The 144,179-nt window shown below is 41.6% G+C and overlaps 1 protein-coding gene and 1 pseudogene across 1 annotated transcript; one reads left to right on the top strand and one right to left on the bottom strand.

Moving 5' to 3' along the window:
* Positions 1-28,273: 28,273 nt before the first annotated feature.
* LOC143280563 (microcephalin-like) lies at positions 28,274-76,871 on the bottom strand. Its single transcript, XM_076585255.1, has 5 exons — positions 76,808-76,871; positions 59,531-59,735; positions 56,785-56,875; positions 35,982-36,161; positions 28,274-28,449 (listed from the first exon to the last, which is right to left on the bottom strand). The coding sequence occupies exons 2-5, from the start codon at positions 59,659-59,661 to the stop codon at positions 28,345-28,347; spliced, it is 507 nt and encodes a 168-aa protein (XP_076441370.1). The 5' UTR covers positions 59,662-59,735; positions 76,808-76,871; the 3' UTR covers positions 28,274-28,344.
* On the top strand, positions 63,670-63,788 carry LOC143280695 (5S ribosomal RNA; annotated as a pseudogene).
* Positions 76,872-144,179: the final 67,308 nt, after the last annotated feature.

Here is a 144,179-nt window from a genome sequence, read left to right as displayed (position 1 = left end):
AAATATAACAGTAAATGCAGTTTGCATATAATTAGGCTTCATTTATTTTTTTTTTTGTGCCCATCCCAGAGGTGCAATATTGTTTTAAACAAGATGACTGGAAAGAACTGAATTTGTCCTATTTTTATGCCTAATTTGGTGTCAACTGACAAAGTATTTGCAGAGAAAATGGCAATGTTAAAGTTTACCACGGACATACAGACACACACACACACACACACACACACACACACAGACAACCGAACAGCGGGTTAAAACATAGACTCACTTTGTTTACACAAGTTAGTCAAAAAAAGGACGTTTCTGAGTGCCCCAAAGTGTAAAGTGGTAATCTCTCGGGGCAGAGTATTTCCTAATCTTTGTATCGGCGAGGACAAAACTAGGGATGTATGTAACTTTCAATACTTGGGACTGAAGCTGAATTACAATAATAAAATGCTTGTAGCCCAGGGAGATTTATACGACCAGTCATCGAGAGCAGTGTTGACACTTCTGGAGAGAAGTAACCAACTAAAGCTTCCTATCAATCTAATAATTGATTTATTCAACAAAACAGTTCTCCCACATACGGCTGTGACATTTGGGGTTTTGATATATCTGATATTGTGGTAAAATTGTACCGGTGCTTTTACAGACTAGTTCTTAAACTTAGACACTATACCACATCTTTTAAAGATATTTGGTGAAACTGGTAAGTTTCCTGTGTCCGTCTCCATGAAAACAAAAATGCTAGCATTTTGGTTTAAGGGTTTTTTTGTTTTGTTTTGTTTTCCCTTGCATAGAAGGTACTAGTTATATTTTCTTTTCAGCATCGTCTCCAATACAATTTTACATGAAATTCCACACCAATAAAGCAGAATTGCAATTCACACCACCTTTAGCGATAGAGGTAATACATATATACATACATATATATATATATATATATATATATATAGATAGATAGATATATATATATATATATATACTCACACACACATGTATAATATGGTGACAGTTTGCAAGGGTGTTTTTAGTTAAACAACTGACGAACAAGCAGGAAAGAATGTATGAAGGAGAGAGAAAACAAACAAACAGCAAACACACACAAACAACAACAACAAAAGAAATAACAGACATAGATCCCAGAACATAACATTTCCAATCTCAGCTCACAGCACACTTTAACATTCAAATCTCATGGATCACAAGCAACATACGAGTCACAACAAACCAGTCAATACAAAATTGGTCAATATAATGTTTCCACACCTGTGAAAATACCTCTGACTCTATATAAAAGATTAGAATTCATGTTGCATCACTAAATCTAAAGAAGGTAGCTATTTAATACAGAAATTCTGATAATTCCTTTCCATTAGGTCTATTTGTTTTTCTGTTGAGTACTTGCGTTTGAGTTCAGCAATGAATGCGTGTAAACCTGGTTTAACCTTATTAATTCTACACTTATATATAAAGAATTTTGCACATAAAACTATCAAATCAAAACCATCACCCGTTTTAGTTTTTTCGTTAGTGCCAAACAAAATAAGTTCAAAATTGAGGGAGAATCTTTCACAGTTTTCACATTTTTCTTTATTTTCAAACTGAAGCCAGACAGTGTGTATAACTGGGCAAAACCACAAATAATGCTGTACTTCATCTTTTTCGGTGTCACAAAAATTACAGTTGTCATTATCAGTCACACCCATTACTTTTAGAATATTATTTGACACCAGGGTTCTATGGCATACTTTGCTCTGAAACCATTTAATCTTTATTTCCTTAATTTTCTTTATCTTTTTTTAATACAATCTCCAATCAATTTGTGTTTTTAGCTTATTTTCCCATTTCATAAAGGCTTTTATGTCAAATATTTCTATCTTTTGCAATAGTAATTCATAGTATGGTTTTATTCCTTTGCTTATTCCACATAATATTTGTAATGCCTTGCTATCTTTGTTCTTCTTGCTATTTTCAAATTTTATGTTCCCTTTTCTTGCATATTCTTTAATTGCTTATGTACAGCTTATGAAGTTCAAGAAGTTTACTTTTACTCCATACTTCCTTGAGAATTCTTCATAATTTAAGAATTGGCTTCTTTCATTTAGAACATCATTAACAAAAAATATATATATCTTTATCTGTCCATGCTTTACAGTGAAAATAGTTACTGTTGATTTTGTACTTGTTATTGTAAAAAGAAATAGTTTGTGCTACAATTTCTGCATTCTTATTCAATTCTATTTGAATACAAAATCTATCATCAGCATCGTATACATCTCTCCAAACCTTATTACCTTTATTTAGAAATCTTTTCGAGCCTTTATTTATTTATTTATTTTTATTATTCTATCTATTTCAGGATGTATATTCTGTAGTATTTCCTTCCATTTAAAACATGCTGTGAGCAGTTTTCATAGCCAGGATAGTTTCAGTGCTTGTACAAAAGCCTGTATGTTAGGTATTCCAATTCCCCCGCTTTCTACATCATGCACTGCATACACTCGTATGGTCTGTTTTTTGTTTGTTTGTTTGTTTGTCACATACAAATTAAAAATGCATGTCTTGTAGCTGTTTTAGATCACTGTCAAGTGGGTTTGGTAACAATATCCATAGATAAACCAGTTTGGACAGAATAAGTGATTTGAGCACAGCTACCCTGCCCAGAGGTGTTGATATTCTTTTCGACCAAATATTAAATAATGTTTTTACTTCGACAAATTTATCTGCCATGTTGAAATGAAATTATGGTGCTTAGAGCCTCGCCGACCACTAAGGCCATCTCAAGGCTATCGCCGCGTCAATAACTACTACAAGGATAAAAAAAACAACCAATTAAAACGAGTCACCACTTCAAACTTTCCACTCCAAAGTTAAAAAAAAACTTCCATAGTTTAAAACCTTCAAATCTGGTTAAAAACGTTCACTTCTTTTAAGAAGTCCATCAGCGCCCACGGAGGGACATCACGAAACAAAGTCTTCAAAGAAACCGCCGTGTAATGTCTGCGTCTGACGTCATGCAGATCCCAACAGTCAAGGAGCACGTGTTTCACGGTGAGAGGCTCGTCACAGGGAATGCATCGAGGGGCCTCCTCCCCCTTCAACAAGTAAGAATGAGTAAAAAAAGTGTGCCCCGTACGCAGTCTGCACAGCACAGACTCCTCCTTTCTGTTCTTCACCCCCGAAGGGAGGGTCTCTTTTAGGTCCGGACGGATCTGGAAGAGCTTGTTGTCCGTCTGGGTGTTCCACTCCTCTTGCCAAAGATTCTTAACGTAAGTGTTGACCTTCCGCTTCATGTCTGTATAGGGTACCAAGGATCTGGACAATTCTTTCTTTACAGCGTTCCTGGCCAGCAGGTCCGCCCTTTCGTTACCACGAATGCCAACATGTCCGGGAACCCAGGCCAACACAACCTCGTATCCTTTCTTCGTTGCGAGAGTAAAAGTTTCATAAAATTCCAGCAGTTTGGGATGAGTGATATTCCTGCAGGTGATCGCCTCCAGGGCTGACAAGGAGTCGGAAAAGATCATGAATCTCTTCTGTTTCGAAGAGAGAACCATTTTTAACCCCAGAACCAGTGCGGTCAGTTCCGCGGTGTACACCGAGCTGTCAGACAGGATGTGTTCCGTTGAGGGCCGGTCAGGAAAGGCGGGACAGAACGCAGATGCGGCGACTCCGTCCTCTGACTTGGAACCGTCAGTGAAGATGCTTTGAAAAGTGGGGAATTTGTGGCACAGTTCCGAAAAGTAGGTTCTGTAGGCCAGAGAACTGGTGGTGTCCTTACGGTACGAGGCCAGATCGAATCGGACCTCAGGTGTTGTAAAGGTCCACGGAGGGCTGTCAGGGAACTTAGAGAAATCCGAGATGCCACCGACATCCAGATCGGCCTTTTCTAAGTGCGGCTGAATGCGGAGTCCGAGAGGAGGTATGCAGTTTGGGTTGTCTGTAAATTTCTTATCGAAAGGGTTGTTGAATACAGCGTCGTAAGCAGGGTTTGTAGGTTCCGAGAACAATTTCAGATAATAGTTCAGGGTCAGCTTCAGTCTGCGGTTGGAAAGAGGCGGTTCCCCCGCCTCTGCGTACAGGCTGTGCACAGGGGTGGTGCGGAAAGCACCTAAGCTGAGACGGAGCCCTTGGTGGTGTACAGGGTCCAACAGTTTCAGATAGGACGGTCTGGCCGAGCTGTATACCACACTTCCATAATCCAGTTTGGACCGGACCAGGGCTCTGTAGAGGTGCAAGAGAGTTCTCTTGTCAGCACCCCAGTTCGTGTGTGCCACAACTCGGATGATGTTAAGGGCTTTTTGGCAAGATATTTTCAGCTGTTTAATGTGGCTGAGGAAGTTCAGCTTCTGATTGAAGACGACCCCTAGAAATCTGGCTTCCTTGACCGCCGGGATGGTGGATGTTCCCAGACGGATTTCAGGGTCCGGATAGAACTGGCGAAAATTATGAAAATGGATGCATTCAGTTTTGGAGGACGAAAACGTGAAGCCATTCTCCTCTGCCCAACACTGGATTTTGTTGACGCAGAGCTGAAGCCGTCGCTGGATGCTGGCGTACGTGCTGCCGGTTGGATATAAGGCAAAATCATCTACGAACAGCGAGCTGTCCGATCCCCTCTGAACGGATTGAACGATGTCATTAATTTTGATGCTGAAAAGAGCCGGCGACAGGATGCTCCCTTGCGGGACACCCAGCTCCTGCTCGTGAATGTCGGACAGGGTGGTGCCGACTCTCACCTGGAATTGTCTGTCTTGTAAAAAATTGTGGATGAACTGAGGCAGGTGTCCTTGGAAGCCGAGCTTGTGCAAGTCCGAGAGAATACCAAACTTCCACGTGGTATCATAAGCTTTCTCCAAGTCCAAAAATATGGCCACCACATGTTGTTTGTTCACAAAAGCATTTCTTACAGTGGTTTCCAGACGAACCAGATGGTCAACGGTAGAGCGATGCTTGCGGAAACCGCACTGTTCTTTCGCCAGAAGACCGTCGGTCTCTAGTTTCCACATCAGTCTACCGTTGACCATCTTCTCCATCAGTTTGCAGATGCAGCTGGTCAGTGCAATTGGGCGGTAGTTGAAGGGGTTCGAGGGGTCTTTTCCCGGTTTCGGCAGCGGGATTATGAGGGCTTTCCGCCAGGAGGGTGGAAAGAAGCCTGTGACCCAGATGTGGTTATAAACTTTAAGCAGGGTGTCCAGACAGGTTTGGGGAAGGTGCTTTAGGAGTTTATAATGGACCTCGTCCATTCCTGGACAGGAATCCGTACAGGTCTGAAGGGCAGATTTAAGTTCGTTCATTGTGAAAGGAAGGTTGTATTTCTCTGTGTTGTCGGAAAAGAAGTTACATGGTGTTTTTTCTGACAGGTTTTTGGTTTTAAGAAACCGAGCAGATTTGTTAGCAGATCTCGAGTTCTGTTCTATTGTGGAGGCAAGCAAATTGGCAACTGCTTTCTTCTCTGTGACCAGAGCGTCTGAAAGTTTAAGATGGTGAAAGGTCGGGCATACGTTTTTGCCCTTAATTCTTTTTAAAACCCTCCACACTTTCTTCTTGGGTGTGTTGGAGGTTAAGGAAGAGCAAAAATCTCTCCATGACTTCCTCTGGCTCTTTTTAAAAACATACCTGGCTTTCGCCCTCAGCTGTTGATGGGTTCGAACGCTATTGGTCTCCGGTCTCCGAAAGACGCGTCGCTGCGCTCTCTTCCGAGACTTGCGGGCCTCCCGACATTCCGCGTTGAACCAGGGCGTTCTAGGGACCTGAGGCTTTGAGGTAGACGATGGGACTGCTGCTTTGGCGCAATCTAAAACGATCCGAGTCAGAGCGTCAGCAGGGTCCTTGCTTTTCAATACTGTTTCTTCCTGCAGCTCCGCTCTTATCTTGGTGGTAAAAAAACACCAGTCTGCTTTGTCGTAGTACAGGCGGTCAGGCAGAGTCACCTTCTCCATCTGTGGGGCGGAGGACGACAGGAAAGTGGTCACTCCCGTGCAGATCGTCGTGCACTTTCCACTCGTAGTCCAGGACCAACGATGGATCGCAGACCGACAGATCTAAACACGAGAGCTTTCCAGAGGACAGATGCAGGTAAGTGGGAGACTTGTCGTTAAGACAGCACAAGTCCATGTCGGAAAGAAGGTTTTCCAAGAGAAGACCTCGGGCTGATGTCATCTCACTTCCCCACAGCGGCCCAACAGTAAAAACGGACGTGGGAGCTGGTCGACCAGGTTCATGAGGTCCTGCCTCAGAACACGGACGGAAGGAGGAAGGTAGAGAGAGCAGACAGTGATGGTTTTCTCGCTACCCCCTGCTCCTCTGCTTGTGGTGGCTCAAGGTCCGCCAGGATGGAGTATTTATTTTTCGAAATAAATTTTTCGGATTCCGACCGAGTCGGAATATCCACCACCTCGGCCCCTCCCGATCCCGCCGAGGCCGCAACCCTCCCCTCCTTGAGTTTTGGAGGAACGGGGGGTTTCCGGCCACTTCCGACAGCCCGAGGGCCAGGCAGACGAGAGGCGGGGCGAGGGGTGCCGGGGGGTGGGGTGGGGCGGGAGGAGGACAACGTGCCTCCGCCCGAGGTTTTCCGCTCCCGCCCAGCAGCCCCTGAGGACTGCTGCACAGGATGGGAGAAGGGGTGGACACGGCGCCTCCACCCAAGGCCAACGGTTCCGACGAGGCGGTTAAGTCGTCCGTCTGCGTTCCTGTGGACGTCGTCTGGACCGCGACGTCCACCGTCCTGGGTCTGACGACAGAGGCGTACGACGCCTTAGGCGACGCGGCCTCCACCTGTTTCCTTGCCTCAAAGAAGGAAATTTTCTTTTCTGTCTTGACTTTCTGGATTTGTTTTTCTTTTTTCCAGGCGGGGCAGTCTTTTGATGAAGACGGGTGGCCACCTCCGCAGTTCGCACACCGGGCTGGATTGACGCAATCGCCCTGGTGCGCCGCCTTCGAACAGGTGCCACACGCCTCTTATCTGCCATGTTGATTTCCGTTAGATTACATAGATTATTTGAAAGCCAGATACCAAGGAGTTTAAATTTAGGGGGGTTCCATTCCACACGTTGGTTCTCTAAGTATATTATATTTGAGTTTTTCTTTTTACCTAACGAAACATTAACAGATTTTTCAACATTTAACTTAAGTCCTGAAAATTCCTCAAACTCTCCTGATAATCAATTTTTCATAAGACTTTCTGTCTCTTTCCAATATAAATGATGTGTTATCAGCAAACTGACTTATTTTGAATTCCGTGTCTGATATCTGTATTCCTTTAATTTTACAAGCTACTATTTCTACACACAAGATGAATAAATATGATGATATATGGTCACCCTGACAACACCCTCTGTTTATAGTGAAAGTCTGTGACATCCTTCCATTAACAATTACACGAGCTGTCATTTTTTTTTTTTTTTTTTTTAATATATATATATATATATATATATATATATATATATAATGTGTATATCCATTTTCTGACATCATTTCCAAAACCAAATGTTTCAAGCACATTTCCCATGTAATCCCAGTTTACGGAGTCGAAGGCTTTTTCAAAATCAATTGAAACCAATAACCGAGGTAATTGTTTTATATCTAAGTAGTGTCTAAAGCTGTCCAAGGATCGCTTCTCCACAGTCATCAGCTGCTATGCCCCGACGATGACCAACCCTGATGACATCAAAGAATCTTTCTACGAGGAGCTCAGCCGCACTATTTCAGCGGTAGACAGAAAGGATAGGCTAATCATCCTTGGGGATTTCAATGCCCGCGTCGGCGTGGACTTCTCCTCGTGGCCAAAAGCCCTAGGACAGTACGACACTGGCAAGTGCAACTCCAACGGACTGCTTTTGCTCTCGCTCTGCGCGCAGCATGGACTGACCATCACCAACACCCTCTTTCAACAAGCGGACAAGTACAAGAACACATGGATGCACCCCCGCTCCAAGCAATGGCACATGCTGGACTATGTGATTGTCCGGCAGAGGGACAGAGGTGATGTTTCCATTACACACTGCGTGAGAGGAGCAGTCTGTTAGTCGGACCATCGCCTGGTGCGCAGCAAGATGAACATCAGACTTACACGCAAGCTCCAACCAGCCTGGCAGAAACCCCATAGGAAGCTGAACATCCACTGCCTCCCTATCACCAAGGACATGCTGCAGCAGCAAATCCAAGCAGTTCTCCAAGAAATTAATGTATCGACTGATGTAGAAGAGGTATGGAGCACCTTTAGAGATGCTATGAACACAGCAGCAGCTGACACACTCGGCTTTGTACAGAGGAGCCACAAAGACTGGTTTGACGAGAACAACTCTGGAATCTCCAAGCTCCTGAACACACGGCATACACGGCATCATTATCACATTTCCGATAAAGATTGCCAGAGGAATGAAAACCAGTTCTTGCAAACCAAGCAACTCGTACAGAAGAGGCTGCGTGAGATGAAAAACACCTGGTGGGAGAGAAAGTCCGAAAAGCTTCAGTCCGCTGCAGATGCTCACGACATGAAGACCTTCCATGATGGTCTCCGAGAGTCACAGGATCAACCCCTGTCCGAGCCTTGGACCAGACCACCCTCCTGACTGACAAGAAAGACATCCTTGCCCACTGGGGAGAGCACTTCAACACCCTCCTCAACAGGGGCTCGTCCGTATCCGACGAGGTAATTGCAGCACTCCCACAGCTACCAGTCAATGACTCGCTAGCTGCCCCTCCCACCAAGGCCGAGACCCAGAAGGCCCTGAAGCTGACAATGTCAGAAAAAGCACCAGGAGCGGATGGAATCCAGACTGACATCTACAAGTATGGAGGCGAGGTGCTGACAGACAAGCTGACCGCCCTGTTCCAGTCTATCTGGGAGAGAGGGGAGGTCCCCCCAGGATTTCAAGGATGCTTCAATTGTCCACATTTACAAACGGAAGGAAGACAAAACATCCTGCGATAACCACTGTGGAATCTCTCTCCTCTGCATCGCAAGCAAAATCTTCGCCCGCATCATATTGAACAGACTGGTTGACCATGTCTCCATCACAGTCATCCCTGAAGCACAGTGCGGCTTCCGCTCAGGCAGGGGAACATGTGACATGGTGTTTGCCGTACGCCAGATGCAAGAGAAGTGCAGTGAGCAGAACAAGGGGCTCCACACGGTCTTTGTAGACCTGACTAAGGCCTTCGACACGGTGAACCGCCGTGGTCTGTGGAAGATCCTCCTAAAGTTCGGCTACGCAGAGAGCCTAATCCAGCTGATTGCGTCTTTCCACGATGGCATGCAGGCGAGAGTACAGGAAAATACTGACATGTCGGATCTGTTCCCTGTGGTAAATGGAGTGAAGGAGGGCTGCGTCCTGGCACCCACACTGTTTTCCATTCTCTTCTCTGCCATGCTGATTGACACCTTCCAAGACTGTGACCGGGACATCTACATTCAGTTTCGCACAGATGGCAAACTTTTCAACTTGCGGCAACTCCATGCCAGGTCCAGGGGGGTTGAGGCACTGTTGAGAGAGTTCCTCTTCGCTGATGACTGCGCGCAAGCTGCACACACCCATGAGGACATGCAGTTCATTATGGACAGGTCGCAACCTCCTGCAGGCGCTTTGGACTCACCATCAGCCTCAGCAAGACCGAGTCCATGTACCAACCAGCTAGCTCACAGAACGCCAGTGCCTCCCCCCCCCCCCCCCCTGCAATCAAGATCAATGATACAGAGATCAAGTCAGTCCACAAGTTTTGCTACCTGGACAGCACCAGAGCCCTTGATGCAGAAGTGACGCTGCGCATCGCCAAGGCCAGCCCCGCCTTTGGCAGACTCAGCAACAGGCTGTGGAACAACAAAGGCATCAGGCTCAGCACCAAAATCAAAACCTACAGAGCTGTTGTGCTGACCACCTTGTTGTACTGCTGTGAAACATGGACGACATATCGCCAGCACATTCAACAACTTGAGCAGTTTCACCAGAGATGCCTACGAAAGATCCTCGGCATAAAGTGGCAAGACAAGGTCTCCAACCTCCAAGTCCTAGAGAGGAGCGGCCTGCCCAGCATCGAAAGCCTGCTGATCCAGTGCCAGCTACGCTGGACAGGACACGTTGTCCGCATGACAGACAGCAGGATCCGAAGATGCTTTTATATGGCCAACTGAAGGAAGGCCACCGTGAACTTGGAAGACCCTGCAAGCGCTTCAAGGACACCTTGAAGACAAACCTCAAAGCCTGTGACATAGACATCGCTTCCTAGGAAACTGATGCCCTTGACCGCTGTCGCTGGAGGATGCTGAGCTCTAGTGGCATAAAGACGTTTGAAAAAAGAGAATGCTGGCCATTAAGGAGAAGCGTGAGCGAAGGAAGCAGGGCTCAGCTTCTGGAGACGTTTTCCCTTGCAACACCTGTGGGAAGTGCTGTGCATCCAGAATCGACCTCTTCCCCCATATGAGGACACACACCGACAGATAAGCCTGTCTGCCTACTCATCCGTCGGATCGACGCGAGACTCCATCTAAGTAGTGTATCATATCATATACTAATCGAATGTTATCTCCAATATACCTCCCTGAAATAAACCAGTCTGATCTTCATGAATTAGTTTTGGTAACACTGTTTAAATTCTATTTGCGATGCAAGCTGAACTGATTTTAAATGTGACATTCAGTAGTGAGACAGGTCTCCAGTTTTTAAGGTATTCCCTTGGTTTATCTCCCTTGGGTATACAGATTATCAGTCCTTCTCTTTGTGTGACTGACATTTCACCTTTAACAAACCCTTCATTTACAGACCGAACCACAAAATTCCCTAGTTGTCTGAAAAAAAATTTCTTTAAGTTTATTGTCATCCCATCTGTACCGGGGCTTTTGTCATTCTGCATATTTTTTAACACTTCTGATGCTTCTTTTCTTACTAATCCTTCCAGTTTGTCGGATTCAACTTTGCTTAATTTGGGTAAATTTGTTACGTAATTACTAAGCTCTATATTTTGTGATTTTATTTCTTTATATAAATCATTGAAGAATGTCTTCGTTTCCTCTAGCATTTCATCACTTTCAGTTAACAGTTTGCCATCATCTGATACTAATTTTAACATTTGTTTGCTAACAAAATGTCTTTTCTCTAATGTACAGAAGTATTTGTTTATTTTCTCCCCCTGAGATGCCCATCTTGCTTTTGATCTTAAGATTATGCCTTCCATTTTTGATTTCCTAATTTCTGTTAGTTAATATATATATATATATATATATATATATATATATATATATATATATTATATATATATTATATAGCGCTATAATACAAGCATAAGCAAGGTCTAAGCGCTTTACAATCCAGTACCTAAAGTGAAACAAGAAAGCATATAAAAAGTAGTAGAAACATAAAACAGAATCATTAATATTATAAAAACACAATGCATAAAACTCACAAAGTAACATACTATCAATACTACAACTGTTACATTCCAACACTCACACTAACACACACGCACACACACACACACATGATTAAACGGCTGAGATGACAGCAGTTTTCACTTAAGATACATACATGTAAAAAAGAACATAATTGTAATCTGCATGCCATAGATTTTGTAAAAATTGTAAAATAAAATTTTGGATAGAAAAGGTAAAAAGGGGTAAAAATCGGGTCATTCTCCCTGGTTGTGTCTTACGTTCTGTTAAGAGAAGTGTATCAAGTTCAGTAAGGGGTGATTTTCTTTCTAATGCTTGTATTTCCTCTTCTAAGTGTTGCTCAGTTTGTCTTAATTCTCGTGGGTTTTCTTCTTCTTCTTTTTTTCTGTATGAAATGGATTTTGCTGTAATTTCCATTAGAAGTGTATCTAAGAACAACTGGTCCGAAATCACAAACTGTATCTGGTCATTGCTTATTTGTTTGAGATTTTCTCTCACATAAGGAAGCACTACATACTGTTGTTTTATTTCTTTAATAGTGTCATTAATCGATTTTTCATATTCATGGTCTTTGAGTAATGATGAATTAAATTTCCAAAGGCTTTTGCTTCTTTCTTCAACTTTGAATACTATTTCTATACATATTAGAGAGTGATCACTTCGATAACCAAATAGATTATCTGCATTCTTTACATTAGTGATTAAGGATTCAGAAACTAAAAAGAAGTCAAGACGACTCTGTTGAAATGGGGGGGTTCTTCTCCAACTATATCTTAAAACTTCAGGATTCAGTTCTCTCCATATGTCAGTTAGTTCTAATGTGGAGGTCATTTAAAAAAATACATCTGTCAGTTAGCTCTAATGTGGAGGTCATTTCAAAAACTGCATCTCTTGCTTTTACATTATTTATATGCTTGTAGTTATAGTAGTCAAGATTAGGATTCATTACTAGGTTCCAATCACCTGCAATAAGGATATTTGGAATACTCAATTCCTCAATTTTTGCTTGGATTTCTTTGAAAAACTCTGGTTCATCCCTGTTCGGACCATAATTTCCCTCCATGTCCCTAATTATTGTTTTTATTTTAAAGTCAAAATTATTGTTAAATAAAACTGCCACACCCCTTGATCTACTATTGTTAGAGGAAAACACACGATCATAACCACATTCGGTTAAAATCTGACGCTCTAATTTCTTTGTGAAATGGGTACCCTGAAGGAAATACATTGAATATTTCTTTTGTCTTAAATACTGAAAGACATCCCATCTTGACAATTAAGGGAAGATATGGTAAGGCTAGCCATTTATTATTTGGACTTTTTGAAAACAACTGATGTTCCCTACCCTCATTTTACACTTTACTGACATGTCATGTTCATCATCAAGCTCAAAGTGTATAGTGTCATTCAGACAATCAAAACAAATCACATACTGTGCAATATGGATTAGACAAACAAAACATAACAAACTTAAAAAAATAACACATTGTAATGTTGGTGAGCTTCGCTGGGTTCCCAGCGCATGAAAACAATAGAAAAAGGTGAGTGACAAATTACTTCAGCACTATCCTCAAGCATGTGCTCACATAAGTGTGATGATGGTGTCGGCTGTGAGTGTATTGTGTGGTGGGGATGGGGTGGAGGGTGGGGGTGATGTGTGTGTGTGGGGAGATATCATACACTAACTCTACATTACAGTTTAAATGTACAGGATGTGTGCGCGCGTGCACGCATGTGTGTGTGCGCGCACGCGCGCGCGCAGTGTGGGCGCACGCGCTTTTACGCAGACACTCTCCAGAACCCTCAGTTCAAAACTGAACATTCACAATCACAGAAAACAATTCAAAAGTAAGATACTCATCAGTATAACAATATATACACCCCTATAAAAAGAACGAACTATTGGGTTAATGTTTCTCTTGTATCAGTTTTGTTTTGTGCAAACTCTAGTCTTAACAATCCTGGTCAGATTTTTTTACAGGAAAAAGCGAGATTAGGTGTATAGACTGCTGAAGAGTGCCATGGAGCACAGTTCTACAATGTCTGCCTGGACGTCCGCTGGCAGAATCCTGGCCAAAGTGAAAAACGGGGTCATTATCAGACTATCTATACATACCGACCTGGACGAGGCCTTCAAACGCGCAATGTCACCGAATAACATCAGTGAGCAGGAGAAGACTTAAATAGCGAATTCACTGCTGTGAATAGACTGTTTCACTGGTATGAATGAACTGTTTCACTGTTGTGAATGGACTCTCTCTGTACGGATGGACTGTTTCACCGATATAGATGGATTTTCACTGTTGTGAATGGACTGTTTCACTGTTGTGGGTGGGTTTTCATAGAAGTGGTTGGACAGTTTCACTGATAATGATGAGGGAGGACTGTTTTACTGATGTGCATGGACTCTTTCTCTGTTCTGGATGGACAGTTTCACTGATGTAGATGGATCTACACCGAAAAGTATGTACAGTTTCACATTGTGGATGGACTGTTTCATTGATGTGGAAGGACTATTTCACTTGTGATTAGACTGTTTCACTGATAAAAGTGTGGAAGGACTGTTTCACTTACGTGGATGTTTTATTTTACTGATAATGATGTGGAGGGACTGTTTCACTGATATTTTAATTCTGTAACCAGGTCAGGTCAGGTCATTAGATCTGCTACTGGTAACCTGTAATCCAGTACAACCTGTTCAGGGTCGGGTTGCCGGCGACTAGCTGGCACTCCCACAGCTCCCTTCCGGGACTGGTGAGGCGGGTGGCTAGACACCCTTATGGAGATCCATAAAAGGGCATTGGCTCAGGAGAGCCACCGACGGCCATCTAGCTCCACCGTGCTGTGTGCATGCCACACGCAGTTGGCCCCTGGGGTGTGTCTACCCATGCATGCGAAGTCTGGATCCGGCAGAATCTGCGGAAGAAACCTATCGGTTCAACGGAGAGGAAGGCGGTTACAGCAACACACTGTGGAGTGCAGAGAGCAAGATGAGACACCGAAAGGATATCTTGGTCATCCACTGCATCCGTGCTCATCCTCTCGACTTAGTCTTGCCACTGGAAATTGGTGGACCCGGACGAGAGAGTGAGGTCGACGCTGCGCAACTCCTCTTCACTTTAAACAAACTCATCGCGCAAGTCATCAGTCATCCAAAATGACCTTTCATCCTTCATCATTTCATCACCCCCAAGTCCTGTGGCGACAGGCGAGCGACGAAACGACAGGTGTGGGTACACTGGCAGTCGCAGCCGCAGACCTGCACGCAGGCGGCTCAGGCCATAGGGTCGTTCTTCGTCGACAGGAGCAGCGATGGAGCTCGGCAGCCGTCTGAGCGTCTGAGCAGCCCTCTTTAGGAATGCACTGCTCACCTCCCTGGCATGAGGAAGGGGCTAGAAAAGGTGCCCTAAAAATTGCCTGCTCCATATCACCCTGGCCAGCATACCGCGGCTGGCGGGGACCCTACATCAGCGGTCGAAACAAGAAAGAAAAGAAAAAAACAAGGATCGTTCCTCTCACCATTGGTGCTTGGAACATAAGGACTCTCCTGGACAGAGATAACGCGGACAGACCCCAAAGGAGAACGGCACTAGTTGCATCCGAACTCGCCAGATACAACATTGACATCGCAGCCTTGAGTGAGACTCGGCTTGCAGACGAAGGCGAGCTCTGTGAACAGGGATCTGGTTACACCTTCTTCTGGAGTGGACGAGGAAGCGAAGAGCGACGTGAGGCTGGTGTTGGTTTTGCAGTAAAAACAGCACTTGTCAGCAAGCTAGCTGGAATCCTAAAGGGAGTCAACGATAGGCTTATGACCATGAAACTCCCACTGGCATCTGGCCAGAAGCACCTCACCATTGTCAGTGCCTACACCCCAACCATGACCAACCCGGATGAAGTGAAGGCAAAGTTCTACGAGGACCTTCACTCTGTCATTGCTGCTATCCCTAAAGCAGATAAGCTCATCATTCTTGGGGACTTCAGTGCTAGAGTTGGTTCTGACTACATCTCCTGGGATGGAGTGATTGGAAAGCACGGTGTGGGCCACTGCAACCCAAATGGATTGCTTTTGCTTCAGACCTGTGCAGAGCACGAACTGCTGATAACCAACACAGTTTTCTGCCTCCCTACCCGTAACAGGACGTCATGGATGCACCCTCGCTCAAAGCATTGGCATCTCATCGATTATGTCATCGTCAGGAAAAGGGATAGGCAAGATGTACGTGTAACAAAGACCATGTGCGGCGCCGAGTGTTGGACAGACCATCGCCTTGTAGTCTCGAAGCTGAATATTCGAATCCAGCCCAAGAGACGCCCCCAAGGCCAGAAGGCTCCAAAACGGCTCAACATGGCTAAGCTGAAAAACATCACCATCAAACAGTCCTTTGTGGAGCTGCTGGAAGATCGTCTGGAATCCGCATCTCTGGACAACCAGAATGTGGAGTCTGACTGGAGGACCCTGCGTGAGCTGATCTATAGTACAGCTTCAGAGACACTGGGACCCATGACCAGAAAGCACAAAGACTGGTTTGATGAAAACTGTGATGAAATCAAGCAGCTTCTGGATAAGAAACGCCGTCTGCATAAAGCCTACCTGAGCAACCCAAAGTCCACATCAAAAAAGGATGCGTACGATGCCATCCGCAGGACTGTTCAGCAAAAGTTACGCCAGATGCAGGATAAGTGGCTGAGTGACAAAGCTGATGAGATCCAGGGATATGCTGACAGGCACGATATGAAGAGGTTCTATGATGCCTTAAAAGAAGTCTACGGCCCCACATCCTCAGGATCACCCCCCCCCCCCCCCTCCTCAGTGCAGATGGGAATACCTTGATCACCGAGAAGGAGAAAATTCTCGAACGCTGGGCTGAGCACTTCAACAGTGTCTTAAATCGCCCTTCCTTCATAAATGATGAAGTCATAGACCGTCTCCCACAAGTCCCCATCAACGAAGCATTGGACGATCCGCCAACACCTCTTGAGACCCAGAAAGCAATCCGTCTGCTATCCAGTGGCAAAGCACCTGGCTCAGACTCCATACCAGCAGAGGTCTACAAGGATGGAGGCATTGTGCTGACTGAGAAGTTCCATCAGCTGTACTCACTCATGTGGAAAGAAGAGACGATCCCCCAGGATTTCAAAGATGCATCTATCATTCACTTGTACAAGCGAAAGGGGAACCGGCAAGCCTGTGATAACCATCGGGGCATTTCCTTGCTCTCCATCGCAGGCAAGATACTTGCCAGGATCCTACTAAACAGTCTCACAGCACACCTTGACCAAGGTCATTTGCCTGAGAGCCAATGTGGATTCCGGAAAGAGCACGGAACCACCGACATGGTGTTTGCTGCAAGGCAGCTGCAAGAGAAATGTCAGGAGCAAAATGCTGATCTGTTCTCCACCTATGTCGACCTCACTAAGGCCTTCGACACCTTGAGTAGAGAGGGACTGTGGAAGATCATGGCCAAGTACGGATGCCCTCGGAAATTTATTTCCTTGGTCAGCCAATTCCATGAAGGCATGCAGGCTCGAGTCCAGGACAATGGCGAAACATCTGCTCCTTTTGCTGTCACAAATGGTGTCAGGTGTCAAGCAAGGCTGCGTCCTGGCTCCAACGCTGTTCAGCCTCATGTTCTCTGCAATGCTTACTGATGCCTTCAGAGATGGCGATGTTGGAATCGGCCTAAAGTATCGAACAGATGGCAAGCTGTTCAAACGAAGGTCATGACAGACATCATCAGAGACTTTTTGTTTGCTGATGATTGTGCCCTCAACGCTGGATCTGAAGCTGACATGCAACTCAGCGTCGACAAGTTTGCCACTGCCAGCAGGAACTTCGGCCTTACCATCAGCACGAGGAAAACTGAAGTTCTCCATCAGCCAGCCCCAGGGAAACCCTACGTTGAGCCCAACATCACAGTCAACGGTCAGAGACTCAGTGCGGTGGAGCGGTTGACATTCCTTGGCAGCACACTGTCACGAAATGTGACAATCGACGATGAAGTGAACGTCAGGATTGCAAGAGCAAGCGCAACTTTTGGCAGACTCAATGCAAATGTCTGGAACAGAAGAGGCATTAGTCTTGAGACCAAGCTAAAGGTCTACAGAGCAGTAGTTCTCCCCACACTACTGTACGCCTGCGAAACTTGGACAGTGTACCAACGACATGCCAAGAAGCTGAACCACTTCCACACAACATGCCTCAGGAAGCTACTGAACATCAAGTCGCAAGACAGGACCCCAGACACAGAGGTGCTCGCAAAAGCCACCCTTCCCAGCATCTTCACCATCCTGATGCAGTCCCAGCTTCGCTGGGCTGGACACGTGGCGCGCATGCCAGACCATCGGCTGCCCAAAAGGCTCTTCTATGGCGAGCTGCAACAAGGGAAGAGATCACACAGAGGTCAGAAGAAGCGCTTCAGAGATACTCTGAAAGTCTCTCTGAAAGCGTTTGATATCAACCCTGACTCCTGGGAGGAATCTGCAGTGGACCATGACAAATGGCGCGCTGCTGTGCACAAAGGCGCCAAGTTGTGCGAGGCCAACAGGACTGCTGCAGCTGTTCAGAAGAGGCAGGCCAGAAAGTCACGGGCAAACAAGCTCCCTGACAATGGTATGCCTGTCTTTGTCTGCCCCAACTGTCAGCGAACATTTCGTGCGCAGATTGGACTATTCAGCCATCTGCGCATTCACAGATAGATTCATGAGCATCCTCCCCCCCCCCCCCCCCCACCACCACCCTCCCCCCATCACCCAGCTGGATGACAACGATGGTCATCATCGATCTCGATGGACACACCACCAACCAATTATAACCATGATTGGAATGCAGGATAGTTGCTCATGGACATAACGAGAGATCAAGTCACCTCAGTGGGGCAAGTTAACCATGTATGGTCAACATAATTATTAGATTATAACAATTAGTTAATAATTATGTGTAATAATATAGCAATGATTGCCCTGCGGGTTGGGCACTGATAGAATAGGCCCACTGCCCTGCCATGCATGTCGTAAGAGGCGACTAAGGCAGGACCACCACGCCCGGAGGATAAAGGGGTTTGCGTAGGGTTAACTACCCTACCTGTAAAAAAGACCAGTTACAGAAGCATCGACGACAAAGAACCAAAACATTCACCTGGGGCAAGGAAGGGTCTCCGTCCCGGAGAGTTATGACGCGGTGCAGTGAAAGCCGAAAGGAAGCTGCAAGGCTGACTCCCCTTCTGACACCCTGGACAACAACGCGAGTAGCGACATGGAACATCAGGACGATGTATGAAGCAGGAAGAACCATCCAAGTAGCGAGAGGGATGAAAAACTACAAGACTGGAGTGCCATGATTGAGTGAGACAAAGTGGCTATAGTCAGGACAGATGAGACTTTCATCTGGAGAGCAACTGCTGTATTCAAGACACAGAGGATGAAGCCCCCCACACTGAGGGTGTGGCCCTGATGCTGGCACCGGAGGCACAGGGGGCACTCATCGGCTGGGAACCTGTCAACTCCCGCATCATCACAGCCAAGTTTACCACCAAGAAGAATGACATCAGGCTGAACATCATCCAGTGCTATGCTCCCACCAATGATGCGGAAGAAGAGAAGAAAGATGACTTCTACCAACAACTACAGATAGTGATAGACAGAAGAGGAGCCAAAGACATAACCATACTGATGGGAGATTTCAACGCCAAGATCGGAAGGGACAACACCGCCTACGAGGACACCATGGGGACACACGGACGGGGACAGATGAATGAGAATGGTGAGCGCTTTTCAGACCTGTGCGCCCTGAACCAGCTGGTGATAGGAGGAAGTATCTTCCCACACAAGCGCATCCACAAGGCCACATGGAGATCCCCAAACCACGTCACGGAAAACCAGATCGACCACATCTGCATTAACCGCAAGTTCAGGAGATCATGGCAGGATGTACGAGTGATAAGAGGAGCATATGTGTCATCAGACCATCACCTTCTTACGACGACAGTGAGACTTCGCCTCAAGAGATTTACCAACGCCAACAACACACGGACAAGGTACAATGTTGGACTGCTCAGAAACAAGGACACACAAGCAGCATTCCAGATCAGCCTTTCCAACAAGTTCCAGCCACTACAAGAGCTGATAGAAGACGGTGAGATGGACATCGAGACACAGTGGGAACACAGCAAGAAGCTCTGGCACGACACGTGTGAAGAAGTCCTTGTCAAGAGAAGACTCAAGCACAAGGAATGGATCTCTGCCGACACCATCCACAAGCTGGAAACAAGGAAAGAGAAGAAAACTTCGCTGAACACGAGCCGAACAAGAGCAACTAGCGCAAAAGCACAGGAAGAGTACACAGCAGCGGACAGAGATGTAAAGAGGAGCATCAAGAAGGACAAGAGGGACTACATCAACGACCTGGCCAGTCAAGCAGAGGCAGCTGCCAGACAGGGGAACCTGAAGGACCTGTACCTGGTGACCAAGAAGCTGACGGGCAAGTTCCAGCAGACAGACAAGGCAGTGAAGGATAAGAACGGGAACCCACTGACAACAACCGAGGAACAGCTGAAACAATGGGCAGAACACTTCAGGGAGCTGCTGAACCGCCCCGGCCCTGACGCACCACCAGACATCCCACCCACAGAGACAGAACTGCCCATCAGCTGCGACAAACCCTCACAGGCAGAGATCAAGAAGGGGAGGCTGCAGGGCCGGACGAGGTACCAGCAGAAGCCATCAAAGCAGACACGGAAACAGCTGTCAACATGCTATACATCCTCTTCAGCAAGATCTGTGAGAAGGAGGAGGTACCGGCCCAGTGGAAAGAAGGAATCATCATCAGGCTGCCGAAGAAAGGAGACCTCAGGGACTGCAGCAACTACAGAGGGATCATGCTCCTGTCGACACCAGGCAAGGTTCTCAACTGGAAAGGATGAAAGAGGCCGTCGACCCCAAGCTCCAAGACCAGCAGGCAGGCTTCCGGCGGAACAAGTCCTGTGCCGACCAGATCGCCAACCTGCACATCATCGTGGAGCAGTCGCTGGAGTGGAACTCCCCCCTCTACATCAACTTCATAGATTATGAAAAGGCCTTCGACAGTGTGGACAGAGAGATGCTGTGGAAGCTGCTGAGTCCCAGAGAAGATCATCTCCCTCATCCGGTGCACCTACCAGGACATGAGCTGCAGGACTGCCCATGCATGCCAGCTGTCCGAAAGTTTCGAGGTGAAGACCGGAGTTCGTCAGGGGTGCCTGCTGTCACCGTTCCTCTTCCTCCTGGTCATCGACTGGATCATGAAGACCACTACAACAGACAGGAAAAACGGTATACAGTGGACACTCTGGACACAGCTGGACGACCTCGACTTCGCTGACGACCTGGCGCTCCTGTCACTCAACCACAGCCAGATGCAGGACAAGACCACTTGTCTGGTGGAGACCACGTCAGCCAGGACAGGGCTCAAGATCAACAAGAAGAAGACCGAGCTGATGAAGATCAACACCACTGCCAACACACCAGTCACAGTCGGTAGAGAGCCCATCATGGAGGTGGAGTCTTTCGTCTACTTGGGAAGCGTGGCTGACCGACAGGGAGGCACGGACCGAGACATCACAGCCAGAATCGGCAAGGCAAGATCAGCTTTCATCATGCTCAAGAACATCTGGGCATCTGGAGCAATCAGTATGAAAACCAAACTCCGCAATGTGAAGTCAATTCTGCTCTACGGATGCGAGACATGGCGGACAACACAGACGATGCAGCACAAGATTAAGACATTCTTCAACACCTGTCTGAGGCGCATCTACAAAATCCGATGGCAGGAGAAGATCCGAAACGAAGATCTGTGGGAGCGAGCGGGACAGGAACCAGTGGCCAAGCAGATACTGCGGAGGAAGTGGGGCTGGATCGGACACACCCTCAGGAAGCCAGCGTCCAGCATCACACGCCAAGCCCTGACCTGAAACCCGCAGGGAAAGAGGAAGACAGGCCGGCCTCGCAATAGCTGGAGGCGAGACACCGAGGCAGAGCTGAAGCAGCAAGGGACCGACTGGACTGGAATGGCCAGAACAGCCCAGAATAGAGTGCGAAGGCGAGGGGTCGTCGATGGCCTATGCTCCACAGGGAGCGATGGGCATAATAAGTGAGTAAGTAATATAGTAACGACTGTATTTTGACAGGTAAATATTAATTCTGTTGAAAATCAGTCATGAGACAGGAAAATAAGTGATGGTTGACTTGTGATTATAAGTGCCTGCGCTATCAAAATTTAAGAAAAATGAGAATAATATGACAGGTCAAGATTGATTGATTAAGTTTGTTTGGAGGTGGTGGATGGATGGGACTGTAAGAAAATGGAACAATACAGAATGCTACAAATATGATACTGGAACTTCATGCCAGTGCAGTTCAGGCCAGTGCAATTCCAGGTGTGTGTCACGCAGTTCATTTGAGCTATTGAATTTTTAATAAAATCATATAAGTGATTTTTGTTTGCTTGTTTGTTCCACGTATCATTCATGAATTCCTCTGTGTACAAGCTATGGACTGTAATGCATTTTGAAATGTCTCACACATAAGCACCCGTATTTACGAGCTCACACGCGCACGCGCCCGCGTGCGCACACACACACACACACACACACAGTACGTCAATTTTTTACAAATAAAACTGATACATCAGTGGCACTTAATCACCATATTTTTCTTTGATATGTATTAACTTTTAAAGTCGGTTTATATCAGATACATATACTTATGAAAGTTTCTATTTTTGAATACACGTTTGCAGAAAAACATTTTTAGCTTTCTTGCTTTCCAAATTATGGATCTGGAAGGGGTGTGTGATATCATTTGACACTGATATTAGATTTCACACACAAACGCACACACACACATGTATACTAATGCTTACAAGTTACATGAAACAAAATGTCAATATATCATGTTCTTACGTATCGATGTTTGTGAGTAATGAAGGCTGCTTCTATTGTCAAAAGTGATTAAAAAAACACAATTTGTTTCTTTATTTATTCATTTATATTTTTTTTCTTCTTCAAATTTTGCACACTTGCATAGTCTCAAAATAAAACTGACAAAGTAAACAAACAATCCCTAATTTTCATGTGGGTTTCTGCAGATTATTGAATACTTACACTCCTTCTATTCCCTGTGTGTCTGAGTGTCTGAGGCATCAAGTAAAATGTCATGGCCTTGATAAATACACACACACACACACACACGCTCACGCACACACACACTCACACGCGCGCGCGCGCGCGCGCACTAACACACACATGAACACACAAATACCAGTAAATATAACTTACCCACGGTGAGAAATATTAAATTAACTGTCTTATTTATCTTATTTCATTATATTTCTGTAAAATCACTGTATTTTTATAACATCTTTATAGTGTTAATTTGGGAAGGATCACCTTTGCAGCAAGTGTTTGGAAAATGTAAAATCTGAAATGACACTGGCAGTATGGTTGAAACACATATTGTATATATATTTATTATATGTTAGTCTATTATCTACCTTTATTTATCTATTATTGTTATCATGACTACTATCATAATTATTTACTTCATCCAATGATTTATTATCCTTTTTATTTTAATTACATCTTGGTTTGTTACAAACCAATATACTTCAAAGATATCTTCTATTGTTTCCAAATGTCTTTTCACTTTAACAATGCCAACATATATCAGAATCAATAGCTGAAAAGTATTCAAACCCTCCTGAATGAAATTGGTTTGATTAGTTTCTGGTTAAACCAATAGTTCTGATGTACATCCCACATTGTTTTAAGAGAAAGTCAAGCGTTGTTTAAAAGATACGCTTTTGCAAGATAAGTATAGACATGTAGATAAAGATACTATGTATAATAATTACAGGATGTGTAAATCTAATTTTGGTTAAGATGCTTATTTCATGGTGTCACCAAATAACTGTGTGATTGAATTAGTAAAGTTTAGAACAACCAATAATGCATTGCCTATTTATAAACAGCGTTTTGACAATTTACTCAGAAAGGAAAGAATCTGTGAAAAATTGTTCTACAAACGACATTGCTGATGAATTTCATCATTTGTTTCGGTGCCCCTTTTTGAAAACATCAGACAAAACAAATTGTCTACATGATATATAACCTACCCAAATTTCATAAAATTTTATTTTTTATTTTTTTGAGAAAAAAGAAAAGAAAAAAAAAGAATACTGTTAAAATTGAAATTTTTTGTCTCGTTCATACGTACTTCTTTTCGATAGAACTTTGTTGATAGGGAAGAACAGTCAAGTGCTATGGGAAATTTGCATGTTCTAACGCTGATTTGTACATGGTCGTTTACGTTATTACTCGATTACAAAAAAGCTGATTTGCTCTGTATTATTTTGTTTGCTATAGTTAGCTTTCATGTTTCTTTTTGACATCACATCTTATTTATATGGTGTGTGTAAAAGGTTTATGTGTGTACTGTTTCAATGCCCTTAGTGTGCACGTGAAATAAACTTCTTGTCTTGCCTTGCCTTGCCTTGCCTTAAAACACAAAACTGTCCTACGAGTTTCCCTGTTTTAATCTGATTTTATGGAAGTAAGTTTTCTGTTCTGAACTCGTTTCAAAGCCATGGTTTGAAGTGACTCAAATCAAGCTTACAAGTGTATTTTTCAGGATTTGACTTCCGCTCAGCCAAGAGGACGGACGTGTTGGCCGCTCCGCGAAAATCGTGCATTGTAACGATGTGAGCAGATAGGCAGCAAGACGGGAGAGAGTGGGTGACAAGGCTTTCATCCAAGTATGCCAGCAACGTTCAGTTATACGTGCCAATTTTCTGTTTAAAAGGGTGAGGGTTTTGTGCAAAAAAAGAGGGGAAAAGAAAGCAGAGAAAAAGAGAGAGAAGAAAAATTGACATTGGACCGATAAAATGAAAAACGATTAGTTGTAAAAAAAAAAAAAAAAAAAAAAAAAAAAAAGAGTATGACAACGCCGGTGACCAGTTTCTTCACAACAAAAAGTGGCAAAAGAACTAGAGCGGGAGCAAGGAAATCTCCGGTGAGTAATCCCAGCCCGTCAACCAGCAATACAAACTCAAAACAAAGCCCAAAAAACCCCACAAAAACAGATTCAAGATATCGAAGACGACGCTGATTCAGACATGGCACTGAATGACACTTTATAAGACATCAAAGACAATATGTCCACCAAAGAGGACAATGAAACACTAAAAAAAAAGAAAAAAAAGGACATGATTAAAATAACTACATTACTGACTAAAAGACTGGACATTCTTGAGACGCAGGTGTTTGATTTACAAACAAAAAACGATACACTCAATATCAAAGTGAACAAAGGAGGAAAAAAAAAGAACTAGAAAGTGAACTGAAGCAAAAAGATAAAGGAAACAAAAGAGGCAACGCCTTCAAGATTCACTTGTGATTCACTATAAAAAAAAATCCAAGCTTTTTATGTATTGAGTATAATGCATTCACTGTTATATTTAAATTTTTTGTATTCTCTAAACTTGGCACTTCGATCTGATATTCGACCCAACAAAAGATCTGTCATTATTATCATTTTTTGTTCAAACAGGAACTTCTTTTGCTAAGCATGGAAGTTTTGTTTATTGCAAACGTTTTGGTGCAGACAGTAAAATAAGGGAAATTACTCTGTAATTAATGCTTGGGGACTTAGTTTGCTTTAAACTGATCTTTCTCATCTTAAACATTACATTTTGAAATTATACTCAATACATAAAAAGCTTGGATTTTTTTAAAAGTGTATCACAAGTGAGTCTTGAAGGCCTTGCCTCTCGTTTCAAAATGTAATGTTTAAGATGAGAAAGATCAGTTTAAAGCAAATTAAGTCCCCTAGCATTAGAGTAATTTCCCTTTTTTACTATCTGCACCAAAACGTTTGCAATAAATAAAACTTCCATGCTTAGCAAAAGAAGTTCCTGTTTGAACAAAAAATGATAATTATGACAGATCTTTTGCTCAAGAACATCTGGGCATCTGGAGCAATCAGTATAAAAACCAAACTCCACATCTTCAACTCCAATGTGAAGTCAATTCTGCTCTACAGATGCGAGACATGGCGGACAACACAGACAATGCAGCAGAAAATTCAGACATTCTTCAACACCTGTCTGAGGCGCATCTACAAGATCCGATGGCAGGAGAAGATCCGAAACGAAGATCTCTGGGAGCGAGTGGGACAGGAACCAGTGGCCAAGCAGATACTGCGGAGGAAGTGGGGCTGGATCAGACACACCCTCAGGAAGCCAGCATCCAGCATCACACGCCAAGCCCTGACCTGGAACCCGCAGGGAAAGAGGAAGAGAGGCCGGCCTTGCAACAGCTGGAGGCGAGATACCGAGGCAGAGCTGAAGCAGCAAGGGACCAACTGGACTGGAATGGCCAGAACAGCCCAGAACAGAATGCAATGGCGAGGGGTCATCGATGGCCTATGCTCCACCAGGAATGAATGACAGAAGCTGCATGAAATATCTGAGCAGTCATGGAAAAGATAGTAAAAGGTAAAAAGTTTGACAGATCAAAACATCTGAATCAGAATAATACTGTAGTGAAATGTGGATCAGATGTGGCTGAGACTGTTTGACACTATTGATCTAAAAAAAAATTGCTTGTTGAAGAGCAAACATAAATTGGATCAATTCATGTAGCACAGATCATCTGAGAAAATGACTCCAAGATTAGAGATTACTGAAAATCATTTTTGTGTGGAAAGATTGTTATGATCTGTCAAAGCCTGAAAGATGTAATGAAGACAGAGATAGTTTGAAACTTTCAACTGATCATCTAGATCCTATACCATGATTGTGAAACAATGAAATGCGGTTTCATGTAGGGTGTCATAGATGAAACTGATCCATTTCTAAAATAATATTTTGCAATAGAAATACAAACTTAGATGTTTTGGGTGCGTTTGGCTGTGGCAGCAATGTTTTCTTTGGCAGCATGGTTATGGAATTAGTTCCCTTGAACAGGAAGTCACTGCCACAGAAATAAAGTAAACACTGTTAAAATGGGCGATAAATTGCATACTGTCACATCCGACAAGCCACTAGCAGGTAATAACTGAAACCCAGTGCTTGCAATAGAGAAGGAGTCAACTAGTTGTCAGGCATAAAATTTCTATTTTCCCTTCCTTCTAAACTTTGCTGTACATTTACATACAATGTGTGTGCAGCAAGTGTCTTGACTGGACAGTGGGCATACTCGACACGTGAGTGAAGCTGGGTGGAATGTTCTTCATACACCCACAAACAGCAACAGATCACTCACATCCTAATACAGGGACCAGGAGGTTCCCTGCCTTGGAACCCCTGGTAACAAGTTCATTCCCATTCGACCACAACATATTGTATTGCACCACTGTATTCACATACCTGCTGACCAGTGTCCAAGCCTTCCTTGCATGAGGGGGGCCAAGTTATGGCAACTGACTGATCCTCAGTCTCAGTGTAAATCACAAGCTGTTGAAGTGAGTCCACCACCACTTGACAGTCATGTAGTCAGTTTATGAAAATATTTTCTTTTGGATTTGTCAAATAAACTACAACAGATGTCCAGAAACATTTCCTTTCTACCCTTCCCATTTTTTTCATTTTGTTTGTAATTAGTTTTCATGCCAATCTTGGCAAGTGATAGTTTCGTGTTTCAGTTTCACTAAGATGTGCCCCTTGACTTTGTGTTCTGATGATGGCTATTTTGGGGAAAAGGTGTTTGAAAAAATATTTTCCTCTAAACTATGATTTATGCCAGGAGCACAAGTGGGTAAACATCAATAGTTCATTATAGTCTCTAAAAACTGTTTTGCTTCCGTATAGATATGTAATATATAATCAGGGCAACAAAAACGTATCCTATTTTAAATGTTGTTCCTCAATGTACAGTGTATATATATCTATATGACCAGTCATCTGCGCACCCACAGAGCCCAACCCACCCACCACCAGGATGACTAGATGGTCCTCGTCGATCCCGACGGATGAACCACACACACACACACACATATATCTAGGTTGGGGGCAAGCATTGGCTTCTTCACTAGCTTCCCTGGCTTCTTTTCACTATTTTTGAGCCTCTTTTCAGCCCTAGCCACTCTGGGGAATTGTTTGGCTTCCTTTTCAGCCAGGGGAGGTTGTATTGTGCATGCGTGAGAATGAGTGTCCTTCTCCCTTTTCTTTTCAGTCATGACGGTTCCAGAATGGGGAGGTTACTCCCCCAAACCTCAGCTGTTTTTTTTGTTATCTTCCTTTTCAGGTTCCAAGTGGTTAACGATTTTGTTTGATATCCCTTTGGTCAAATGAATATGGGTGGTTGAATGGTGAACAGGCTTTGTGTGTGAAAGCTTTACTTTAACCTTCATTGCTGAGCTGTTGTTTCATATCCAACACATGTGGGAGACTGAGCTGCTGGGTACACAGGGTGACAACCAAAGAGGGAACTTGGAGCAAGTTCTGGACCCTCCACCCTTCCAGACCATCACTACAGCCTACGCCCAGACAAGCTCTCTGTGTCTTCTTAAACCCTTAATGGACAATTTAAATGACCATTGAGCTAAGTTTGATTCTTCTCTCCATCTGATATTGTGTGAGACTGAGTGTATGAGTGTGGTTCCCATCTTCCTATTTATTACTGACTAGGCGGGAGATATATATATATATATATCTAATTTTACAATACTCATTATACTGGCTTGAAATGATTTCAGCAGAGCTCTTAAGTCCATAAAAGCAAATAATAAGCATCTCAGTCATAACCATCAACTACATGTACAATGTCTGACTTCACAAAATTGTTCCAACCAGATGCCTGTCTGACAGAAAACATTTTGGTCATTTTCAACAGCTGTAAGTGTAGCTGATATCCGGCGTTCAGATAAATCCATTACATGCATGTGAATTCAAATGTACACATAAATCCTGCATTACACAAATCATCTCAACACACTGCAGCTTACACTGGACATACTTTCTCCTGAATCAGTTGGTTCAGTCTGGCCTGCATGCTGGGTGGAGTGCCGGGAATTATCACTGGGCTGTAAAGATCCAGGGATGCAAACTGGACAATTTTTTTTTTTTTTTTTTTTTTTTAAAGCATTCTTTCTTTTTTGCATATTTAATACGTCCACTGCCAGGGAAATCACTCCTGCTGTGGGGCCTCCGCCAGGGAATTTTCAGTGAAATGGATATGAAGTAACAAAAACATATACATGCTACATATTTTGTCAAATAAATGTACACATTATAATTTTCTGAAGGAAAGTGACTGAGCTTTCTACTGAAAGCATTTGGAAATCACGTGAAACATACTTTATGATTTTGAGCCGGTTAAAAAATGAAGTATATTTCAGTTAATGTAATTTTATGTTTGATACTTAACCCTTTGAGCCCTGAGTTCCTGAGCAATTTTAACCCTTCTGCCTGAGCTCCTGAGCCAAAATTTGCAAATAATTGGTATTAAACCCTTTGAGCCCTGACCACCGCTTTACCGGTGGCAGAGAAAAATGACAATGCCCAGCCACCGGTTGAGCGGTGCGTAAACACTTGAAGCGTGCGGTCTCAACCTGGCCCGTCAGGGCAGAAATCAGGGACAAAACGTGCGAGAAAACAACTGTACACAACGCAGCAAGTAACTGATATGCTTGATGATTTATCGGAAGTAGAGTATGACAATGATTACTCTGATAGTGAGGTGGAATTCGAATCAGATGATTTTGCTACAGACAGCGATGTTGAAAATGAATCTGAGCATGCAGAATCAGTTCATCAAAGGAGGCGTGTCAGGTTGAGACTCTGCACGCTTCATGGTAGAAATCGATCTTTTTTTATCCAAAGCACATGCACAAAACACAGTGAAAAGGCGCGGCAATGTTGGTACTATATTCGCTGACGTCAGAGTATTACGGTTTTTCTGATTGGCTCTTCAATATAAGTCAACCAATAGCAAAACACAACACAAGTGTTTACGCACCGCTCAACCGGTGGCCAGGCATTATGCCACCCCTCCCCACCACCGGTAAAGCAGTGGTCAGGGCTCAAAGGGTTAAACCATAGCTATATCATTGTGAAATTTTCAACAACAAAAAACTAATGAACACAAAACAAACAAACATACCATTACCAACAAAGAAAACCCAGAGAGTGAAGTTTAGTATTTTAGATATTGTAACTGAACTAAAACAGCAATCAAATCTATCAAGACTACACACAAATTGGAACAATTCCAAAATGTGTGCTATAATCAAAATCCCTAATCCCCCTCTTCCTCCTCCTTTCCTCCCCCCTCTACTTCCTCTCTTTGGCATTCATTTCAGCGTTAATGTTATACTAGCACCAGCTATGCTCTCGTGGCACCTGCTTTTTTTCCTGTCCCAAGCCCACTTACTTGACCACACACCCCACGTTGCAGACGAAACATTTAAATATTTTCAGGCTTGTGATGCCATGTGTCTCAGACAAATCAGTGATTCAAACCAATCAGTGTCTGCAATATAATCTTACACAATGCCTGTCTAAAGTTGACCGATGAGGCTGATGTTGTCAGCTATTTGTGTGCTTGTCCGCTGATTTGGCACTGGCAGTTGGTCAATGCTTTAAGCGACACATCGTGTATTATGATTATATCGTAATTATTAGGGTGGTGTTCATGTTTATTCATGACTGAAATCAGTGAAATACAGTCTTCTAGTTTAGACAACAGTTATTATGCTAATTCTCTTCCTGGCTGAGGGAAAATTCAGAGGGAGTTAACCCATTATGTGGGCAATATGTCCAAAACTATAGAATGGCAAGTTAACACCACCAATGCACTCACTGTCAACTGGCTCAAGCTATCCTGGTTCAACACCACCAATGCACTGTCCTCATAGTCTCTTTGGTTTTTTTACAGCTAATGCACACATTGTCCTCAACTGGCTCAAGGTATCTTCGTTCTTGGTTCAACACCACCAATGCACAAGTGTCCTCAAGGTATCTTGGTTTGACACCACATATGCACATATAGTCTTCATAGTCTCTTGGTTAAACACCAAGTCCCTTCAATGCACACATTGTCCAAACAGTACCTTGGGTGAGACTTTTGGTTTTACCTTTTACCTTTTTGTCACGTGACCCACCGAGTCGAGGGGGAGACACAAGGGATGCAGTGGATGTCACTCTCCTCCAGCCTCGTCTGCACTCGGCCTAACTGACACCAGCTCTGGCATCTTCAGATGAGTCCAGGTCTTGACGTCATCTGTCCAGCTTCTCCTTGGTCTTCCCCTCTTTCTTCCGCCCTCGATGGTGCCCTGCAGGATGGTCTTGCACAGGGTGTTGTGGTGGGTCACGTGGCCAAACCAGGCCAGCTTCCTCCTTTAGATGGTGGCCAGGAGGGGTTCTTGATGTCCGGCAAAGGCTTCAACTTTGCTCCGGACATAGTCGTTGGTCTTGTGTTCAACCCATGAGATGCGGAGCAGGTTTCGGTAGCATTTCATCTCAAATGCTTGGATCCTCTTCTCAAGCTCGGCTGACAGTGTCCAGATTTCACATGCATACAGGAGAATGGCGAGCACTAAGGATCTGTACAGTTTGTGTTTGATGGCAAGGGAAATGCTCCTGCTCCTCCAGATCTTGTCCAGTTTTGCCATCGCTGATGTTGATGTTGCGAGGCGGATCTTCACTTCTGTGTTCGACCTGCCATCCTTTGTAAGTGTTGCTCCCAAGTACTTGAAGGCTTCCACCTCTTCAAGTTCCTGGCCATTCATGGTGATGTTGGCATGGGCGTTGGTGTTACTGTTGACCATCACCTTGCTTTTCTCAGCGCTCACTTCCATGCCGTAAGCGCCTGCGCGATCAGTCAGCCTGTCTGTCAAATCTTGGAGTTCCTGGTTGCTCCCTCCCAGTAAGTCAATGTCATCTGCAAAGCGTAGGTTGCAGACTGGTCTTCCTCCTACAGAGATGGTGGTGTGGAAGTCTAGGAGGGTCTCTCTCATGATGTTCTCCAGGACCAGGTTGAAAAGGACTGGTGAGAGTAGGCATCCCTGTCGGACGCCGACTGTGGTGCGGAAGAACTCGCCGATGTTGTTGTTAAGGAGAACGGCGCTGCTGGCATTGTCGTAGAGGGCCTTGATCATCAGGACTAGTCCTTCCTTGATGTTAAAACTTCTGAGGACTAGCCACAGGCCTTGGTGCCACACTCGGTCAAAAGCCTTTTTGAAGTCTATGAAGTTGTGGAATAGTTCCTTCTGATGGTCGAGGTGTTTCTCCATCATGAGGTGGCAGTTGAAGATCTGCTCAACTGTGCTTCACTCACTAGAGACAATTTTTTTTTTAACTTGGAAATTTCCTAAGAATTTGCAATGTGCCCAAATTGGTTTTCAATCTCCCCATCAAGGGTTTTCAGTTCTTCCTCTTTTTGTTTTGCAGAAGACCTTCGAGGGCATTTGACTCGGATACAAGAGTCAGTGAACATTTCACATTTGTCTTGTCTCCAGCTTGCTCAAAGTACTGATCTGCACATCGATGCAAACATAAACATTTGATGTCTTACACCTGTCTTCTCTTTTATTTTCAAATGAGCCAGGTCATCCATGGCAGACATCCTCTTTCCTTTCTTCTCAGCTTCCTCCTTTTCTTTCTTCTAGTCATCTAGGTGCTAGTAGTATTTCTGAAGGGAGGTAGGAGCATTGAACAGCATACTCTTTGTCACTTCGATGCTTTGAATACCACCAACATATGCACGCACATACACAGGTGTTGCTTTGTGTAACTTGCTGATTGACATTAGCATCTTTCTCGCTGAATTTTCCTGAACGCACTGCAGGCATGGCCGAAGAAACTGACAATGATGCCGTTTCATTTGACGGAACACATGAAGCAAATGATGAGATATGTTTTAAAGTTGATCGAGAAGCTCCAAACAATTCCGCCAGCTGAAGGGAAGCAGTTATCGAATCTTTCGCTGACAGAGCAATCTTGTGCTTTTTCTTTTTGCATGAATTTTCAATGCAGCTTCGCCCATTTTCGAAATATCAAGACTTCCGCCATGCCATACAGTATGCCATTGTAGGATCCATGTGATTTGCCAGCCAACTTGCATAGTCTTTGTTACTTTGCCACAGTTAATTAAATTTACATTTCCCCAACATCTTGAACTGCACCGCATGTCGTCCCGATTCCAAACGATGCTCAAGGCTGAGGGCCCCAGGTGATGTGCAGGAGCTAATTAAAGTGAATCAGAGCTCTCAACCAATCAGAATCAATTTGACATTACTCATCCCTGAGCCTCGTTCTTGTTTGAAAGAAGCCTGTGACTCACTCAGTGCTTCTGACTGGCTAAATGTTCGTTTGAAGTTTGCAGACAAACATGTATGCACACACAAACACACACAAAAGAAACTTTTTTAAGGCTTTATTTCCTTGAAATTCCATTACTTTGACAAGAATTCCTGAATTGCATGACTTTCCAGGCCTGTAAAATCATGTTTTCAAATTCCATGACTTTCCAGGTTTTCCTTGACCTGAACGGACCCTGATAAACAGGCTGCCTACCTGGGCAGAGCCGACTGACAGCTGCCATTGGGCACTCATCATTCATTTCCTGTGTCAATCTATCAGATTACAGTCATGCACACATACACACTCAGACAGACATTTTACGTGTATGAACAATTTATTTACCCCGCCAAGTAGGCAGCCATATCAAGTTTTCAGGGGTGTGCATGCTGGGTATGTTCTTGTTTCCATAACCCACTGACATGGATTACAGGATCTTTAACATGCGTATTTGATCTTCTATGTGCATATAATACACACGAAGAGGGTTCAAGCACAAGCAGATCTGCACATATGTTGACCTGGGAGATCTGAAAAGTCTATACCCTTTACCCACCAGGCACCATCACCAAGATCCAAACCCAGGACCCTCAGACTGAAAATCCAACACTTTAACCACTCAGTTATTGCTATTTTAGGACAAAAACAGGACATACCTGTAAAGGGCTATCTACATATGGTTCCCCTTTACATGGCTATATCTTCGTCTTTGTCAGAATCAGGCAAGAGACTGGGAAATTGTGATTGAGTCTGAAAGGTGGGGTCCTGGGGTCCTTCTTCGGCCCCCAGCGGGGGTCCATGGGACAACGCCCCTGGTGGGGCTGAAGGCTTTTATCAATTTCAAACCATAAAATCTGCACTATAGGGCCACAAATGCCTCTGAGGTAATCCAGCCCATAGAACACAAAAATCAGTCCAATTTTTTCCTAAACTGAAAACCTGTAAAATCAGCCTTGTAGACATGATTTCAAAATCTTGTCTCATGTGTGTGTGTGTGTGTGTGTGTGTGTGTGTGTGTGCTTGGTTTCAATTCAACTGTGTGTAAACAAGGGAGTTACCACTCTTTATTATTTGTTTATCAAGGGAGAGAGAGATGGAGGCAGAGAGAGAGGGTGGAAGGTGGGAGGAAAGAATGCAACTATCTCTTTCTCCGTGCGTGCGTGTGTGTGTGTGTGTGTGTGTGTGTGTGTGTGTGTGTGTGTGTGTGTGTGTGTGAGTGTTTTTTTTTAAAGATAACTCTGTGTATATGTGAGAAAGACACAAAGAGAGAGACACAAGACACAAGAGACACACACAGAGAGACAGAGGGAAAGAGACAGAGAAAGACAGAGAGACAGACATACAGAGACACAGAGAGAGTGGGAAGAGGTGGGAGGAAAAAGTGCAAGTTTGCATGTGTGCATGTATGTGCATTGCTTTAAATACAATTCTGTGTGTGTGTGTGTGTGTGTGTGTGTGTGTGTGTGTGTGTGTGTGTTTCAATTAAACGCGTGTGTGCGCGAGAGAAAGAGTGTGTGCGCACGCGCAAATGTGTGTATTATCAAGCTCTGTGAGATTGTGTGAGAACTCGTGTGAAGGAGAGAGAGAGAAAATAAAAAACTGAGTATGTGTAACTGTATACAAGAGAGAAAATTAAAAAAAAACTGAGTATGTGTATACATGTGTGCAATCATGTGATTTTTTTTTTTTTTGATTTTTTTTTTCAAAGTGAGAGTGTGAATGTGTGTGAGTGTGTGCACGCATGCGCATTCAATTCAGCTGTGTGTGCATGCATACATACCTTTGGAAATCTGGCTATAGATCTCAGATCTAAATAAACTGACTCTTACTATGAACTTTTTGTGCCCAGTGCCTCAGCATGGCTGTGTCAGAAAAAGCACTGAGGTCAATTGTTACAAAGTTTCTGTTTCAATCCCAATAATTTTGCTTGTGCCTAAAGTGGCAAACATTTGCTGCTTTTGCTGAATGAACAGAGGGTCAAGCAGATGTACCCATGCCATTAGGGGCTTGACAGGGATGGAGATCACCTGGACCAGCGTTCAGTTTACCTGTATCTGTGCGTGCGCGTACGTTTGTGTATGTGTGTGTGCATGTGCACTGGCATGTCTGTGCGTGTGGGTGTGTGTGATCGCCCGCGTGTGTGTGCATGTGCGCGCGCGTGTCATTTGCTTTTCACTGACACAAGTGATATCAACACGTGTCATGTAAGGATCACCTTCTGTTATCGGCATTTTGACTTCAATCGACCGTTAGGAAACCTTTTGACCTCCATCTGGTGCTCTGACAAGTCACTGGATCGCCTCTCAAGGGGTCAACAAACGACGCTTTCTAAAGAGCATTCCATTTTCATTTTTGACAGTTCATCGGCAAACAATATAGAACTGCCCAACGGCTTTTCTTTTTTTCTCAAAATGGACAGTCAGATTTTGACTTAAGTCTGAAAACAGATTTCCGTGCTTGGACGGAAGAGTTGCACCCATGCAATCTGACATGCACCCATACAATCATACAATCTGACATGCACCCATACAATTGTACAATCTGACACACACCCATACAATCTGACACCTATCGCACTTGGCCTTGCCCGTGGAGACAATTTTGTGAATGGCGCCTACCCGTAAAGTTATTTTTTTGTTCTTCTGTTTTCACGGTCTCATCTTGACAGGCCCACTTCCACTTATTTTTCTCTCCTCTATCGATCTCTGCTGCAAAATTCTTCTTTTCCTTTGTGAGTTTTCTCATTTTGTCAATGAATGAAGATGACTGACGAAATCAGGTATCTTTGAAAGTTGTGAAGCCCGCAAGCGGAAGTTGTGGAATCCTGACGGAATACGGATAAGCTGAATGATGACAGAGAAGCAATGGAACACTTATTCTCAATTGGTTCTCTCATCCAAACATGGGGCATTTTGGGAAACGCCAAACGCAAGACATCACCAGCTGTACCATTCGATGGGATATACATCAAGAAAACTGATAGTCTACTATTGTCAGGAATACAGTTTGACAGGATGTAAGCTTCAGAAGACGTATGTAATGAAATTCCAAGCACACAATTTCGCAAATACATTTCACTGCATTACCTTCCTATGAATGGAATGGCCTTCAAAACTAATCCAATGGGCTCTTTTGATTTTTTTTTTTTTTTTTCAGAAACACTGAACAATGAGATACCTTAAAAATAACTGACATCACACACCCAACAGAATGTGTATAAATCTTTTTAAAAGCAACAAAAAGAACAACTGATATACACCCCAAATAAGAGGCCATTACCGGTGAGCGTGGCTGTGTGTCAACAACCAGGACGTGCGCGGTGGAGTGCAAAAGAGTGGCTGACTCCTCTCCCTGCAGCAGCTGCCAGTACTTATCATTTTTCCGCTGTCGCTTCTGGCACCTGTCTGCACTGCGGGCCAGCTCATCTTCAAAGTCCCTTGGTTGCATTGATTTGTATTTCTGACAACAGAGAATAACATACAGCTCATATCCATTCAGTTTTAAGGCAAAGTATTTCAACACTGTGTGAAAACACAAGAGCAAACAGAAGCTGGAACAGTTGTTTTAAGGTAAACAGTCTTAACTCACTAGAGATGCACTCAGAATGACATGCCGAAGCGCAAGATACGACAGATCTCAATTATTTTTCATGCTCAGTAGTGTTCAATAAGGGAAACTAATCAGGCTTCTTGAGGGACCGGTCTTTGAAAAATTGACTTCTTCCACTTTGACCGTGAAACGCGCGACGGCTTTTTTTTTTTTTTCTCTCAATCTTTCTTGGCCGGGTCAAAGGTTGGCTCTTACACAACAAATATGGCAGCGCAGCAAACGCACTCTCTACGTGAGGCGGTTGAACTTTTGACACAAGAAGGATCAGACATTAAACGCGACCTCCTTGACACTGGTAACGAATTCTCTGATGATTTTTCTGATGATGACATTCAGTTGGTACCAGATGATGATTTTAAAAGTGACAACGAAACTTTGTTGACTGACCCCTACGATGCCGAGACAGAAATTGACAGTGACACAAGTGATGGCCATACTGCAAAACAACATGACTTGACTGCAGATATTGACGATGTGGAACAAGAATACATGTATGAGTGGGTAAAAGACCTGACAGGCTTCCCACTGGCTGCACCTTTCACTGGGACTCTTGGACTCTCACGGACTTTCCAGACACGCCTACTCCTGTTGAGGTGAGTGTGTTTACAATTTGATATTGTTGCTAATTTATTTCTTGTGTAAATAATGTTGAATTTTACAATTGTTAATGAATAATTTGTACAGATTAATGTAAAATTATCATTTTCTGTGTGTGCACTTATCAAATTGTGTGTGTGTGTGGGGGGGGGGGGGTGTCTGTGCGATGAGTGTGTCAGTGTATTATGCATGGCCATGCCTGTGCATGTGTGTTATTCAAACTGTCACTCCAGAATTATTATGCATGTGTATTACTGATGTTTATTTTGCATCTGTTTTTTTGCCCTTTTTTTTTTTGCAATACATACAAAAGCTTTTCTTCTTTTTTTTCTTATGACAGCATTGTCTGTTACAAATTCAAAACACTTTACAAGCATGAAGAGGAGATCTGCCAGACACAGGAGCAGACAGGGGGAGACCGAGTCTATACAGTCACTGGGAGCAACAGACCAGGAAAACACAGAGAGAGTGCAAGGTTATGCCAAACTGAAAGCACAAGGAGCATCACGTCAACAATTGAAAAACGCCCCCCCCCCCCCCAAAAAAAAAAAAAAAATCCACCACAATCATGTGCAAACAGTGTAAAGTGTCCTTCTGTGCTCTTCCATGCTTTGAAGTGTTTCACACAATCAAGGACTACAGCAAGTAATGATTTAGCTGCAGCAGAAATGAGTAAATAGGGTTTTTTTTTTTGGGGGGGGGGGTGGTGGTTGTTTTTCAAGTGATAGTTTTGCAACAAATGATTTCAAACTGACTCATGAGAATTTGGGAACTTTACTGTGTGAAAAATTCACCTTATTCTTCTGTGTGGATTAGGTGATGGAAATGACATGCCATGTGAGTACAGTATACCTATTTTTCAATTTTTTCTGTTTTTCAGTATTTAGTGACATAATTTAAAACATTGAAAAAATATATTTAGCAGCATGAAATGAAAAAACTGTTTTAAAATCTTAAAGAAGAGATAGTAAACTTTCTAGAGATATATAAGTTGTATGTCTCTGTGTGAAAAAGTGTTGAATTTTTCAAATATGACCAAAATAGCCCGTTGCAGCAAAACTACACTAACTATTTAACTATGTCTCCATTGAGTTAAGATGAAAACAGTTCTGCATTTGTCACAAAATTTGAAACACTCTTGTGCTTTTCAAAATGCAGAAAAGATAATGAAAGATTTTCAAACTAAATTATTGTATAAAGTTGCACAGCCAGTCACCAGAAAAAAAACAAGAAAGGCAAGGCCTTCAAGACTCACTTGTGATACACACTTTAACCCTTTCGCTGCCAGGAAAATAAGATTTAAGTGAAATCTATTTGCCAGGGCTTTTTCCCAAAAAACGGAAATAAATTTTCAAAAAATTCTGTGCTCTTTGTTATTGGAGAAAGACCCATAACAGTATATATTTTTTTAAATGTAAATGAATAAAAAATCCAAAACACATGATGCTTTCCCATTTTATATATCTTTAGTGACATGCTGTTGTTTTGAACATCAGTGTTTTGTTTTACGTAACATTTTCAACTTGTTCATTACAAACATTAGTCAGGTAATTTGTACTAAAATATCTTCTTTTTTTCTTTTTTCTTTTTTTTTTAAAGAGATAGATACACAATGCATTGTGACTTCTCCAAGTGATAATATGGATGTGAGGCCACGCCATCTCAGTTCCCCCCCCCCCCCCCCCCCCCCTCCTCTTCACCCCTCTCACACGGTCACTTTATCCAGTTTTCATCAGACCGCGTTGACTGAGTGCCAAGAAAATCGCTCACCCTGCGTCCTGCTCACAATTCAGTCACTTTCTGTCATCTGCTACACTGTACAGCCGGCATCACTCACTGGTACTCATATCTTGGCCACTCTCATGATTGCTCCTTTTATTTTCTATCAAATCATCCTATAAATGTTCATCACTGTCTTCTCCTTCGAATATACACTTCAATTCTTTCTGAGCATTAGCTAAAGAAAGCAATCTTGGTAGTTCGCCACGATCGCATGTCTTGAGCACAGCGTCAGTCCAACATTTTGTTGGACAAGCGAGGAGAGGTGTCAGGCAAACACTGCGTCCAGTAACCCAACCAAAACGTTCAAATAAAGGACTGCTTTATGACGTAGATGGTGTTTCCAGCTATGAATACAATCTAGAATGATTCCCCAAGCTAAAGCGACCAGTACTTTTGTCAACAAACTGAATGCAAACCAGGGAAAAGTCGGAATATTTCAATGACAAGTCATCTTGTCACTGTGGCAGCGATGCATACATGCTTGCGATGGCTAGTTATCTTGTCATATAGGCAGCCTAGGGGTTAAAAAAACAACAAATATATATTTTTTTAAATTGTTAAAATGTGTTCTCCATTTATCATAAAGCTTTCGGTTAAAAAAAAAAGGGGGGGGGGGGGGGCATAAAAGCAGATTCAAACCAAGCATGTTCGGGTGGAAAGAAATAGTCACAGCGCTATTGCATATCTATCAATGAAGTTCAAAAATTAACATTCTATATTGTTTTTTTAAAGAGTGATAAATCAACTGCAGTATCTACTCTGTTTAAATCATCTTATTTTGCCTCAAGCACACCACAACATTTCTCTAGATCTACGGAGATCCCTGTTTGACAGGCACAGTTGGACTTGGAAACTATGACAAGGTCCATTCAATTTCTCTTTTATATTCATTCTAGTTAATTCAGAATCCACTAAAAAATATTCATATGCAGTAAACATGTTGATGTTGCAGTTAGTGTCACTGTATATGTCCTGTGCAGATTTTGTATTTCTTCCTTTTAACTGCGAACAAGAAAAACAATGTCAAACCGTCTTCTAACCAAACATGGCCTACATTCCGGAAACTGGGAAGTAGAATTATGAATGTTTTGGATTGGGTCAAGCCTAAACGAAATAAACCATTAATGATCAGGAAATACCACTTATTTCGGAAGACTTGCAACCTATTATTGGCATGACTGTAACATTTATTTTTCCTACTGTGTTTCAACCAAATTTGGTATTGGCAGACAAAGTAGTTCCAGAGAACATGAATTTGTGAAAGAAGGAGACCCCATTTCCCCTTATTTATTTATTTTATCTGTAGAAGTCTTAGCAATTATGATTAGAGAAAACAAAAATATCAAAGGAATACACATTAATGATTTAGAACACAAGCTGTCACAGTCTGCAGATGATACACAGTTAATAAATGAAAGGGACAGATTATCTTTTGAAAGTTCTATGGAAACTCTAGATTTATTTGGAAAAGTGTCTGGTTTGTTTATAAATTATCACAACCCGTAAAGGGTTGCCCATGAAACCCCACCCCTTCCCAGACTAGCTAACGTCCCAACAACACAAACACAGAGACACAGAAGAGTTCAGCTCATTCTCTTTTTACTGTGGTCATAGAAAAATACATAAATAAATAAACACCACAAAACAAAGCATTCAAATGTATAACCTCTGTCTAACCACAACACAATTCTACAATTTCACAGTCAACTGCAGCACCATTTCTGCTCAACTACACTGCCCGAGTTCAGACTCATCCAGACAGCTGAAGACAGACGACGCTTGCAGTTTTGATGGCTGTGGAAGGTCGGGACGAGAATGACAATGGGAAAGTGAGAAAGGGTATGTTGGAAGTGTGGAGTGGGAGCGGGAGTAAGGAAGTTTTGGGGTGGACATGGTGGAAGGGGAACTAGAACTGCTCCAGACTTGTGTCTTGGACATCCATCAAAGGTAGTGGCACGGAAGGGATGGAAACACAGGAAAATCTGTCACCAGGTAAATAGGCACACCACTGGCCCAGGGTGAAACACAGACCCACACAGACCAACACTGAAGAAGGGGGTGGCAAGGAAAACACCCCACAACTTCACTGACAGCACCCAACAGCACACACGCTGAACGGTGACCCGTCTCTCCTGAGAGCTCAGCCCTGAAGTAAGGTAACCTGGCGGGAGGCCCAGGACTCTCGTTTCCATCTATTCAAGACAGCCACTCTCTCAAAATGAGTGAGAAAAGAATCTAGGTCATCCTTGCCATCAAAGGGTGTAAGCAGATGCTGCTGCACGGACCTGGCCTCTATTTCTTCTTGTTCGAGTTCTAACTTCTTCTCAAACCTCCTCTTTTTCTACTGCATCTACAATGAATTGAGCCAAAGCTTCGCTAGACAAACCCAAGTCAGACCCTAAAGTCCGGAATTTAGCATAAAGGTCTCGGACAGAAACTGCATCCAGCTGGGCCGCACCTTTACTTGCTGAAGTGAGAGAGCCAAGGGGATGTTTACTTAACTGGTCCTTAACCCAGCCAGACAACTTAGTCTTCTCAAAGGTATGAGGAGAAACGCTCGCATCATCTCGTTTGGCCACCGGTGTCGTGGCGCCTGGTGTGGCAGCATTAGAAGCCTGCCTCCTAGTCTGCATAGTGAGGTTGATTGAAGTTTAAGGCTTACCTCAAACACACATCCACCATACGACCAAATCTGGGGTTCACTATTCCGGAAGAGTAAAGAAATGCTCTCAGAAGCACAAATGAAACAGACAAAATTTTTAATGTCCAACCCCACACACTACAATCCTCAATTATGAAGGGTGAAGTACAGACATCTGGTTCAATTTATCCAAACAGAATCTCAATCTCACCCACCGTGAACAAAGTGATAGGACAAACAGAACAAGGACACCCTCCCCACCGTACCCTTCTAACTAACCTGGCCAGTTACCCCACATCTCCACCATTGTCACAACCAGTAAGGGGTTGCCCAGGTAACCCCCACCCCTTGCCAGACTAACGTACGTCCCGACAACACAAACACAGATGAGTTCAGGTCGTTTTACTGTGGTCATGCAAAACAAGTATTCGTGACAAATCAAAACATAGGCAATCAAATCAGCCACAGACAACTGCAGGACCAGTTCAGTTCACGATGCTGCCAGAGTTCACAGGACTAGAATTCCTCCCGACAGGTGAAGACTTACGGTACTTGCAGATTCGATGGCTGGGGAAGGTCAGGATGTGAGGGACAACAGGAAAGTGGGAAAGGGTACGTTGGATGTGAGGAGCGGGAGCCGGAGTGGGAGCGAGGAAGTTTTGGGAAGTACAAGTTAGAAAGGAGACGAGGACCGTCCCAGTTGTCCTGGAGACCCGTCGAAGACAGTGGCACGGAAGGGAGAGAAACACAGGAAAATCTGTAAGAACCCACTGTCTCTGTAGACTATGTTGTTTTTTACCAGTCATAAAAGAGTACATCCTCCCCCTCCCATCCCTTCCTTAAGCAATATTCATTACACAAGACAAGGGAGCAAGTGGATAACCTTTTGCATAACCCACCAGCATACAAAAGGTGAAAAGTATCTGAACCAAAGCGTCTATTGCGACTAACTATAAACAGCAATAACAATATTTCAGTATCTACTAGTTCCGAATAATAGAAACAGCACCAGTCATACGATGGAGTCTCCCGTTGGTCCGACGGATGAGTAGGCAGGCAGGCTTATCTGTCGGTGTGTGTCCTCATACGGGAGGAGAGGCCGATTCTGGATGCGCAGCACTTCCCACAGGTGTTGCAAGGGAAAACGTCTCCAGAAGTTGAGCCCTGCTTCCTATGCTCACGCTTCTCCTTAATGGCCAGCGTTCTCTTGTTTTCAAACGTCTTTATGCCACTAGAGCACAGCATCCTCCAGCGAGAGCGATCAAGGGCATCAGTTTCCCAGGAAGCAATGTCTATGTCACAGGCTTTGAGGTTTGTCTTCAAGGTGTCCTTGAAGCGCTTGCAGGGTCTTCCACGTTCACGGTGGCCTTCCTTCAGCTGGCCATACAAAAGCATCTTCGGGATCCTGCTGTCTGTCATGCGGACAACGTGTCCTGTCCAGCGTAGTTGGCACTGGATCAGCAGGCTTTCGATGCTGGGCAGGCCACTCCTCTCTAGGACCTGGAGGTTGGAGACCCTGTCTTGCCACTTTATGCCGAGGATCTTTCATAGGCATCTTGGTGCTGAGCCTGATGCCTTTGTTGTTCCACAGCCTATTGTTGGGTCTGCCAAAGGTGGAGCTGGGCTTGGTGATGCGCAGCGTCACTTCTGCATCAAGGGCTCCATTGCTGCATAGGGTGCTGCCCAGGTAGCAAAACTTGTCGACTGACTTGATCTCTGTGTCATTGATCTTGATTGTAGGTGGGGGGAAGGCACTGGCGTTCTGTAAGCTAGCTGGTTGGTACATGGACTCGGTCTTGCTGAGGCTGATGGTGAGTCCAAAGCACCTGCAGGAGGTTGAGAACCTGTCCATAATGAACTGCATGTCCTCATGGGTGTGTGCAGCAAGCGTGCAGTCATCAGCGAAGAGGAATTCTCTCAACAGTGCCTCAAACACCCTGGACCTGGCGTGGAGTGCCCCAAGTTGAAAAGTTTGCCATCTGTGCGAAACTGAATGTAGATGCCCCGGTCACAGTCTTGGAAGGCGTCAATCAGCATGGCAGAGAAGAGAATGGAGAACAGTGTGGGTGCCAGGACACAGCCCTGCTTCGCTCCATTTACCACAGGGAATGGATCTGACATGTCAGTATTTTCCTGTACTCTCGCCTGCATGCCATCGTGGAAAGACGCAATCAGCTGGATTAGGCTCTCTGGGCAGCCGAACTTTAGGAGGATCTTCCACAGTCCATGGCGGTTCACCGTGTCAAAGGCCTTAGTCAGGTCTACAAAGACCATGTGGAGCTCCTTGTTCTGCTCATGGCACTTCTCTTGCATCTGGCGTACGGCAAACACCATGTCACATGTTCCCCTGCCTGAGCGGAAGCCACACTGTGCTTCAGGGAGGACTGTGTTGGAGACATGGTTAACCAGTCTGTTCAGTATGATGCGGGCGAAGATCTTGCCGGCGATGCAGAGGAGAGAGATTCCACGGTGGTTATCGCAGGATGTTTTGTCTCCCTTCTGTTTGTAAATGTAGACAATAGAAGCATCCATGAAATCCTGTGGGACCTCCCCTCTCTCCCAGACAGACTGGAACAGGGCGGTGAGCTTGTCTGTCAGCACCTCGCCTCCATACTTGTAGATGTCAGCCTAGATTTCATCTGCTCCTGGTGCTTTTCCTGACGTTGTCAGCTTCAGGGCCTTCTGGGTCTTGGCCTTGGTGGAAGGGGCAGCTAGCTGTGGGAGGGCTGCAATTGCCTCGTCTGATATGGACGAGTCCCTGTTGAGGAGGGTGTTGAAGTGCTCTGCCCAGCGGGCAAGGATGTCTTTCTTGTCTGTCAGGAGGGTGGTCTGGTCCAAGGCTTGGACAGGGGTTGATTTTGCGACTCTCAGCCCATACACAGCTCGGAGACCATCATGAAAGGTCTTCATGTTGTAAGCATCAGCAGCGGACTGAAACTCTTTGGACTTTCTCTCCCACCAGGTGTTCTTCATCTCACACAGCCTCTTCTGTACAAGTTGCTTGGTTTGCAAGAACTGGTTCTCCTTCCTCTGGCAGTCTTTATCGGAAATGTGATCCTGATGGCGTATATGCAGTGTGTTCAGGAGCTTGGAGATTCCAGAGTCGTTCTCGTCAAACCAGTCTTTGTGGCTCCTTTGTACAAAGCCAAGTGTGTCAGCTGCTGCTGTGTATACACAGCATCTCTAAAGGTGCTCCATACCTCTTCTACATCAGTCGATGCAGGAATTTCTTGGAGAGCTATTTGGATTTGCTGCTGCAGCACGTCCTTGGTGATAGGGAGGCGGTGGATGTTCAGCTTCCTAGGCGGTTTCTGCCTGGCTGGTTGGATGTTCATCTTGCTGCGTACCAGGCGATGGTCTGACCAACAGACTGCTCCTCTCATGCAGCGTGTAATGGAAACATCACCTCTGTCCCTCTGCCGGACAATGACATAGTCCAGCATGTGCCATTGCTTGGAGCGGGGGTGCATCCATGTGTTCTTGTACTTGTCCGCTTGTTGGAAGAGGGTGTTGGTGATGGTCAGTCCATGCTGCGCGCAGAGCGAGAGCAAAAGCAGTCCGTTGGAGTTGCTCTTGCCAGTGCCGTGCTGTCCTAGGACTTTTGGCCATGAGGAGAAGTCCTCACCAACGCGGGCATTGAAATCCCCAAGGATGATCAGCCTGTCCTTTCTGTCTACTGCTGAAATGTTGTGGCTGAGCTCCTCGTAGAAAGCTTCTTTGATGTCGTCAGGGTTGGTCATTGTTGGGGCATAGCAGCTGATGACTGTGGCGAAGCGATCCTTGGACAGCTTCAGACACAGGGTCATCAGCCTGTCATTTTTCCCACGTGGAAGGCTGTCAAGCTGTCGTGCAAGTTTGGTTCATATGGCAAAGCCCACGCCTGAGGTTCTTGGGGTGCCATCTGGCTTCCCAATACAGTAGAAGGTGTAGCCGCCTCCAGCTGGGTTTCACCCGCAGACCTGGTTTCGCTCAGGGCTGCTATATCCACCTGGTAGCGATCAAGCATTCTAGCAATGAGCGCTATGCGTCTTTCTGGTCAGTCGTTTCTGTCTAAGAGGGTGCGAACATTCCAGGCACTCAGAGTCAGGGCATGACTCCTGGTTTTTTTCTTCTGTTTTAAACTGCTATTGTTGGATGATCAAGTAGGTGCGGTTTCCTACTAGGTAATAGGTGAGGCAGGCTTTGTTTGGGGATCCTTTTATCTCCCCTTCCCCATGTGGGGAGAGCAGTGCTGTCCCTAAAAAGGGCTGCTCTGACACTGTGGGAGGATACGGGCGCCGCATCTGCCCCAGTCTATGGCGGACGACCATCACCCCACAGCCGCCTGCATGCAGAGTTGTGACTAGGAACTGCCAGCAGCATCCTCTGCCTGTCCCCCATTACCACTTCTCCATTGCCGCAGGGCTTGGAAAAGCTGGGTGTTGAAGGGCTAGCTCGTCGTTCGACATTAGCCTGGTTGCCTGACCAGCACAGGTGACTTTTTTTTTTAGTGAGGAGGAGTTGTGCAGTCCCTTCCCCACTCTCTCGCCTACCGACGCTCACAGTCCCACAGGTGCAGATACTGCCATGTATAGGATGGCCTCGGCAGGTGCAGGTTTTTTCTTCGGAGCTCCGTCTCCTAGGGGGACTACCAGCCAAGGATAAGAGCTCCCCCTGCCCTTTGGTCATCCTCTTCCGCCTTCACAGCCGTTGGAAAGGTTTCCTCCTCCGCCTGGTCCATCGTTGGGAGACTTCACATGTGGCAGGTAGTACTTGGGTTACATGGTACCAGTAGCAAGGGCTATGCCCCTGACCTGACAACAGTCATGCTACATCACAATTACATCTCATTTCCATCCACACAAAAATGTTAGGGGAAATTTACAGACTAATCGGACATTTTTTCACAACAAAGAAAGCAAATTGAAACAATTATCCAAGCTGAATATATGGCAAAAATGATACACCTAAACACAACAAATCTACTAATTCCCCCCAAATATTCAGAAATAAAAGACTACTGGACTTAAAATATTTCCGATAAAAACATCACTTCAACCGTACATGCGCCCATACCCAATTCACTTGATGTCAACAAAAGTCACAAGTCACATCACTAAATTAATATTACGAAGACAAACACAGACTCTCTCACCTGTCACCAGGTAAATAGGCACACCAGTCACTAGCCCAGGGTGAAACAGACCCACACAGACCAACACGGAAGAAGAAGGGGATGACAAGGAAAACGCCCCACAACTTCACCAATGGCACCAAACAGCACACACGCTGGAACGGTGACCCGTCTCTCCTCAACGCTCGGCATCAACAGCCCAGAGGAATCTTTCTCTCCTAACTAGATAGATTTCTGAACTCAGCTCAGAGTTAAAAAAAAAAAAAAGTTCAGAAGGGACATGCCACACGCATATCCCCAGATATGCACGTGCATACACAGGAAGGAGAGAGAGAGGTGAAGGAGAGAGGTGGAGAGGGAGAGAGGGGAGGAAGGAGAGAGAGAAAGGAGAGAGAATGGGGAGAAGGGATGGAAAAGAGTTGCACATGAACACATGCAACGATCGCCAACAAGCCGTGACATAAATATTGAAAAAACAAAAGCAGTTTGGGAGTAGATTACATTCAAATGTAAGATATATGCCCTACCTGAAAATGGATTGGAATCCATCACAGTTAAGATACTAGGTTTTTGGTTCACCCCCAGACCTTTCAGTGCGCTGGACTGAACTATAGTGAAAAATTCAAAGAGGTAAAATCCCTTTTTAAAGTCTGGATCAAGAGAAATATTACACCTATAGGCAGAGTAGCAGTATTAAAATCACTAATTCTCTCGAAGCTGATATATCTCTGGATATTGTTATCTAACTCACAAACTAATATACTGACATTCTTCAAAAACAGTGTTTTCAATTCAAATGGGCGGTAAACAAGGCAAGATAGCAAGGAGAACAGCAATAAAAAGTATAATAAAGACGGAGGATTAGGAATACCTTTTATTAAGCATCTGATTAGTGATAATGGCCCTCAAACTAATGTGGATTTGAAAACTGAAATTCAGTAATCACAAGTGGAGATCCATAATAGAATATATGTGCCCTCTAGTTAAAGAACTTGATAAATGCGGTTGTGATATACCAATTAAATGAATAAACTCTGGAGATTTCTGGAATGACACCTTCCAAGCTTATAAAATGTTTCGAGAAAAAGTCCATATTGGTAATTCTGAAGACCTCTTAGCTGAAAATATTTTCTGTAATGAGTTTATCAAAACTGATAGAAAAATAATATACTATAAGGAATGGATGAACAAAGGTGTATACCGCATTGCAGATTTAGTCAGTGAAACAGGAGCATTTATTTCCTATGAAGACTTCAAGAGTAAATTTAACATCAAAACAAACTTTTTAGAATTCTCAGGTTGTGTACAAGCAGTCAAAAAGTTCATTAGTAAAAACAGTATTGATCTGAATAGCAATGAGTCAAATAAAATACAAAAAGCTCTTAACATAATCCAGAGTGTAGGGAAAGGGTCAAAGCTTTATTTTGACACTCTTGTTGCAGATAACAACCAACCAAATTGCTGTGAAAAATGGAACAAAGAAATAACCAATCTTAAGCGGAAAAATATATTTGAGACAATACAAAGTATAAAAGAAAGTAAACTGAAATGGTTTCAATTTAGAACAGTTCATAGAATACGGCAACAAATATAATTCTTGAAAAAAATGAGTATCGTTGAAAACAACAAATGTACATTTTGTAAAACAAAAAAGGAAACAATCAGCTACTTGTTCGTCACATGCAATGTAAAGTCTGCCTTCTGGAAAGATATAGAACATTTCTTAAATGACAATTGCACAAACACACATAACCTTGTATTGTCAAAAGAATTATTATTATTTTGCACCGACTGTAAGTTAAAAGAGATGACGTTCTCATTTACATAACAATATCTGCAAAGTTCTTTTTGTACAAATGCAAGTTGAAAATATTTATCCTCTGTTTTCAGTTTTTAGAAAATATTTTAAAATGAGATACCAAAGTGAAGAATACATTGCAAAATTAAACATGCTGTACAGAGATTTTACCTTTAAATGGCACATTACAAAGCACTTATTGAATCAATTTCATGAAAAAAAAGTAGTGAAGAATACATACTTATCTCTGCAATTCTACCAAATACAGCAATATGCTTGGCTTAGATAAGATACATGTTCAGTTACATATTGACATCCTCTTGTATGAGTTCGAGTATGTGTACTTTTAGACACGATGTTGGTTATATTTACCATTATCTTTTTTTAAATTTTATTATATCTATTTATTCATTTTTCATTTTTCTCTTTGAGTATGTTTTTGTAGTGTGACATTATCCCTTATTACCCATGTCAAAGTTATATATCAATGATGCAGTCCATCGGAATGTTCTTCTAACATTTCCTGTGTTGTTAATATGTTTGGATATATGTAACCTATAGACCACACCATTTTTGTTATTCACACCATAGAAAAAAAAGCCAAAGAAGGGAAAATTAATTTAAATGATAGGTCTCTCTCTCTCTCTCTCTCTCTCATCCCCCCCTCCCCCCTCATTCACTGTTTTCTTTTTCAGTTGTTGATGTTTTGTTGTTTTTTCCTCCAAATGTACTTGTGTATGTCATACTATCCTGTAATGTTTCTGGTGTGGATATTAATTTTTTTTTTCAGTATTTGTGAAAGTTTGCCCTGGACACACACAAGCTCACACACCCACATGGACACACAGACAGCAGAACACCTGGTTATAACTAAGGCTCACTTTGTTTACACTAGTGTGTCAAAAATAGCAACCAAAAACCCACACCATTATGATGTATGGGCCAGCTGCAACTTATGCAAAGGTGTAACAAATATCAGCTTTGGATATGTTTAGAGACAAACAATTCGCTCACCCGTTCATTCATTTCACACATCATTTTCTTTCTAAACATACATATAATAATACATGATTTCCGCACACAACTGAGAGAGGTTAAACTTACAGCCCCACCTCTCCTCGCAAGATTCGTGCGTGCGCTTGTGTGTGGTTCTTCAGTTCTGTGTATTGCTGAGTTTGTTATTGCTTGTTGTATCTTTGATGTGGCCCGCTGCTACCGTGCCTTCCTCCACTGTCTGTCATTTCCCCTCCCCCTCCTTGCCATTACTTCTCCCACACACCCCGTCCCTATGTTCCCCACTCCCCTGTGGTGGACACAATACTGCCGACTCTAGTGCTGGAGAAAACTGTGCCGTGTATTCCGCGGTACGTGTGTGAAGTTTTCACTTGCCCAATGGACGAATTTGTGTGTGGGTGTATGTTGTGGTGATTGTGGATTGTGCAGATGATATTGTCATGCATATGGTCATGTTGTAGCATGCGTTTGTTTTTGTTGTTGTTGTTTTGTTTGTTGTTTTTTTGTTTTTTGTACATGCATGCATCATGAGCAGGTGTGTGCAACATGCTCCCACTTATGCACAAGCTATGTTAACACAAACAGAACACAAACACAGGCTTATCCTTTGTTTTTTCTTTTCTTTTTTCCCAAGTGCTGCACGAATGTCGCCTCAAGATCCCACTCACTTGACCAAAACTTACCTGTATGTCTGAATGTGTGTTTTTCTGTTGATGTACTTTGTTTTTATTTTAACTTGTCTCATTGTGGATGATATAAATGATTGCCACATAGTGATGGGTACTCAAAAAGCAATGTATTTTTCTTTATATGAAAGCCTTTGCACAGTTGTACTATGTAACTATGTAAACAATAGAATGAGTGGATGCCCTCTAGACTCCATTAGAAAATATAGTATAAGCTATTAAATACTGGATATATTAGCACAATAATAATATAATAAAATGGAAAATATTAGCTTTGTTTCCATGAACTGTCAAGAACTGAGTAACGTTGAGAAGAGATGTTTTTCACTTTCTTAGACAAAAGAAACACTCCATTTATCTCCATCAAGATACACATCACCCAAACATTTGAATCACATGTTAGATCTGAATGGGGTTACACTTGTCACTTTGCATCTCATAATTCACAAGGTGTTGCTGTTATGTTCAATATGAATGACAACTTTAAATTTAAAATCAAAAGGTGTACAATGATCCTAATGGAAACTACATCATTATTTCCTTCACAGCAGTAGAAAAGGGTTTCTCAATTGTAAACATTTATGGCCCAAACAAAGATTCCCAAAATTTATGATGAACTGGAAAAAAATATTACAGAGATTGGATACTCAAAATTGATCACTGGAGGTGACTGGAATCTAGTTCTTGACCCATATAAAGATTATTTTAATTATAAACACATAAATAACCCTAAAGCTAGAGACAAAGTAGAAGATATTATGATAAACTTAGATATGTAATGTATTATGTTTGGCGAGACTTAAACCCCTGACAGTACATGTTTTACATGGCGTAGACCATCCCTTTTTCAACAGAGCCGTTTGGACTTATTCCTTATATCTGAATGTTTGATACAGTATGTACGTGAAGCAGACATCCAATGTGGCTATAGGACAGACCCATTCAATGATAGTTCTTAACTTTAAATTTGGTGAAAAAATTAAACAAAAGTCTTTTTGGAAATTCAACAATTCTTTATTGAAACATATAGATTATGTAAATGAAATCAAAGAAGAAATCAAACATGTTATTGGAGAATATGCAGTTCCAGTATACAATTATGAAGAACATCCAATGTCCAGAAATACAGTTTGTAATATCAGACCAATTACTGTTGATGTTCTGTTAATGAAGATTAGATCAAAACAAGCTCATACGCCACAATGAAAAAACGTAAAACAGAGGAGGAAGAACAACAGTTAGAAACAGAAAAACAGAACTTAGAAAGCTGGAATGTTAGAACATGTCAAGAAAATGATAGATTAGAAGAGAATTAAGTCAAAGCTTGTAGATATTACAAAAAAGAAGATGGAAGGAGTACTCATGCGTTCAAGGGCTAGATGGATAGCAAAAGGAGAAAAAAGTATCAAAGTACTTTTGTAATCTTGAAAAAAGACACTTTATAAATAAAAGTATGAAGGAATTAGTTACAAAGGAGAAGAACTTCATGAACATAACGTAATATTAAAGGAGGTTAATGATTTCTATAAACGTTTATATAAAAAGAGACTTATTCAAACATGTGAAATAGCAGATATGGTTAAGGAAATGCCTAAAACTTAGTAATATAGAAACAGAAAACCTTGAGGGTGAAATTACCTAAGAAGAAGCTACCCAGCACTTAAACGCATGCAGAACAATAGAGTCCAGGTACTGATGGCTTTTCTGCCAAATTTTAAAAACTCTTTTGGAAGAATCTTGGATATTTAATTGTCAGGTCACCAAATGAAGGTTTGAATAAAGGTGAACTGTCACAAACACAGAAAGAAGGCATAATAATTTGTATACCAAAGGGTGACAAACCACGAGAATTATCAAGAACTGGAGACCGATATCTTTATTAACCCCTTCACTGCTAGTATGTTTTGCTATAGCCTATGCTGAGAAAATTTTCAGACAAACAAGAAAAACACACCAATGATTTTAATTTGCTTATATGTCAAAAAGTACTGAAGATAAATGCATAAAAGTATATATCAAATGAAAGGAAAATGAACCAAGATTTTGTTTTTTTTATACTCGCATGTTCAAATAATGAGTCAATCTGACACAAAATTCCATAAAATGCAATAAAAAAAAATTGCTCAGGTTATCAACCAGTCTTTCTTGTGACTGTTGTGATCGACCACACACACTGTCAAAGGTTGTGCAACAGTGTCCAGGTCCATAAGTCTCCAACACAGTCCACACAAAGAATGAAAAGGGTGTACTCACCCAGCATCTATCGCCAGTAAAACGCTGTGTGTGGTACTTGTGTAAACAGTCTTCAAGACACAGTGCGGTTTGCTGGAGTAGTCTGGGCAGTAGAACCTCACATCCTTTCTTTGCACTTTTTTCCAGCAGACTCTGCACCTCCTTGTAGCCGGGCCTTCTGTGGGGTATGTGGGATGACATCAACGAGGTGTCGTCCACACAGACGAACAGCGTGGTCATCTTTAGCAGTGTCTGGGTCTTGGTCACCAAAGATCATGGCACTAATGAATCCTTCTGAAGTCCAGAAATGTACTAATGTTGCCTGCTTTTTTGTTGAGGATGTGTGCATTCAGCATGCAATTTGTAGAAAATGTACACACAGATATTCATACCACCAGGGTTTTCTTGTGGCATTGTAGGGCTGCAGTTGCTGGTCTTGATGGTCCATGGCACCCATGTTTTTGTTGTATCCAGAATTGCTGGAGGCTTATTTACTGCCCTTTGGTCTTGCTGCTGCTGGTCTTCAGCTGCAGGTTTGTGGCAAGTTGTCAATTCCAGATGGTCCAGTACAAACATCATGATCATCACCATGCTGCATACCTGAAACACACTGTATAAAAGACTAAGTTTGGTGGGTTTTTTTGTTTGTTTGTTTGGTTGGGTTGTTTTTGTTTTCTTTTTCTACAATAAAAAGGTTATGAAATGGTATCATTTTATTTCACACACACACACACACACACACACACACACACACACACACACTGAAACTGGTTCATGGTATGCCACACCCCCTTCATTCTCTTTCTCATACAAAACAAAATGACACCACACACACACACACACACACACACACACACACACACACACACACACACACACTTCTACAAGTGTTGCATTTACAAAGTAATTTAGGCATACAATTCTGTATTATCATTCTCTGATTTCAGTTTTGTAAATATTTCCTCCCCCCCCCCCCCAACCCCCTACCCCTTCCCCACTCACTCCACACACCTCACACACACACTCACTCACATTCACTCACCCTCACACTCACTCACCACCACCACCAACAACAACAAAAAAAAAACAATACACACCTCGGGAACTTCTTTTCTTCTGCATTCGTGGGCTGCAACTCCCATGTTCACTTGTAGGCACACGAGTGGGCTCTACATGTATGACCGTTTCTTACCCCGCTATGTAGGCAAGCCATACTCACTTTCGGGTGACTGGCCGGGAACGAATTTACAGAATGCTGTAGGCGAGCGATACACAGTCATCAACAATGAGTCAGCCAGCAAAACACACCCCCTCGTGCAGCGTTGGTCACACAGCATACGCACGTGACTGACTCTCTCACCCACAGACACTGATCAGTGACTGACGAAGCAACTTACCACAGCTAACACATTCAAAACACACACAATGCAGTCATATTCATTGTTACAACAAACAGAAAGTAAATAATAAACTGACAAACCTCATAAACACCCACCTGCATCTTGAATCAACTGAGCTTGTCTGTTCATTTTCGTCAAGCAACCCCACCTTCCACCCCCCTGCATGTCAAAATCTGCATCTTTGGCATCAACTTCACGCAGTTCTATCTCATTCAGTCCACAATCTTCATCTCTACTATTTGCATCGTGAAGGATTTCTTCCAATATTCATGCAAGTGTTGGGATTTGTCTGCGTTCAGCCATGGCTTTGCAAACACAACTTGAGCTTCGTACAAACTTGCAAAACTTTCGCCATAAATATGACAATAGGTGGATATTTTTAGCTAAAGGAACTCAGGAGACAAAGAGTTCTCAGTGGAGCTAATTTAATGGTTAGCAGACTGTTTTTTTCTGCAGTGCGGGACTCAAAACATAGAACGTTGTAACATGACGTACGGCACACATCAATACAACATTGGCCAGCGACATTTCATGACATACGCCGTACGTCAACAGCGCAGTCAACAGATTAAATGTTGTTTATAAAATTGGATCTTCTTGCTTAACAAATAGAGTTAAGTCTGTGCTCTCCTCTTTAATTAGTGATGACCAAACAGGATTTATGTCTAACAGATTGATTGGTGACAACATTAGATTAATATATGATTTGATTCATTATTCAAATTCAAAACAGTTGCCTGGTTTATTGATTTATATAGATTTTGAAAAAGCATTTGATGCTGTTGACTTCACCTTTATGATGAAAGTGTTAAAAGCATTTGGATTGGGTCCAGTCTTCTGTAGACGGATAAGTACCTCTTATCAAAATATTAAATCAGCAGCAGTAGTAAACGGAACGGCGTCTTCTTGGTTTCCAGAAGAGAGAGGATGTTGTCAAGGTGATCTCATTTCACCCTACTTATTTCTTTTATGTGTTGAAATCCTTGGCTTAATGATAAGAGAAAATAAACTGATAAAAGGTATTAATATTAACAATACAGAACATAAAATTGCACAGTTTGCAGATGACACCCAATTGATGACCAAAGGAGGTAGAGTATCATTTGAGGAGATTATAAGGACAATTGAGTTGTTTAGTAGTTTTTCAGGATTATTTATGAATGCAGGTAAAAACTTGAGCAATATGGCTGGGTAGCAGAAAACAATGTCAAATTAGATGTCTACCTCATTTAAAAATGGTGTGGAACCCACCAAAATTTAAGATCTTATGAGTGTGGTTTACTTTTGATTTAGAAGAATGTGAGGAATTAAACTATAAAGACAAAATATCTTAAATTAGAATGTTATTTAGAATATGGATAAAAAGATTGATTACCCCTTTAGGAAGGATAGCTGTTCTCAAGTCATTAATTTTATCAAAAATAATCCAGTTATGGATGTTTCTACCAAATCCACTTGATGAATATATTGATGAGCAGCAGAAGGCATGTTTTCAGTTCATTTGGAACAAAAGACAGGATCGAATAAGTAGAAAAACAGTAATTAAAAGTACAAGAATAGGAGGATTAGGAATGTTTGACATCAAGCAATTTATTAAAGGTCTTAAACTGAGCTGGATACATAAATTAAAGTTTTCAAACCATAAATGGACTTTAATAATAAAAGCAATCAATCCCATTATTGAAGATATTGATAGATATGGACCCTGTCCACCAACACCTGATGACAAGAATAAGTTCTGGATTCATGTTTTCCAAGCCTACAAATAATTTTGTCAGAAGGTCCCACTATCAAACAGCAAAGAAGTTTCAGCAGAACTAATCTTTCTGAACCAAAATATCAAAATTGGAAGTAAGGTTTTATCATACAGAAATTGGATGGAAAAGGGGGTCTGGAATATTTCTCATCTAGATAGTGCATGGGGACAGTAGTTTCCTTTCCTATGAAGATTTTAGTCAAAAGCATGGAAATATAACAAATTTTCTTCCTTTAATTGGTTGCATAAGGTCAGTTAGAAATTATATAAAAAAAACCTGAACATTGAAATTGATAATGACAGTCTTTGCAGACGAGAAAATCATTACAAATGATATATTCAGTGAAAAAAGGAACAAAAGTTTATTTTGACACTTTAGTTAACAACAATATGACCCCTAAATGCTGTAACAAATGGAACGATTTGTTGCAACTGAACATTAACTGGAAACAGACATTTCACAAAATACACAAAATAAGTGATGTAAACTTAAAATGGTTTCAAATAAGAATAGTTCATAGGACTATTGCAACAAACAGGTCTCTGAAACAGATGAATATCTCTCATAATGATAAATGCAGCTTCTGTGGATCACATCCAGAAACCATTGAACACCTTTTTTGGAAACAGATACAAAATCAAAGAACATGCATCTTATATACTAATGAACCATCATGTTTTCCGAACAAAGTGGAACAGTTACCTTCCAATTACGGAAACTGTTACCTGATACCAATTTTGCATGTTCCATAGTTATCAATCTGTATAATAGTCCTTACTTTGTACTAGCAGGTCTTTATGTTTTGTTGTTTTTTGGGTGTTTTTTTTTAAATGTTATTGTTGTTGTTGTCTTTACAAAGTGATTAACTACAAGTTTTCTTTTCCAATAATGTAGAAGTGGTTTACTCATTGCTCCTTATTATGATATAATGCTACCACTCGCTTTCGCCTCATCCTTGATGCCATTACTGCAATAGTTGACATCATTGATGCTATTGCTATGTTACAAATGGTCTCTATTATTAATGTCATCTTAAATCATTGTGATTACTGCAATCAATAATGTGTAAACACTGATTGATTAAATGATTGGACAAATTGGGGTTGTTTTTTGTTTTTTTTTGTTTGTTTGTTTTTTGTTTGTTTTTTGTTTTTTTTTGTTTTTTTTTCTATATTTGTTGATGTTGTTGTTGTTGTTGCCGTTTATATTTATATATATATATCACTTTTTATTGTGTTGTCTTTCTCTTTCTAGTGGATGCTACTGTTCATTTTATATTGTTTGTTTCATACTGTTCTCTGTATTGTATACATGTCTTTGCAAAAAAAAATTTAAGTTAAAAAAAAAAAAAATATATATATATATATATATATATATATATATATATATATATATATATCAGCTTTGGGAGTTGTCAAGAGTTAAAAGGAAATAACTGAGAAATGCTAAATACCTTCCAACGAATACCAGGAGGAGGGGTACCACAGTGTTTGGTGTTAGCAGAAAACTCATGCTCTGATACCCTTTGCTGCTTCTCCTTACAGCTGCAAATGATTAAAAAAAAAAAAAGAAGAAGAAATTATTTTACACAAGAAAATGTCTTGATGAACCATTTCAGATTTGAAGCAATTCCAGTAAAATACAACAAAAAAATAAAACAATCGCAATGACTATATAAAATTGCATCTGCTGCTGCTAGAAAATAATACATATAAGAATGGTTGTTGAGTGGTCATCATCTGTCACTAATACCAACCACAAAAGAAACTGATTTCAACCACATTTTAAGTACATGGTATTGTTTTCTCCACAACTGTAGATGATATTGTGAAGATGAACTATGATCATAAGCTAAAAAGGATTCGGTCTTCTGATTCATTGCTGCAAAAGATGTTTCGTACATGCCCAGATATACAGAAAATTGACAAGTATGGAGGGGAATATGCAAATATTTTAACGAATAGAATTATCAAAAGTTTTGGTTTGATGTTTTTTATACACAATAAAAAAAAAAGTGTGACAAATGTAAAACAAAAAATACCAGAGATTCTATGCAGAATGTATACACTGCAATGCCAATGTGATTAGGTATTAAAGAACTGTACACTTACAAGAGTGGACTGAACAAGATGAAATCAGATCAACTGACAGACATTATGGGAATTTATTTTGTTTTGAACACTTTCAACTTAAGTTTTCTGGAAGACCAACACCTTTTTAAGTGTATATTATCAAATGGTAAAAGCAAAAATCTGGGCAGGAATTCAAACACACTAATACTGGCAAAGATGAATTTTCAACAGTGTGGATATTACTCAAATGTGGAGGCACACATATTGTGTACTTTGCTCTAACAAACAATGAAACTCAGCCTCCATGTGTAAGAATGTGGAAATTACTGTATTCTAACACTCCCTTAATTTGGGCAAGATATTTCTTATGCCATTTTAATCTACTGTGGATAGTCATCTTTGATGGTCCAGCTGAGAGTCTTGCACAGACTCATTCCTACCGAGGTTTTTATTTCTTCATGAAATCTCAGATTCCCTGTTTCTTTTGTACCAAAAATAATGTGCAAATATTAAGAAGCTATCCAAAAGTCCAGGAAATTTGGTATGCTTTGACAAGTTTACTACTCAGACTTACTCAGAGATGGAAAAGTTCTGCTCTTGTTTGCCTCAGTGATGTTCCCATAGCAGAGATACAGTATATTCTCCCTGCATGTCTTGCATGTCACATGCTGCCTGTGGTTGGACAGAACTTTGTTTAGCCGGCACTGATTAAGATGCAGAGTCAGAACAGCTGGTTTCTTGTGTCTGCACAACTTGGCAGATTTTGTCCGTGGCAATACTGACATCAGCCCTCGGGTGAATGTAAACAACTGTCACAGACACTCACTGGAATTCTCTTTGTAAATAAAAGGGCTGAAGACCTACTGATAGTAGTTCAATATTCTGACAACAGTGATCTTCTGTAACTAAGACATTGGTACACCATCGTTTGTTCACAGCCATCCTTGGATTTGTTGGTTGCTGCTCTCTTGACCACAGAAAAACAGGCAAGTTAGGGGCGGGGGATGTCAGTGTCTGTCTACTTTACCACATCTTGCTAAGACAAATCAAACTAGCCTCACATTACTCAGTCAAAAACCGAATATAGGTCTCAAGTTCATCAGTTTTGTTGCAAACTGACTGCATTTCCTAAAACAATACTAGACACTGGCAAATCTAGGTCCTCTTTGCTTCATTACAATTCTAAATCCACCTCTTCTCCCCCTCTTAAATCATTTAAGATATCAAAATCTAGGATCACATAACACTTGCAACATAGGAGGACACAGAACCACAATGAGCAAAGCACATAAGCAATTCAGGGGTCTACAGAAAGTTTAATGGTCACGTGTCTAAATTCTTTGTGCAAAAGTTTGCACATCAAACATCCAAAATGCAACACAATTCAACAGGAGCTTACTTCACAAGGCAAATCACAGCTACCTTAAAAACAGTCTTGCCAAATGTCCCAGTCTAACAAAACTTTCTAAATTATGAAACAAAATGTAAACAATGGACACTTCAAGCAGCTGATGTTCACAACAGAGCTGCCCCCTTACCCATCCACCCTCTCCATATGGCACAAGAATCAGTTCCATCAGCACAGAAACGAACCTTTCTTTTCATTTTTGGTCATCAAATACATCAGCAGTAGCCCCGCAACAGCCATTGTTAGCAACATCATACCTATGTTTCACCCCCCAAGCCCCACCCCCACACCTCACTTTTCTCTCCGGATATGCACAGATCTCACAAACGACCTCTGGGACTTTTCTGTGGTAGTGACGCCCAGTGACAGACGCCTCTCTCTCTCTTTTTTTTTTTTTTTTTTTTTTTTTTTTTATTGAGCTGAAAAAGATCATTTACATGTTTCCGTGTAGCTCTCACATCCCTGTAATATATATTTTGTGGACCAGTTCTGCGTTGGGTCACCCTGGGTCAAAGGTTAAAGGTATTATTAGCATGCTTATGACAGAGTAATCATCTTGTTGATTGTGGCCATGAAGTGGATAAAAATAAAGAATAGTGTGATGAGGATATGCACACGATTTGTGGAAGTCCTCCAAAACATTGAAAATTCCCTGGTTAACTTAACAATACTTTTTTTTCTTTTTCTTTTTTTAAATTCTAAAGATCTCTCAGTCTCACCTGTCAACCCAGAGCACAGACACAAGGTGAACTCCCAATTTCTGTGCTTTATCCAGTGTACGTTTCTTCCCCTCTTTGAAGATGACATGCGTCACATCATCTGAGAATTTCTCCTCCACTTTTGCTCCCATTCTCTCCAATACCCATTTCACTGCTGCACTTCGGTTGTCATTTGCCGTCCTTACTTCAACATATGCCACTACACCTGTACATGAACAACACAGTAAAATCAACGAGTGAGATACAGAAACAAAGATGCAAAAATTGTAATATTCCTAATAAAGTAATTATATAATAGAAGCTTTATAACTCCTGCACTTTCAGATGTTTAACATACTTCCACATAAATGATGCAGTTATCAGGGGTATTACGCATGAAACCTTACTAAATGCTCAGTTGCCAACTACACTAAAGTTAGCAACTAAATCTCAAATTAACGAATGCATGAAACCTTACTTCCAGTTGTTTTGATCTAAGTTGACTCCCTTGGAGGTGGTGGAAATCCTTTAGTAGCCAACTATCCGGCCACCAAACAAGATGGCGTGTTCATGTTGAAGCAACAAAACATGCACGCAATCCAAAGAGAATGCGTACCAATGGACCATACACACCCAATAAAAATGTTCAACGACTCACAAATCTACATGAATTTTCGATTTCCAGGGCACATATTTTTTGGTTAACACGAAAAAACAGGAGTTAACATCGAAGTAGGAAGGACCAAGAGAATCGCTCACCCCCGTTATGCAAATTTGCCTGACACTTCCATTTTATGCTACAGCAACGTTTCAAAATGCTGCGGCAGATTTGATCAGTGTGGATCAAGTGACAGCATTTCGCACAATTACGTGAGTGACCAACGCTTTCTATCCTTGTATGGGGAAATGGATACGCGGACAAGAGGGAGCCGGCGAGGTCAACAAAAACAAGTTATTTGCAATGAGAGGCTTTCCAAATGACAGAGGGTGGAACACGCATCCACATCCATGCAGGCATACATCATGTGAATTTGAAAATGATTTTGTTAACTGAAAACATCATTCTCACAATGTGCAGGTATGTCAATATTCAGTTAGTCAAAACCACTGTAACTCTGTGTGTGTGTGTGTGTGTGTGTGTGTGTGTGTGTGGACTGACTACAGTCAATAATCATTAACACTGGCACATGCTGTGGTGAACGTGCCAAACTGGTTGTGACACGTAATGTAGTATGGTGTCATTTCAATTAAAATGCAGGACACTGAAGGGCAGTTTGAGTGTGTTCACGTTCTGGGTTTGATATGTGCATAATCATAATAATGAAAAACTGATAATACAGCCAATTTGTTCCAGGCATTTTAGAAATACTGTTGACACACATTCAACTCTATCCATCTTATCAACCCCTCCCCACTCCTATCAGTGCTCTTAAACACACACACACACACCACCACCACCACTACATGCAATAATAAATCATATGATGGCCCACTTCACACCCAAACACTCCTGTGTCTTTTATTTTTGTAAGCCCATTTTCACAATAATCTGACAAAGAATTTAGTGTGTTTTCCAAAGAAACAATTTCATGTTGATGGTTTATGAAATTATCTAAAACGACAGTTTTTGTTTTTACCTATCTGTTAGCAAATTATATTCCATTGATTTGAATGTTTCTGATTCCACATTGTCCATTGTTGATATTACAAAACTTATAAAAGCATGAATTTGTGTGAATTACACTACAAAAATTAAATTACTGAAATTTTACTGTTTGCCAAGTTGCCTGTGATGCACACATGAGATTCATCAGCATTGTGACAAGATGAGCTAGATCTGTCCATGTCAGGGTATTGAGGTTGAGCCCACTGTTTACAGCTTTTGAGGGAAATCAGCCTCCACTGGACTGTATCTTCTTGGCAACAGTTGGATACATGATCAGTAACCTGGCTGATGACCCCAATCCTCAATCCAGTATAGGGGAGTTTGAAATTATAACTTGAACTATACGATGTTTGAGGTCTTGTAGGAAGTCCTGTTCATCAATCCATGTGGGTTATACGGCTAGTATACTAAAAACTTTGCATGCGTGGCTTATTGGCAAGGCAGATTGTACTGGTCGGGTTTCTTCTTCCAGCAAGCATCCAACCTACTCTTGAAGGCATTTACAGAAAGTGCCAGAACCACTTTGTCTGGGAGGCTGTTCCACGTTTTGGTGATTCTTTCGCTGAAGAAGTGTTTCCTGGTATCACAGTGGGTATGGTGCGGGAACAGTTTCATTGCATTTCCTCTGGTGCCTGCATCCTTGGTAGTTTCAAGCTTTAGTTTTTCGGTCTTGTAGATTCTGTGGACATATTTGAAGGTGTCGATCATATCCCCTCTTAGACGTCTGTGTTCCAAGCTAGGCAGGCCAAGTCACTCCAGTCTTGCTGGGTATGGCAGTTCACTGATTGAGGAGATCAACTTTGTGGCTCGGCGCTGCACATCCTCTGGTTGTTTGCATAATGTCTTATGTCGGGGTTGCCACACAGTTTGTCCATACTCGAGGATAGGTTCTTGCTAGTGCCTTGTATTGCTGGATGAAGAGCTTGCTGTCTAAGAACTCGAAGGTTCTGCGGATGACGCCTATTACGCTGTTTGCTCTTGATGTGACGCTGTCAATGTGTTGCTTAGATTTGAGGTCACTGTCGACATGAGTGCCCTGATCCACTTCCACCACACTTTCTGCCAGGGTTATTTCTCTGCTGGTTCCGGTTTCAGCATCTGCGTGCTTCATATGTTACGTTGCTTCTGATTTCCGTGTGCTCAGTTTCATCACTTTGCATTTCTGTGGGTGGAATCTCAGAAGCCGATCATCCGACCATTTCTGGAGACTGTCTAGGTCCTGCTGGAATGATGCTGTTGATTCTTGGTCATCGCTTGCAGTATGCAACTTTGTGTCATCTGCAAATAGTTTGACAGTGTTTTTTTACATGTTTCAGCAGGTCATTGATGTAGATGACAAACAGGACTGGTCCTAACACACTACCTTGTGGGATACCGCTTGTGACTGCAGCCTCTTCAGAGAAAGTTCCGTTGATTCTAACTCGTTGCTTTCAATCACCAAGGAAGGCTGCTATCCAGCTGAGTATTGGGCCTTTTATTCCATGGGCTTCTACTTTGCTCAGCAGACGACGGTGTGGTACAGTGTCGAAGGCTTTTTTAAAGTCCATATACACAACGTCAATGTTGCTGCCGGGGTCGATGAGTCTGGTCCAGTCGTCGAGAGCTTCCTGCAGATTTGTCACACATGATTTCCCCTGGACGAACCCATGTTACTCCTCACATAGTAACTCATTGCATTGTAGGTGATTCATTATTTGTTTTCTCAGAAGTGTTTCCATTGCCTTGCACAGGATGCAGGTAGGCTGACAGGGCGATAGTTTCCCGGTTGCTGTCGGCTTCCTTTCCTCTTGTAAATTGGGGTGACTATGGCTTCTTTCCAATCAGTTGGTATTTCCCCAAGGCCCAGAGTGAGGCAGAACAGATGAGCTATTGGACGTGCTAATGAGTCTGCAGCCATGGTCAGCACCATGGAGTGGATTCCGTTGGGTCTGGGTGCCATATTTGTTTTCAGGTTTTGAAGTGTTTTTTTACCATATGTGGTAAGGAAATTGGTAGTTTCAATTAACTTTTGTTTGTGACATTAGATTTATTAGAGTGTGTGTGTGTGTGTGTGTGTGTGTGTGTGTGTGTGTGTGTGTGTGTGTGTGTGTGAAAATGTATATTTATTATGTGCATGTGTCACTGTCAGTACATAATGTGCACTACTAAAATGTGTGTATGGTACTGGTGGGGTGCACTGTGCATGCATAGGTAACAGCTGTATAAGTGCTTGCAGATTTGTGTGTGTGTGTGTGTGTGTGTGTGTGTGAGAGAGAGAGAGAGAGAGAGAGAGAGAGAGAGAGAGAGAGTGTGTGTGTCAGTCTGTGTGTCACAGTGTGTGTATGTGTGTGTCACAGTGTGTGGTGTGTGTGTGTATGATGTGCACACAGGTGTAAGTCACTGAGTGTGTGTTGGTGTGTGGTTATGTATGTACGTATATATGTATGTATGAAATATTTTCAGAAAAACTGAAAATACTTCATACATACATATATAAATACATACATAACCACACATTAACAGCCACACCACAGTGAAAACACCGGTTCTCGTCTGATCACCGAAATTAAGCAGCATCGGGCCCGGTTAGTACCTGGATGGGTGACCACCTGGGAACATTGGGTGCTGTTGGCTTAAAATGTTGGCTTACATCACAGATTGACATAAGTTTACATTTGAGCCAACAGCAAAGTGACAGCTGTATTATCAATGGTTTCTCCAGTCAATGGGAAACCATTTACAGCTTGGTCTTTAGTGAAGGACTATGACTCTCAAACTAGCAGGCAAAATTGCACTGGCTCTCAGTGCTGCAGCCGTGTGGGCTAGTTGGCCTTTGGGAACCATCCCAACGCCAACTGTCCTAAAACCCTCTTGGCCGAGAGAGTGGGGATGTACTTGGACAAGACACTCTCCACTATAATCAAATTCCAGCCCAAATAGTCGGAACAGCAGTTGCCTCCTCTGCTGTTCTGATGGTCATAGTCGGACACAACTGACTATTATATATATATATATATATATATATATATATATATATATATATATATATATATATATATATATATATATATACATATATATATGAAATATTTTGATAAAAAATGTTACAAATTGTTAAAATGAGATCAGACTGATTTCTGCTCCAGCAGATTATCAATATACAGTATGCTGTAAGATGTATTCCACAAAGTTAGATAAACATGAGGATGGGGATTGGACGATTTCTTTTCACACACATCTGATATCATCTGATATACCTCTGTTTTTTAACAGTTTTACTGATTTCAGATTGTCATGTTTCAGAGCTCATGTAAACTAGGATTTTTTTCAGAGCCTGCATTTCTTGCTGTAATTTCATGTTCAGGGGTACATAGAATTCCTAATGAATGTGGTTTTGTTTTTTTGTTTTTAATTCAGACATAATCCATTCTTTCATTACACCATCATCATTGCTTAGATATGCTGACAGTCATTTTGACTCACTTGCATAAACAATGTGAGTCTATGTAATAACCCAGCATTCGGTTGTCTGTGTTTGTGTGTGTGTGTGTGTGTGCCTGTCTGTATGTATGTCTGTGTGTCCATGGTAAAACTTTAACATTGTATTTTCTCTGGAAATAATTAATTAGTTGATACCAAATCTGGCACAAAAATAACAAATGATCAGTTCTTTCCATAAATTCTAATCATAATGATATTGCACCTCTGGGAAGGGCACAAAACAGATTTAAATATTTTCACACAAAAATTACTGTTACATTTTCCTTTTTATGCACAAAACTTAGTATTTTTTGTGACATACTGACACAATGAGCAATAGCAGTTAATTACTGTTTCTGTTGCTGAAAATGGAACAGCATGGAAGTTACATTAACACACTCATCTCTCAATGTGCTTGTTCATGGGACATTATACTTACTGGCTGAAAACGGATTATTCGTAAGGGAGATAATTATCTAATAACAGATCTCGCTCAACTAAAACATTACAAAATTAAAACATGACTCTGGGCATACAAAGGCTTTTGTGTTTTATACTCAGTGGGAAGGTCTTACACTATCTATATTTGAGAATGATGCTAACTACATTGATGTGTTTACTGCATATGAATATCTTACAAAATTAATGCTACTACCTAGAATAAACATAACATAAATTGTAATCAACAGACCCCAGTTGCGGACATCTTGGAATACGAGTGCAAGAATGTGCAGCATTCAATCAAGAATGTGACTGCATATGACTGACAGGAAGCGAAGAAGGCAGCTTTTTTCTTTCTTTCTTTTTTTTATTCAGAGAGATTTGTGCACAGACCTAAAAAAAACCTACTGCATAAATGTCCGCAACAAGCACACAAATAAACAAAATCAATTTTCCAAGCACAATTTCACAATTTGTCAGTTTCATCACATTGCACTGCGCATACGCAGAGGGTCAACTTCCAACTGTGCGTCTATTTATTGTAGTCTGTGGAAGCCTGTAAAACATGCAATACTCAGCCATGAAAGATGTATTAAGTTTTTTTAACAGTGATATAACCTTTAGTATTTCTGTTTTTCATATCTTTCGGAGGCCTTGTACAAATATGCTTAGCAACTTCTAGCAGACAGCGATGTTTTGAGGTACCTATGGGTGTTTTGGCAGCTCACAGCCTGTCTAAAATTAGCTGTCACAGTATAGTCCATTAACACAAAGGGCGGCAGATTGGTGTTATCAACATGCAAGTGGTCATGCCATGTCATCACATGGTAACCCATGTAAAATGAAATGGAGCAGTTCAAGAAATGCAGAATATCCAATACTTTTGGTTTGGCCCTTGGGGATTCCCCTTGTTTTTTTTCAAAGAACCCGTTTTTTTGAAAGAACAAGTGTGTAACAACTATGCTGTTTATTTACTCTGATGAGATGGTAGAAATAGTTAGCAAGTACTGTGGGCTTTCGAGGCAAGGTGTAGCTGCGGCAGTTAGTTTGACGAAGCATCTGTCTTATTCAGGTCAGTAAAATCCTCGATGTTTAACTTTAGTCATCCAGTGACTGAAGTGTGGGTGAATAACTTCAATAAGCAAGCTCTTGTTTAGTGTTGCCAGTGGGCCTATCAACACATATATCATCAATCCAAATAATATTTTCTGCTTTTCGTCAGAAATGTGTATTCGGAGAACTGAAAGTTGCATGTTTGAAAGATAAAATTCCATCTGAAGCAGTCCACATTCCCGGCATTTCACTTGTATCAAACACACATATAGATCTAGATGAAAGAGAGAGAGAGAGAGAGAGAGAGTGCGTGCGTGCGTGCGTGCATGCGTGCGTGCGTTCGTGCATGTCTTTTTGCCAGATTATCTTTTTTTTTTTCTTTTTTCTTTTTCTTTTTTCTCAATTCCTTTGTTGGATCAAGTGCATATCACAAGTGAGTCTTGAAGGCATTGCCTCTCTTGTTCTTTTTGTGTGAGAAGAAAGTGAGCCACTGATCACCCGCTGCCTGGGGATGGACCAACTGTGGAAAAAAGCAGTCCTTGTGTGTGTGGTGTGGCTGTTGATGGCATCACCGCCACTGTTTGGCCAAAAAGGAGCAGTAGCTGAAACATTTTAAAATCATTTTATCCCCAGTATTCATCAAAAGAGAAACTAAGAGTGCATATATTTGTCAGTGAAACTGAAGTTATTATTATCAGTTGTTTGATGTGGCTTTTGTGTGTTGCTGTTGGGCTTTATTTTTTAAGTGTTGGCTCAAGAAATCATGTTCTAAATCCTAGATAGTGGGCATACTTACCCCCCCCCCCCCCCCCCACACACACACACACACACAAAGTGCAGTGCCACCCATATATTTTTTCCTTGTCTCAAGTGGATTTTACTATCAAAGTAGATTTTCTACATATTTTTTCCAGGGAAAACCCTTTTGTTGCCATGGATTCTTTTAAGTGTGTTAAGTGCATGCTGTATACAGGGCCTGAGTTTATCGTCTCATCTGAATGACTAACAGCCAAAGCACATCTTGGTCCATGTGACTCCAAACTAATCAGGTGCATTACAACTAGAACACCATTTCATTCAAATAACAATTATATGGTATGCTGAACCTAGCAAATGTCAAACGACTGCATGCATACATTAGATTAACCTTGAGCAAATGATAAAATGCTTTTTTTCCTTTTTTTTTTTTTTTTTAACAACAGATTTTTGCAGGTGCCCACTGGAAACTTCCTCCACTTATTCAGTAATTCATATTATTGATTTCTGGGGTCTTCGCAATACCCACTGCCAACATATTTTCAAATGGTTATATTACTCTCTTTGCAAACATAATTATGTACCAAATATCAGTGTCATTATTTAGTTATGCATCTGGTAAGGTAAAACTACAGCACTCAAAAAGTGTGATTTGCTGTGACCAAATCATTCACTGGTTCAGTAACATTTCATACCTGAAGGTTTCATCAAGTGACAATGACAGCAGTGACAATAAACTATTTTTAAATGACATACAAAAAGTAATAGTCATGTCCACTGAATTAGCGCTATCCATCTAACTAAAAAAAATTAAGCTTACACATCCCTTCTCTGCCTCTTCCTTGTCTTCAGATTTTCCAGTTTTAGAGTTATGCATGCGTGTGAATGACTGGTGCGAAAGCGTTTTGATTTGTCTCTGCACAAGATTCAGCGCTATATAAATATCATTATCATACAGTTTCACTTTCTCAAGGAGGCGTCACTGCGTTCGGACAAATCCATACACGCTACACCACATCTGTCGAGCAGATAGATGCCTGACCAGCAGCATAACCCAACGCGCTTAGTCAGGCCTTGAGTTCATGCTTACATATTTGTGTGCCTATGAAAGTGGATTTCATTTTACGTAATTTCGCCAGAGGACAACACTCTCGTTGCCACGGGTTCTTTTTCAGTGCGCCAAGTGCGTGCTGCACACGGGACCTCGGTTTATCATTATCATAGAAAACAAGAAAAGATCAAGCATCATGAAAATTGCCAGTTTGATATCTAACAATTATTGTCAACTTAGCAGATATATACACTTATATTTCAATGATTTTGTTTTAAGAGAATCTTTTATTTCTGCATGTTCAGTCTTCAAAAATTACACGTCTCCATTTTCTAAATGTGTGAGAGTCAGAGTTGTCTTGTAACATTTGCATACCTTGAAAATAAGCATCCACGTTATTGGTTTGTTTTGCGGTTTTTTCAGTCATAGTGTCCCCATACTCCTGATCTACTGAAAAAGAAATCGTTGTAAAATTAAATATGAGATATTTTTAACCCTTTCGCTGCCAGGAAAATAAGATTTAAGTGAAATCTATTTGCCAGGGTTTTTTTTCCACAAAAAAGGGCATAAATTTTCAAAAAATTCTGTGCTCTTTGTTATTGGAGAAAGACCCATAAAAGTATCTATTTTTTGAAAGGTAAAAGAATAAAGAATACAAAACACATGATATTTTCCCATTTTATATATTTTGAAGTGATATGCTGTCATTTTGAAATCAGTGTTTTGTTTTTTGTCACATTTTCAACTTGTTCATTACAAATATTAGTCAGGTAATTTGCACTAAAATATCATATTTTCTGAACAAATGGATATATGCACACACAAAATCATGCTAGAACAACCACAATAAAATTTTTTAAAAAAATTACACACTGAATTGTGACTTCTCCAAGTGATAATATGGATGTGAGGCCACACCCCCTCAGTCAAAACCCACCCTCCTCTTCACCCCTCTCACACGGCCATTTAATCCAGTTCTCATCAGACTGCATTGGCTGAGTGCCAAGAAAATCGCTCACACTGTATCCTGCTAATAATTTGGCCACTTTCTGTCGTCTGTCACAGCTGTACAGCCAGCATCACTCACTGATAGTCGTATCTTGGCCACTCTCTTGTTTGCTCTCTTTATTTTCATCAAATCATCCAAATATTCGTCAATGTCTTCTTCAGATTCACGCTTCAATTCTTTCTGAGCATCAGCTAAAGAAAGCAATCTTGGTTGATTCTGTTCGCCAAAATCGCATGCCTTGAGTATGGGGTCCGACATTTTGTTGAGCGAGCGAGGAAAGGAGCCAGGCAAACACTGTGACAGTAACCCAACCAAAATGTTCAAATGAAGGACTGCCTCATGACGTAGATGGTGTTTCTAGCTATGAATAGAATCTAGAAAGATTCCCTGAGCTAAAGCTACCAGTATTTTTGTCAACGAACTGAATGCAAACCAGGGAAAAGTCAGAATATTTCAATGACAAGTTATCTCGTCACTGTGGCAGCAAAGCTTACATGCTTGCGATGACAAGTTATCTTGTCATATAGGAAGCCCTGGGGTTAATGAGTGTGTCTTTTTCACTGTGTGTGTGCACAAGAGAGACAGAATGAGAGTGCTTGAGTTGGAATTCAACTGCAGTTTGAAAAAATATTTTGCATTACCAAACATTCTTTATCAACTAGTTGATGTCCAAAGGTATGTTGTGTGTTAAGAAATAACAATTCAGTACCTGCAAGTACCAATGTACTTAAGGTCATGTACATGATCTATAAACACAAATAATTCTTGAAGTTTGAAATCAATAATAGTAAGAAAGCACACTAATTGAGTAATTCTAGTCATACATTATTATCAATTCAAATCAGATTTTACATAGAACTGATAAAGTTTCAACACAAATCAAGGCATCCCAGATATATGCAATATGTCACCGCCAAGAGCAACTATATCCTCCTTTAGATTTTAAATCAAAACATTCCCATTTTCTCAAACAACTTGATCAGTACAAGCTGGTCAGGCTTTATTGTAAAGTTTGAACCAATATTTAGTTGCGCTTTTAAAATAATTATCAAATGATAACTTGTAACAGATTGAATTACATCCAAATGAAAACAAAATGTTTTGCACCAAGATTGTTGTATGAATTGCTTTGGTACTTATATTGGAAAATCCACAAACATACAATACCTACCAACTGCACTGATGCTGCTGCTTCAATTCATGAAATTTGTCTGGTAGTTTTGCCCATGTCTGTGCAACCCTTTTTGGTCTTTTTTTTATTATTATTATTTTTTAACACTGCCTTGCATGTTGTTCCACAGTTTTGCGCTAGACTTTCACTCCATATGTAAAGAAAATCAGTCATATTTGGGCTTTACACACAAGACCAACCTAACTGTCATAATTTTTTTTTGTTGTTGTTTTTTTTTTTGCTGCCCCATCCACTGCACCATTTCAGTGGCATTACTCCCACGCCGGTCATTTAGATTCCTCCATACACGGCCACACCCGGGTTCGTCCATCACAGTTCCAGCGTCAGCAGTCCACAGGGAACCATCAATGTTAGGTCGCCAGGAGGCCACACACCAGAGGAGACCCTGCACTGCTGCTGATTTAACGTACTTAGGACACCACATACTAAGCCTCCTACTAACGACAATAATGGCTTAGTCACGGAGCCAGACTGAGTGAGCGTCTCTCCCAAAGTGGAGACCGCCACTACGTCCTTTAAACAACAGCCCCCCATGAATCTGCCAACACTGAAGACATTGACAGGACTCACCCCAAGCACGGAGGTGGAGTGGTATCGAAACTGAGGTCACCATGAGAACAGGGCATGAAAGGCCACAGACTTTGAGACTGTTTTGTTTATATTGATGATGATGGAGGAGGAGGAGGAGGAGGATGACGATGACGATGTTGCTATGGAGGTCCATTTTGGTTTGGGACTGTGTGACAAAGCTGTACTCTACACTTCCTTTCATTATGAACATATATCCCGGCGTTAACCAGGCCCGAGAGATACAGACACTTGCAGTGTTGGTCAGGTAATTAGAGCAACACACATCCTGGAAGCGGAAGACACTCGACTGTGTGGTCCCAATCTCCCCATTCAAGCCCACAGCACACTCAACTCTGGGTAGGAGCCGGTCACGGGCCGAAAAACCCACCTCCGCTAGGATTCGAACCCGTGTCCCCCCAGCTATCAGTCCGTGACGCTAACCACTTCGCCACGTCGGCTGGTACTGTCATCACTTTAATGGAGTCACCTTCAAATACAAAACTGAGATTGATGGTAAACTTCAACCTTTATCTGCATATAGTATATGTCAAGCAACAATGACAACTGCAGTAATATCACACTGACTGTGTCAGTCCTTAAAAATGTCATATGTCAGATTTATTTCTCCTTTTCCTCTGATCCATCTTATTTTTGTCAAAGATTCATGATTGTTTCTAAAATGTCTTCAGGTTAGCTTTCAGTTTCATCAAGTGCATTTATTCCAATTAACTTACCTAAGTCATAATGATTCTGTTTGATGTTTCCGTGGTATTTTAATCTGTACTCCATACTTAGTGTCATCCAAATCACTACAAGCAGTTCTGATATTACCTCCACTGCTGTTGTGAAACAAGCACACATTAATTTGGCGATTTTGAAATTTAACACACGTTGTAAACACATCTCATTATTAATTTCGAAAGCTGAACTTGACAACTTACCAGTTTTGCCCGTCAACAGCGTTCACGTCAAGCGTTATCCGTGCCCACGTTTTCGTCCTTAGACGTTTTCAGTCTCAGCTGTTTGTGTTATAATGTATTCTATATGCAGCTCTTCCAAACATACTGACTGCATTTTGAGGCAATAATTTTCATTTTTATTATTTTCATTGTCAATTAGTTTCTTTGTCTTCAAGCAGGAAATGACTGGAAAAACTATCTGTGTGCATGTCTACTGGCTGACAGTTTCGTGTATTCCTGAAGATAAAAATAACGTACCTTACTGCACTGTTGCATTCTGACAAAGCTCCATGCATACCCTACAACGGACAATGGAAGTAAGGAACTATAGAGTTGCCAGCTGTGGTGAAGTTGCCTACTGCAGTTGTAAGGTTTCATGCATGAGACCCCAGACCACATAAATTAACATTTATTGTACCAATAACAGCATCTATATATATATATATATATATATATATATATATATATATATATATATACATATATGTATACAGACAGACAGACAGACAGATAGATAGATAGATATATAGACAGATAGATCGATTGACAGATTAATAGATAGTTAGATAAATCTTATTTCATGTTAAAACATTTTTAATAATGTTTTTTTTTTTTTACAAACTGACATGGCCATACCAAATATGTTATATATATGATATATGTGTGTGTGTGTGTGTGATCTTGATATATTAATTTCTAAAGACCCAGACAAAATTCACAACACTTACAACTCTTCTTCTTCTTTCTTCTTCTTCTGCGTTCACTCATATGCACACGAGTGGGCTTTTACGTGTATGACCGTTTTTACCCCGCCATGTAGGCAGCCATACTCCGTTTTCGGGGGTGTGCATGCTGGGTATGTTCTTGCTTCCATAACCCACCGAACGCTGACATGGATTACAGGATCTTTAACGTGCGTATTTGATCTTCTGCTTGCATATACACACGAAGGGGGTTCAGGCACTAGCAGGTCTGCACATATATTGACCTGGGAGATCGTAAAAATCTCCACCCTTTACCCACCAGGCGCCGTCACCGTGATTCGAACCCGGGACCCTCAGATTGACAGTCCAACGCTTTAACCACTCGGCTATTGCGCCCGTCACTTACAACTCAATATAAGAAAATGTGTGAACATTTCAAGCAATTTTGTCATTACTGTTACATTAAATAAAATAAAAATCCACTGATATCATACTTTGTCTAGAATTGTATCCATTTTATATCAATATATTCTATACAAAATTTACAATGAACCCAGAAAAGAAACAACCAGAAAAATAAGATGTGATTTTCATTTCATTTTGAATCCATTTCATGAAAAGTGGTATTTTTCATTATATTTTACACATACACACATATATACTAATTATTATATATATCATATAATACACACATAATAATAATAATAATAATAATAATAATAATGATAATAATAATAATAATAATGGATACTTATATAGCACACTATCCAGAAACCTGCTCTAGGTGCTTTACAAAAACGCTTTGTTAACATAAAACATTACATCTATGTTACATACACACACCAAAATGTGACTACACACACACACACACACACACACACACACACACACACACACACGCATTCACGCACACACACACACACACACACACACACACACACACACACACTGCATACATACATTTTAATAATACATGTGTATCTAACAGCTACCCTAACACATACGCACACATAGGCAGGCACAAACTTACATAAACTCACATACATACTCATACTGTCAAAGCCGCTTATAAAGTTATAACAAATTGCCGGTGACATTCAAAATTGCTTCGTTATATCCAACTTTTATTTCATCCGACACGACGGTTATAATGAATTTCTATCAGGTTGATTTGTTATATCTGGCATATCGTGTTTCTCTCTCACATGCACGCATCCCCCCCCCCAACCCCCCATCCCCTAGTATAGATAGATAGGATAAACAGATCACATAGGCCTATATTGCAATTTCAAGGCTTAGAAAGTGATAATAAGACAGGTGAACAAAATTTACTGCATTATTCTGAAGACTTCAGAAGAAGAGATTGTCAAAAGAATTCACACAGCGCCACAACCTGAAAGTGGAGGGGGAAAAATGGGATTTCTGCACTGTTCGTTTACTGTTTCACACTGCAAGTTCAAGCAATTTTTTGTGCTTGTCACAGCTTGAAAAGAAATCACAATAACCAAAAATAAATATTGTCTAAATAAGGTATTGAAAAGAAAATGAAAATCTTTGACTTTTCTCCATCAACTTTTCTTTCAACTTCATGAATAATTTCAAATTTTCACTTTAGTGATATGCAGATGCCATGATGAAATGACCTATGAAATCAAAACCTGACACCCTCCTTCCCCTTCACCCCACCCTCATCCCTCTAGCATCTCTCCTCTGTCTACAGTTGTTGAAACTCTGACCCCACATGAGTCGACCACTCTGTTCCGACAATCGCAACCACTCGCTTTACAGGACATTAGAATATAATTTTATTGCTTATGAATTACCAAGGTGACATTTATCATACAACAAACATACAGTAAAAAATACTGTGAACTTTTAATCTACCTACGTGTATGTGAAGCTGTGAAAGAAAATTAAACAACCTTAGGGTTATGCAGCAGATCAAACACACCTATAAACTTGTGATATCTATTTAAAGCAATGCATAGAAAGCTCTGCATTTCATATGCCTATGTGGACACTCCTCCATCTCCCAAGGATAGACAGGGATTGTATGAAGGAATATACATCGCAGCAAACTAACCAACCATTTATGAGAAATGGTTCCCCAAAACAAAAGTAACCACTTCACTATATCCAGCTTGAACTCTTCATGGGGCCGAACATAATAATAATAATAATGACAATGATAACTGAACATTTATCAGCGCTTTCCTCATTGCACAAAGCGCTTTACAATCCACACACACATGCATACAGAACACACTTAGTCCTCAACTCACAATCAATGAATCATGCACAATAAACACATATATGCGCATACAAACTTGTATGTACAATATATATATACATACATGCATGCATCCATACATATACCTATATTTGACCCACAAACAATACAGCATTACAAATATATATACCTACACAATCAACTGACTACTTCTATGATTGAGAGAGGTCCAGAGGAAATGCTGCTGGAAGAGGAATGTCTTGAGGTTAGATTTAAAGGAAGGCAGTGAGGGGCTGTGACAGATGTGGTGAGGCAAAGAGTTCCATATTTGAACAGCTGATGATGAAAAGGCTCAACCACCTGTTCTCTTTTGTATTTTGTGATACAGAAGGTTCTATCATGGGCAGCAGACCGAAGAGAATGGGATGGTACATAGATCTGAAAGATCTGAAAGGGGTGCAGTTCCAGATATGACATGGTAGCAGTGACAGGCAGCTTTGTATTTGATTCTTTGCTCTCGGAGTAACCAGTGCAACTCTTTTAGAAGGGGTGTGCAGTGCGCAGATCTTTTTGCTTTATAAATCAGTTTGGCAGCGGAGTTTTGTACCTGTTGTAGTGATCTGAGGAGTGTTCGCGGACAACCAATGAGAAGAGAGTTGCAATAGTCAAATCTAGAGAGTATGCATGAACTAACTAGTGTTTTGGTTGCATCGAGTTTGAGGTAGTGGCGTATGGGGCTGATTCATCTGAGTTCAAAGTAGACTGCTTGAAAGGTTTTGCTGATGTGATACTGCATGGAAAGATCTTTACTAAGGAAAAAGCCAAAGTCACGGACATGATCAGAGAATGAGAGAAGAGTTTCCATGATTGACAATGGAAGGCAGGGAAGTGGCATCTACTGATGAAGGAAGGAGTCTGAGGGCTTCAGTCTTATCATCGTTTAGTTTCAGTTTGTTTTCTGTCATCCAATTTTTTACTTCTGTGACACAGTCTTGGAGAATTTGAATCAGATGTTCATAATTTGGATGGGAATCAGAATGTTTGAGTATCATCAGCATACATTTCATGACAGATGGAATAAGTGTCAATGCGAGGTGTGAGTGGAGTGGTGTAGAATATGAAAAGCACTGGGCCCAGCACAGAGCCTTGTGGAATACCGAAATTAAGAGTGGATTCAGAAGATCTATTTCCGTTTACAAGGACAATTTGCTTTCTGTCAGAGAGATAAGATCGAAACCAGTTGAGGGCAGTGTAATTGTAATTCCAAACATTTGATTCAAATGTGAAAGATGAAATCGTGATCTATCGTATCGAAGGCTGCAGAAAGGTCCAAAAGTAGAAGAACATAAATTGTCTTGATCTAGAGAATTCTGCCTGTAAGCAGACTGGTGATCGCTGCGTAGCAAGTGAGAGGTCAAACGACAGAAAAGTTGATGTAGCAAGAGTCCTTCTAGAAGTTTTGAGAGGTATGGTAAGTTCAAGATGGGTCTGTGATGTTTCAAGTCGTTAGGGTCTAGGTTTGCTTCCTTCAGTTGACATTTCAGTATGGCTGTTTTAAATTCAGTATGAAAGACACTAGAAATGAAAGATTCATTCATGGTATGAGTAATAGCAGGCAGAAGAGGGTCGGAGTGTTGGAACAAACTTGGTGGGCATTGGATCTAGCTCACATGTTTTTGGAGTAGTGTGCAAAATAGTTTTTTCTCACAAAGTCTTCAGTAACAGGATCAAACTCAGAGAATGGGGTATCAGAGAAAGATGGAGACAAATTGTGTGACTGTAAGGCTGAGTGGAAACTGTTTCTAATGGTCAAAATTTTGTTACAGAATAAGTCTGCAAAGGAAGGAGCTTTATATCCAAGACAGACGTAGCGAAATTGGTTTGGTCTTGCCAAGAAGGGACGTCATGTTCTGAAACAACTGCTTGCACGTGCGTGAACCGGACACCATTGACGAATAGAACGTGGTCTTCACTGTGTCAACAAAAGCAGTAACATTATGCTTCGCGGAGTCGTAGATCCGCTTATGCATGGGGAACATATGATTTGCAATAGGCATGAATAAAAGATTTGCCATGACCAACCTTTCTGCTTCATTATATCCAGCATTTGTTACATCTGACTTCATATAAGCGGCTTTGACTGTATAATAATGTAAATACATGCATGTGCACTCACACACGCCATACATACACTGATACAGCGCCAACCTTTCAATATTTCAGATGGGGCTGGAGAATCAAAACCTTGGTCACTGGATGAAGGAAGAGTGCTGACTGGCGATCCCAAGTGCTTGTCCATAACTGTAGAAATCTGTTTTTTCTTTGGTGGATTCAGCATTTACCATGGAAGGCATTCAGATTCTTTCATTATCTGAAATAAATCAAGATTAGGTCACAATGGTGATATTCAAGATCCCTTCATTCTCTGAATTAAAATTAGGTCATATTAGTGATTATTTAATTCTAAACAACAAAACATAAATAATGGAGGTGACAAAATGATCAAATCATTACAGCATTAGACTTCCATATAAACCAATCACATCAAGACACATAAGACATATGCCACAGAAATACGCAGATTATCTGTGCTCAGAGATTTACATGTACTTCTGAACTTACTACCACATAGACTCATACCCATTCTATTGCAGTACGCTATAATCGCGCAAAGGCACCCCCCGAAAAGTACAAAATTTGTCTGGATATCGTGAGCATTTCTGAACTGTTGATAGTTCAATCAGGATTGGTCAAACTGGCAACACGATACACACATTTATCCAACCAGTTCCTGAATATCATTGTTTTATTACTGTTTATATGCCTTGAGTGTATCTACTCAGAAGGCGTTTAATCTATGTTTACTAACTGGAAGAATTGAGCTGTACTTTTCCAAATCTTTAATAATTGGACACACTTCTATAACGGTTTTTCATTTGTTTGCAGAATATAAGTTTTCTAACCCCAGCAAGTTTTAAAGCACTTATGAAATGTTTAATAGATGGAATACCTATGCCACTTTTAATAGTAGTTTTTCTCGAGATCCAGTCTAGTTTATTATTCTATTAAAGTATTGTGAATTTAAAGCATCACTTCTGAAGATCATTTATCATATCATTTAGTAGATTTGGCAACAAAATCCAAAGATGATTCAATGATTTCAATATGGCCACTTTTCCAACAGGTGTGATATTTCTTTTAACGAAATTTTTAAAAAGTTCTCTTACTTCCAAAATCTTTCAGTGTAATTATTCAAGCTCTACTCACTGTCTCAGGTCTGCAGTGAACCACACTCCAAGAATTTTAAACTGTTTGCGGTTCCAGTCCAATTTTAGGTGACGCATATGCTTGACTTTTGATAAGACTTTATTCCCTAAAAGTTTTTTCAGTGTTCATAAACAGTCCAGAGATATTCCCAAATCTAATGTTTTTTTATGTTCTCAAATGATAATCTATCTCCTTCAAATAGCAACTGAGTATCATCTGCAAATTGAAATATGTTGTGTTCAGTATTGTTGATATCTATTCATTTGATTGTTGACTTTCTCTTATCATTATTGCAAATAAAAAGGCGTCAAACTTTGACCAGCAAAGGCATTGTCCAGGCCAGATACAAAAATGGCCGAAATGTGTGCAACAAAACCGTTCTTTTCACAATAAAATAGAATAAATCATACTGATCACACTGATATAAAGTTGACTGCTGTAGGTGGGTGGGAACATAATTAGATTTTGGTTTTTAATAATCATTTATCACACTTCTGGCCATGAGACAGCCCCTTACAAAGAGTTGCAAGGCAAGAGCAAGCCAGGGTTACGCAAGCACGGTATAAGGGGTCGCCAGAGGAAAGCGTTTCGCGCGGTACAGTACTTGTGACTGACTGCTGCCGCGCTGATGCTGTCCTATACCTCCGTTTGTAGGACACTGCGGCAGATGACAGATACCGTACAGAAAATAAGAGAACCCTTTGGGGTCAAGAGGAAACAAACATTTTTAATTTCATCTATTATATACAAAATATTATATACTAAATTGGTACAAAACGCAAGTTTTGCTTTTATAAATGTTTTACAGTTTCTTACCAGTCATAATATTCCATAAAGAATTAAATCGGTATTATACTGACTGCAAAGGTGAATTTACAAAGGCAACACGGGATCATTTAGTTCGTAAGAACAATTGACATTTTACGCAATGCACAACTTGGAAATACTTCATTCTCTGCTTATTAACGTGTAGTATATGAATATCTGATGGAGTCTCCTGTCGGTCCAACGGATGAGTAGGCAGGCAGGCTTATCTGTCGGTGTGTGTCCTCATATGGGAGAAGAAGCCGATTCTGGATGCACAGCACTTCCCACAGGTGTTGCAAGGGAAAACATCTCCAGAACTTGAGCCCTGCTTCCTTCGCTCATGCTTCTCCTTAATGGCCAGCGTTCTCTTGTTTTCAAACGTCTTTATGCCACTAGAGCACAGCATCCTCCAGCAAGAGTGGTCAAGGGCATCAGTTTCCCAGGAAGCGATGTCTATGTCACACGCTTTAAGGCTTGTCTTCAAGGTGTCCTTGAAGTGCTTGCAGGGTCTTCCAAGTTCACGGTGGCCTTCCTTCAGCTGGCCATACAAACGCATCTTCAGGATCCTGCTGTCTGTCATGCGGACGTGTCCTGTCCAGCGTAGCTGACACTGGATCATCCGGCTTTCGATGTTGGGCAGGCCGTTCCTCTCTAGGACTTGGAGGTTGGAGACCCTGTCTTGCCACTTTATGCCAAGGATCTTTCGTAGGCATCTCTGGTGAAACTGCTCAAGTTGTTGAATGTGACGGTGATATGTCGTCCATGTTTCACAGCAGTACAAGGTGGTCAGCACAACAGCTCTGTAGGTTTTCATCTTGGTGCTGAGCCTGATGCTTTTATTGTTCCACAGCCTGTTGTTGAGTCTGCCAAAGGCAGAGCTGGCATTGGCGATGCGCAGCGTCACTTCTGCATCAAGGGCTCCGTTGCTGCATAGGGTGCTGCCCAGGTAGCAAGACTTGTCGACTGACTTGATCTCTGTGTCATCGATTTTGATTGCAGGTGGGGGAGAGGCACTGGCTTTCTGTGAGCTAGTTGGTTGGTACATGGAATCGGTCTTGCTGAGGCTGATGGTGAGTCCAAAGCGCCTGCAGGAGGTTGAGAACCTGTCCATAATGAACTGCATGTCCTCATGGGTGTGTGCAGCAAGCGCAGTCATCAGAAAAGAGGAAATGTCTCAACAGTGCCTCAAACACCCTGGACCTGGCATGGAGTTGCCGCAAGTTGAAAAGTTTGCCATCTGTGCGAAACTGAATGTAGATGCCCCGGTCAGTCTTGGAAGGCGTCAATCAGCATGGCAGAGAAGAGAATGGAGAACAGACACAATCAGCTGGATTAGGCGCTCTGGGCAGCTGAACTTCAGGAGGATCTTCCACAGACCATGGCAGTTCACCGTGTCGAAGGCCTTAGGTCTACAAAGATCATGTGGAGCTCCTTGTTCTGCTCATGGCACTTCTCTTGCATCTGGTGTACAGCAAACACCATGTCACATGTTCCCCTGCCTGAGCGGAAGCCACACTGTGCTTCAGGGATGACTGGTCAACCAGTCTGTTCAGTATGATGCGGGCGAAATCTTGCCGGCGATGCAGAGGAGAGAAATTCCACGGTGGTTAACTCAGGATGTTTTGTCTCCCTTCTATTTGTAAATGTGGACAATTGAAGCATCCTTGAAATCCTGGGGGACTTCCCCTCTCTCCCAGATAGACTGGAACAGGGTGGTCAGCTTGTCTGTCAGCACCTCGCTTCCATACTTGTAGATGTCGGCCTGGATTCCATCCGCTCCTGGTGCTTTTCCTGATGTAGTCAGCTTCAGGGCCTTCTGGGTCTTGGCCTTGGTGGAAGGGGCAGCTAGCGAGTCACTCACTGGTAGCTGTGGGAGGGCTGCAATTGCCTTGTCAGATACGGACGAGTCCCTGTTGAGGAGGGTGTTGAAGTGCTCTGCCCAGCGGGCAAGGATGTCTTTCTTGTCTGTCAGGAGGGTGGTTGATCCTGTGACTCTCAGCCCATACACAGCTCGGAGACCATCATGGAAGGTCTTCATGTCGTGAGCATCAGCAGCTGACTGAAGCTCTTCGAACTTTCTCTCCCATCAGGTGTTCTTCATCTCACGCAGCCTCTTCTGTACGAGTTGCTTGGTTTGCAAGAACTGGTTCTCCTTCCTCTGGCAGTCTTTATCGGAAATGTAGCTCCTGTACAAAGCCGAGTGTGTCAGCTGCTGCTGTGTACACAGCATCTCTAGAGGTGCTCCATACCTCTTCTACATCAGTTGATGCAGTAATTTCTTGGAGAGCTGCTTGGATTTGCTGCTGCAGCACGTCCTTGGTGATAGGGAGGTGGTGGATGTTCAGCTTCCTAGGGGGTTTCTGCCTGGCTGGTTGGAGCTTGCGTGCAAGCCGGATGTTCATCTTGCTGCGTACCAGGTGATAGTCTGACCAACAGACTGCTCCTCTCATGCAGCGTATAATGGAAACATCACCTCTGTTCCTCTGCCGGACAATCACATAGTCCAGCATGTGTCATTGCTTGGAGCAGGGGTGCATCCATGTGTTCTTGTACTTGTCTGCTTGTTGGAAAAGGGTGTTGGTGATGGTCAGTCCATGCTGCACGCAGAGCGAGAGCAAAAGCAGTCCATTGGAGTTGCACTTGCCAGTGTCGTGCTGTCCTAGGACTTTTTGCCATGAGGAGAAGTCCAAGCCGAAACGGGCATTGAAATCCCCAAGGATGATCAGCCTGTCCTTTCTGTCTACCGCTGAAATGGTGCAGCTGAGCTCCTCATAGAAAGCTTCTTTGATGTCATCAGGGTTGGTCATCGCTGGGGCACAGCAGCTGACTGTGGTGAAGCGATCCTTGGACACTTTCAGACGCAGGGTCATCAGCCTGTCGTTTATCCCACGTGGAAGGCTGTCAAGCTGTCATGCAAGTTTGGTTCGTATGGCTAAGCCCATGCCTGAGGTTCTTGGGGTAAATGAAATTATGGTGCTTAGAGCCTCGCCAACCACTAAGGCCATCTCAAGGCTATTGCCGCGTTAATAACTACTACATAGGTAAAAAAACAAACAATTAAAACGAGTCACCACTTCAAACTTTCCACTCCAAAGTTTAAAAAAAACTTCCATGGTTTAAAACCTTCAAATCTGGTTAAAAATGTTCACTTCTTTTAAGAAGTCCATCAGCACCCATGGAGGGACATCACGAAACAAGGTCTTCAAAGAAACCGCCATGTAATGTCTGTGTCTAACGTCATGCAGATCCCAACAGTCAAGGAGCACGTGTTTCACAGTGAGAGGCTCATCACAGGGAATACATCGAGGGGCCTCTTCCCCCTTCAACAAGTAAGAATGAGTAAAAAAAAAAAGTGTGCCCCGCATGCAGTCTGCACAGCACAGTCTTTCTGTTCTTCACCCCTGAAGGGAGGGTCTCTTTTAGGTCTGGACGGTTCTGAAAGAGCTTGTTGTCCATCTGGGTGTTCCACTCCTCTTGCCAAAGATCCTTAACATAAGTGTTCACCTTCTGCTTCATCAGTTCATGTCTGTGTATGGTACAAAGGATCTGGATAATTCTTTCTTTACAGCATTCCTGGCCAGCAGGTCTGCCCTTTCGTTACCACGAATGCCAACATGTCCGGGAACCCAGGCCAACACAACCTCGTATCCTTTCTTCGTTGTGAGAGTAAAAGCTTCATAAAATTCCAGCAGTTTGGGATGAGTGATATTCCTGCAGGCGATCACCTCCAGGGCTGACAAGGAGTCGGAAAAGATCATGAATCTCTTTTGTTTCGAAGAGAGAACCATTTTTACCGGCAAAACCAGTGCGGTCAGTCCCGCAGTGTACACTTAGCTGTCACACAGGATGTGTTCCGTTGAGGGCCGGTCAGGAAAGGCGGGACAGAACGCAGATGCAGCGACTCCGTCCTCTGACTTGGAACCGTCAGTGAAGATGCTTTGAAAAGTGGGGAATTTGTGGCAGAGTTCCGAATAGTAAGTTCTGTAGGCCAGAGAACTGGTGGAGTCTTTACGGTATGAGGCCAGATCGAATCGGACCTCAGGTGTTCTAAAGGTCCACGGAGGGCTGTCAGGGAACTTAGAGAAATCTGAGATGCCACCGACATCCAGATCGGCATTTTCTAAGTGCGGCTGAATGCAGAGTCCAAGAGGAGGGATGCAGTTTGGGTTGTCTTTAAATTTCTTGTCAAAAGGGTTGTTGAATACAGCGTCGTAAGCAGGGTTTGTAGGTTCAGAGAACAATTTCAAATAATAATTTAGGGTCAGCTTCAGTCTGCAGTTGGAGAGAGGTGGTTCCCCCGCCTCTGCATACAGGCTGTGCACAGGGGTGGTGCGGAAAGCACCTAAGCTGAGACGGAGCCCTTGGTGGTGTATAGGGTCCAACAGTTTCAGATAGGACCGTCTGGCCGAGCCGTATACTACACTTCCGTAATCCAGTTTGGACCGGACCAGAGCTCTGTAGAGGTGCAAGTGAGTTCTCTTATCAGCACCCCAGTCCGTGTGTGCCACAACTCGGATGATGTTCAGGGCTTTTTGGCAAGATATTTTCAGCTGTTTGATATGGCTGAGGAAGTTCAGCTTCTGATCAAAGACGACCCCTAAAAATTTGGCTTCCTTGACCGCCCGGATGGTGGATTTTCCCAGACGGATTTCAGGGTCCGGATAGAACTGGCGAAAGTTATGAAAATCAATACATTCAGTTTTGGAGGACGAAAAAGTGAAACCATTCTCCTCTGCCCAACACTGGATTTTGTCGACGCAGAGCTGAAGCCATCGCTGGATGCTGGCATACGTGCTGCCAGTTGCATACAAGGCGAAATCGTCCACGAACAGCGAGCTGTCCGATCCCTTCTGAACGGATTGAACAATGTCATTAATTTTGATGCTGAAGAGAGCCAGTGACAGAATGCTCCCTTGCGGGACACCCAGCTCCTGCTCGTGAATGTCAGACAGGGTGGTGCCGACCCTCACCTGGAATTGTCTGTCTTGCAAAAAAATTGTGGATGAACTGGGGCAGGTGTCCTTGGAAGCCGAGCTTGTGCAGGTCCGAGAGGATTCCAAATTTCCAGGTGGTATCATAAGCTTTCTCCAAGTCAAAAAATATGGCCACCACATGCTGTTTGTTTACAAAGGCATTTCTTACGGTGGTTTCCAGATGAACCAGATGGTCAACGGTAGAGCGATGCTTGCGGAAACCGCACTGTTCTTTTGCCAGAAGGCCGTCAGTCTCTAGTTTCCACATCAGTCTACCGTTGACCATCTTCTCCATCAGTTTGCAGATGCAGCTGGTCAGTGCTATTGGGCGGTAGTTGGAGGGGTTCGAGGGGTCTTTTCCCAGTTTTGGCACCAGGATTATGAGGGCTTTCCGCCAGGAGGGTGGAAAAAAGCCTGTGATCCAGATGTGGTTGTAAACTTTGAGCAGGGCGTCCAGACAGGTTTCGGGAAGATGTTTTAAGAGTTTATAATGGACCTTGTCCATTCCTGGAAAGGAATCCGTGCAGGTCTGAAGGGCAAATTTTAGTTCATTCATAGTGAAAGGAAGGTTGTAGCTCTCTGTGTTGTCGGAAGAGAAGTTGCAAGGTGTTTTTTCTGTCAGGTTTTTGGTTTTGAGAAACCGAGCAGATTTGTTAGCAGATCTCGAGTTCAGTTCAATTGTGGAGGCAAGCAAATTGGCAATTGCTTTCTTCTCTGTGACCATAGCGTCTGAAAGTTTAAGGTGATGAAAAGTTGGGCAGACGTTTTTGCCCTTAATTTTTTTTAAAACCCTCCACACTTTCTTCTTGGGTGTGTTGGAGGTTAACTCACTCGCTGCCATTGTCCGTATATGCGGATATCGTCGGAGAAAGCGTTGGATGCCAATGTCCGCATATGCGGACTTGGATTTTAAAAAGTCGTGCTGTCGGAGTGACGGGTCGGATGCGAAAATCAAAAGCAGATGTGATATCTTACGTCACCTCTGGTCAGCTTTTCATTCACACACGCTGCGTGTGTGTCGCGATAAGCTCAACCGCAGTTGATAACAAAGCGTGCCCCCTGTCAGCTTTGTAAGTTGTTTGACAAGATGGTGTCACGGCAAAGTGTTCGACACGGTCGGAGAGGTGAAATGTTACTCAGCGTCGAAGATGCTTTGGAAATGATCCAAACTGAAGGCTCTGGTGTCGAAGGAGATAATGTTGATTCTTCGGACAGTGAATTTGAACCAGATCCCGATGAACTAGAAATAGATTTGGCCGCTGAAGAGAGTGTTTACAATGGAGAGGAAAGTGAGGAACATGTGCCAACAGATGAGACAGACACAGACGATGAAACCACTGAGGAAACGGACGATTTTGCAAGTGTTTTCACCAGTGATTGGACTGACAATTTTTCCTTTTTCCCTCCCAGGACTCAGCATCACCTGCCATGAGCTCTTCCACTCAAGACAAGACTATTGTCGGTGATACTACATCATGCTTTTGTGTACAGTGAACTCCTTTTTTTTTCATTATGTAGAGACATTTTTTTTTTTTTTTTTTTGTATGTGTGAATTTCAACTTTCTTCACCACCTGTTCATACTTCATTGCATGCACTAGGTCTTCAGTTCCTCAAATTGTGTTAGAATGTAATGTGGAACATGTTCAAGGGCACTTGGTGTACCGTTCTGATGGGTGCAAAAATGCTAAAAAATACACAAAATATGTATACCGCGATCAACATCAAGATGGTGAGTAAATACTTTGATTTTTTGCACACATATGGAACAACATTCCTTGCATACATATACTAAATATTAATTGTCTTGGTGTTTATTTGTTTTTTTTACAATTTTTTCCCCATCCTATACAAACCCTGGGTTTTCAGGGATTGGCAAGGGGAAAAACTCTTGGCATGGAGTGAGTTAAGGAAGAGCAAAAATCTCTCCATGACTTTCTCTGGCTCTTTTTAAAAACATACCTGGCTTTCGCCCTCAGCTGTTGATGGGTTCGAACGCTATCGGTCTCCGGTCTCTGAAAGATGCGTCGTTGCGCTCTCTTCCGAGACTTACGGGCCTCCCGACATTCCGCGTTGAACCAGGGCGTTCTTGGCATCTGAGGCTTGGAGGTAGACGATGGGACTGCTGCTTTGGCGCAGTCTAAAACAGTCTGAGTCAGAGTGTCAGCAGGGTCCTTGCTTTTTAATACTGTTTCTTCCTGCAGCTCCGCTCTTACCTTCGTGGTAAAAATTCCCCAGTCAGCTTTGTCATAATTCAGGCGGTCAGGCAGAGAGTCACCTTCCCCATCTGTGGGGCAGAGGACGACAGCAAAGTGGTCACCCCCGTGCAGATCGTCATGCACTTTCCACTCGTAGTCCAGGACCAACGATGGATCGCAGACCGACAGATCTAAACACGAGAGCTTTCCAGAGGACAGATGAAGGTAAGTGGGTGACTTGTCATTAAGACAGCACAGGTCCATATCGGAGAGAAGGTTTTCCAAAAGAAGACCTCGGGCTGATGTCATCTCACTTCCCCAGAGCGGGGAGTGGCCACTGAACAGTAGAAACGGTCGTGGGAGCTGGTCAACCAGGTTCATGAGGTCCTGCCTCAGAACACAGACGGAAGGAGGAAGGTACAGAGAGCAGACAGTGATGGTTTTCTCAAGTGTGACTCTGACTGCCACCGCCTATAAAGGGGTGCTTAAAGGAACTGTACTGTATAAAAAGGGACTTACGTATAAAAAGAGCGACACCTCCCGTCAATCCCTCTTGCTTCGGTTGAGCGGGTTTAAAAATGGAGTTAAAACCAGAGAGAGATAAAACCTTGCCATCTCTTTGCAGAGTCTCCTGCAGCGCCAGCACTGAAGGTTTCAAGGCACGACAAAGCAGCTGAAGTTCCTGGAAATTGGCGTAGAACCCACGGATGTTCCAGTGGACCACTGCCATTAAAAAAAATAAAGCAGCAGCCTAATCCATCGCTACCCCCTGCTCCTCTGCTTGCGGTGGCTCAAGGTCAGCCAAGATCGTGTATCTATTTTTTTAACTTAATTTCTCCAATTCTGACCAAGCCGGAATATCTACCACCTCAGCTCTTCCCGATCCCGCCGAGGCCACAACCCTCCCCTCCTTGAGTTTTGGAGGTACGGGGGGTTTCTGGCCACTCCCGCCAGCCCGAGGGCCAGGCAGACGAGAGGTGGGGCGAGGGTGGCCGGGGGGTGGGGGGGGGACGGGAGGCGGACAACATGCCTCCGCCCGAGGCTTTCCGCTCCCACCCAGCAGCCCCTGAGGACCGCCAACAAGGATGGGAAGGGGTGGACACAGCGCCTCCACCCAAGGCCAACGGTTCTATCAAGGTAGGTACGTCGTCCGTCTGCATCCCTGTGGACGTCGTCTGGACCGCAACGTCCACCATCCTGAGTCTGACAACAGAGGCTTAAGACGCCTTAGGCAATGCGGCCTCTACTTGTTTTCATGCCTCAAAGAAAGAAATTTTCTTCTCCGTCTTCACCTTCTGGATTTCTTTTTCTTTTTTCCAGGCGGGGCAGTCTTTTGATGAGGACGGGTGGTCGCCTCCACAGTTTGCACAACGGGCTGGACTGACGCATTCGCCCTGGTGCGCCGCCTTTGAACAGGTGCCACACGCCTCTTCCTCCTTGCAGCGGTCCCGCACGTGTCTGAATTTCTGGCACTTGAAACATCTTAGAGGGGACAGCACATACAGGCTTACGTTCACCAGCAGGTATCCGACTCGAATGTCCTTGGGGACATTCGGGCAGCAGAAGGTGAGGAAAAATGTGTTGGTCGGGACTCTGTCCGACCCCTTCCTTACTGCCACCCTGTAAACGTCGGTCACTCCCTGAGAGGACAGCTCGCTCTTGATCTCTGCTTCAGACACTCCTAACTCCGGGCATCTGATGACCCCCTTTGAACAGTTCAGTCCTTCGTGAGGGGAAACCCTCACCGCCCTATCCACAAAAGTGGTCGCCTTGAGCAGAAGCTGTGTCTGCCTTTTGGACTCTGTCTCCACCAGAAATGCTCCGCTCCTCAGCCTCTTGATAGATTTCAGTGATCCTGCCAGACACTGGAAGCCCTTCTGGATCGCGAAGGGGCTGAGAGCCGACAAGGGCTTGTCCACCACAGCGCCCTCCACCACAAGCCACGACGGCCAAAATCCAGAGGTCTCACCGACCTCCGAATCAGAGTCCGAGTCATCAGTTCCTGGTCTCCTTCTTTTGCCAAGTTTAGGGGGGTGTATTTGTTCGGAAGTCATGGTTTTAATAATTGTATATTCATCCCTCCCTTTCCCACCCACCATGGGGTCCAACTTAGGGGCCAGGGTCATGGGAACACCAGCTTGACCCCTTCCAGGTTTCGGGAGGGATATACGACTAACAGCTTAGCTCCAACGTGTTCCCCCCCGATCATGCCCAGCTCCCGGGGACAGAGAACCGAGCACTACGGGGGTTATCCTCGCTAGCCTCCAAACTGCCAGTCTTGACCCAGCCCCACGAAGGGGTAGCCGATTGACACACACGGGCCAATGTGTGCCGCCTGTCTTAGGAGAGGTCCAAGCCAAAGGGATGTGCTGAGAGCAGCGTGCTCTCTCAATCCCCAAGATCTCATTCCCCTCCATCACAGGTCGCGCCGCACGGCAAACACGGCGGGCCTGAAGAAGGCCGCAGAGAAAAAAGAATGTGGAAAAGAAGGCTTGATGGGGAGCTGAGGACAGAAAAGAGGAGGTAAAAAGAAGAATAGAGAATAGCGAAAGGGACAGTGGGTAACGTTTAGTTTGGGCCTCACCCACGACCTGTTCGGCATGGGAAACCCTATCAGGGGCATCAGTACGAAAACCACCACTTATTCAGCCTGAACAGCTACAATGGCTATGTAGGCTGCCAATTAAGACCTGGGACTAGAGCAGTAAACCCCCAGAAGCACTGATGCCCCCGCCGACATAGCTCGCTCGATCACTGGCCACTAAGCCTCCCGACCACGACAAGGTAGTGACCCCCCCGGGAGGGGGTCAAGAGAACACCAGGTTAACCCCCTCCAGGTTTTGGGAGGGGTTCTTGGGGTGCCATCTGGCTTCCCAACTACAGTAGAAGGTGTAGCCCCCTCCAACTTCCTCCAGCTGGGTTTCACCCGCAAACCTGGTTTCGTTCAGGGCTGCTATGTCCACCTGGTAGCGATCAAGCATTCTAGCAATGAGCACTGTGCGTCTTTCTGGTCTGTCGTCTCTGTCTAAGAGGGTGCGAACATTCCAGGCACCCAGAGTCAGGGCATGACTCCTGGTTCTTTTCTTCTGTTGTTTTTGACCGCTAGTGTTGGATGTCCAAGTAGGTGCGGTTTCCTATTATTTACTAGGCGAGGCAGGCTTTGTTTAGGGATCCTTTTATCTCCCCTTCCCCATGTGGGGAGAGCAGCGCTGTCCCTAAAAAGGGCTGCTCTGACACTGTGGGAGGATATGGGCGCCGCATCTGCCCCAGTCTACGGCGGACGACAATCACCCTACAGCCGCCTGCGTACAGAGTCGTGACTAGGAACTGCCAGCAGCATCCTCTGCCTGTCCCCGTTACCATTTCTCCATCGCTGAAGGGCTTGGGAATCGACATTAGCCTGGTTGCCTGACCAGCACCGGTGACTTTTTTTTTTAGTGAGGAGTTGTGCAGTCCTTTCCCCACTCTCTCGCCTACTGACACTCACAGTCCAACAGGTGGAGATACTGCCACGTGTAGGTTGGCCTTGGCAGGTGCAGGTTTTTTCTTCGGAGCTCCGTCTCCTAGGGGTACTTCCAGCCAAGGATAAGAGCTCCCCCTGCCCTTTGGTCATCCTCATCCGCCTTCACAGCCGTTGGGAAAGGTTTCCTCCTCCGCGTGTTAACTGGGTTTGTTTCAGTGAACATTGTCGGAGCACTGTCCAGACAATTAATTCAGAAAGCATGGAAGGCAGATGATGGCAAAATTGACCAACATCATGAAACGGTATGAATTTTTTGTTTCTTTGGAAATAAAGCGATATTTGCAAATGTCACTAACAAACCCTGGTGCAGTACACACGTCAGTTTAGCGTGGGAAAGAAAATGTATCTGGCTGGAGTATGAAGGTGGCAAAATGAAGTGCATCAGATAGTCATGAAGAGCAAAGACTGCCTGGAAGATGAAAATGGGTCAGTCTCCAGAACTTTGTTGGAAATGGGGGTCTCTCTGTCTGATTCAGTATAAATATGCGTTTACAATGATAATTCAAATGTTTCACATGTTATCAGGATTGCAATTCATTTGAGAAATGTCTCCAACAATTTTGTGAGAATATGGTTTGTTCTTGTGTTTTAAATGTGTTGAAAATTATCAAAAACATCCAAAATTTCTGTGCCATTTTGTGACATGGCAATGTGTCTGAACATGAAGTGGTCAGAAACAAATAAGTACAAACCTGATTAAAATCCAGTCCATACAAACCTGATCTATATTCATTTGTTGTGATAATAAAACATTGATCATCAATAAAAATGGTACATTAAGTTTGAAATATTACGCAAAAAACCCACGTGACAGACGTAAACAACCCCTTCCTCTTGACGTGTTTTTTATTCATTCAAAGGCAAGCACATTCATGAATACACTACACGTTCTTTACTTGGTGGTCAACACATCTATATCTTCTGCAGCACATACACTCATCTTCTGGGAGAAAAAAGTCTATTCAACTACTTAAATGCAATCGACGTTGCATATTAATTTTCAGTTCTGCCTTTCTGTGTCACTTCTGTGCATGTAAACAACCCAATAAAAATATACATGTAAACAAAATTAGAACTGTTTTCACATAAATCATGCGGATTCATTGCGGGAAAGCGTAAATCGGTTTGACAAACACCCTTCAATCATGTGTGTTTGAACACAGATTCAGAGAATGTGTTGTTTCCGACAGCATGTGAAATGTACATATGTTACAGAGATCCTCCGCAAGGCACGCAAAATAAACGAGGGGGTGGAAGAGAAAAACAGGATCTACATAAATCCCGACTACACTCCCATCCAACGAAAGAAAAACAAAGAGCTTCGAGATGAGCTCAAGACTCGCATCGAAAAGGGTGAGAAAAACATAGGAATCCGCAGGGGTGAGATTGTCGAGGTCACCTGCGCCCAGCAGAAGCTGGACCGGGATGAAGCCTGACAACATACCCATTCAAAAAATGAAAATAGTTTTAGCCCTTTTAACCATTCAGCTCAACCAAATATCTTGCGTACAGTCCTGTACACAAATTCTGATAATGGTCTCCTTAACAAGAAAAATGAACTACTTGCTTTAATGGATGATATAAAACCCAGTATAATAGCAATCACGGAAGCTAAAGCTAAAAATCAAAAACATTTCAATTATTCCGAATATGAAATTCCAGGTTTTGATCTTTTCCACAATCAGAATCCAAAAAGAGCTGTTGTTTTGTACATAAAAGAGAGTATGAATGCGAAAGAATGTAGTTTAATGAATGATACAGATTTTGAAGAGTGTATGTTTGTTGATCTTGTAAGCGTAGATGGACAAAAAACCTTGTTTGGTTGTGTATACAGAAGCCCAAACAGTACCAAAGATAATGAAGATAGACTATTTGAACTCTTGCATAGAGATTGCCTACATAAATATGACTGTGTCTGCATAGTAGGAGATTTTAATTACCCCAATGTAGATTGGACAGGAGGGTGGACTGGTGAAGGTAATGACGAATTTAGAGAATGCACACGAAATGCATTTTTATACCAAATGGTAAATAAACCCACAAGAAGAAGAAAAGGACAAAAAGCTAACATACTCGATTTGGTTCTTGTAAACAATGAACAAATAGTTTCGGACATTGAACATTTGTCCCCATTGGGTAAAAGTGACCATGAAGTTCTTGCTTTCTGTCTATATATTGCAGACCAAAAATGTAAAGAAAAGAAAGAGGAGATGAAATATAATACGAACAAAGCAAATTACAATAATATGAGATTGGACATAAAATTCATAGATTGGAAATGCCTATACGACAAGGATGTAAATGACAGTTGGGAATATATTAAAAAGGAATTACACTCAACTATAAATAAAAACATTCCTAAAATGAGATACATCAAACGAAAGAAATATAAACCCATGTGGCTCGATAAAAAAAAGCTATGCCTATTATCAAAAAGAAATATAACTTATACCAGAGATTTTTGAATACAAAATGATGGTAAAGATTATCAAAAATATATTGAAACAAGAAACCTATGTAACAAACAGATCAAAAGTGCAACTAACGAATTTGAGAAAAAGCTCTCTAAAGAGGTCAAATCTTATCAAAAAGGCTTTTGGAAATATGTCCAAACTAAAACTAAATCAAAAATTGGAATAAGCCCCCTAATTGACAAGACTTGACTTGACAATGGTTTAGGCCTCTCCCGAGGCCTGTTCGTGTTCCAAAAAAGAACTATCACTGAATTGGTTGCATGCGTGGCGAGCGCGGCTAAACCAAATCAGTTGCTCTGACAAGATGGGTTGTACAGACCAGGTAAGCCCCTCCAGTGTTTGTCTAGGCCGCTCTTGAAGGATGGCACGAAATCTGTAAGTGACAAAGAAAAAGCCAGTACTCTTAACAGTTTCTTCTCAAGTGTTTTTACAAAGGAGAAAGTTGATAACATACCAAATCTGGACCCTGGATCTAGATCAAATGGCAAAATGGTAACTGACATTAAAATTACAAGTGAATCTGTAAAACAAAAGTTGAAAAAACTAAATCCAAATAAAGCTCAGGGCCCAGATGCAGTACCAGCAAGGATTCTGAAAGAGTTAAGTGAAGAGCTAGCAGAACCGCTAAGCATATTGTTTAATAAATCAGTTGAACAAATGGTAATACCAGATGACTGGAAGATGACTACAGTAACGCCAATATTTAAAAAAAGGTACAAGAACTGACCCTGGAAACTATAGACCTGTTAGTTTGACTTGTATAACATGTAAAGTTCTGGAATCATATGTAAGAGATACTATTGTTGATCATATGACAGAAAATTGTTTGTATGCGGAATGCCAACACGGATTTCGGAAACACAGATCATGTGTAACAAAATTACTAGAAGTCATGGAAGACTTCACACGAATGATAAACAGGGGCAAAGATATTGATGTGCTTTACTTAGACTTTAAGAAAGCTTTTGATTCTGTGCCAAACCAGAGATTATTAAAAAAAGATAGAATCTTACGGAATATCAGGAAAAGTATTAAATTGGACTAGGGATTTTCTCACTAACCGAAAACAAAGAGTTAAAGTGGGAGATAGTTATTCAGAGGAAGCAATGGTCCTTAGTGGAATTCCACAGGGTAGTATTTTAGGACCCATACTTTTTACATTATTCATAAATGACTTGCCTCAAACAGTGTCAAGTGTATGTAAATTTTTTGCAGACGACACTAAACTTTACTGTTTACCCAGTTCACGACATATAATGCAAAATGACATTGACTCATTGATATAATGGTCTGAAAAATGGAACTTATACTTTAATGCTTCCAAATGCAAAGTATTACACATTGGTCGAACAAACCCAAAACATAACTATGTAATGAAAAACGACGACGAAATAACCAACATTGTGAAATGTGAAGAGGAGAAAGACTTAGGGGTGACGTTTGATAAAGACTTACTGTTTGACAGACATATTAACCAAGTTGTTAACAAGGCAAATCAAAGGCTGGGTATTATTAAACGTACTTTTTCGTTTATTGATAAGGATATTTTTCTCCGACTTTATAAACTAATAAAGCTCTTGTAAGACCTCTCTTGGAGTATGGTCTCCCTGCCTGGTGTCCTAGACTAATACGTCAATCAATTACTATTGAAAGAGTGCAAAGACGTGCTACTAAACTAGTGCATGAAATTAAGGATTTGTCTTACGAAGAAAGACTGAAATTCCTAAAATTACCCTCAATGAAAGCAAGACGAAAAAGAGGAGATTTGATTCAAGCCTATAAGATCTGTAATGGTATAGACGTTATTAAAAAAGATCACTTCTTTGATTCACCGCCAGATACTAATATGGAAACAAGCAACAGTGCTGATAAAATTTATAAACAGAGACATAACAATAACACAAGGAAATTTGCTTTCAGTTATAGGGTTACTAACGACTTGAACAAACTAACCACTAACATCAAGTATGCTTCCAATACCAACAACTTCAAGAACCTTATCGATAATCACAAAATTCTAAAAGACATCTGGTTTGACTTTGATGGTCCAAGATAAATTTTAACTGGGTCTACTTAGACTGAGACAAGACTGATAACGAAATAGCACAAAGAAGGCCGTGAGGCCTTGTGCTAATCATAAACGACACGGGGCGTAAAAAGCCGTGAGTCTACGATGATCAACATCAGCCCCTAACCTGAATCTGGAAATCTCCGATATGTTCATAGTTCGGACCCCGTGGTTGCTATATTTATATATATAAATATAAATATATATATATATATATATGTGTGTGTGTGTGTGTGCGTGTGCGTGTGTTAATTTCGTCGTTGTTATGGTTTGTTTGTACATATTTTCTCTCATCCAATTAAGTTTAGACACAATCACTGTTTCTGACACATGCCGAGATGCGGTAATATTCACAGAATCACAGAATCACAGAAATGTTTGGCTATAGGCTAAAAGCCTTTTGCCCTCGTAATCAGTGTCCATTTATGTGCTTTTGGATCACTTGTTGTGAACAAACCCTTGTTTAAATCTGGCATAGTGTATACTATATTTATCTACAGCTCAGTAAAGATTTAACTCTGTGGAAAATACATGGTTCTTAAACTTTTTGTCAATGTGATTTTTGAAGGCGTTTACCGATGGTGCATTGATGGTGTCATAGGAAAGGTTATTCCACAGATTTATGATACGGTTAGTAAAGAACTTGCGGAACTGGTTAGTTACGAAATTAGTTTTGTTTATTTTGAAGTTGTGCCCTTGAGTTTTATCGTAGTTAGCCATAGTAAACAATGAAGAGGTGGTGCAAGGATCATAAATATTGTGCATGATCTTATATACTTCAATGAGATCACCTCTTAATCTTCTAAACTCAAGGCTAGGCATATTAAAAAGAGCCAGGCACTCCTCATAACAAAGATCACGAGTACTAATAGTATTACTAGTTATACACTTGGTAAATCTGCGTTGAACTCCTTCAATCATATTTATGTGCTTTTTAAGGTAAGGGCACCATACTGAGTTTCCATATTCAATAATGGGTCTAACCAGAGCTTTGAACAATGGAATCATAATTTCGGGAGATTTATTAGTTATAGTTCTCACAAGAAGACCAGAAATTTGATTTCCCTTTTTCACTATATTATTTATATGTGCCTCAAAGCTTAGTTCTGGGTCCATCGTGATCCCTAAATCTCTTTCCGCTGTTGTACTATCCATTGTTCGAGTTACCCCCTTTTCCTGTATCGTGTACTGATACTGTGGATTATTCTTTCCAAGGTGCAGAACTTTGCATTTCTCGCTGTTAAACTGCAACAGCCAAGTATTTGTCCATTTAACCAGATTATGTATACACATTTGCAAGTGATCTCTATCTTCTGTATTTCGGATGGCAGAGTAAGCCTTGGTGTCGTCTGCAAAAATTTTTACTTTACAATCTACCTCACCAGGCATATCATTTATAAAGTATATGAACAAGGTTGGGCCAAGAACACTACCTTGTGGTACACCACTAGTTACCTTAACCTTTGAAGATTTACTACTATTTACACGTGCAAACTGTGATCTTCCATTTAGAAAATCTCTGATCCACAATAGTAGCTTGCCTTTTATCCCATAGCCTCCTAGTTTATTCATGAGGCTGTGATGGGGAACTGTATCAAAAGCTTTCCTTAGATCAAGGTAGACTGCATCGACTGGTACCTTCTCATCTAGCATGACTAACCAATCTTGTAATGTAACAAGTAGTTGTGTAACACACGAGCGCCCTCTGGTAAATCCAAACTGTTCTCTAGATAACAGATCATGTTTGGTTAAATGTTGGCAGAGAGCGTCTCGGATAAAACCCTCAAAAACTTTACAGACAACTGATGTTAGACTGACTTGACGATAGTTACCCGCAGAATTTTTGTTACCTTTCTTAAAGATAGGACGTACTTCTGCTTCTTTCCAAGCTTTTGGTATTTCACCCTTATCTAGTGTTCTATCAAACAAGATCTTAAGTGGGTGAGCAATAACTTCAGCAAGCTCTATTAATACTCGTGGGTGTATCTCATCAGGTCCTGGGGACTTTGATGGGTTTAGGCTTTTTAGAGCTTTTTTCATCTGTTCAACTGTGACCTCCACGTTGGAAATTTCAGTAACCTCTGTCTTACATGAAAACTCTGGGACATTTACGTTACTCTCCTCGGTAAAAACACTAGCAAAAAATCTGTTTAGCACAGCTGCTTTTTCTGAGTCATTTTGTGTTAAGGTACCATCTTCCTTTATTAAATTAGCAATTTGTTCTCTTGGCAGAGTTTTACTTGCAACATAACGGAAGAATCCTTTTGGATTATGCTTAGATTCTTTCGCTAATTTAGTTTCCTTAGCTTTCACGTTTTTCCTTGCCTCCCATGTTACCTGGTTTCTAGCACGTGCATATATTTTATAGTTCTCAATAGTGGGATATTTCTTATATTTTTTAAAGGCTCTACGCTTTTGATGAATTTTATCTAAAAGTGACTGGGGAATGGGATCACGTCTTTGTTTATTGGAGGGTCCTTGTTTGAATGATTTTTTTGGAATAAATTTGTTCATGGACTTTATTATTACATCATGAATAAGTTCCCAGGTTTCATCCACAGATGTCTCATTTTTCAAAAGGTCATCCCAGTTTATCTCACCTACGTAATGCTTCATGCCTTCGTAATCTCCTTTATCTAGTTGATATTTCACAGAGTGACCAGATGGATGTTCCCATTTGATCTGAACAGCAAAGTAGAGGGCAGAATGGTGGCTCTTCCCTAGAGGGGGCCAGTAATCCAAAGTGTAGATGTTTTCATAAGAGTTAGTAAACAACAGATCTAGCACATTAGGTTTTTGTAAACCTCTATAATGAGTGGGCTCCGAAGCCATTTGTACAATGTAATTTTGTTGAACACAATCCAAAAATTTCGTAGCTGGGTGGTCGGATACTGGCGTAAGATTTCGAACCAAGTCAACGCATGTAGTTCGGTAAGACTGCTTTCAGTTGAAGACTTGTTGCATCAAAAGTTCCAAACAACAAAAGTTCAAAGTATTTGTTTTGTATTTGTATCTGTTTTTATCACAACAGATTTCTCTGTGTGAAATTCGGGCTGCTGTCCCCAGGAAGAGTGCGTCGCTACACTACAGCGCCACCGATTTTTTTGTATTTTTTCCTGCGTGCAGTTTTATTTGTTTTTCCTATCGAAGTGGATTTTCTACAGAATTTTGCATGCTGCACACGGGACCTTGGTTTATCGTCTCATCCGAATGACCAGCGTCCAGACCACCACTCAAGGTCTAGTGGAGGGGGAGAAAATATCGGCGGCTGAGCCGTGATTCGAACCAGCGCGCTCAGATTCTCTCGCTTGCTAGGCGGACGCGTTACCTCTGGGCCATCACTCCACAAAAAGTAGAAAATCGCCCCCTTAAATAACCTTGATTCTGGCTTTTGCTGTCTGGTGAAGTTTTATCATGAAATGATGTAGTTTATCAGTTCACAAGACAGACGAAGTGTGGAACGAAAAAAATTCATTGTATCCGAAACACGTCAGTCCCTACGCGCTTATTGTTTTGCAGAATTTGATTAGAACTGCCACACTTTACATCACACAAGCTCTGAAAAACCAAACTATACATTGATTGTGAATGAATTTCTTAAAATTAATTAAGTTTGAAGCATTTCACGCTTAGTATTGCTTGCAGCAAACACGAGAAATAGTTGACTATACAGCATACCTTAAGGCTAGGAACAAAGCCAGAAGAGAATGCAGGAAAGCAAAGAGAAGGTTCGAGGCCACAGTGGCCGCTGAAGCTAAGAAGAATCCCAAAGTCTTCTGGTCATACGTCAAGAGTAAGACGACAACACGATCGGGGATAGGAGACCTGAAAAAGGAAGATGGCAGTAAAACAACATCAGATCAAGAAAAAGCAGAGCTGCTGAATAATTTTTTTCACAGCGTGTTTACACGTGAAGATGACGGGCCTCTCCCCGACCAATCAACTCCTGAGTACAGTGCGACTATGGAGGACTTTGAAATTTCTGAAGAAAAAGTACTGAGACTGCTTCAGACTCTAAAGATATACAAGGCTACAGGACCAGATGGCATCAACCCCCTCATTCTGTCGAAAGCTGCTGACATATTGGCCCACCCAGTTACACTACTCTTCCGCAAGTCTCTTTAAGATGGACAAGTTCCACGGGATTGGAAAAAAGCAACTGTTTCTCCTATCTTCAAAAAAGGTAGCCGCCTACAACCATGTAACTATAGGCCAGTCAGCCTCACATGCATACTCTGTAAGGTGATGGAAAAACTCATTAGAGAAAAAGTCATCATGCACCTGGTTGAAAATCAACTTATCAGCAAGCAGCAACACGGTTTTGTGCATGGGAGATCCTGTGTTATGCAGTTGCTGAATGTTATGGACACCTGGACAGAGATTCTAGATGCAGGAGGCAGCGTCGATATCATATACATGGACTTCATGAAGGCATTCGACTCCGTGCCCCATCCACGTCTCCTAATGAAGCTTGCAGCGTATGGCATCCAAGGCAAGGTCTTCAACTGGATCCGGGCATTTTTGACAGACAGGCAGCAGCAAGTAGTCGTGAACGGAGCAAATTCACAATTAGCGCCAGTGACGAGCGGGATTCCACAGGGAAGTGTTGTTGGCCCGATGCTATTCGTCATCTACATCAATGACCTGCCAAAAGTTTGCACCAGTGAAGTGAAACTGTTTGCAGATGACACAAAATTGTACACCCGCAGTGACATCCCAGGTGCTACGACTGTCTTGCAAGATGACCTTGACAGACTACAGCAGTGGTCGCAGGATTGGCAACTTCGCTTTCATCCGCAAAAATGCAGCGTCCTGAAACTCGGTAACAAAAGGTCAGAAGGGGAATACACCATGCAAGACGGAATACAGGGCACAATAGTGCTGGAGGAGCATGAACATGAGAAAGACCTTGGCGTCTATGTCGACAACAAGTTATGCTTCAAGGAACATGTAGCAAAAAGTACTGCAAAAGCTAATAGAGTTGTCGGCATCATTCGGCGCACTTTTGACTTCCTCAGCAACGACATCTTTGTCCAGCTTTATAAGAGCCTTGTGCGCCCTATCCTGGAGTATGACCACTCTGTGTGGCAGCCGCACCACAAAACCCTTTGTAGTGAAGTGGAAGACGTACAACGACGAGCAACGAAACTGTTGGCACCACTGAGAGACAAGCCGTACCCTGAGAGGCTGGCGATCCTGGGACTACCTACTCTTGAACATCGCAGAAATAGAGGAGATATGATTGATCTGTATAAATACATACATGGGATCTACGATTCTGATCGGCCGAAGTTCGAGATCATTAGCGACCGCGCAACAAGAGGAAACAGTCTCAAGATCAACAAGCAACATTGTAGATTGGATGTTCGCAGCGGAACTTTCTCTCAGCGGGTGGTCAACATGTGGAATGACCTCCCAGATTTCGTGGTCAAAGCGCCATCCATAAACAGCTTCAAAGGCAGGCTCGACGCTCATTGGACAGATATGGCAAGTGTTTACACTCCAACTTGCCAGTCTTGACTTTTTAGTAATTGCATTAGTATTTGCCACACGTACCAGTGCCACGCATGCCACTTAATATGTACGTGAAAGTGGAAAGATGAACTGGCCCTTTGGGCCTCAAACATCTACAACGTCAAGGTCAAGGTCAAGGTCGAGATGAAGTCAGGTGTCACATTCAAACACGGAACACGTGTTCTTCGGTTCTGCTTTACGCAGATAATAAAATTCCTTATTTTTAGTTGTTATTGTTGTTGTTGTTTTGTTTTTTCTCATAGTCTTACTTTTATTACATTTTGTTTTTCGGCAATCCTACATTTTTGTTCACTGTGATTCACCGCTATCAGTTTTCTGTTGATTGATCGAATAGAAAGATACACAGATCACAATTCTTCAGATAAAGAGGAAAACTTTTGTCAAGTGATATAAATCATACATTGTATAATTCCCATTTCATAATACGATGAACAGTAGTACTTTAAACAGTAAAGCACTGGGGAGAACTGATGTGAAAATGGAGTGCCTGCAGTGTTTCTGAAAAATAAAATCATTCAGGGTGGGGAAGTTAGTTTAGGTATTTTGGGTTCCATGTTACATGTCATAAGGTTTTAGGTAATCATTAAGAAAATACATAATTTTGCACAGGCTTTGTTTGAATGCACTGCATTGCCTAAGGATTGCATGATAGATTCATTACTATCATTATCATAAATCTAGTAATTCAAACATCTGTGTCGGGAAAGTTAGTTCAGGTAACTTGGATTCAATGTTACACGCATTACAACAAAGTTTTACATAATCATTAATAAAATTTATGATCCATTGTTACCATTATGACTATTATTTATATCCCAAGCTAAATCGACGTCTACTGCACCAGGGTTCATGAGTCACATTTGCAAATACCGGTTCATTTCCAAAGAAAAATATGTATTTCATACCGTTCTTTTCACATCAAGACACAATGTTCAATTTTGCCATCATCTGCTCTCCATACTTTCCCAGTTTATTGTCTGGACATAGCGCCGTTAATGTTCATTGAAACCAAACCAGGTTAACACATATTTAGATATTCATATTCTACACATTAATAAGCAGAGCATGGAGTATATCCTAGTTGTGCATTGCATAAAATATCAACAACATTGTACTTATGAACTAAATGATCCCGTGCTGCCTTCGTAAGTCGGTATAATACCGATTTCATTCTTTATGATATGTCATGAATGGTAAGAAACTGGAAAACATTCATAAAAGCGGATTTGCGTCTTCTACCAATTTAGTATAAAATACATAAAATTGAAAATGTTTGTTTCCTTTTGACCCCAAAGAGCTCTGCTCCTAGCTTTCTGTTCAGAATCAGTTGTCTGCCGCAGTGACCTGCTCACAGATCAGCATCAGCGCGGCAGCAGTCAGTCACATGTACTGAACCGCACTGAACAGTTTCATATGGTGACCACATATACCGCGCTTGCGTAACCTTCGCATGTTCTTGCCTTGTGACTCTTTGTAAGGTGCTCTCACACAGGCAGAAGTAATAAAAACATTCGTTTCTGGACATTAAAAATCAAAATCTACTTATGTTCCCGCCCCCCTATAGTGGTCAACTTTTCATCAGTGTGATCAGTATGATTTAATCTATTTTATCGTAAAAAGAACGGTTTTGTTGCACACATTTTGACCTAACGCAAATTTTAATCAAAATTCCCTGGCCTAGTAGTTCCATTCAAAGGAGTTACATGATTTTGCAAGCTGTGCCAATAATTATGGATAGGTATAACAATGGAGATGGAACTGTCTGATTTGCTTAAACACGAAGGTGAATGACAATGACAGTGACGAAACTGACAGCCCATTTAATGCTTGCTTAGTCCATCTATCCAATCAGACAGCACACATGAATTAGAGTACAAGTGAGAAGAGTGTCCTGAGGAGAGAGGGAGAGGAGTTGTGTAAGACAAATGCCAGTCTGAGAGGGCATGGTTGTGGATGTCTGTGAACTGTTATTTCACTGAACACTGACAAAACCAATAATCCACTTTTTTCATGGGTTGAAAGTGCAGTGGACGTGAAACATGTTATTTATTTCACACTTTTGTCACTGAATCAGATGACTGACCTGTTTGTAGAGGAGGCAAACTGTATGCACAGCAGAAACTTTAATCAGCCCAGCTGCAACCTGGAAGGAGTGTCATCAAAAAACTTCCCCTTCTAAAGGGGGAAAGCTCTTGGCTGTCAAAATACTTGACTGATTGATTGATATGGATACTGATACTTAAAAAGCGCCTGTCACTGATTGGAGACCAAGCTCTAGTCTAAGCGCTTTACAATCAAAGGGTCATTTTCACAACAGGCTGCCTACCTGGGCAGAGCCAACTGACAGCTTTCATTGAGCGCCCATCATTCCTTTCCTGCATCATGCAGTCAGGTTTAAGTCAAGCATGCATACTATGTGATACACACTCAGATATGTAAAATTTTACATGTATGACCATTTTATTTATTTACCCAACCATGTGAGATGTAGGCAGCCATACTCCATTTTCAGGGGGGGGGGGGGGGGATGTATGCTGGGTATGTTCTTGTTTCCATAACCCACTGAACGCTGACATGGATTACAGGATCTTTAACATGCGTATTTAATCTTCTGCGTGCGTACGCGCATAAAGGAGGTTCAGGCACTAGCAGATCTGCACATGTTGACCTGGGAGATGGGAAAAATCTCCAGCCAATACCCACGAGGCGCCGTTACCAAAATTCAAACCCGGGACCCTCAGTTTCTGACAACATGACTGGCTTTTTATGTTGACTGTCCTAACAATCCAGGTTTGTCACTGTTGGAACAACTATTCACTTCCATGTCTACACAAGTTCACATTTGTTATCATGAACATCTAACATGTTTTACTTTCGTCTACAGATACAAATATCATAATCTAACAACAAGCATGCTGTTTCCAGATGGTTTTTGTTGGTTTTCTTTTTAGATGTCATTCTGTGAGGTGGAAATGCTTTTCTGTAGCACAAAAATTATAATGTTCACTTTCAGTTTCAAATGCCTGAACACTAGTCTACAATTAAAATAATTGGGAAAGAAGCTCAGATTAAGAATCCACATTATTCTTTTCCTTCACAAAAATATTTACTTTCTTTCTGTATCTCCTGTAGTTTCCATGCTACAATTTCATTTATTACCCCTGAAAGTGAATCCTCAAAATTCCCTGGTAAGGAGATCGCACTTTTTACAATATTCTCCATGGCTTCACACTGGAATCAGTCGCCATGTGTAACCTTGGTATAACATTCCACAAGGAAGTCACTTGGGATCAACATACATTGACGCCATCACTGCTAAAGCCAGAAAGATGCTTAGTTTTCTTTGCAGAAACCTCAAGGTCAGTTAAAAAAAAAAAAAAAAGTTAAAAAAAAAAAACAGAGGAAGAGACTTAGAGAGTGTACCTCGTCAAACAGAGGGAGAGACTTAGAGAGTGTACCTCGTCTAACAGAGGGAGAGATTTAGAGAGTGTACAGTCTAGGACCCATACACTCAGACTCAGAGGAACATTGACAAACTCCAACCAATACAGCAACGTGCAGTATGCTTTGTCTTGATCCACTACCACATAACCTTTAGCTGGGGTGCATTGCTGGAACACCTTGGGTGGCCAACACTGCTGGACCAAAGTGAGAAACGTTAGAAAGCTAGGGTCACAATACTCAGAAGATCCACGTAAAGAAAATTTGTTCTGACAAAAAGTAATACAACACAACTCAGTGCTGAAAAGGACATGATGAGCAGTTCAGAGTGATCTGGTGCAGGACAGACTACTTTCTTTCTCCTTTCATGGACTGGCCTAAAACAGCATCAATCTTGACAGCATTCTGCCAGGCATGGAGTACAGAACAACTGCCCAATTCCCCTCTTCACGCTCCCAAGTTTCCGACCATTCCCCCCAAACCCAAATATTCCCTCCATCAATTCAACCCCCAACAATCTTTATAGTTTATCACATCTTTCTGTTGTTGTTTTTGTTGGAGTGGCACTTATGGGCCTGATCAGGTCGTCATTTTGTATTCAGGATAGGACAACAGGCAAGTGTATTTTGCTGGCAGCTCCATATGCAGCGAAGGACTCCTGTTAGCTATCAGAGTTTTCTGAAAATAAATTATTTGTTTTCATCACCACCAAAGGAAATTACAGCATTCCTCCAGGTCAAAGCAGCAAACAAATCAACATGTTGATTGTAGCTACTCAGCATGAAAAAGAACACAATCTGTAATCTGTACAGTATACACACTGAGCTGGTCACTTTGACTCTATTGTTTGCAGTTAGACTTACAGATCAGTCTATAATTTTTTGTGCCCTTCCAAGAAGAGCACTGTCACTGATTATCCAATAATCTGACCATGTGTGGAAAGAACTGATTTTCTCCTAGTTTTAACAATTTAAGCCAAATCTGATGTTGACTCACAAAGTACTCTGGTCAAAATAAACCTGCTAAATAAAAGTGTTGGGTTTTTTCCCGTTGAATACAGTTAACCACACACACACATGCACACAAATACATGCGCTGACATGGATATTATTACAGTTTGATTCACATTTTAACATGAGAGCCAACAGACAATCAAACAAAAATGTTCTTAGCAAGCCTACCTCCTTTAACCTCTTCAGTGCCCCATGAAATATATAAGGGTCATAAAAGATGCATCGCTATTAGCCCAATGATGTATATATATGATCTATATATCTGCATCATTTCAGGATTTTTCAGTTACGTTTTGAAGTCGATGTGTCAAAAAAACACCAGCCAGAAAGTCTTTCATCATATGTCAACTTTCATTATCAGCGAGGAGCAACAGCCAGTGACACTCTGTATGTTACTCGCTGGATGTTATTGTCAGTACCCCTCTCAGAATATTTCAAGATGGTGGATGACGAAACACAAACTGGCTCTGGAACAAGTAGCTTGAAGCAGTAGTATATTGCAAAAAAAAAAAAAAAAAAAAAAAAAAAAGACAAAGTATCAGTGTGTGTGCGTGTGTGTGTGTGTGTGTGTGTGTGTGTGTGTGTCACTGGATGTGTGTGCGTGTGTGTTTTGTTTTGTTTTCCGTTCGGAAAAAAAATGAAAGGAACAGTTTGCTAGCCACATTTCTACTGCAGTTACCAAGAAACTGTGTGCGAATGATGGGCTGAAAAATTTCATGTGTAGAATTCCAGAAATTTGGATTACAATTCATGACTCTATCATGTGTACATAAGGTACAGCAACACATTTGTTTTAGTTTTCAAGTATTAAAAATTTTCCAGGTTCATTTCAGCTGCTGTTAAAGTTTCAGTTTCAGTAGCTCAAGGAGGCATCACTGCGTTCGGACAAAACCATATACGCTACACCACATCTGCCAAGCAGATGCCTGACCAGCAGCGTAACTCAACGCGCTTAGTCAGGCCTTGCTGTTAAAGTGTTAGTGTTACTAAACAATTCATAACATATATTCAGAAAGTATGTGAAATATATTTTTCTCACGATTACAGTTCACCCACTGTTAACCAGCATCTTGAGTAAACTTCATACAATCACAGTCATACTATCAGATATTGATAGTCTGTTCATCTTCCTTTCAGAAAATTATGGGTTAAGTGTAATTTCTTGCAGCAGTTTGCATGCAAGAATTTTTGACTGACTTGTGTAAACACTGAGTCTATGTAATAACCTGGTGTTCAGTTGTGTGTGTGTGTGTGTGTGTGTGTGTGTGTGTACGTGTCTGTGTGTCTTTTGTAAACTTTGAATACTGTCATTTTCTCTGGAAATACTTTACCTGCCAATACTAAATTTGGACTGAAAATAGTGCGGGAAAAATCTTCACATTCATACCAATAATATTAATAAGTTGCAAATCTTCCAGATTAAGCTATATTAATTTTCAGATCATGAATGGTTTATTTCTTGGAGGATCCAGATTCAGAAAATGGTTGGGTTTGAAGACGGCATAATCTCATTTTTTTCTTGTTTGCAATTTTTTTAAATATACAAAATCTGGACAGAACATATACAGCGACACTAACTACATCATCGACATAAACATCATTGACATGTTTAATGCATTTGAATATTTTTAAGTGGATACTGAATTAACTAGAATGAACATAAATAATTAAAAGAGAAACTGAATGGACCATGTTGTGATTTCCAAGTGTAACTGTGCCTGTTGAACACTGATTTCCACAGACCTAGAGGAAGTTGCGGTGGGTGCCCGATGGCAATGTCTCTTTTACAGCAGACCTTAAAGAATTTCTTAAATGCCCGAGATATACCAAAATAACATTATTTAAACAGCGTTATCACCTCGAATACTGTAATCAATTTATCACGCTTTAAAAAAAAAAAAAATGTTTAAATCTTAAACTTTGAACGCCATTGGTAGATGCACAAACTTCAAAACCAAAAACCATCTGGCAAATAGGAAGCACAAGCCAAAATAATGCCCGGCACTGAAATTATTAAAAAGTTGAATTTTCATTGGACTTTTTGTTTCAGTCATCATCCCAATAATAATTATTACTTGATATATTATCAGAATATGACACTATCAATGTCTTGTTCGTGTTCCTCTCCAGGGTATGGATACAGTTTGATAGTGAACGAGCCAGTTTAAAAAACAAAACGTGATGAGGATAACGTTTTACTGTTTTTGCAAAACACGTATTAGTGTACATTTGTCTCTAGTCTAAACCTTCTTCGGTCAAGTCCTATTTTAGCATCCTAAATTCAGCAACATATTTCACCGGCAATTTTTGTGCATGTATGAAACGATATTACCCATCTATAGATCTATGTAAAACCCATTTTCAGTGGATTTCAACCAGCTTATTTTGTACGTTATTTTAGTTTTTACTAAACTAACGTGCCACCATCTTGCGTTTTTGTTCCTGGTCCCACAAACCATAGAAATGTAACCAATAGGTGCACTGCTGACAACCTTTTGTTTCATGGAACATTCAAACTCAAAGCAACATGTTCGATCGAGCAGTTGTACTCACACAGCCGTCCACGAGGACTCCGCTCAAAAATGCCGGCGACTCCTTTTTCCAAGGGCATGCTATTAGGGCGTGTGGAAGAAAATAAAATAGAGTTGTCCATCGTGCGCCTCACTAACCAACCAGTCAGTGGTATCCGCCCCACTGATCTAAAAGGTCTCCACCACGCATGTTTGATTGATTGATAGATTAATTGATTGATTAATAACTAATCAATCAATTATCAAAAAAAAAAAAAAGAATAATAAGTCACACACACAATATTTTAAATGAGCACAAGGGGAAAACATTGTTTGAATCAAACTGACAAAACACCGGCCAATGTGCTCAAGCTTGCGGTTTTACTAAAAGACTGAAGCATCCGCCAGATGGAGACTTATATCAAGAGTCACTTCTTTTCGACGACAAGAAGTCCAAGGATCCTCTTCATGCTAGAAACATCTCTCCCAGATTATGACAGATAACTTCCATCCTCGGCCAAGAATGCTCTAAATTTCAACTGAATAATTCAGGAAAGAATACAACTAAAATAAACAAAACTCGATTGGCCTAGTTTGCATCAGTTTGACATGGAACAATATATGACACCAAACTACGTTTTGTGTAAAAGGGTCCCCACACGGGTACACCCTCGATACTCCCCCGTGTCAATACTCCCCCGGCTCGTTAATCCCTCTCAAAAAGACTCAAAAACAGGCAAATACACATGCATGCATACAGTTGTGACTTATAATGCTTTCTGCTTGATCAAAAATGTGTTGTGGAATGATCAATGTGTTATGTGTTCTTCTCTTCTTACAACCGTCCGCCTCCGAGTCCAGAGCTGAGGAGCAGTGCGCGAGTTGTGTGTTGGGGCCCGCTATTGTGTGGGCTCGCTGCCTTGTGGGTTACACGGGCCGTATTACACGGACTCTCTCACTGACTCAAGTGTATATACGGGGAAACGCTCGGTGTGTGTGTGTGTGTGTGTGTGTGTGTGTGTGTGTGTGTGTGTCTCAGAGATTCTCTCTCTCTCTCTCTCTCTCTCTCTTATAGTGTGTGCGCGTTTATATATGTATACATGTGTGTGTGTGTGTGTGTGTGTGTGTGTGTGTGTGTGTGTGTACTTAAATGTGAGTGTGTGGATTAGTGTCAGTGTGTCATGTGTGTGCCGTGTGTGTGTGAGTGTGTCTGTGTGCATTGTGGTGTGTGTGTGTGTGTGTGTGTGTGTGTGTGTGTGTTGGCGCGTGTTTGTGTGTGTCACAGTGTTTATCAGTGAAAGTGTGTAATAGTATTGGATGTGTGTGTGTGTGCGCGCGCGCGCGCGTGCGCGCGTGCCGTGTGAACGTGGCAAGTAATGGGACTGTATGAATAGGAATGTACCCTCTAACTGTGTGAGTGACTGAGTGACAAATGAAAAGAAAACACGGAGAATTTATTGCACCATGGTACAACGACATAGACATGTGCCGCGCGCTCTGTATGAAACCATCACCTGCAAGAGTGGCGGTGTTCGATGCCGCCGTCTTCAAAGGCGTGAGAGCCGAGGGCCAGGGACAGTAACATCTTATTTTCTTATTTTACTTGGATTTCATGTATCTTAATGTTAATGTTCTAATCTTATTGGCGTGACATATGTTATGTGCATGCATACGTTGTTTGTGTGTGTGTGTGTGTGTGTGTGTGCGTGCATTTTACTTAAGTAGTATAAGGGATGGGGGTTCTATATGTAACGATTTAAGCGTCCATAAGGCCCAACAACGCCTTAAACCATAAAAAAAAAACCCGTGCGATCGGCTTAAAAAGGTGTATGGAGAGCCAAATCACTAGATAAAAAAATGATGGTTAAATATGTGTATGGAGAGCCAAATGGTCATGGGGGTTCTATATGTAACGATTTAAGCGTCCATAAGGCCCAACAACCATAAAAACGAAAAACCCGTGCGATCGGCTTAAAAAGGTGTATGGAGAGCGAAACGATCCCCGTGTGTGTGTGTGTGTGTGTGTGTGCTGGCAAGCTAGCGACCGCTCGGCGTGTGTGGGACGGGATCAATAGCTAAGAGTGTGGTCCCGCCCGCACGCAGATCTTCCCGCCCGCGCGCACGGCTTGTGATCACCCTTTTAGAGAAATACATTATATTGTAAGTATAGAAAAAATGCCTAGCAACCACTCAGCGTGTGTGGGACGGGATCAATAGCTAAGAGTGTGGTCCCGCACACCCTCGCAGATCTTCCCACCCGCGCGCACGGCTTGTGATCACCCTTTTAGAGAAATACATTATATTGTAAATATAGAAAAAATGCCTTTTCCGCGTAACATTTGCGAGTACCCCAAAGTTAAAACAAGTGGAGTATGCGGCCGACCTTGCATGGGACTCTATTGCAAAGATCATATTAAATGCCATAGAAAAGGAATGCCACTTCCAGTACTTTGTTTAAAATGCAACCTTTATGTACGCACGAAGTATGCTATTTGTTGTACATGTAAGTATAAAAAAGAGAAGCCTCCTCCCGTGGAGAAAAAGATTGATCCTATACCCGAGTGTGGAGAACATTCAAGCGACTCTGAGGATGAGGATTATGCTTCTGATGATGATGATGAAATTGACCCTTTTGAAGCCTATTCTAGAGGGTATATTCCACCCTTTGGTGGAGTTATCATTGGATTCAGAGATTGATCAGCTTGTGAAATCCTATTAGAGAAAAGAATATATATAGAACATATTGAGAGTAAAAATGACGCAACGATATTCTGAAAAGTATTACCGTGATCTTGCTTCTAAAAAAGAGATTCCTAATCATGAATCTATGAATAAAACTGAGTTGATTAAAGCACTGGGGTTTGATGCTTTGGAGGGGGAGACCAATGCTACGCTTAAAGATATTGCACGAAAGCTCAATATTCGTGGTTTTAGTAGAATGAAAAAAGATGAACTTATTAAAAATATACGTAAACTACAACATAAAGCTGAATCCACGGAGGAGTTTGGTAGTATTATTAAAAATTATAAACTTGCGGCTCTTCCAAATGAAATAGATCTGCTTTCGTTTATGATGAGTAAAGTGGACACTATTAACCAAAAAGCTATTCCACTGACCAAACAAAATATTGTTTTAACGGTGGAGTTTGGTCAAATTAAAAATGATGATACTACTGTAGCTGTATTTTGATCGGAATATCAAAGTATTACTGATGTTGTTGATGATCAAGATATTGAAAAACAAATAAAACATATTTTGTTAAAAATAGAAAATTTTACAAATGAAGGTTCAGGATGGTTCATTAAAAGAATCTTTAGTTTATGGGTGAATAGAGTTTCTATTACATCTCCAGGATCCTTTATTGAATCACCACAGTGGTTAAAAAATAAAAGAGCTGTGATTAATATTAAAAATAAAGATGATCAATGTATAAGACATTGTTTACGTGCACGCAAGTTTCCAACAAAAACGAATTCTAATTTAACTTCTGCCTATCCTTCTGATGATGGGTTAAATTTTGAAAATATTGACTTTCCTACACCTATAAAACAAATTACAAAGATTAAGACTCAAAATAATATTGCTATTAATGAATACTATTTAAAAAATAGAACGATTGAACGTGCAAGAATATCAAAACAACCCGCCAACATGGAGCGTATTAAACTTCTTATTATAGAAAATGAAAATGGTGGACAACATTATACTTATATTAAGAACTTTAACAGACTACTTAGTAATACAAACAAACACAAAGCAGCAATGTACTTTTGTGAGTATTGCTTGACAGGTACAACATCATCAGAACTTTTAGAAGAACATATTAAGCGATGCGCGCAGATCAACCACAAGAACTATTCTCGCGTTGAGATGCCATTGGAGAGGACAAAAATGATCCAATTTACCAATTTTCAAAATCAAATGCAAGTTAGTGATGTGATATATGCTGATTTTGAGGCAATTTGTAAAGAAATAAAAGACGATTCCGATTCGAATAAGACCATCAAAGAAAGCGAACACATCATCTCGTCATACGGGTTTGTGCATGTTAGGTCTGATGGAAGGGTGTACAAACCGCAACTATTTCATGGTGAGAATGCGGTCAGTCATTTTCTCGAAAAACTTCGAATAATATATTATCATACTGTCAAGGAATTGAAAAAAACCAGTTCCAATAAAGATGACCAAAAAAGATAACGAATCGTTTGAAAACGAACGAGTTTGTTGGATATGTAGAGGGGAACTACTCGCAAATGATAAAGTAAGAGATCATGACCATATCACAGGGAACTATAGAGGTGCCACGCATGCATCGTGTAATCTTAAACTGAGAATAAAACCCGACGAATTTGTGTTGCCGATATTATTTCACAACCTCAAAGGTTACGACTCTCACGCGATCATTTCGGAGCTCGCGAACAAAGGTGGTGGTAGAATTACGTGTATCGCGAATAATAAAGAGAAGTACATCACATTCAGTTGGGGAAGGTTGAAGTTTTTAGATAGTTTCGCATTCTTAAGTTCGAGTCTCGACCAGCTTGCGAAGAACCTTCCGGATGATAAGAAGTTTTTAACGCGCGAACATTTCACAGATGAGGAGGAGTTCAAGCTCGTTACGAGAAAAGGAGTCTTTCCGTACGAACATATTACCGATTGGAGTAAATACGAAGGTACAAAACTACCAAAGAAAAGTCATTTCTTTAGTAAACTTAATAACACGGATATATCAGAAAGTGACCACAAGCATGCCTTGAATGTGTGGAAGAAGTTTAAATGTAAGAATCTAGGTGATTATAACGATCTGTACTTAGTCACTGATGTGCTGTTACTTGCCGATGTGTTCCAGAATTTTAGAAATACGTGTTTGCGAACTCATAATCTTGATCCTGTTCATTATTACACACTTCCCGGAATGTCTTGGGATGCTTTACTCAAGAGTACGGGAATAGAACTCGAACTGTTGACAGATATCGAACAATATAACATGATAGAGGCGGGAATACGCGGTGGAATCAGTATGACTGTAAGAAGATACGCGGAGGCTAATAACAAGTATATGAAAGATTACAGGCTGAAAAAACGGATTCGTATATCATGTATCTCGACGCGAACAACTTGTATGGTTGGGCGATGTTACAAGCTTTACCCACGGGTGGATTTATCTGGGATAACGATGCCAATCTCGAAAAGATTCTAAATCACCCCGACGATGATGAGACGGGATATATTGTGGAGTGTGATATCGAGCACCCTAAGGAATTACACGACGAACATAACGATTATCCCCTAGCTCCTGAGAAAATAGAAATAAAACTCGAAAACCTCTCACCCTATCAACGACGCCTTCGTGAAAAACTCGAGATGCGCGGAAAGGAAACGAGAAAATTAGTTCCGAATCTATGGAATAAGGTTGGTTATGTCGTTCACTATAGAAATCTCAAGCTATACACGCAACTTGGCATGAAAGTAACTAAAATCACAAAAGTGTTAAAGTTTAATCAAAGTCCCTGGATGGCGCCCTATATATTGATGAACACCAAACTGAGACAAGCCGCTACTAACGATGCTGATAAAGATCTGTATAAATTAATGAACAACTCGGTATTTGGTAAAACTATGGAAAATATCAGAATGAGAACGAATATCAAATTATTCAAGTTAGATGAAGAGGACAAGGCACGCAAACTAATAAACAAACCGGCTTATGTCGATCATATGATCATCAACGAGAAACTTCTAGCGATTCACTACAAAAAAAATAAGCTTGTGCTCAATAAACCTATCTATATCGGGATGGCCATTCTCGACCTATCAAAGTATCTCATGTATGATTTGTATTACAACCACTACAAGAAAAAATATGGATGCAGGTTGTTATATACTGATACCGATTCATTCATTCTCCACGTAGAATGCGAGGATTTTATCGCTGGTATGGATGATAATGTACATGACCGCAGTAATTTTCCAAAAGATCATCGATTGTACGATAAATCGATAGAGAAAGTGCCAGGATACATGAAAAGTGAGCTCGGATGTAAACCGATCCGACAATTCTGCGGCTTGCGCTCGAAGATGTATTCGGTTGTAGCGGATGATGGATCAGTTATCAAGAAAGCCAAGGGCATAAAAAAATGTGTGGTGAAGGATGAAATTGAACCCGATATGTATAAGGAGTGTATTGATCGATCTGTTCAATTTACTAATTGTATGAGAACGTTCAGATCGTATAAGCACAAGATGTACACGATCAAGCAAATGAAGACATCACTCTCACCGTACGATTCCAAACACTATTGGCTAGATGATGGTATTACATCTTACGCCTACGGGCACTATGGTATTTCTGTATCGTGAGGAACAACCATAAGCTCTTCGTGTACAAACCCTCTGGATGGGCCATTTTGTAAATAATAAAGAATAGGATCGCCGGGCATCATACGCTTAATATTATAAACTTTAAGAGACCAAACGGGATCCGTTGCTCATTTGCAAGCTCCACCCTCGAGCTCACCGGGCTCATACAAGTACCGAACTTGCGCATCACGCGGTAACTCTCCTTTATCATCTTTAGTCGGTGCAGAGGATTCGGCTTCTACCGATTTGGCCTTTATTGCGACCGACGGTTTCTTACCTATAAGTCTCGTCACCTCATTATTCAATGCAGCCACAACAGCCGGTAATCTAGTGACCCATTCTGTTGATCGATTCGGCGATTTCATTTCAGCCACATATTGATGACTAAACAATCGTTCTGCCAGCGTACGATTAAATCTTTCTACAATAGCCTGGCTTCTGTGTGTCTTTCCACGCCTTACTTTTTTAAAAATTTTGTTCACAGCACCCATAAACTCTCGGCCAGGATCTACCTGAAGAAGTTTGGGCAACTTCAATGGGCTACGGTCGTAAATACGTAAAAAAGCGGCCGCCACTTCGACGCTGTCTTTCGTTGTTAGGGGTTCGGCTTCTTTATATCGACTCGCAACATCAACGACAGTCAGCGCATACTTATACGTCTTACGCCCGATTCTGTCATAGGGTAAAAATAAAAGGTCAGCCTGATGAACCTCATTTGGGACAGTAATATCAAATTTTGCTCTCGGAATATACTTTGGAGGGGGTAGATGAATTTGCCATATAGCTTGTTTTTGTAACCATTTTCTAGCCTCATCCTCAGACACCTTGGCTGCTTTCGCGAGTTTTTTAATCGCCGAATAACCCTTCCAATAACCGCTTGGGCTGTAATAGATCTTTTCCATTTTATTTAAGAAAGTAAATGTTTAATATTTTGAAATCGCAAAACCAAAAATGACCATGGTCATGATAATAAATACGTATTCTCGATCTTTTTGTCCCTCTGAGGGTGTATAAAAATCTGAAAGTTGGGGTTTATGAGAAAGAGGGGGTAGTGGCTCCCCCATCACTTTATAATATTCTTGCATAGCCATATCCACATCCTTAAAGTCTTAACTCCCGAGAGCAAGGTTTCGGTTGCGCATGCGCACTAGAGCCTATCCATAAAAGGGAAAGGGGCGGAGTTTATCTATAAAAAGCGCGAGCACGTGTCCGGTAGGTTAGTAGATCGTCATATTTCTCTCCGTTTGCATGTTTTACAAACAATGTGGTCGTTTACGGTTGCCAACGTCGAGGGGCTGTCTGCATGCTTTCCAATTCTCACCGGACAGTACCACGTGCTGGTGCTATTTTTATCTGACAGACACGTCAAGCGCAAACACAAACGGCTCTAGCTCCGCCCCTTTTCTCTGCATTCAAATTTTGTATTACGTGTAGCTGACACATTTTGTACTTTCCAAAGTCAATTCAGGTCTAGATTGGAAGCTGCTAGGCAAATCTCGCTCTCTGTCATAAATGAAGCCAAACCGTAGCTTTATTAGGCTTTTATTTTGAATAAACCTTCACCGACGTCACAGTGTCAGACTCTGGTGAGAAACTGGCTTGATTCAAATCGCCCGCCATTTATAGTCCGGTTCAGGCTTTAAACGTGTTCACAGCATGTTGTTGTTGTCTTAGTTTTTCATTTATATAATCTAAACGTTGAATCCTCTCTTTCTGCCATTCTGCGGTCGCTGCCTGAAGTTGTTCTTGCGCTTTGTTGTGTCGTTTCTGTTCTTCTAACGCGTCTGAAGACCCCAGTTTACTAAATAAAAAATTACTTCCGGTAAATGCTAAAGCGTTTACTATTGCCCCACCAACGAGTAACGCTACTGATGCCATACTATAATAATGATATTATTATTACTTCAAAATATCATGTGGGAGAATACCTTGTTTTTCCAACATATCCTTCGTAGCCATAGTGAGGGCTATATCCAAAGTGACCATCCCGATATCTTCGAGGTTGAAAGCCAGTCTAGGTGTCGGGGCTTTCGTAAATATTAATTTTGTCAATCTCGAGTAACCAGCGGCCAATGCGCTGACCACAACCGCGTGGTATACAGTGTTTGCAATTTCTTTACCGTTTATATTTGGCGTTGCCATTGTTTGTTGTTTATAAATAGTGTTCAAATTAATGTTCAAAACATAATAAATGGGTTGGGTTTTGTTACCACAGGTGGTGGTTGTACTGGTTTTTTCGACCGATTAAAATATATGTAAACACCACAACCTATTATCATCGCAGCAGCAGCAGCAATGTACAAGGGATTGATAAAAACGTGATCTGGTCCCCTCGATGATGGTTCTTCTTCTTGTTGTTCTTGCTGTTGTTGTTCTTTCGCTTTTCGAAGTTTTTCAAGAAGTTCTTCATGTTTTGCTTTTCTAGCAGCAGCACCTTTTCGACCCGCTTCAACTTTCTTCTGATTCTTTGGTTTCGTTACTTCCTCCATTATATTTATTAAATTGACAATGTTTAACAGTAGTTACAGCTGTGGTGAGCGGAGCTAAGAACATGCCAAATCTGTGATATAGTTCGCAAGTAAAGCTGTTAAGTGCATGTCCCAGGAATGGATCTTGCTCGAGATCACTATTTAATTTTGTTTGGTCATCAATTGGGAGATACATACAAACTGCTCTGGTATACAGTTGTATAATTGTATTACCGAGTGATTTTGTAATCATCGATCCTAAACTCGCTTCGTATCTCGTATAAAGCTTGTCTATATCCGCATCTTTCATCGCTTCGATTTTATCAACACTAAACTCTTTCCCTAAATATTCTTTTGCTCCACCGGCTGAGACCACCGCCATAAGCCTGTCGCGTTTGGGATCCTCGGATAGTAATTGGTCCATCTTCTTCTTATATTCTATATACCTCCTTTTAAGTTTAAAATAATGAAAAACTACAAATCCAACGACTAAAAGTGTTAAGAAATTGCTAACCAGTGCTAAGGAATTGTTAAGCAGTGTTAAGAAATTGTTAAGCATTGTTGATTATTACTAGCAAATTTTATATGCAACTGGTTGATCAGTTTTTAATATCAACTTGGAGTGTTTGGTATTTGCCAATGATTTCCTAACCTCTTTACGTTCATTTTGTGTTGGAATGACATCGTTTTCTCTTAAACACTCATCAAACGAGTCCCTATCCTTACAGTGAAATAAAGCCACCCATTTTGTTTGTTCGCGAAGGTCAGTAAGAACCGAGTTGTATTTCTGAGTCAACACCCACACAGACTGTTTCGCGTGTCTTCCAGAAAATGCGAGTTTACTCAACATTTGCTTCTTTTGAGTAAGAGCCTTTAAGTCACTACAGTCATCGATGATGTACAACGTTGGCTCCCCGGCAAATATTTCAAAAAACAGCCCAAGCCATTCGTGAAGTTTATCACCGGGATTAACGGTGTATACCCCGCGGTCCTTTCTTACCCACACTCGGGATCGATAGGCTTTATTATATTCGAGAGTAGGGCATAGAATTACAATATTCTCGAACACACCACGATATGTCGTTTGTAATAAATCTAAAATAAATTCGGTCTTACCGCACCCAGTTTGCCCGCAAATAATTGCGGAATGTGCTTCTTTAGTAAACAGCCTCGACAAATCTTCCATCTTCTATATTTAATTGTCCATCCATAATTACAAATACATACGCATTTACCGGTTCTGCCGTTTCAGCTTTTTTCTGAATCTGAATCGTAATGCCTTCAGACGCATTTTCGATACGACGTCCACTCCCGTGAAGAGAATTATCATCTGTGGTGCGCATATCCAACCAAAGAGCATAATTATTCGTGAAATATTCGCCGACTGTGACATCCGCTAGTTCTAAATCTTTTACCACTTTGTCTACTTCGGGGTCGCGTTTTTGCGTTCTGAAAAACTTTCTGATTTCATCTCATTGTTGATAGGAACGCATACCTTGACTAAACAGTTGATTGGGCACACCTTCGATCGTCACTTCAACCTTATTGATCTTAGGATTGTAATACTCATCAAACAACAGCAGTACCCCCTTCATACTTTTTGCCGGCACGTTGAAATTAATATTCCAGAGTGTGTCAGATTTGTCCAGAGGAATTTTACGATGTCGTAGTATTCTATCATATAAAATAGCGAGCCTACCCGAATAATAACCGGCTATCTGTCTCGCAAGTTCGGGTTGTGTGACTTTCTCAAACTCGAGACTAATCCCTTCTATCGTATAGGATACATCCGGGTCTGTGCTGCGGATAACCTTGTTATAAGCGTTAAAGGTAAGTTCATACTCCAGGCGATCGCCGAGAGCACTCTGATAAAATGGTGCATGAGATTCTAGCAATTCGAAATCAAGCGGAATACAAAATCGATTACCATAAGCCTCCGCAATGGCGGCATCTCTAGCGATAGTGTTATCTTTATTATCCGCGTTAATACGCAATCGTGTCACATTACGGTGTGTAGATAAGTCAATACCTTGATAAACGGCGCTTCTTCGTTCTTGTCGAGTTCGCCAAAGATCTCCATAAGTATAAAATACATCACTATCTTCAACGCTCATGATTTCATTACCGGAAATGCGAATGGTTGTTTTACGTACTATGGCTCTACCAATATTATCAACGAGTGTTCTGTTCGCATCTGTTGTAGAAGTCAAAGAAATTTTGAATGCTAGTCGAACACTCCCCGGAACAATCACATCGTCAACACCTAAATTAGGAAAGCGTACAAGAAGTTGTTGATTCTGATCGATAGTTGACGGATTGTTAGTAATCACGACAGTCTGCCGCACGCCCTTTATCCCCCGCGGCTCCCGCAAACTTCTCATTGGATTAAGCTTTCTTCCACTCATTTTTTGTTTTATATAGATATAAGGATATAACTTTATATTATAAGTTTAATATGGCGGAAGCGTTTGTAGAAGGTGGTGAGTCAATAATAGAATCTGGTTCCTTGCAAACAGAATTATTAAAGAGCGCGGTTGATGATTACTATGATGCATTTGGACAAGAGCCCGATGTTGGGCGAAATTATGCCAATTTTGAACTTGATAGTAGAGGTACACTACGATTAAAAAATAATCCAGATTTTAATATCATTAACGTCCGCACGAAACAACCCCTAGCACTTTCAACACTAGCGGGAAAACCTGGTGGAGCAAATATTATTCGCGAGGAACTTGCTTTTGTAGACTGGAGGAGGAAAAACTTAAAACCCCAAACGGTCGCGGCTCTCCAAAAGGTTGAAGCCAAACTGGGCGAAGAAATTGAGATGGATGATTTCTCACCAAATACAATCGATGAAGTACTTAAAACTATAGATGATCCTCCCCTGGATGGCACCGATGAACTGGGTGGTTATATTCGTGAACTCAAAGGTTTAGACAAAGCCATGCAAAGACAGCGCGGTAATCTTTCTGACAACCTCTCAAAACTCTCTCACCTGGATGAAGAAATGTCAACTTTAAAAATAAGAATTCAGTCTGCGGAACTAGCTGATAAACATGAAAGCGAAATCAAACCCTTGCGTTTACAATTAGACGATCTAAACATCGAGCGTGCTGCACGACTAGAAGCGATATCAACACACAAAGAAGCGCTGCGACCTCAAATCAGCAGAATGCGTGAAACGATACGCAGAATTCTTGAGGAGGACACAACACTAGCGGAACGTATTCGAACGCTTTTTAGAGAACAAGGCATTACTATCGTTTCCATTCTTACTGCCTTTGGTATGATTATCAGCACTATCGTTTTGGCCGTCACGGGTGGAGGGGGCGCCCGTGGAGTGCCGCCGTCGGGTAAAAAAGATGACAACTGGATAAGAAAAAGACTTAAAGATTTGGGAGAATTACTTAAAAAATTAGGTTTAAAGGTGATTGATGCCCTCCCAGGAGTCATTGGGGCTATTGTTTCGTGGTTATTAAGCACGTTGGGTAAAGCGGTTGGGTGGTTAGCCAACAACCTGTGGGCACTCGTGCTCGGTGCTGGCCTCCTCCTGTTTGATTATTTAAAGAAGAGAAAGTAAATACCACCTAGACCTATCAATCCTAAAGTAAGAGCGACTTTATAGTCTTTGTGAGTTGTTGGCTCTTCTTCGTACGATACTTTCGCTGGTTTGAGTTTAAATTTGTTATCCGAAGAACCTGCACCATACAGAAAGGGTCTATTACCAGCACAGGTAGCTATTGCAAATCCTGGTCGAGATGTTTGTATTAATTTTTTATTTCTATAGGTAAGAGTGCACCACCCGCGAATGCCTAACAAAACTCTCGTTTCACCCGCTCCTGTCCTCGGTGTTGTCAAAGGCTTGTGTGATTTATAATCGAGCACCGTATTACTCGCATCAAGCATTGCCAAGTCTGCATCAGAAGGTGGCACAAGAGCCCAGTGACCTCTAGACCATTGAAGAGCTTTACCTGATGGGGCAACAAAATAGTATGCATGTACATTTGGTGGAACACTTTGGGTAGGTGGAACACTCTGGGGTGAAACACTCTGGGTAGGTGGTTCGTTTAATCCATCATTAACACCAATATTCTGTTCTTCTGTCGCAATGACAATTTTATTATTATAATTAATGCGTGTACCAACCCTCAATGCCATATCAGATGGGGCCATATAAAGGCCAACACCAAATGCAAAGTTAACTTCGGATCTCGCGTACTGGAGAACGTCCTGGTATTTTTTTTATCGCCGTTTGTAGGTTTTCGGGGGCATTAATCGCATCTTCAACATTGGCTAAAAATTGTTTTTGCACATCAAATCCAGTTCCTTTTGTTGTTATACTCGTGCGCGTTTGCGCTTGTGACCCTATTAGAGCCCACACATAAGTGCGAATGCTATCGTTGAGACGAACTATCCCCGCATGTGTAAAACCCAACCCCTTATCAGGAATAAATGTTGTCCAAGCCCGGGTGATGTCCACCGTATGTCTAATTGTATCGTGGGGGCTAAAGAACACAGGTCCCTCTCCTCTGTTTCTCATTGCCTGTTGTGCAGCCCCACCGGGGGTCTCAGCCTGAATAAATTCTCCCAAACCAAAGCCATGCTTTTCTATTTTCTGTCTCCAATCCCTCTGCCCAAATTCGGCACACAAACGCTGATAAACTGCTTTATCAAACGGATTATTATACATGTTAAATGCTTGGTCGGTGGGTATCGGGATTTTTAACTCGTCCAATAACCTCCGAATCTGATAGTAAAAATGAAACCTATACACGGCTCGAATAAACGGATCAGAAGCTTGAAAATGTTCTTCCGTTACTCCACACCCGGCGGTCGCGCACCATACCACAAAATTGATTTGATTCTGCCACCACACTATCGGGTTGTTTCTCCACGCAAGCCAGGCTGCATTCATCACGCGAATATCCCCAGTCATAGTGTGGTTCGCATAAGACTGAAAAACATCGGGAAACTTGGCGGTAAAAGAATATTCGCTGTTCACGTAGATCACTCGCGTACAACTTATTCTTTTTTCTTTATACCCGGTTGTATAGGACGCGTCCTTGTTGAAGCTGTAAATTTTCTTATTCATAGCTATGTATATAATAACAACCGATATTCAAAAAGACGAATTACCGCGGTGCATACCTAATCAAAGTGGAAGACTAGAAATCGCGCTGCGTGAAATAACTTATTATCCCAACTGGAAAAATATCAGTGATGAGCTCGGAAACAATTTCTTTACTACCGATCGTAAGATAATAATCCCAGATGGTTATTATAATGTGTGTGAATTGAATAAAGAAGTGTTCACCCCCCACGGTGCAGAGTTAGACTTGCACGCTCCGAGAGGCTATCTGAGAATAAAGAGCACCAAATCGATTGAACTTTCTGAGCGTCTTGCACATACTCTGGGGTTCCCCAAAAAACTCATCGCGCCGGGAATAATGGTGATAGGAAACAGGCATCCGCGGCTCGCGATACATAAAGCACTTTACATTCACCTCTCTCAAATTAGTACCACCGATAATTTCTATAACGGATTGCCTTCTACGTTGTTACAATCAATCCCAGTAGAAAATGAAAGATGCGGGGGTGGTCGAACAACCACGTTGACATTACCCCAATACAAAAGACTTTCTCACGGAGATTTACCACGTTTAACACTTTCTATAGTAGATGAAAATCATAATCCCGTTTCTATTGATTATTTAAATATTACATTACATATAAGATATGGTTGAACCCTGCACTACGCTCAGTTTAGTTGATCTCGGAGATACAGAGGGATTTGATGTGCCGGGAAAAGAAAATCAGTTGTACGCATTCCAGCTTTCTGAAGGAACATACAAAAGAAAAGAAGTAAAAATTGGTGATATCGTGAGTGAGGATGATGTTGTCAATGATGAGCCCTATCAACTTGTTCGTTTAAACGGTACATGGCAGCTAAAACCCCTCGACAAGTGTATGGTAGATTTTAAAATTGAATCACCTTACATTACCAAAGAAGAAAATAATAATTATAGAATAAAAAACAGTGGCTGGGGGTTCGGTGATTTAAAAGCGTTTGGTGTAGATTTAGAATACCAGAAGAGGTCTTATGTGCTTAAGAAATACAGGTTCAACATTCGAGAATTTGGTGAAATACATTTTTATGAGATAAATATTTTGGGGGGCTTACATTTCCGTATTATTTATGATGTAATTCTCGGTGAAGAGCCTGATGCTTTTGTAGAAGTTTTTGAAGGGTTGCAGATAAAATGGCCCAAAAATCTTGCAAATCAACCCCTGAGAATCACCATTGAAAAACAAGATGATATGGACTATGATATTATACCCCAGGGTAGTCATATAGAATTCTCGCTTGAAGGTATTGCCACAAAACAGAAACAAATAAGTTTTTGGATCCACCTCTATCTTCCTCAAAATATTTCCTGTAGAAGACTACGTTTAGAAACAACTATAAATATTAGAAGTGGTTGAACCCTGCACTACGCTCGGTTTGGTTGATCTCAGAGATACAGATGGATTTGATGTGTCGGGAATAGAAAATCAGTTGTACGCATTCCAGCTTTCTGAAGGAACATACAAAAGAAAAGAAGTAAAAATTGGTGATATCGTGAGTGAGGATGATGTTGTCAATGATGAGCCCTATCAACTTGTTCGTTTAAACGGTACATGGCAGCTAAAACCCCTCGACAAGGGGATAATAGATTTTAAAATTGAATCACCTTACATTACCAAAGAAGAAAATAATAATTATAGAATAAAAAACAGTGGCTGGATGTTCGCTGATTTAAAAGCGTTTGATGTAATTTTAGGATACCAGGGGAGGTATTATGTGCTTGAGAAATACAGGTTCATCATTCGTGAACCTGTATTTCAAATACGTTTTTATGAGCCAAATGTTTTGGGGGGCTTCCGTTTCCGTATTATTTATGATGTAATTCTCGGTGAAGAGCCTGATGATTTTGTAGAAGTTTTTGAAGGGTTGCAGATAAAATGGCCCAAAAATTTTGCAAATCAACCCCTGAGAATCACCATTGAAAAACACAAAGATGATGCTATGCCCTATCATATTATACCACAGGGTAGTCATATAGAATTCTTGCTTGAAGGTATTGTCACAAAACAGAAAGAACTGAGTTTTTGGATGCAGCTGCGTCTTCCTCAAAATATTTCTTTTAGAAGACTACGTTGCGCCAATTTGAATATTTAGAATATACTATAAATATTAGAAATGGTTGATCCCGGAGGGCCAGGAACACATAATATCAAACCCTGCACTACGCTCGGTTTGGTTGATCTCGGAGATACAGACGGATCTGATGCGTCGGGAAAAGAAAATCAGTTGTACGCCTTCCAACTTTCTGAAGGAACGTACAAAAGAAAAGAAATAACGAGTAATGGTGGTGGTGTCAACAAATTCAGCGAACTTGCAGACGTGAACGTTGACGGTGTTGTTGTGAACAAACCACATCATCTTGTTCTTTCCGACGATGATACGTGGGTACCTTATCCGGTGGATAACTGGGATTTAGATTTTGAAATAAAACAACCCTATGTTAGTATTGGAAGAAATCACGCTCTACAAAAAATACAAAATAGTCGTAAACTGTTGGCTTCCTATCATACGCGTAAAGATCTAATCGTCGTTAACAGCGACGACTTTGGATATGTTATTGGTATGAGAGGTAAAAAGACTGGTACACTGCGGTTAATTAAAGAGTTTGATTTTGAGCCGCCTATTCAGGGGTCAACTATCGTTTTAGATATACTCCTTAGTGGGGTGCCAGATGATTTTGTAGAAGTTTTAAAAGGGTTGCAGATAAAATGGCCTGGAAATCTTAAAAATAAACTCTTGAGAATTACCATCAAAATTCCAGTGGTTGGCCCATCTGATCAACCCGATCCCTCTATAGAATTCTCGCTCGAAGGTGTCATCAAACGTCCATCGTTAGATAAAATATCTCTCGACTTTATTCACATCGGACCTCTTCAGCTTAAAAGACTGCGCTACTCTCCTCATCCTGTTACCATCATTTAAAAAAATGATTACTATAGAATAATGGAGTTTCGCCTACGAGAGATATCGAATATAAAAAGCAACCTCGAAAAAGAGCGTGATGAAAGAACTTTATTTTATAAAAAATATAAACGCGGTGTAAATATCGCTACAGCCGCGGATACAACGCTGACGACTCTTAGTATCGCCCTTGGGGCATCGGGTGTTGGATTACTGTTGAGTGTCGCCGCTGCTCCCATAGCTATTGGAATAGAAGTGGGAGCTGGTCTCCTTGGTGTGGTTGGTTTAACTTGTAAATTTATTCATAAAAAATTAATGTCACAAGCTATGAAGCACAACGAGATTCGCGTGTTGGCCGAGTCAAAACTGAACACTATAAATGATCTTATTTCAAAAGCATTAGAAGATGATAAAATAAGCGATGAAGAATTTAGTCTCATTCTGGCTGAAGTTGAAAAATTCAATGCAATGAAAACAGACATAAAATCGAAACACAAAACTCAGTTGTTTAACGAAAAGAAAAATCTATTTGATATTCAAGATGGTAAACCATCCAAAAAGCTAACTAGGTCAAACGCGCGGGAAGATCTGCGGGACCACACTCTTAGCTATTGATCCCGTCCCACACACGCCGAGCGGTCGCTAGCTTGCCAGCACACACACACACACACACACACACACACACGGGGATCGTTTCGCTCTCCATACACCTTTTTAAGCCGATCGCACGGGTTTTTCGTTTTTATGGTTGTTGGGCCTTATGGACGCTTAAATCGTTACATATAGAACCCCCATGACCATTTGGCTCTCCATACACATATTTAACCATCATTTTTTTATCTAGTGATTTGGCTCTCCATACACCTTTTTAAGCCGATCGCACGGGTTTGTTTTTTTTATGGTTTAAGGCGTTGTTGGGCCTTATGGACGCTTAAATCGTTACATATAGAACCCCCATCCCTTATACTACTTACTTATGTATACGATTTATTCCCTTGATGTTTTTATTTATGTATTGTTGTACAATACCTTATGGTCTTAACGTGTGTGCGTGTGTGTGTGTGTGTGTGTGTGCATGTGTGTGTGTGTGTGGGGGGGTGTGTGTGCGTGCGTGCGCGCATGCCATTTTTAGTAATCTTATACCCTTTTTTTGTTGGATGTTTTCATTTGTTAATATTGTTGTGCAATACCCTATTGTCTTAACATGAGTATGTGTGTGTGTGTGTGGGGGGGGGGGGGGGGGGGGGTAGTATATCGTCAGCTATTGGGAATTCTTATTTGACTAGTTTTAATCTCTTCTTATGTTGCGCATGATTTTATGCCAGTGTTTATTATGAGCCTGTGATTGCACAACTTAATTTCCATGTGGATTAATAAAGTGTTTTTGATTTGATTTGATTTGATTCTGTCATCAGCGAAATAAGCTCGGACTTTGCCTCGAGTTGTGCTGTTCACCATAATTTTCTTTTGATGCCTGTGTTGACTGTCGAGTGTCTTCAATGCCGCTGAATCAGTGAAAAAAAAAACACAACATTTTTGTGCTTCCCTCAGAAAAAAAAAAATACTGAGATACCATTATTCAAATAATTTTCATGATTTCATTCATTCAGTCATTCAGTCTATCTCTCATCCACTCAATCTCATTATTTCTCTTTCTGTCTTTCTAGTGTCTGTCTATTATATACTGTGCAGACTGTGCGGGCGCTCCAGCTTCAGTTCTGTGTGTGTCAATGTACCAGTGTGCACGCGTGCGTGCGTGTGTGTGTGTGTTTGGTCGTTCCATATATTTATAGTTAACTGATTCCGTGCAGTGCATACACACGCAGACACACATACGCGCACACATATTCTCTCCATCTCTCTCTCTCCCATGCACGTACTCTCTCATACACACAGACACACGGGTGTGCATGTATTTTGTTAGTATAATTATTGTGATTAAGCAAGCAGGACTGAACAGCTATGTTAGTACCGAAGTCTGGGCCACAAAAAATCACATTCCATGGGTGACTGACCACTCTTACATGTATACAACCAACTCTCTTTCAGTCTCTGAGGCGATGCTGCATAATACTTCCCAACAGCTTGTATAAACTACCAGAAGAACAAAAGTGCCAAAAACTTCCCTTTTATTAACTAATACATGACAAAACCAAAACCCACATTCCAAAAGTTTTCAATTAAGTTGAATTTGACAGTCCATCAGTGTACCAAATTTCAGATGACAAGTAGGGTCTTTTGATTTTGCATCTTTCTGCCCTGATCTCACCTACCTCACCCCTTTAGGGTAGGTAGGCTGAACAGCATGTAATTCTTAACATTTTGTATACCACCCCACTTCAAAGCATTCTCACCACAAGCATTTCACAATTTACATCTGCTTCAACCTCGTTCTGATACCTTAATGAATACATCCATTTCCAAGAACCTGTCAGCTATTTCTGACTACTATGCTACTATTACTATGCTCTCAAAATCCTAAAATCAAGGAAAGCAAGTAGTAGGACTTGAACTTTGACCCAGTTTAAAATAACTGATCTGACTGGACATGTTGTATCGATTGTGGATTATTGGTGCTGGGGGAATTAAGAAAGCATGTTAGTGACAGATCTGAATGTCAGTTTTTACAGGAATTTCCAAAGTAGTGTTGTCTGCAATTAAACCATATAGGATATTTTGATGCGAGTCTATTTGCGAGCAATGTTGCACAGTTACTGAGCGCTCTCAAATGGGTGTGTTTGTGTGTGGTGTGTGTGTTTAAATGTGTGTGTGTGTGTGTGTGTGTGTGTGTGTGTGTGTGATTGTGTTTGTGTATGTGTGTGACTGTGAGTGTATGTGTGTGTGTGTGTGTGTGTGTGTGTGTGTGTGTGTGTGTGTGTGTGTGTGTGTGTGTGTGTGTGATCAAAACCAACAAACCGACAGTCTGGTGTGATGTTCCAATAATATGTATGTCTAATGAGTTCAAGACCTGCTTCTGTTTTAATTGTCCACATGTACCCAAACCCATCGTTTCCAACAGTATTTATCATCAGGCAACCCTGCTATTTCAACCGTTGAAAAGAAACCGCAGACGAACTTTCCTGGTGCAACCAATCGGAGAAAGCCCTCAAAAACCTTTGATTACTGTACCCCTGTTATCTGTAAAATACAAACGTTGAGCTGGTCGCTTTGACTGGATGGTTCGCAATTAGGCCTACCTACCTTGATCAATAATAATAATAATAATAATAATAATGGATACTTATATAGCACACTATCCAGAAATCTGCTCTAGGTGCTTTACAAAAACGCTTTTGATAACATAAAACATTATATCTATGTTACATACACACACCAAAATGTGACCACACACACACACACACGCACGCACGCACGCACACACACACACACACTGCATACATACATTTTAACATACATGTGTATCTAACAGCTACCCTAACACATACACACACATAGGCAGGCACATACTTACATAAACACACGCACACACAATACACATTCATATACATGCATGTAGTTGTGGGCCTGCCACAACTGAACTTATTGCTGAGGGAAAAGGTGAGTTTTGAGACGAGATTTAAAAGATGCGAGGGAATCAGAATGACGGAGGTTATCAGGGAGCTTGTTCCACGTCTTTGGCGATTGAAAAGAAAACGATCTGTGTCCATAGGTCTTACTTCTAACGTGAGGTATCCTGAGAAGTCGAGTATCAGAGGAAGAACGGAGCTGGCGAGACGGGGTATAGATATGGATGAGTTCAGAAAGATACTTTGGGCCAGATCCGTTGACTGCAGAAAAGGTCAGAGTGGATAGCTTATAGTCTATTCGATCAGAAACAGGCAACCAGTGGAGAGACTGAAGGAGAGGAGAAACATGGTCAAATTTAGAAGCTCTGCAAATGAGTCTGGCAGCGTTATTCTGAATTCGTTGGAGTCTAACAGGTATTTGGGAAGGCCGGCCAAAAGAGAGTTGCAGTAATCCAATCTTGAGAGAACCAGAGAGCATACAAGTGTCTTGGTTGCATCGGTTGAGAGATAGTGGCGGATAGAGCTGATTCTACGCAGTTCCAAATAGGCAACTTTACAGATATTCGAAATGTGCTGTTGGAAGGAAAGAGACTGGTCCAGGATTACACCAAGACTGCGAACAGAGGGAGAAAGTGAAACAGGTGTGCTATTGATCAGAACAGAGTCAGGAAAGGAAGGATGTTGACGAAACTTCTTTGGACAGGTTATCATAAATTCAGTCTTATCATCATTTAATTGCAGCTTGTTGAGAGTCATCCAGTCCTTTAGGCCAGCAATGCACTCCTGTGTTTGAGTCACCAGTGCATCAAATTCAGCTATGGAAGCCGACTGATAAAGTTGTGTGTCATCAGCAAAGCTCTCATGCGACATCGCATGATGACTGATGACATCCGACACAGGAGCCGCATACAGCACGAAAAGAACAGGACCTAGGACGGACCCTTGTGGGACACCATATTTCAAGGCAGATACTCTAGAGTATGTACCATTTACACACACTTTCTGTGTACGATCTGACAGGTAAGACGTGATCCATGCTAGTGCAGTGTCACGAATACCAAAGGAAGTTTTAAGTCTGTTCAAGAGGATAGAGTGGTCGATAGTGTCAAAAGCTGCTGACAAATCTAAGAGAGCGAGAACAGATATCTTATCCTCAATAAATGACTGAAAAAGTCCACGACTACGACTAGTAATAGTAAACTAAAGCGATCTGCTTTACGACTGGTACGTGAATGAAACTGGTGGAAATTTCAAGGTTCAACACAGATTGATACACACAAAAACATCGACCTCATCCGCTAAATATTCAGAACTATTACCTGATGTCCATTCAGTCAGAATCAACGTGACTTTTGTAAACAAGTTCTTTCAATGATTCCACATAAGAACATATCTGCATGGGTATACCCGTTTCCAACGAACGGTTTTACCATTTTCGTTTACGCATTCCAGTTTATTATACTTTACAGTTTTCTCCCACCCTAAAATAAAAAAAATTAAATAAAAAAATAAAAAATCTTATACCATACTCCTTTTTTTCTCGTTCCCGTTGTAAACAAACTCGGAGACGGGTTTAACTGTTAAGTCAGTATGTCTATCCAGGCTATCTATTTATCTGTCTGTCTATCTATCTATCTCAGTATCTAGGCTATCCGCCGTGTGTGTGTGTGTGTGTGTGTGTGTGTGTGTGTGTGTGTGTGTGTGTGTGTGTGTTCGAGTTGGTGTCAGTGTTAAAAATGAATCATGTCTCGATTTTAAAGGTGTCTAAAAAAGGATGCTTTGGGGGGCATTCTATGCATAGCAATTAGGGGCATGGAAACGTGTACTGCACTGAAACGGGTTGAAATGTGGAGTGCATACTATTCACATTAGTTTGCATTTGTGTCACGGTATTCAAAATAAAACTTGTCTCGATTCTAAACGTGTCTAAAAAGGGGCGGGGGTGCGGGGGGGGGGGGGGGGGGGGGGGGGGGGGGGGGCGGGACGGCCGGAGGAAGGGGGGGACGGACTGAGGGGTTGTTGTATTGTTTTCAGTTCAACTTTTACATGATTTTTCTTTATATAGTTAGACGGGTTTGTTTTTTTTTCGTTGTTGTTTTTGTTGTTCCTGCTTTTTTTGGGGGGAGGGGGGGTGACCGGGGGCACCGTTCCATGCACAGAGCAAGGGCCGGGGCTACTGAGAAATACTGAGACTGAGCCTGCCGGAGTAATCAAACTGAAGCCGTGAGAAAAACTGATTCGAAAACTCGGACATGATACGCTGGCAGCGTTCTATATGTGTCCGTCCGATCTGCAGGAGCGGGCATGCACGAACTTGAACGGGACCATAACGCAGTTCGAGGCAGCAGAAGAGATGAAGCACAGGCTGTGACCCTTCGTTCTCGTGACATGTAGTTGCATTCATAACTCACATCAAAAAATAATCATGACTGCAGGGGTGTGAAATCAGCTACTGGTTGCAAAATTTCAAGTTTGTGAAAACTTCACGCAAGTGTGGTACAATGGAGTTTTAAGGGACAAGAGTGTGAGGAAGGTAGGAAGACACTCTCTATTTTATCTCCTTGTCCGGAGCAATTTTGATACAAGTATTTTCACATTTTGTAATCCGCTCTCTTTCGATAGCAAAGACATCAAAATTGATATGTATGGTGACAGTCTTTTGGAAATACAGTTAAACAATGCCACCAAAACGTAATGCAGGAAATAAAAGGAAAAATCGTTCATCTGATGTTAGCAGTAGTTTTCAGGACTGTAGTGCTGCTGAGTCTATGGTGGGGTTAAAAGAAAACAAAAAACAACGATCGGAATCATTAAACAACCAAAAGACATTGAAGGAATTCGTGAGTGGGACAGAAACAATGGCAACCAAGGAAGTAAATAAGACATACATAGCAGAGAGGGAGGGGGGGACAAACGGTATTCAAGAACAGTTAAGTAACATTGAGAGAGTCTTGAATGAAAAACTGAATACTTTAAAAACCAAAATTGATGCCAGTGAATCACGTTTATTTCAGCACATTTCTGAGCAGTTTGACAGATTGCGTGGTGACATTTTTGAATTGCAGCAGGAAAATGATAACTTAAGAGCAAAATTAGAAGACAATGAAGACACTTTAGAAGACCTGCAAGAGGAAATCAAAACATTGAAAAAGATCAGCCAAATAGATAAGGAAAAAATAAACGACCTGGAACAGTACCAGAGAAGAGATTCTGTACGTTTTATGGGGGTGGGACAAGAATCAAAAGATGAATCCACAATGGAATCAGAACAAAAAGTGTTGAAAATCATCAGGGATAATCTACAGTTGCAAAGTGTGTCAAGGGCAGATATCAGCATTGCTCACAGAGTCGGTCAAAGTGTCGGCAACAGGCCCCGTCCCATAATCGTAAAATTTATTTCAAGAAAACTTAAAACAGAAATCATCAAAAACAGAAGACTGCTGAAAGGAACACATACAGGAATTGTTGAGGATTTAACCCCACTTAACATGAAACGTTTAATGGAAGTAAAAAACAACTCGTGTGTAAAAAACTGCTGGACAAAGGAGGGAGTGATTTATGCCCAACTGAAAGACACTACAATTACAAAAGTGGTGCACGGAGACATGAGTGTTCTGAAGGACACATCCGCCATCACTCCAGGCCCGGACCACACAGCGTCACCAGCGCACAGTGAGCAGAGGGAGAGACGTTCTAGACTGCCAGGCCGCCAGGTGACCAGCACGCCCAGACACACCCACCGCCCGCTGTCTACTCCACGTCAACGCAGACCCTGCCCCAACTCCAGGGAGGTTCCAACGGGAGGTGGATCGCGAACTGCTGACAGGAAGAAGACCAAAGACCAGCAGCCAGCGAAGGTACAGCCAGCCAGACACCAGTCGTCCTCCCCCAGCCAGTCCCAGAAGCAACGGGACCACCAGCAACCAGTGGAGAGCCAGGCCATGGAGACTGAGCAGACACTGACATGTCCCAGAGAAAAAGTATCCACCCAGCTTTGAAAGGCAAATTCTATATTTTGACATTCATTTTCTAAATTTTTTATGTAATTTTCGTTTATTTATTTATTTTTTTTCTTTCCGGGGGGGGGGGGGTGGAATGTATTCTTTACTCCAGTGAGGGAGGAGAAGATAGAGAATGGAGGGACTGTGTGATAGGAAGACGAAGTAGGGATGGGGGAATACCGTATATTTATACGTAACATTATTACTGTCCTTTCTTTGTTGCCGCTGTTGATGCAGTCAATGTGATAATGATGAACAGTGGTAATGATGAACAGTCGTAGGAGTGGTGACAGTGATGGTGACGATACGTATTGCTATTATTATTCTTTGCATTATGGACAATATTAATTTATTATTTGTTATTATTGACAATCTTTTTGTTATTTTTGACAATACGGTTTTAGATTTCGCATTATTGAGAGGGAAAAAGACAAACAGACAAGCAAAGGGAAAAGGGACAACCCAAGGGACAAAAACAAGAGCAAAGAGGGACAGAGGAAAACAAAACGAGAAAAAACAAAACAAAAAACAAACAAAAAAACAACACAGCAGGAGACAGACCAACAACAACAACAAAGGCAGTGACGCAATTTCACGAAGGCCTGATTGACTGAACCAATGATGTTGGGGGAGGGAGGGGGGGGGGGGTAAACTTGAACTCAGTTATCTCTGATGGAGATCTGTAGGTCTTTTTTCAGGAAGACATGTAGTATGCCCCCACACCCAAACCTCCCCGCTAGCGCGCGAGCGGGCGTGGGTGTGCGTGCCTCTTTCTCCCTCTTTCTTTACAGGCGATTCCCCCCCCCCCCCCCCCCCCCCCCCGGCTGCGGCTGGTGTTCGAGCTACGTGGAACCTTTTTTTTTTTTTTTTTTTCCCAGACGTGCGATGGTTTTTAATATTATTATTATTATTTTTATATGTATGTGTATATATATATGTATATATATATATAGAGAGAGAGATATATGTGTATGTGTGTGTGTATATATATGTATATATATATATAATTTTTTTTTTTTTTTTTTTTTTTTAAACTCGAGCAACTTGAAACGTTTAACGGCAATTTACCTGGAAATCGGATTGACTGAACTGTTTGATTATTGGGAAATGGATGGGGGGGATGGGGTGGGTGTTTGAATTCGACTTATTAATTGTCCACTACTGATAGTGCAATCCACATTTATCCCGCCTCTGGTTTCCGTGAAAGTTCTTTTCCTTTTTTTTTTTTCTTTTTTTTTTATGAAAGACAATGGGTTGTACTCTCTGTGTGTGTGTGTGTGTGTGTGTGTGTGTATCGTCCGCTAATATTAACAAGTGTGCGCGTGCGCGCACGAACAGGCACACACATACTCCCATTGCCCCCCACGCCCCTCTTTATCCCATTTTCTTCACATGCTTTGTATATATACTTGATTCCCCACCCCAACCCATCACCTCCTTGCCAGTGGTTTGGTGGCGTCTGGATTTGGTGTGATCCGAGTAGCGTGAAGCGTTTTTCATGTGCAACATGAAAAATGGTCTCTCATGATTCTACATCATTGTGGAGTGAAATGTTACTTTGTGTGTGTGTGTGTGTGTGTGTGTGTGTGTGTGTGTGTGTGTGTGTGTGAACATTTTCCATTCGATATCCTCCTTACACCGACCCAACCCCCTTCCCACTCTCCTTCAGCAAGCAAGGAATCACCTAGTGTTGTGTCTCACAAGAGAATTCACAAAAGAAAAAAAATCTCCATTCGAAATCACTCAGTATGATTTGTACATAATTTAACTTTACTGTATGTCACTTTTTCTAGTAAAAGTGTAATATAATATGTCTCGATTTCAGTTTGTATTTCTTGGTATTTTTTCATCTTTTTATTTATCTATTTTTATTTACTTACTTAATTTTTTTTTTTTAATTATTATTTTTTATTATTTTTTTTTTAATATAATTATTTCTTACATGTTTTTTCAAAGAAGAAACGTGCTTTTGATGAGTTTACTTAAGCTCACATTTGCCTCAATTTGCAAACTAAGTCGTGTTTTATTTATTCATTTGTTTAATCAGTTATTCATTTTTGTGCAGTTGAGAACAATAACGTCTGTTGAATGCAACCGTGTCAGAGAGAGCGACTGTTCAAGAAAAGAAGGATGAGTGGCCATGTGAATGCAAGAACTGAACGAAAGCGGGCAGGTTTTTTTAATGGGTTAACACTTTATATGAGGTGGCTGAGGAACGCAAGTGACACAAATGTAAAATGTATTTATATTATAATGAAAATGAGTAAAATGGTTATTAGAATAATGATACAATACAATGAATAGTCTTACGCTGTCATCTCTCAATTGCCAAGGCCTTGGTAATTTTGCTAAAAGAAGGGATGTCCTTCAATATCTGAGACAAAAACAATACTCTATATATTTTCTACAAGACACACATTTTCTTCCTAAATCTGAACGTCAAATTAGAGCAGAATGGGGATATGAATGTATTTTTTCATCCAAAAATAAGAGATCTAGGGGGGTAGCTATTTTACTTAACAACAATTTTGACTTTAAGATAGAGAAATGCATCAAAGATAGCCAGGGAAACTACATAATTCTTATAATAAATACCATGGGTAAACAAATTGCTCTAGCTAATGTATATGGACCTAATAGAGACGACCCATCATTTTTTAAAGACATCAGTCAAAAACTTGAAGATCTGTTAGTAACAAATATCATAATAGCAGGAGACTGGAATCTTGTTATTAACCCGAATTTAGATTATCATAATTACAAGCATAGTAATAATACTAAAGCAAGGGATACAGTACTGGATATGATATCACAATTAGAACTAGTGGACATTTGGCGAGAATTTAATCCAGAAATTTTACGATACACCTGGAGAAGAACAAATCCATTTCAGCAAAGTCGGTTAGATTTCTTCCTAGTTTCTGAAACTCTTATCTCTGACGTAAAGAATGCAGACATTTGTTATGGATATCGTAGTGACCATTCCCTCATAACATTAGAAATGATGTTTAAAGCAGAAAAGAAGCATAAACCTTTTTGGAAATTTAACTCTTCCTTGTTAAAAGATCAGATATATGTAGAACTTGTTAATGAAACTATTGAAAGGGTAAAGGAACAATATGCAGTATTGATATATTCCCGGGATAAAATCAAAGATATTCTAAATAGCGAACTGCACTTCACAATATCAGACCAATTATTTTTAGACACCCTGTTAATGGAAATAAGAGCAAATACTGTAGCATATGCCATTAAAAAGAAAGGAGAGCAAAGAGTAAAAGAAGGTCTGGAACAAGACATACAGGCGATAGAAAAAAATAGTGATAGAAGTGTAAAGGAAGCATACCAGTTAGAGGAAAAGAAGAAACAATTAGAAGAAATAAGAAAAACAAAAATGGATGGGATCATCATTAGATCAAAGGCAAGATGGGCGTCACAGGGAGAAAAAATAACAAAATACTTCTGTTCACTAGAAAAAAGACACTTTGTGAGTAAACAAATGCTAAAATTAGTTACAGACAATGGACAGGTCTTAACGAAAACAGAGGAAATGTTAGAAGAAACTAGGTCTTTTTACCAAGAACTATATAAAGAAAGAAATACACAAGAGGTTGACTTAGGTACTTATGTCACAAATCTACCACATTTAAGTGAACAAGAAGCTGAGGTACTGGAGGGAATTATTACTAAAGAAGAAGCATCTATAGCATTAAAGAATATGAATAATGACAAAAGTCCAGGAACTGATGGAGTGACAGTCAATTTCTTTAAGTTTTTCTGGAAACAACTTGGGGATTTTGTAGTCCGTTCTATTAATGAAGGATTTTACAAAGGAAGAATGTCTATAACACAAAGGGAAGGGGTAATAGTATGTCTACCTAAAGCAGATAAGCCTAGGGAATTCTTAAAAAACTGGAGACCAATTACTCTTTTAAATGTCACCTATAAAATTGGAACAACATGCATTGCAAATCGAATCAAAGCTGTCTTACCAAAACTGATAAATGAAGATCAAACGGGGTTCATACCAGGAAGATATATTGGGGATAATTTAAGATCTATGTATGATATGATTCATTACCTGGAAAAAAGAACCTACCAGGACTGCTCGTATCGATAGATTTTGAAAAAGCTTTTGACTCGATTAATTGGGGGTTCATGAAAAATGTACTGAAAGAATTTGGATTTGGGAAGGATATATGCAACTGGGTAGCCTCTTTTTATAATGATATAAAGTCTTATGTAGTAGTTAATGGAAAGGTATCCCAACACTTTGATATAAATAGAGGGTGTCGTCAGGGAGACCCGATATCGCCTTATTTGTTTGTCCTATGTTCAGAGATACTTGCATGCAAAATTCGTAACGACAAAAAAAAAATAAAAGGTATAAAAATATCCGACACAGAATTTAAAATAAATCAGTTTCCAGACGATACAACATTCACATTAGAAGGAGACAGATGCTCATACGAAAGGTTGTTTGAAACACTAAATGAATTTGAAGATATTTCAGGCCTAAGACTTAACTTTGAAAAAACAATAAATGTTTGGTTAGGAAAAAAGAAAAATTCGCCTGAAAGATACTTAGTTCACAAAGAGATGCAATGGAATCCAACAAAGTTCAAAATATTGGGAATTTGGTTTACTAACGAAATATCAGACATAACAAAAATTAATATTGCAGATAAATTTGTTGAAGTCGTTAATCTATTCAAAACGTGGGCAAAAAGAATATGTACGCCTTTGGGTAGAGTGGCAGTACTAAAGTCCTTAATACTTACAAAATTAACTTACTTATGGATTTTACTGCCCAACCCGCCAGAAAACGAACTGAAAAGACTGCAAAAAATGTGCTATGAGTTTGTATGGGACAAAAAAACAGACAAAATCAAAAGACAGTATTCGGTGCAAAACATTGAGCAAGGAGGTATAGGAATACCGGATATAATAACTTTCGTTAGGTCCTTAAAATTGTCATGGGTAAGGAAATTATACACAGGAACCCAAAAGTGGAGGCAAATACTACTTAAACAATGTCCAGAAATAATTAACTTAAACTGTTACGGAGCCAAAAGATTTATCAAAAGTAAATGTAACCACTTCTGGAAAGATGTATTCGTAGCATTTGATGAATTCAACAACCACGTAAAATTACAAAACTACAAAGAACTTGTATCAGAACCTATATTTTATAATGACAAATTTAAAGTAGGTAACGTTGATTTTTGTTTCAATGACTGGGCAAAAAAGAATGTGTATTTAGTAAGAGATGTATTAAGTGAAGACGGAGGCTTTCTGAGCCATGAACAATTCTGTTAAAAAATGGAACATAAGAGTTAACTACTTACACTATCAAAGTTGTACACAAGCAATAAAGCAATACATTAAAAAGGAAAGGATAGTAATAATCAACAACGTAAGTAACCAGAACACAAAAGCATTAGACATGATATGTAGAGTTACAAAAGGATCAAGAACATACTATAATATTTTGCTTGAAAAAATAGAAATATATGACATAAAACCGTTCGGTAATTGGGAGAGGAAACTGGATGTTGTAATAGATTGGAAAACTGCTTTAGAGTTAATTAAGAAGACGAAAGAAATCAAACTAAAATGGTTCCAAATCCGAATTTGCTTTAGAATTTTAGTCACAAATAGTATTCTTAGAAGAATGGGATTGACAGAAAGTGAAAAATGCAACTTTTGCAATATTGAAAAAGATACTATACATCATTACCTGTGGGAATGCAACTACATACAGTCTTACTGGTTAGAACTGGAAACATTATTGAAAGATAAATGCCAAGGGTGTGAGAGATTATCATTTAATACTGAACTTATTTTGTTTGGAACTGACGACAAAACGAAAACAGACGAAGTACTCAACCTGATTATATTATGGGCTAAATTTTTTATATACAAAAGCAGAATCAATAAAATCAGACCAACAATATCAGCATTCGTGAAGGAAGTACAGTACAACTACCGCACTGAAAAATATGTGTCCAGAATAGAAGTGCGCTATAACAAATTTGAACAGAAGTGGTTCCCGTACATGGGAATAATAAGCGATTTAAAGGATTAATATGATACATCGGAATATATAAGAATGGTTAAAGAAACTGGTTTTTGCTGCCATTATCATTGCTGTCTTATTTCTACTTTAGTGTATTTCAGTTTTGTATACAACACTGCCAACCACACGTACAGACATACCGGCGACAGGCGAATATCTGCAACACCATATGCTATACCTCAGTTGCCATTTATGTATCAGTGTTGAATTGAAAACTCAAATGCTTTGGTGCCATTATGCCAACATTCAAGTGTTTGTGTGTAGCCCATTTCGTTTGCCAATGTCTGCGTGTGTGAATGTGCGCGCGAGAGTGTGCGAGAGCGAGCGTTTTGAGCATATGTGTGTGTTGGGAGGGGAGGGAGGGGTGTGTGCGTGTGCGTGTTTGTGTCTGGCTGTTTGCTACTCTGTGTATGTAAGAGAGAAAGAGAATAACATAATGATCGGACAGATGGCTAGCTTAGAATATACACAATATTATTTAACAGGTTTTGATGTTTTCATAACAATAATAATTGATAATATTGTTGTTGTTTTTCTTCATGATTATGTTTGTACATTCTAAGAACCTGTTTTAAACTGGATTAATATCGGTGTTCCCTCGATGTCTCAGAAGGAGATTATGTTGCTAGTTTTGTGGTATATTGACCGATGGATTACACGTTGAGTATGGGTGTGTGTGTGGGCCTCACTGTGTGTGGGTGTTTGTTGGGATTGGGGAGATGCAAAACCAAAAACCTTGCAGTTGGATGAATGATATAACTTCAGTGAAGCGAGGGACAGTGTTGATGTGTTTTTCCTTGAAGCAGATTCTATGGTGTAATGCTTCATTGTTTTTCTTGGAATCAATGTATTTTGTTATATTGTTTACCCAAAATTTTAATGTGAAATGTGATTACATGTTTCTTGACAAATATAACCTTCTCTGCAAGGGAAAAAAAAAAACGCAGTTCGAAAGCCGCCGCGGTCAGTGTGCGCACCGGCGGCAATAGTTGTTGTGTCATATCAAGTTTTTTAAAACAAGTTCAAGAAGACGGAATGCACTATACGGTGCTTCGCAGGAGGATCTCACTCACTCACTCATTCCCTTGACCGTTGGGGGGACATGAGGAAGATGTCATAGCTCGCCACGCCGTTCTGTTGGCAGCTGTCGTGAGGAGATCTGGCATCGTCATTTTGGTCAATTCCTTGACGTTGTCGAACCAGTTCTTTCTCTGCCGCCCCCGTCTGCGCCCTCCCTCTACAGTCCCTTGCAGGATGGTTTTGGAGAGGGTGTTATGTCGTGTGACGTGACCAAACCATGCCATCTTCCGTCGTTTGACAGTCGCCAGCAGTGGTTCTTGGGTTCCAACAAGGTTGCTGACCAGGTTCCGCACACAGTCAAGTTGGTCTTGTGCTCCTTGTAGGAGATGTGTAGTAGTCTCCTCAAGCACTTCGTTTCGAATGCTTGGATTCTTCTTTCTGTTTCTGCCATCAGTGTCCATGTCTGACATCCATATAAGAGGATGGAGACCACTTGTGACTTGTAGAGCAGGAGGATCCGTCAGGGAAAACCAGAGTGGAGGACGAGACGTACAATGGGTTCAGAACTGAAATTATGATCATCACATGAACACCCGGCTGTGTACTCAGTACGCGGGAGTCAGTGACTCGGAGAATGTCAGTCCGTCGATCCGCCGTGGATATAACTGTCATGTAATCCGCCGTGTCCGACTAAGTCTGTTTGGAAACTCGCGATCACGCGGGCAGCCATGCACTGGCTTCATGTCAGTAACAGGCGCAGGTGACTGGAGCCACCGGCTGTTTACTATGACGGAATTAACGCTGCACTTTTCAGGCGAACTGACACCAGCTAATTGGCAGCATGTGCGTTATTTGCATTGTTGGCGGGTCACCGTGGCTGTTCATGAGTGACGGCAACTGAGACAGGACAAAACGTGTTTATTTCAGGAAACCCCGTGGAGTCACACAGTGAACATGTTACATATTCCACGGGAACTAATACAAATATCGTTGCAGCGGTTAACTGATTACTGAGTATTGTGCTCCTTTTTTTTTTAAATTCTTCTTTTCTTTTTCTTTTCTTTTTTTAAACAATGGCCACATCAAACTGTCTGGTTAAGACAAACATTTTTGAGAAAGAAAAGACAAGAAGAACTTAACTGAAGTAACACAAAAATAATTTAAGATCCCAGTCGAGATACACTGAGCAATATGTGATGCATATGGTCAGGGTGCCAGATGTGATCGAGTGGGCATTTATGCCAAACACAAATAATATGACCAAATTCACTCAGTGTATCAAAAAACAAAGCAACGGCAAAAACAAACAACTTGAATACCCAGAATGAACTGCAACGTCAAAGGGACGCTGGTTTGGCAGCAGGTGTGTTACTGAATGTTACTGTAAGTGACTCAACGGCTGCTTCGGTCAGACCGACACCACGGCATTACTGTGGTCCCTGACCATTGACATCACAGTGCCTTCCGAGTCGTTCCACAGTGGTGCAGTCTCAGGTCGTGCATGTACAGTTACAACATCGTCCCTGAACATGTGTCCGCTGTGTGTGCCCAGTGAACTGTGACAACTTCAGTCCGTAGTTTCAGTTTCAGTTTCAGTAGCTCAAGGAGGCGTCACTGCGTTCGGACAAATCCATATACGCTACACCACATCAGTCTGCCAAGCAGATCAGTGCCTGACCAGCAGCGTAACCCAACGTGCTTAGTCAGGCCTTGAGAAAAAGAAAAAAAGAAAAAAAGAAAAATACATAAAAAACCCAGCCGCCGTGGCGAAGTGGTTAGGGTCGCGGACTGACGGCTGGGAGGACGCGGGTTCGAATCCCAGCGGAGGTGGGTTTTTCGGCCCGTGGCCGGCTCCTACCCAGAGTTGAGTGTGCTGTGGGCTTAAATGGGGAGACTGGGACCACACAGTCGAGTGTCATCCACTTCAAGGATGCGTCTTTGGGTGTGTTGCTCTAATTACCTGACCAACACTGCAAGTGTCTGTATCTCTCGGTCCTGGTTAACGCCGGGATATCATTATGACAGGAAGCGTAGAGTACAGCCTTGTCACGCAGTCCCAAGCTAAAATGGACCTCCATAGCAACATCGTCATCATCATCCTCCTGCTCTTTCATCGTCATCAATATAAACAAAATAGTCTCAAAGTCTGTGGCCTTTCATGCCCTGCTCTCATGGTGACCTCAGTTTCGATACCCCTCCACTTCCGTGCTTAGGGTGAGTCCTGTCAATGTCGTCAGTGTCGGCAGATTCATGGGGGGCTGTTGTTTGAAGGACGTGGTGGCGGTCTCCACTCTGGGAGGGACGCTCACTCAGTCTGGCTCCGCGACTAAGCCATTATTGTCGTTAGTAGGGGGCTTAGTAGGTGGTGTCCTAAGTACGTTAAAACAGAACAGGCACCACTGAACACCACCAAAGCGACTCAGCAGCAGTGCAGGGTCTCCTCTGGTGTGTGGCCTCCTGGCGACCTAACATCGATGGTTCCCTGTGGACTGCCGGCGCTGGAACTGCGACGGACGAACCCGGGTGTGGCTGTGTATGGGGGAATCTAAATGAGCGGCGTGGGAGTAATGCCACTGAAACGGTGCAGATGATGGGGCAGCAAAAAAAAAAAAAGAAAAAAAAAAGAGAACTGCTAATAAATAAATAAATAAGACAACAATGATGAATAAATAAGCAAATAAATGTGTAGTGTTTGTCGTGTGTCCATGTAGTCGGGGCTGACAACTTAATTCATTCCGTGATTCAGTTGTTTGTGCATCGATGGCTTTTTTTCATTCCTCACGGCGACTGCATGATGACTTGATGTTCAGATGAGCGTCAGTGTAGTACACCGCTCACAAGTTAATCAAGATCAAGTTCCGCCGTGATCGTGTGTCAGTGTAGGGCTCCGACTCAGTTCTTCTTCACGAGTCATAGTCGTTCGTGGGCTGCAACTCACACGTACGTTCACTCGTGTGTACACGAGTGGGCTTTTATGTGCATAACCGTTTTTTGCCCCGCCAGTTTTCGCCGGGGGCGTGCACTGATGCTGGGTATGTTCTTACAGTATTTGTTACAGCAGGAGTCCAGTTTAACTGCCGTGCGTATTTGATCTGCTTGCGTATACACACAAAGGGGGTTCAGGTACTAGCAGGTCTGCACATATGTTGACCTGGGAGATCGGAAAAATCTCCACCTTTTACCCACATGCCCTGAGACCGGGGCCGTTACGGCGAGAATCGAACCCGGCGGCGCGGCGGCCTCAGATTGAAAGTCGACTCGAACACTTTAACCACTCGTGCCGGTGCACGTCAATATATCGCTGAAAACTTCATTGCGTGATATGGTGCGTGAACATTGACAGCTTCATTCCGTGAGAGTCTGTGGGGCTCACACAGTCACAACATCAGTCATTCCGGGATTGTGCCGCGGGCTGATTACTTCATTCCGTTATTTTTTTTTTTATTTTTTTTTTTTTTACCGGTTCATCAGGTTGTGCGTAACATTGACAATTTGATGTACAGTATGCTCCACATTTTCAGTCTAGTTTCAGTTTTCCGTCTTTGACGATTGTTTTTCAGTTCCTTCTGTAAGCCATTTATGAGTGCAAAACATGTGGAATCTAATAATTTAGAATGTATAACTATATCATACTTAACATTTTTTTACCCGTCTTCACTTATTTTCCCCTCTTTGAGCCATTTAGGACAGGGGAAAATGTCAAGTATAATAATGATTATACAAGAATGTGTAACCCGAAATGGTAAGCCCGTTCATTCTAAACGGGTATACCCATACAGATACATTTTATTCCGACTTCAACACAGAAAAATTCTGTGGTTTGATAACTCTGACGCGGACGTTTAAAACCAACGATTGAGTGAAGTCACTGAGTTTGAGACAGCAATGTTTGGCACGTGTATTAGTTTCACTTTCAGTTTCAAGGAAAGCGTGCGAAGAAACACCGAACATCTGCCGGCTTTCTGGCTTTCGTTTTTTGGCCAGTGGTTGTTTCCTGTTTTTTTTTCTTGTTTTTTTTTTTTTAAATAATGTAAACAGTCTTGTATACCTATTTGTCAGAATTTGGTCATCTGATGTGTAGCCGGCTGTGGTTGCCCTCCTAGAAGTCTCTGCATACTGATCGAGACTGAGAGAGGGGTACTGTGACACGCGGTACACACACGTCAGTACGGCTGGCTCACCCGCCGACGCCTTTAATGCCCTAGGTATGGTATTACTTGAAATTGTCAGTTTGTTCGGTCTTAACCAGTCTGTAACCGAGCCTACATACAATCGTGGTCACATCGTCGACTGGGTGTTGCACAGAAATGAGGACTGCCTCCCAAGTGTTATCATCAACATCATGTATCAATTTACCGACAATAATAGTCATTCGGATGAGACGATAAACCGAGGTCCCGTGTGCAGCATGCACTTAGCGCACGTAAAAGAACCCACGGCAACAAAAGGGTTGCTCCTGGCAAAATTCTGTAGAAAAATCCACTGCGATAGGAAAAACAAAAGAAAACTGCATGCAGGAGAAAATACAAAAAAATGGGTGGCGCTGTAGTGTAGCGACGCGCTCTCCCTGGGGAGAGCAGCCCGAATTTCACAGAGAGAAATCTGTTGTGATAAAAAGAAATACAAATACAATATTGATAATGATTATCATAATTATCATCATCATAACAACAAGAAAATGAATAATGATGACACTAATTGTACTACTAAGAATAAAAGCATCATCATCAACAACAATAACAATAATAATAAGAAGAAGAAGAATGGACTCTTTCTGGTCTGATTCCCGGAAAGAAAAAAAAAACTGCTACCAGATCATATCCCCTCAAATACAATACGCTATTCTGAGGAAAAACAGCAACAAGAAGCTAAAAACAAACGCATCAGTTTTTGCAAATCCGGGAGAATCTGGAGAGAACTAAAAATAACTCATCACATGTCCCTTCAAGTCTACACGGGAGTTTTTTCAGGGCCAGCATTTCTGCCCATAAATGACTCCCGCTGGAGGCTGGAGGTTAGGTTTTGTGTGTAGGGGTGGGGGGTGGGGGTTGTTTGTTTGGTTGTTGTTTTGTTTTGTTTTTGGGGGGAGAGGGGGGGGGAGGTTGGGTTTTTTTTGTTGGTCTTTTTTTTGGGGGGGGGGGGGGGGGGGGCAGGGAGTTAAGGGGGATGGAGGGGATGGGGGACTAGTCCTGAACTACTCCACTTGCGTTAAAATGGAGTTAACCTGATGGGGCCTCAGAGTGACTGTGTCAGTGTCGAGAAGATACCACACAAACAAAGTGACAATGGAGTGTTTCGGGACAAAGACAAGGTTTGTTTTTTGTTTTTGTTTTTTTTCACATTAATATACTGAGTTTTTCTTTCTCTTACTTTTTTTTTCCAAATATCTAAGGAAGGGCAGTCATTTCAGGAAAAGGGCTGAAATCATCAAAGGCTAACTCAAAGCTGTTCCCAGAAAAAAGAAAAGAAGGGAGAAAAGAAAAACAACCTTCCAGCACGTTAATTTTAGGGTGGGGTCATTCTGGGCATCACACCGGAAACGAAGTTCACTTCTCCTGACGGAAATATGATTGAATCATGATTGCTCTCAGCGCGTATGCTGATTAGCAAACACTACTTTAGCATCGTGTCAAACAGCATGTAAAGCAGAGAATTAAAAGATTATGTCGTTCGGGGGGAAAAGGGCAATGAATGACCATTCTGTTTATTTACCCCGTCACAAAAGCAGCCATACTCTGTTTTGGGGATGTGTGCATACTGGGTATGTTCTTGTCTCCATAACCCACCAAACGCTGACATGAATGACAAGATCTTTAACGTGCGTATTTGGTCTTCTCAAGATGTGCGTGTCTTTGTGACTTTCTCCCATCACCCTCCCCCCCCCCCCCCCAAGTCCTACTTTCCCTTGACTCATCAAACCCTCCCCATACTACTTAAGCTCCCCCCCCCCCCCCCCTTACTATTCTCCCCCGTTATACTCTCCCTTCCCCCCATCTATCCCCTGTCCTAGTCTCCTCAGTTCCCCCTTGTGCCTCTCTCCCTCCACTCCTTGGACCCCTACCCATTTTCCCCCTGTCGTACACTCTCCACCCATTGCCACCCCCCACTCCCCCCAAATCCACGTCTACCACCCCCTCACCCAATCTACAGCCACACACCCTTCTACCCCCATTCCCCTGAGTCACAGTACCCCTTCCACTGCCTGACCCCGTACCCCCTGTAGTAATGGTCCATTTGACATGATAAGCTGGAGATGGTTTGAAAAGTTCCAAAGGAAGGAGACGACATTGCTTC

The sequence above is a fragment of the Babylonia areolata genome, chromosome 3, assembly GCF_041734735.1.
Source record: "Babylonia areolata isolate BAREFJ2019XMU chromosome 3, ASM4173473v1, whole genome shotgun sequence".
Taxonomy (NCBI): Eukaryota; Metazoa; Mollusca; class Gastropoda; order Neogastropoda; family Buccinidae; genus Babylonia; species Babylonia areolata.
Note: the sequence above shows the minus strand (reverse complement) of the source record. Positions and strands in the feature narration are given on the sequence as shown.

Coding starts and splice junctions, on each gene's coding strand:
- LOC143280563 (XM_076585255.1), bottom strand. CDS start 59,661: ATGGGAGCAAAAGTGGAGGAGAAATTCTCAGATGATGTGACGCATGTC. Junction 56,876..59,530: donor TCTGTGCTCTGGGTTGACAG/GTGAGACTGAGA, acceptor AATCATTTGCAG/CTGTAAGGAGAAGCAGCAAA. Junction 36,162..56,784: donor CTCCTGGTATTCGTTGGAAG/GTATTTAGCATT, acceptor CTCTGTTGTCAG/AAATACAAATCAATGCAACC.